General features: G+C 43.5%; 3 protein-coding genes and 2 non-coding genes across 5 annotated transcripts in view; all 5 read left to right on the top strand.

Moving 5' to 3' along the window:
- LOC149744187 (uncharacterized) overlaps positions 1-14,325 on the top strand; it is a 17,331-nt gene extending 3,006 nt beyond the window's left edge. Inside the window, exons 3-5 of the mRNA XM_089904890.1 lie at positions 8,542-8,587; positions 11,728-11,967; positions 13,888-14,325. Of these exons, the coding sequence (XP_089761016.1) occupies positions 8,542-8,587; positions 11,728-11,967; positions 13,888-14,325 (724 nt within the window). The remainder of the gene's footprint in view (positions 1-8,541; positions 8,588-11,727; positions 11,968-13,887) is intronic.
- A 42,678-nt stretch (positions 14,326-57,003) lies between these two features.
- LOC149744186 (small Cajal body-specific RNA 20) lies at positions 57,004-57,147 on the top strand. The gene has a single exon (XR_016391445.1).
- A 9,545-nt stretch (positions 57,148-66,692) lies between these two features.
- LOC149744185 (uncharacterized) lies at positions 66,693-90,271 on the top strand. Its single transcript, XM_089904889.1, has 5 exons — positions 66,693-66,865; positions 67,021-67,366; positions 84,440-84,485; positions 87,649-88,172; positions 89,845-90,271. The coding sequence occupies exons 1-5, from the start codon at positions 66,760-66,762 to the stop codon at positions 90,269-90,271; spliced, it is 1,449 nt and encodes a 482-aa protein (XP_089761015.1). The 5' UTR covers positions 66,693-66,759.
- A 9,490-nt stretch (positions 90,272-99,761) lies between these two features.
- LOC115801580 (small Cajal body-specific RNA 20) lies at positions 99,762-99,905 on the top strand. Its single transcript, XR_004021888.2, has one exon.
- A 9,652-nt stretch (positions 99,906-109,557) lies between these two features.
- On the top strand, positions 109,558-133,059 carry LOC149744184 (uncharacterized). The gene is made up of 5 exons (XM_089904888.1): positions 109,558-109,663; positions 109,819-110,164; positions 127,236-127,281; positions 130,437-130,960; positions 132,633-133,059. Exons 1-5 carry the CDS (start codon positions 109,558-109,560, stop codon positions 133,057-133,059), a joined length of 1,449 nt encoding a protein of 482 aa, XP_089761014.1.
- The last annotated feature ends 11,120 nt before the right edge of the window (positions 133,060-144,179 follow it).

Here is a 144,179-nt window from a genome sequence, read left to right as displayed (position 1 = left end):
GCGTTCCCCTTTCTCCACACCCTCTCCAGCATTCATTGTTTCTAGATTTTTTGATGATGGCCATTCTGACTGGTGTGAGATGATATCTCACCGCAGCCCTGATCTGCATTTCCCTAATGATTAATGATGTTGAGCATTCCTCCATGTGCTTGCTGGCAGTCTGCACAACTTCCTTGGAGAAATGTCTACCCAGGTCCCCTGCCCATTCCTGAATTGGGTTGCCCGTTTTTCTGTTATTGAGCTGCACGAACTGCTTGCAAATTTTGGAAATTAATCCTTTGTCAGTTGCTCCATCTGCAAACACCTTCTTCCATTCTGAGGGTCGTCCCCTGGTCTTGCTTATGGTTTCCTCCACTGTGCAAAGGCCCCGAAGTTTCACTAGGTCCCACCTGTTCACCCTTGTTTCTATTTCCATTTCTCTAGGAGGTGGGTCAAAAAGGATCTTGCTGTGATTTATGTCATAGAGTGTTCTGCCTATGCTTTCCTCTAAGAGCCCGACAGCTTCTGGCCTTACATTCAGGCCCTCAATCCATTTTGAGCTTACTTTTGTGCATGGTGCCAGGGAGTGATCTAATCTCATACCTTACATGTACCTGTCCAGTCCTCCCAGCACCACCCATTGAAGAGGCTGTCCCTTCTCCACTGTACACTCCTGCCTCCTTTATCAAAGATAAGGTGACCATATGTGCGTGGGTTCATCTCTGGGCTTTCCATCCTGTTGCATTGATCCATCTCCCTGCCTCTGCGCCAGTACCACAGTGTCCCGACCACTGCAGCTCTGTAGTATAGTCCGAAGCCAGGGAACCCGACTCCTCCAGCTCCGTTCCTCGTTCTCAAGACTGCCCTGGCCATTCGGGGTCCCCTGTGTTTCCTGTATGGATATTTTAGCAATATTAATTCTTCCAATCCAAGAACACAGTATATCTTGTCATTTTGGGGGAACATTTTCAAATTCCTTCATCAGTGTTTTATATATAGTTTTCAGAGTAAAGGTCTTTCACTTACTTGGTTACGTTTATTCCTAGGTATTTTATTCTTTTTGATGCTATTTTATTTATTATTATTAATTAATTAATTACTTTTATTTTTGGCTGCGTTAGGTCTTTTTGCTGCACGTGGGCTTTCTTTAATTGCGGCAAGTGGGGCCTTCTCATTGCGGTGGCTTCTCTTGTTGCAGAACACAGGCTCTAGGTACACGGGCTTTAGTAGTTGTGGCACACGGGCTCAGTAGCTGTGACTCGCAGGCTCCAGAGCGCAGGCTCAGTAGTTGTGTCCCACAGGCTTAGTTGCTCCGCGGCATGTGGGATCTTCCCAGACCAGGGCTTGAACCCGTGGCCCCTGCATTGGCAGGTGGATTCTTAACTACTGCGCCACCAGGGAAGCCCTTGAAGCTATTTTAAATGGGATTGTTTTCTTGCTTTCTCTCTGAGAGTATAGTGTATTATAGTGTAGAGAAAAGCAGCAGATTTCTGTATATTAAATTGAATCCTGAAACTTTACTGAATTCATTTATTAGTTCTAGCAGTTTCTTGGTGGAGACTTTAGGGTTATCGGGGTTTTTTTTTAAGTGAGTTACAGCTGATGTACAATATTATATAAGTTTCAGGTGTACAATATAGTGATTCACAATTTTTAAAGGTTATACTCCATTATAGTTATTATAAAATATTGGCTATATTCCCCATGCTGTACAATATATCCTTGTAGCTTATTTATTTTATACATAGTAGTTTGTACCTATTAATCCACTGCCCCTATCTCGTCCTTCTCGCCTGTTTCTCCCCACTGGTAACCACTAGTTTGTTCTCTATATCTATGAGAGTGTTACTTTTTCATTGTATTCAATAGTTTGCTTTAATTTTTAGATTCCACATATAAGTGAGATCATTTGTCTTTCTCTGTCCTACTTATTTCACTAAGCATAATACCCTCCAAGTCCATCCATGTTGTTGCAAATGGCACATTTTTATTCTTTTTAACCTCCATTGTATATACATACCACATCTTCTTTATCTGTTCCTCTATTGATGGACACTCAGGTTCCTTCCATATCTTGACTATTGTAAATGATGCTGCTATGAACATTGGGTTGCATGTATCTTTTTGAATTAGTGTTTTTGTTTTTTTCAGATATATACCCAGGATTGAAATTGCTGGTTCATATGGTAGTTCTATTTTTAGTTTTTTGAGAAACCTCCATACTGTTTGCCACAGTGGCTACACCAATTTACATTCCCACCAACAGTGTACAAGGGTTCCCCTTTCTCCACATCCTCACCGATATTTGTTATTTGTAGTCTTTTTAAGAAGTAATTAATTTACTTAGTTTTGGCTGCATTGGGTCTTCGATGCTGTGCGCGAGCTTACTCTAGTTGCAGTGAGCCAGAGCTGCTCTTTGCTGCGGTTCACGGGCTTCTCATTGCGGTGGCTTCTCTTGTGGCGGATCACGGGCTGCAGGTGCTCAGGCTTCAGTAGTTCTGGCACACGGGCTCAGTAGTTGTGGCTCGATGGCTCTAGAGCGCAGGCTCAGTAGTTGTGGTGCATGGGCTTAGTTGCTCTGTGGCATGTAGGATCTTCCTGGACCAGGGCTCAAACCCATGTCCCCTGCACTGGCAAGTGGATTCTTAACCACTGCGCCACCAGGGAAGTCCCTGCTGTCTTTTGGACGGTAGCTATTCTAAGGTGATATCTCATTGGAGTTGTGGTTTGCATTACTCTGATGATTAGTGATGTCTGTTTTTATTTTTTTATATATTTATTGTTTTGAATTTTATTTATTTTTTTATACAGCGGGTTCTTATTAGTTATCCATTTTATACATATTAGTGTATATATGTCAATCCCGGTCTCCCAGTTCATCCCACCACCACCACCACCCCACTGTCCCCCCTTGGTGTCCATATGTTTGTTCTGTACATGTGCGTCTCTATTTCTGCCCTGCAAACTGGTTCATCTGTACCATTCTTCTAGGTTCCACATCTATGCATTAACATAGGATATTTGTTTTTCTCTTTCTGACTTAGTTCACTCTGTATGACAGTCTCTAGATCCATCCACATCTCTACAAATGACCCAATTTCGTTCCTTTTTATGGCTGAGGAATATTCCATTGTACATATGTACCACATCTTCTTTATCCATTCATCTGACGATGGGCATTTAGGTTGCTTCCATGACCTGGCTATTGTAAATAGTGCTGCAGTGAACATTGGGGTGCATGTGTCATTTTGAATTATGGTTTTCTCTGGGTATGTGCCCAGGAGTGGGATTACTGGGTCATATGGTAATTCTATTTTTAGTTTTTAAGGAACCTCCATACTGTTTTCCATAGTGGCTATATCAATTTACATTCCCACCAACAGGGCAAGAGGGTTCCCTTTTCTCCACACCTTCTCCAGCAATTGTTGTTTGTAGATTTTCGGATGATGCCCATTCTAACTGGTGTGCGGTGATACCTCATTGTAGTTTTGATTTGCGTTTCTCTAATAATAGTGACGTTGAGCAGCTTGTCATGTGCTTCTTGGCCACCTGTATGTCTTCTTTGGAGAAATGTCTGTTTAGGTCTTCTGCCCATTTTTGGATTGGGTTGTTTGTTTTTTTGCTATTGAGCTGCATGAGCTGCTTGTAAATTTTGGAGATTTATCCTTTGTCACTTGCTTCATTTGCAAATATTTTCTCCCATTCTGAGGGTTGTCTTTTGGCCTTGTTTATGGTTTCCTTTGCTATGCAAAAGCTTTTAACTTTCATTAGGTCCCATTGGTTTATTTTTGTTTTTATTTTCATTACTCTAGGAGGTGGAACAAAAAAGATCTTGCTGCAATTTATCTCAAAGAGTGTTCTTCCTATGTTTTCCTCTAAGAGTTTTATAGTGCTCAGTCTTACGTTTAGATCTCTAATCCATTTTGAGTTTATATTTGTGTATGGTGTTAGGGAGTGTTCTAATTGCATTCTTTTACATGGAGCTGTCCAGTTTTCTCACCACCACTTATTGAAGACACTGTCTTTTTCTCCATTGTACATCCCTGCCTCCTTTGTCATAGATTAGTTGACCATAGGTGCGTGGGTTTATGTCTGGGCTTTCTATCCTGTTTCATTGATCTGTATTTCTGTTTTTGTGCCAGTACCCTATTGTCTTGATTACTGTAGCTTTGTAGTATAGTCTGAAGTCTGCGAGTCTGATTCCTCCAGCTCCATTTTATTCCCTCAAGACTGCTTTGGATATTTGGGGTCTTTTGTGTCTCCATACAAATTTTAAGATTTTTTTGTTCTAGTTCTGTAAAACATGCCATTGGTAATTTGATAGGGATTGCATTGAATCTGTAGATTGCTTTGGGTAGTATTGCCATTTTCACAATGTTGATTCTTCCAATCCAAGAACATGGTATATCTCTCCATCTGTTGGTATCATCTTTAATTTCTTTCATCAGTGTCTTATAGTTTTCTGGATACAGGTCTTTTGTCTCTCTAGGTAGGTTTATTCCTAGCTATTTTATTCTTTTTGTTGCCATGGTAAATGGGAGTGTTTCCTTAATTTCTCTTTCAGATTTTTCATCATTAGTGTATAGGAATGCAAGAGATTTCTGTGCGTTAATTTTGTATCCTGCAACTTTACCAAATTCATTGGTTAGCTCTAGTAATATTCTGGTGGCATCTGTAGGGTTCTCTATGTATAGTATCATGCCATCTGCAAACAGTGACAGCTTTACTTCTTCTATTCCAATTTGTATTCCTTCTATTTCTTTTTCTTCTCCGATTGCCGTGGCTAGGACTTCCAAAAGTATGTTGAATAATAGTGGTGAGAGTGGGCAACCTTGTCTTGTTCCTGATCTTAGGAAATGCTTTCAGTTTTTCACCACTGAGAATGATGTTTGCTGTGGGTTTGTCATATATGGGCTTTATTATTTTGAGGTAGGTTCCCTCTATGCCCACTTTCTGGAGAGTTTTTATCATAAATGGGTGTTGAATTTTCTCAAAAGCTTTTTCTTCATCTATTGAGATGATCATTTGGTTTTTCTTCTTCAATGTGTTAATATGGTGTAGCACATTGATTGATTTGCATATATTGAAGAATCCTTGCATTCCTGGGGTAAATCCCACTTGATCACGGTGTCTGATCCTTTTAATGTGTTGTTGTATTCTGTTTGCTAGTATTTTGTTGAGGATTTTTGCATCTATATTCATCAGTGATATTGGTCTGTAATTTTCTTTTTTGTAGTATCTTTGTCTGGTTTTGGTATCCAGGTGATGGTGGCCTCATAGAATGAGTTTGGGAGTGTTCCTTCCTCTGCAATTTTTTGGAAGAGTTTGAGAAGGATGGGTGGTAGCTCTTCTCTAAATGTTTGATAGCATTCACCTGTGAAGCTATCTGGTCCTGGACTTTTGTTTGCTGGAAGATTTGTTTATTTATTTATTTATTTTTTAGCGGTACGCGGGCCTCTCACTGCTGTGGCGTCTCCCGTTGCAGAGCACCGGCTCCAGACGCACAGGCTCAGCGGCCATGGCTCACGGGCCCAGCCACTCCACGGCATGTGGGATCTTCTCGGACCGGGGCACGAGCCCACATCCCCTGCGTCGGCAGGCGGACTCTGAACCACTGCGCCACCAGGGAAGCCCTGTTGGAAGATTTTTAATCACAGTTTCAATTTAATTACTTGTGATTGGTCTGTTCATATTTTCTATTTCTTCCTGGTTCAGTCTTGGAAGTTTATACCATTCTAAGAATTTGTCCATTTCTTCCAGGTTGTCCATTTTATTTCCATAGAGTTGCTTGTAGTAGTCTCTTAGGTTGCTTTGTATTTCTGAAGTGTCTGTTGTAACTTTTCCTTTTTCATTCCTAATTTAATTGATTTGAGTTCTCTCCCTCTTTTCCTTGAGGAGTCTGGCTAATGGTGTATCAATTTCGTTTATTCTCTCAAAGAACCAGCTTTTAGTTTCATTGATCTTTGCTATTGCTTTCTTTGTTTCTATTTCATTTATTTCTGTTCTGATCTTTATGATTTCTTTCCTTCTGCTAACTTTGGGTTTTGTTTGTTCTTCTTTCTCTACTTCCTTTAGGTGTAAGTTTAGATTGTTTACTTGAGATTTTTATTGTTTCTTGAGGTAGGCTTGTATTGCTATAAACTTCCGTCTTAGAACTGCTTTTGCTGCATCCCATAGGTTTTGGATCGTCGTGTTTTCATTGTCATTCGTCTCTAGGTATTTTTTGATTTCCTCTTTGCTTTTTTCAGTGATCTCTCGGTTATTTACTAGCATAGTGTTTAGGATCCATGTTTTTTTATCTTTTTTACCGTTTCTTTCCTGTAATTGATATCTTTTTTTCCTAGTATTGTGGTCGGAAAAGATATTTGAAATGACTTCAATTTTCTTAAATTTACCGAGGCTTGGTTTGTGATCCAAGATATGATCTATCCTGGAGAATGTTCCATGAGCACTTGAGAAGAATGTGTATTCTGTTGTTTTTGGATGGAATGTCCTATAAATATCAATTAAGTCCATCTTGTTTAATGTATCATTTAAAGCTTGTGTTTCCTTAGTTATTTTAATTTTGGATGATCTGTCCATTGCTGAAAGTGGGGTGTTAAAGTCCCCTACTATGAATGTGTTACTGTCGATTTCCCCTTTTATGGCTGTTAGTATTTGCCTCATGTATTGAGGTGCTCCTATGTTGGGTGCATAAATATTTACAATTGTTATATCTTCTTCTTGGATCGATCCCTTGATCATTATGTAGTGTCCTTCTTTGTCTCTTGTAATAGTCTTTATTTTAAAGTCTATTTTGTCTCATATGAGAAATGCTACTCCAGCTTTATTTTGATTTCCATTTGCATGGAATACCTTTTTCCATCCCTTCACTTTCTGTCTGAGTCTTTAGATCTGAAGTGTGTCTCTTGTAGGCAGCATGTATGTGGGTCTTGTCTTTGTATCCATTCAGCCACTCTTTGTCGTTTGATTGGAGCATTTATTCCATTTATATTTAAAGTAATTATTGGTAGGTATGTAATTACTGCCATTTTGCTAATTGTTTTTGGAGTTCTTTTTTGTTCCTTCTTCTTTTGCTCTCTTCCCTTGTGATTTGATGACTATCTTTAGTGTTATGTTTGGATTCCTTTCTCTTTTTCTGTGTGTGTATCTATTATAGATTTTTGGTTTGTGGTTCCCATGAGGTTTATATATAGCAGTGCATTAGATTATACATATATATATGTATATATCTATATTCTTTTTTCTTATTCTTTTCCATTATATTTTATTACAAGATATTGAATAGAGTTCCCTGTGCTATACAATAAATCCTTTTGGTTTACCTGGTATCTATGGTAGTGTGCATCTGTTAATCCTGTGCTCCCAATTTATCCCCCCACTTAGTAACCATAAGTTTGTTTTTTATGTCTGTGTATCTATTTTTGTTTTGTAAATAAGTTCACTTGTTCTGTTTTTTAGATTCCACATATAAGTGATATCATGTAATATTTGTCTTTCTCTGTCTGACTTACTTCACTTAGGATAATACTCTCTAAGTCCGTCCATGTTGTTACAAATGGCAGGATTTCATACCTTTTTATGGCTGAGTAATATTCCATTGTATCTATTTACCACATCGTCTTTATCCATTCATCTGTTGATGGACACTTAGGTTGCTTCCACATCTTAGTTATTGTAAACAGTGCTGCTCTGAATATTGGGGTGCATGTATCTTTTCGAATTAGAGCTTTCATCTGTTTCAGGTATATGCCCAGATATGGGATTAGTGATGTTGAGCATCTTTTCATGTGCCTGTTGGCCATCTGTATGTCTTCTTTGGAGAAATGTCTATTTAGGTCTTCTGCCCATTTTTTGATTGCGTTGTTTGTTTTTTTGTTATTGAGTTGTATGAGCTATTGGGATATTGGAAATTAAGCCCTTGTCAGTTGCATTGTGTGCCAATATTTTCTCCCCGTTCGTAAATCTAATGTGCTTGGACCCCTTGCTTCTTGGGGAGAACCTCTGCAATTGTAATTATCCTCCCATTTATGGGTCGCCAACCTGGGGGTGTGGGTCTTGACTATATCACATCTCGGCCCTTCCTATCCATCTCATTGTGTTTCCTTCTTTATATCTGTAGTTGTGGAAGCTCTTGTCTGCTAGTCTTCAGGTCATTCTCATCAATAGTTGCTCTGTAGGCTTCCCTGGTGGCGCAGTGGTTGAGGGCCCACCTGCCGATGCAGGGGACACGGGTTCGTGCCCCGGTCCGGGAAGATCCCACATGCCGCAGAGCGGCTGGGCCCATGAGCCATGACCACTGAGCCTGCGCGTCCGGAGCCTGTGCTCTGCAACGGGAGAGGCCACAACAGTGAGAGGCCCGCGTACCGCAAAAAAAAGTTGCTCTGTAAATAGCAGTAATTTTGGTGTACCCATGGAAGGAGGTAAGCTCGGGGTTTTTCCTATGTCACCATCTTGGCTACTCTCTGAATAAACATTTGAACATAGCATGAAATGTGCATTGTATATTTCATTTCATCCATAATGTCAAGTGCTGAATATTTTCAATATTTTTCCCCTCAGAAAGGAGATTGCAAGACGTCTGGGAGTGACTGAAGCCAGAGTGTGGGTCAGTAAACCTGAAAAAAGCAACTTGGCAGGGCAGCCAATCTAAAACCTGCTTTAGGAATTGGATACCTTGTCCTAGACATTCTCAAGTTGGTGTGTTTTTGTACACTTGTCGATGTTTTGGAAATAAGGTTTGGACTTTTGGGGCTTTGGGGCCAGAATATATGTATCTTCAGTAAAGTTAAACTCCTTCCAAAACTGGTATCCCTTAGGGGACAAGTCTCTGTGGAATCATGTTGGGGCTGATTCTGACTTGGCAATTATTCAAATTAATGCACCAAATAGCTGGGTTAGAAGAGGGTTCAAGTATACTAAATTATTTAAAAGTTTTAAAGCCAGGCCTAAGCTCTTTGTATAAGGAGTGAATTTACAAGTATTCAGGCAATTGGGTAAGGGAATAATTCACCTCGGAACACAACATGTGAGCAACTAATATATGTTTAGTTTAGATGAGACTGATGGGGAGGCGAATAGCTTAAAATTCCAAGTGCCTGGTCCTCTTGCTGTTGTTTTTATGTGTTTGGTAGAGCAGTGTAGAGAGTTTCAGCCGTAAATTTTAATTTTCTGAAATTTTTTGATGTGCAGCCTGAAAACATTGCTAACATAGTAGGTTGTGCAGTATGATGGAGAGGGGGGAAAGGTTTGCAACCTTTAGGACTTTGTCTAAACATATAAAACAATAAAACAAACAAAAAGAACAAATTTGAATAAATTTCCACTGACCTCAAAAGATGGACGGGTTTGAGAATAATTGGATACTATCGATACATGTCTTGGAGATACTGCGTAAATTCAACATTATGAAACTACCAAATGTATCAGTGAATATTATTTTGAGCAATTTCTAATGTCTAAGAATTTTTTTCTTCCCTTTTCATATTATTATGAGGGATTGGTTTCGAAGAATTTGTTTGTGATGGTCAGGGGTTGGCTCTCAGCTAGTCGCTTACCTGTGTTAATTTGAAATACTTGCTCATTCATTCAGGTAGTGGTTACTAGTTGGTAGCTCATGGCACAGAAGCTGATTATTTGTCCATAGAACACAGTAAGTTGTATCAAAGGAGTATATATATATATATATATTTAAAATATTTATTTATATTTGGCTGCATTGGGTCTTCTTTGCTGTGCGTGGGCTCTTCTCTAGTTGAGGAGAGCCGGGGTTACTCTTCGTTGTGGTGCGCGGGCTTCTCAGTGCAGTGGCTTCGCTTGTTGTGGAAGAGGAATATTTTTTTAAAACACAAGATTGATAGAAAGGAAGAAAGTAGGAAGGAAGGAAAGAAGAATCAGGATGGGTTCACTAGCTTTGCTGCAGAGAGCGTGTGTGAGGGCAGTGATGGACACGGGCTGCAGACCTGGTGGTGGGGTCTGGAAAGCAGTGCTGGCGGCCTAAGGCCACGGGATGGGCTCACAGTCAGGTCTGGCCAGGGCTTGGGAGGCGCAGGCCTCTGCTTTGTCAAGCAGGCAAAGCAAGCTCAGAGGAAAAGAGAAACTGAAGTTTTGGTGGCTTGCTTCTCCTGGGTTTACGTAGTGGTCTCTTAATGGAGTTCTGAAGGGAAAAGGAGCAACAAGAAACACATGAAGAAGACGGGAGAATGTTTTCATCTATTTCCAAACTCTACAGCATGAGCGTCCCAAAGAAACATTTAATGGACACCCTCCCTTGGTTTGCAAGGACAGTAGGAGTTGTTTCATGAAACCAGTATTGGAAATATGGAAGTAGTGTCAGCCTGAACCTCACACAGCCAGCTTTGCACATTGCTTATATTTATGCAGATTTGACCATTGGTACACTGGAACCCCCCAAAGTGAGCTCTGTTACACTGGCTTTTCTCGACTACATATTCATGCAGCAGAAGGACCCAAATACTAAGATGGGAGAGGGAAAATGGGGCGACAGAGAGAGGAGGCCCTTGGTCTCGTGTAAAATTTGCCGCGTGGAAACATCCAAAAATCTAAATATGGCATAATTCCATTAACTGAGATGCTGAGGGAGCAGTGGAGTCCACAGGACAGGTTTTACTTTCAGTTGTTAATAGTTGCCAGATATTTAGGGGGGAGCCGTTTTGTGACCCCTCACTCACGTGGTTGTCGGCTGTCTTCCTAAAATGCAGGTTGCACCCTCTTGACTTAAGCATAAGGGACAGGATGGGGATCTCCTGGTTGATTCGCAGCTCCTAGAGGGCGCAACCTTGCTGGGCACCAGAGGCTCTGGTCCAAGGCCCTGCAACTGTAGCCAGAGCGGAGTGACCTGACCTGGTCCTGAGCCCAGGAAGGTTTGGAGGGTGGGGCAGGTTGGAGAGTGCAGAATTGACAGAGGTGACAATGGTATGCCTCTTTCCCCCCAAACTCTTGTCTGGGCAAAGATTCTAAGAGTTTTAGTAAATTTGGGCTGAGTTCATCTAAGCATTCGTTACCCCTATAGTCTAATATTAAGGCAGTGTCCAGGGCTTCAGTTCCGCCGGTGTCCAGCAAGACAAGCCACAAAGTCCCTGGGCCCCCATGACCAAACCTCCCTCACAATACCATCTCCATCTTTTTAACCATCCAAGGTTCCAGAGGATGAATGACCCTTTTTAGTCATCCTTGGGGAAAGCTTTTGTTGAAAAATCCAACGCACTCCTATTGATTATTTACTGTAACCAAAGATGGGTTTTTCAAAATGGGGACCGTTCCCCTCAGTATGATTTTAAAAGGCACCCACTTTTTCCTATGCTCAACTTCCCCCATAACTAAGGTGACACCTGCCCAATGAGTAAGGATTAGTGGCTGCTGGAGCTGACGGTCAGTTGTCAGGACGCAGACCTACCCGGCATAGTAATAACAGCAGGGACAGAGCGCAGTTGGTCAGCTCCACCTGCGTGTAAGAGTGGGGGAAATAATAGTAACGGTGGGAGGGGAGAGACAAAGCCATATGCCAATCCAGAGCCTGGCACATAGTCGGTGCTCGCTCTTGTGGGGGAGGGCGGCTGAAGGGAGCGCCTTCAGCTACATATCGTAAGATACTTTAGCAAGAAGAAAATAGCTTCCGTTGATGCACTTTCAAATCTTCAAGGCACCGAGAGCTCCCTGCTGCAATTTTTCATGTCTGACATGAAATGCTCAATATACTAATCAATCCCTTTTTCTCTCTGCTTGTAGGCTTGGTTTAAGAGTAGAAGGGCCAAGTGTCGGAGACATCAGAGGGCACTAATGCTCAGAAATGTGCCCCACGTGCCCCTGGTCCCCCTGGCAGTCGTCAGCGTGTGTGAACCCTGCAGTGTCATTCTGCTTCAGGAGCTGGATTGGGTCCACGTTCTTCTGGAGCAAGTGCCACTGGAGCTGCCTCTGCTGCCTGGGGCGCCCACACCACCCATGCCTCCCATGCCACCTAACCTGCCTGTGCCACCCGTGCAGCCTGAGCCACCCGTGCCACCCATGCCACCCTTTCCTCCTATGCTGTTGCCTCCTCCGACCTGTCGTCTTCCACTCGTGTTTCACTGTAGGTGCCCTCATGTGGCATGGCGTCGTTCCTTTCCATTTGAGATCCTTCAGCTGCCCCGACATTCTGTTGAATTGTGTCTGTGACAGTTTTTTCCAAAGGTCCTTTGAGCCAGTTTCAACTTCTGCATACCTCACCACCAAGAATAGTTCCCCAAATGCCTGCAAAGTATATTAATTAGAAGTAGAGTCCTTGACCCACTCTTTTAGGGCATGTTTTGTATTTTCAATAAAGTTGTGAGTTCTCTGCATATTTGTTCTCTGTGTCACATGGGGTTAGTAAATTTGATGGAAATTGCTAAGCCAGCGTCATTCAGACCGAATGCCCAGGAGGCCTCCTTCCATGCAGTAACAGCCCTAAGTCACCATCATAGGCCATGCACATCTCAGAAGTTTGCCAGGTGCCCGTGAGGGGTTTACACAGACCCACCTGTTCTCTTCTACCCTCTCCCCCAGCACCCATGCTCCCCGCACCCAGCCCCATTGGGACCACCTAAATGAGGAAGACGGGTGGTGTGAGTCTCAAATGGGAGAACAGTGTGTTTCAAAGCAGGCCTGAGGCCCATTCATGGTGACCAGCGCAGGTACAAGGAGAACTCCAAGGGACACTTCTGCAGTGACTACTTATAGGGCTTTATGGAGGAAAGGGAGCGGGGCACCGTCGGCTTCTCTCCCAGTTCTGTTCACAACCTTCCCTGTTGTGGAGGGCACGTGGGGACTGAATCCACGCTAGCGGAGGGGGAAGGGCCTACCTCTGTGAAGGTAACACAAGAGGAGACTGTCCAGGCCCGCATGCGGCTCTTCTCACCCCCTCTCCCCCACCCCAAGATGCGGAACGCATATCATAGCTCTTTCCCCAGCTCAGAGCTGAGGGATGATGTGGCCTTCAAGTGTATTTTGTCACCTTCAACATTCTTGGGAGAACCCTGGTTCCAGCTAATTCAACACTGAAAGGGAGCCTCTTGGGTGAGTGTTGCCTGAAGCCAGGAGGTGGTGGTCCCTGAGCACTGATCCAGGATAATCACTTTATTTAAAAGAAGCAGGTAGGGCTTCCCTGGTGACGCAGTGGTTAAGAGTCTGCCTGCGGGAAGGTCCCACATGCCGCGGAGCAAGTAAGCCCGTGCGCCACAAGTACTGAGCCTGTGTGCCACAACTACTGAAGCCCGCACACCTAGAGCCCATGCTCCACCACAAGAGCAGCCACTGCAATGACAAGCGCCGCAACTACAGAAAGCCCGTGCACAGCCACAAAGACCCAACACAGCCAAACATAAAATAAATTCATTTTAAAAATAAAAATAAATAAAAGCAGCAGGTATGGGAACATATGTATATGTAAAACGGATTCACTTTGTTATAAAGCAGAAACTAACACACCATTGTAAAGCAATTATACTCAAGTAAAGATGTTAAAAAAAAGAAAAATGAAAAATGAAATGAAAGCAGCAGGTAGGCCTTACTTTTGTTCATGGGGCCTTCTTCAAATGGAACTGCCAGGTAGAAGACACACACGCACACACACAGATACTACACAGGTGTGCACCCTATATCACATGTCTGTGATAGAAGCACAAACATACCCAGAAAATACCCGGAACACAAGCAGAATTGGCTTGTGTTATTAAAATAACCCTTATGAAATGTATCTAGTGGCCTGTTGTCCTTGCCTTCGGTTATTTCAGGTTCGATGCTGGGAAAGAACGTGTGTCCTTGTCCACCCTGGTCTTGGGGACGTTGATGGGATCATGCGGAACTGAAGCCGTGTCCATGCTGCATCACCAGTTTATTTACACAGGCACACACAACCCTTCTTGTTGGTAGGACGACCCCAGCCTGAGGAAGAGTTTTGCTGACGGACCAAAAACTGTTTCCACGGCTAGTCAGGTTTGGGCAGTAGCACTGCAGAGGGTTCTTGGAACCTGGACACCTGAGATCTTCTCTGAGATCGGAATCGCCTCCTTCTTACGCAGTAGCGATGGTTTCAGCATCGTGCCTCCGGATGGAGAAAAACATAGCCTTTCTTTGAAGTTCCCCAAGCCCAGCAAAGTCGCAGGCTCCATGCTTAGCCACCACTCTCGCTCCCATTCTAACCTCAGTCCCGAGACCTGGATGGCCTCAGCCATCAGCTGTCGAGGTTTCAGCCCAGTCTCCCGAAACCAATCCTACAGCTCCTGCTCAAGGTGTCATTCTCAAGAGCTGTCCTGGGCACCATCTTCCCTTGAGACTCCAGGATACTTCTGTGCAAATGGCAAGTTTTGAAACTGCCTCTTGGTACGTTCCTTGATGGAGGTCTTGCTGTTTTTTTCCTTTGTGCATTTTAATAGTCAGGTGCTAGAAGGAAACTGGCTATTTTCATTTATTTATTTTATTTGGGTGGGATAATGACATCTTTATTTTGGACTACCTCGTAAAGAAATGTAGCATTTCCTTCCTCCCCCCAGTTTTATTGAGATATAATTGACATACAACACTGTATAAGTTTAAGGTGTACAGCATAATGATTTGACTTACATACATCATGAGATTATTAGCACAAGTTTAGTGAACATCCATCATCTCATATAGATACATGAATAAATAGAAAAAAAATTTTTGTGTGTGATGAGAACTCTCAGGATTTACTCTCTTAACTTTCATATGTAACATACAGTTGTGTTAATTATATTTATCGTGTTGTGCATTACATCCCCAGTACTTATTTGGCTTATAACTGGAAGTTTGTATCATTTGATTGCCTTCATCCGTTCCCCACCCCACCACAAATCAGATCGCTTTTTCTATGAGTATGTGTGTTTGTTTTTCAAGTATAATTGACCTACAACACTCAGTTGTTCCTATTACATAGTGAGTGGGTATTTCTATCTATTTCAAAATGATTTCCACGATAAGTCTAGTTATGATATGTCACCAGAGATATCACAGAGCTATTGATTATATTCCCCACACTGTACATTTCATACCTGTGACTCATTTATTTTGCAAGTGGAAATTTGTACCTCTTAATTTCCCTCACCTATTTCTTTCCTTCTTCCACCCCTCTCCCCCTCTGGCAACCACGTTTGTTCTCCGAATCTGTGACTTTGTTTCTGTTTTGTAATGTTTATTCACTTGTTTTGAACCCAAGTCCCCTGCGTTGAAAGGCAGATTCTTTACCACTGGACCACCAGGGAAGTCCCCAGCATTCTCTCTTTATCTTTAAGTTTTGCCATTTTTATGACAATCTGTCTTGCTGTGGTCCTGTTTGGGTTGATCCTGTTTGGGACTCTATGTGCTCTCTGGACCTAGATGTGTGTTTCCTTTCCCAGGTTAGGGATGTTTTCTGCTATTATGTGTTCAGATATGTTCTCTGCCCCTTTCTTTCTCTCTCTCTCTTTTCCGTCTGTGACTCCTATAATGTGAATATTAGTATGCTGGACATCTCTTAAACTGTCCTCATTTAGTTTTATTCTTTTTTCTTTGTTCTGTTCAGCTTCAGTGATTTCCACTACCCTGTCTTTGCATTCACTGATCTGGAATGTAAAGACAGGGTAGACTGTTGATTTCTTCTAGTGTATTTTTCATTTCAGTTATTATAGTCTTCACCTCTGTTTTGTTCCTCTTTATATTTTCTAACTCTTTGTTAAAAAACTTCTAATTTCTCACAAACTGGCTATTTTGAATTGTAACAACTGGCTTCATTGGTCCTCTGGCTTTGATTGTCTCATGACTATCCTAAGGGATTTAACTACTGTGAGCCCTCAGATGGAATGCTGCCATGACATAGGTCACGTTTTTAGTGCCCATTTAAAGTCTTACTTGCATCATCTGTATTAATTTCAGTATAAAAACGTAAGTCCAAATGTAGCATATGGTTTTAAGCTCTTACCTGACCTTGAAATCTGGCCATTAGATCTCCGTTTTCCATAGATAAAAATATCATCAAGCATCTCACAATTCAAAAGTTGACACAAATTTCTGAAAGAATTAAAAATATAAAAGGACTAATTACCTAATTTTAGATGTAGCCCCTATATACCTGAAGGCTTTTCTTCTCAATATTTATTCTGCTTTCACCAGGTGCATCCAAGAGGACAGCAATAGGTGCCCAAACAAACAAACAAAAATAAGATTTAATGAGAGTGGGACTGGGTTAGCGGAACACCAATACATAAAAGAGGTCTAGGATAGTCAAACTGACGCCTTGTCCCACGTCTTATTCCACTCATACCCTTTATCACAGTCTATCCACAACAATTATTTTCCTCTTATATCATTTTTTAAAATTGTGGTAAAATTCAAGTAATATATAATTACCCGTTTTAAAGTGTATGGTTCAGTGGCATTTAGAACATTCACAATGTTCTGCCACCATCACCACCATCTAGTTTCAAAACATATTCATCGGGACTTCCCTGGTGGTCCAGCGGTTAAGCCTCTGCACTCTAATGCAGGGGGCCAGGGTTCAATCTCTGGTCAGGGAACTAGATCCCACATGCCCCAATTAAAGATCCTACACGCGGCAGCAAAGATCCCGCATGCCGCAACTAGGACCTGGTGCAGCCAAATAAAAGCAGACAAACGTATTCATCACCCCAAAATGACACCCCTATTTATTCAGCAGTCATTCCCCAGTCCTCCCTCCTCCAGCCCCTGGCAACCACTAATCGGCTTTCTGTCTCTGGATTTGCCCACTCTGGATATTTAATTCTCGTGGAATCATACAATATGTGACCTTTGCTGCCAGCTTCTTTCACTTGGCATAATGTTTTTGAGGTTCATCCACACTGTAGAAGGTGTTAGTACCTCATTCTTTTTTCTCTATGTGCCATTATATGTTAAGATTTGTAGGTGACAAAAGAACTGAACGGGGCCCTGGGGATTTACAAATTTACAAAATATACATGTAAAAAGTATAATAAAATATTTAAGTTTAAAACCAAACCAAGCCAAATCATTCTAAAAGGAAGAGAAGAAAGTGCTTTCAAATCTCAGATTTCTCTTACTAGATCAATAAACTGGACTTGATTTTATAATCACTAATGTTAAAAGAATAATATGGATGTATAATTTTTCCTTTTCTAATAACATATCACTTTAAATGAAAGAACTGCACCCTACACCCAGGAGACTAGGGTCAAGCGATTATCATCTGGATCATTATATAAGTACCCTCAGTGAGTCAGAGATCACTAAAGTCAAGTCCTTTTTATAAAATAGCCAACATGCGATAGAAACTATGTTTTTCGTTCCACAGATGAGGAAGTTGAGTCTCAGGTGTTTAAAGCCATTTGCTGGGAATTCCCTGCCAGTCCAGTGGTTAGGACTCGGCGCTTTCACTGCCAAGGGCCCTGGTTCAATCCCTGGTCGGGAAACTAAGATCCCGCAAGCCGCACAGTGTGGCCAGAAAACGAAACCAAACCAAAACAAAACACTCACTTGCTTAAATCAGTAGGGGAGCAGAAAAACCAAGGGTAGGATTGCAGGCTTGCCTCTGCATGTTCTGGGTGTTGGGGTTTGGAGAAGAGGAACTTTGGGGTTTTACTGTGTATTATCCAAACTTTTGACGTAAGATGTACTAATGAATTAATTATGTCATAAAAAAAAAGCTAATTCAGCTTCGAGAATACACTTCGTAGATAGTGGGCCACAAAACAAATCTAAGCTATCACTCTGTAAGTAGCCGAAACAGATTTGGACAGGTGGCTGCTTGTACTCATGATTTAATCATCAAACAAGTACCTATAATGCATGATTACTGTTAGGAATTAAAATGATACTATCATTTCTCCTAACTAGCTATAATCTATTTCTAGATAGAGCATAATGTTACATGATTCTTTATGGTGTAATACAAGTGAGCGAAAGATAAACTCTGTATATTGGTTCTATATTGTTTACTTCTTCACAGCAGACCGGGACCCGTTAGCTCAAAGGTACCTATCCAACTGGTGTAAATATAGCCTAAATAAGCAGACACTTATAATATTGTTAAAATGGCCACACGACACAAGGGAACTGGCAAACAAGCCGTAGAGTCTGCTCCGCAGTTGGAGAACGCATTAAACAACCTCCTGTAACAGCTGAAGGCCTCGGCTTCTAAAAATACAGAAACCAATCTCTCATGCTTCATGAAAAATTTCCTGGATCAACAGACCAGGAACATAAGCCATCTGGAATACCAACTTAACTATCCCAAGGACTTAGAAAAGGCAGCCCAGAGTGAGGGACAGCTTGAAAAGCTGCTAAAGCATCTGAAGCATCAGGTAAAGAGACAACATCTGAAGGCAACACAGCAAGTCTTCCCACCCAGCAGGTCCCAAAGTCAGCTACTTAAGAATCTTGATCTTCTTCTCTGTTGGACAGAAGTATTCTTTTCTTTTCATCTTGGATCTTAATCCTCATAGTCGTGCATGCCGATAAATCTGTTTTGCATTATAAAAGAAAGGCAGTCTACAGATTCAATGCAATCTCTTATCAAAATACCAATGGGATTATCACAAAACTAGAACAAATAATTCTAAAATATGCATGGAAACACAAAAGGCCCCAAATAGCCCAAATGAGCTTGAGAAAGAACAAAGCTGGAGGTATCATGCTCCCTGATTTCAAACTATACTACAAAGCTACACTCATCAAAACAGTACAGCACTGGCATAAAAACAGACACGTAGATCAATGGAACAGAACATAGGGCTCAGAAATGAACCCACACTTAAATGAGCAAAAGAACTCAAGAACATACAATGGGCAAAAAACAGTCTCTTCAATAAATTGTGTTGGGAAAAGAGGACAGCTAGATGCAAAAGCATCAAATTGTACTACTCTCACACCATGCACAAAAATCAATTTAAAATGGATTAAAGACTTAAATGTAAGACCTGAAACCATAAAACTTGTAGAAGAAAATACAGGCAGTAGTCTCTTTCACATTGGTCTTAGTAATATTCTTTGGACATTTCTCCTCAGGCAAGGGAAACAAAAGCAAAACTAAACAAATGGGACTACATCAAACTAAAAAGCTTTTGCACAGTGAAGGAAACTTTCAACAAAACAAAAAGGCCACCTACTGAATGGGAGAAGATATTTGCAAACAAATACCTGATAAAGGGTTAATATTCAAAATATACAAAGAACTGCCACAACTCAACATCAAAAAAACAAACAACCTGATTCAAAAATGGGCAGGGGGTCTGAATAGACATTTTTCCAAAGAAGACATACAAATGGCGAACAGGAACATTAAAAGATGCTCAGCATCACTAATCATCAAGGATATGCAAATCAAAACCACAATGAGATATCACCTCACTCCTGTCAGAATGGCTTTTATCAAAAAGACAACAGATAACAAGTGTTGGTGAGGATGTGGAGAAAAAGGAACACTTGTGCACTCTTGGTGGGAATGTAAATGGATACAGCCACTATGGAAAACAGTATGGAGAGTCCTCAAAAAATTAAAAATAGAACTACCATATGAGACACGCCTTGGTATTTATCCAAAGAAAACAAAAACACTAATTAGAAAAAATATATATACCTGTATGTTCATTACATGATTATTTACATTAGCCAATATATGGAAGCAACCTAAGTGCCCATCAATAGATGAATGAAGAACTTGTATATTATATAAATACAATGGAATATTACTCTGCCATTAAAAAGAATGAAATATCCCCACTTGTGACAACGTGGATGGACCTAGAGGGTACTATGGAACGTGAAATAAGTCAGACAGAGGACAACAAACACTGTATGATTTCACTTATGTGTGGAATCTGAAAAAGAAAACAAGTGAATAAACATTACAAAACAGAAACAAAGTCACCGATACAGAGAACAAACATGTGGTTGCCAGAGGGGGAGGGGGGTGGAAGAAGGAAAGAAATAGGTGAGGGAAATTAAGAGGTACAAATTTCCACTTGCAAAATAAATGAGTCACAGGTATGAAATGTACAGTGTGGGGAACATAATCAATACCTATGTGATATCTCTGGTGATATATCATAACTAGACTTATCGTGGAAATCATTTTGAAATATATAGAAATACCCACTCACTATGTAACAGGAACTAATTGAGTGTTGTAGGTCAATTATACTTCAAAAAGAAACACACAAACTCATAGAAAAAGAGATCTGATTTGTGGTGGGGTGGGGAATGGATGAAGGCAATCAAATGATACAAACTTCCAGTTATAAGCCAAAAAAGTACTGGGGATGTAATGCACAACACGATAAATATAATTCAAACAACTGTATGTTACATATGAAAGTTAAGAGAGTAAATCCTGAGAGTTCTCATCACACACAAAATTTTTTTTCTATTTATTCATGTATCTATATGAGATGATGGATGTTCACTAAACTTGTGCAAATAATCTCATGATGTATGTAAGTCAAAACTTATACAGTGTTGTATGTCAATTATATCTCAAGAAAACTGGGGAGAGGAAGGAAATGCTACATTTCTTTACGAGGTAGTCCAAAATAAAGATGTCATTATCCCACCCAAATAAAATAAATAAATGAAAATAGCCAGTTTCCCTCTAGCACCTGACTATTAAAATGCACAAAGGAAAAGAATAGCAAGACCTCCATCAAGGAACGTACCAAGAGGCAGTTTCAAAACTTGCCATTTGCGCAGAAGTATCCTGGAGTCACAAGGGAAGATGGTGCCCAGGACAGCTCTTGAGAATGACACCTTGAGCAGGAGCTGTAGGATTGGTTTCGGGAGCCTGGGCTGTAGCCTCGACAGCTGATGGCTGAGGCCATTCAGGTCTCGGGACTGAGGTTAGAATGGTAGCGGGAGTGGTGGCTAAGCGTGGAGCCTGCGGCTTTGCTGGGCTTGGGGAACTTCAAAGAAAGGCTATGTTTTTCTCCATCCGGAGGCTTGATGCTGAAACCATCGCTACTGCGTAAGAAGGAGGCGATTCCGATCTCAGAGAAGATCTCAGGTGTCCAGGTTCCAAGAACCCTCTGCAGTGCTACCGCCCAAACCTGACTAGTCGTGGAAACAGTTTTTGGTCCGTCAGCAAAACTCTTCCTCAGGCTGGGGTCGTCCTACCAACAAGAAGGGTTGTGTGTGCCTGTGTAAATAAACTGGTGATGCAGCATGGACACGGCTTCAGTTCCGCATGATCCCATCAACGTCCCCAAGACCAGGGTGGACAAGGACACACGTTCTTTCCCAGCATCGACCCTGAAATAACCGAAGGCAAGGACAACAGGCCACTAGATGCATTTCATAAGGGTTATTTTAGTAACACAAGCCAATTCTGCTTGTGTTCCGGGTATTTTCTGGGTATGTTTGTGCTTCTATCACAGACATGTGATATAGGGTGCATACCTGTGTAGTATCTGTGTGTGTGCGTGTGTGTTTTCTACCTGGCACTTCCATTTGAAGAAGGTCCCATGAACATACGTAAGATCTACCTGCTGCTTTTATTTTATTTTTCATTTTTATTTTTTAAACATCTTTATTGGAGTATAATTGTTTTACAATGGTGTGTTAGTTTCTGCTTTATAACAAAGTGAATCCGTTTTACATATACATATGTTCCCATACCTGCTGCTTTTATTTAGTTTTATTTTTAAAATGAATTTATTTTATTTTTGGCTGTGTTGGGGCTTTGTGGCTGTGCGCGGGCTTTCTGTAGTTGCGGCGCTTCTCATTGCAGTGGCTGCTCTTGTGGTGGAACACGGGCTCTAGGTGTGCGGGTTTCAGTAGTTGTGGCACACAGGCTCAGTAGTTGTGGCACACGGGCTTAGTTGCTCCGCGGCATGTGGGATCTTCCCGCAGGCAGACTCTTAAACACTGCGTCACCAGGGAAGACCTACCAGGTTCTTTTAAATAAAGTGATTATCCTGAGTCAGTACTCAGGGACCACCACCTCCTGGCTTCAGGCAACACTCACCCAAGAGGCTTTCTCTCAGTGTTGAATCAGCTGGAAACAGGGTTCTCTCAAGGATGTTGAAGGTGACAAAATACACTTAAAGGCCACATCATCCGTCAGCTCTGAGCTGCAGAAGGAGCTATGATATGATTTCTGTATCTGGGGGGGGGAGGGGGGGAGAAGAGCCGCATGCGGGCCTGGACAGTCTCCTCTTGTGTTACCTTCGCAGAGGTAGGCCCCTCCCCCTCCGCTAGCGTGGTTTCTCTCCCCACGTGCCCTTCACAACAGGGAAGGCGGTGAACAGAACTGGGAGAGAAGCCGACGGTGCCCCGCTCCCTCTCTTCTGTAAAGCCCTATGAGTAGTCACTGCAGAAGTGTCCCTTGGAGTCCTCCTTGTACCTGAGCTGGTCACCATGATTGGGCCTCAGGCCTGCTTTGAAACACACTGTTCTCCCATTTGAAACTCACACCACCCGTCTTGCACATCTAGGTGGTCCCAATGGGTCAGCGTGCGGGGAGCATGGGTACTGGGGGAGAGGGTGGAAGAGAACAGGTGGGTCTGTGTAAACCCCTCACGGGCACCTGGCAAAATTCTGAGATGTGCATGGCCTATAATGGTGACTCAGGGCTGTTACTGCATGGAAGGAGGCCTCCTGGGCATTCGGTCTGAATGGCGTTGGCTTAGCAATTTCCATCAACTTTACTAACCCCATGTGACACAGAGAACAAATATGCAGAGAACTCACAACTTTATTGAAAATACAAAAACATGCCCTAAATCAGTTGGTCAAGGTCTCTACTTCTATTTAATATACTTTGCAGGCCTTTGGGGAACTGTTCTTGGTGGTGAGGTATGCAGAATTTGAAACTGGCTCAAAGGCCCTTTGGGAAAAACCGTCACAGACACAATTCAATAGAAAGTCTGGGCAGCTGAAGGATCTCCAATGGAAAGGAACGACGCCATGCCACATGAGGGCACCTACAGTGAAGCACGTGTGGAAGTTGACAGGGCGGAGGAGGAAACAGCATAGGAGGAATGGGTGCCATGGGCGGCCTGGGTGGCAAGGGTGGCTCAGGTGGCACGGGCAGGTTGGGTGGCATGGGCGGCATGGATGGCACAGGCGGCATGGGTGGCACGGGCGGTATGGGTATCATGGGCGTCCCGGGCAGCAGAGGCAGCTCCAGCGGCACTTGCTCCAGAAAAACGTGGACCCAATGCAGCTCCTGAAGCAGAATGACACTGCAGGGTTCACACACGCTGACGACAGCAGGGAGGACCGGGGGCACGTGGGGCACGTTTCTGAGCATTACTGCCCTCTGATGTCTCCGACACTTGGCCCTTCTACTCTTAAACCAAGCCTTCAAGCAGAGAGAAAAAGACATTGATTAGTATATTGAGCATTTCATGTCAGATATGTAAAATTGCAGCAGGGAGCTCTCGGTGCCTTGAAGATTTGAAAGTGCATCAGGAGAAGCTATTTCCTTCTTGCTAAAGTATCTTAGGATATGTAGCTGAAGGCGCTCCCTTCAGCCGCCCTCCCCACCAAGAGTGAGCACCGACTATGTGCCAGGCTCTGGATTGGCATATGGCTTTGTCTCTCCCCTCCCACCTTTACTATTATTTCCCCCACTCTTACACGCAGGTGGAGCTGACCAACTGCGCTCTGTCCCTGCTGTTATCACTATGCCTGGTAGGTCTGCGTCCTGACAACTGACCGTCAGCTCCAGCAGCCACTAATCCCTACTCATTGGGCAGGTGTCACCTTAGTTATGGGGGAAGTTGAGCATAGGAAAAAGTGGGTGCCTTTTAAAATCATACTGAGGGGAACGGTCCCCATTTTGAAAAACCCATCTTTGGTTACAGTAAATAATCAATAGGAGTGGGTTGGATTTTTCAACAAAAGCTTTCCCCAAGGATGACTAAAAAGGGTCATTCATCCTCTGGAACCATGGGATGGTTAAAAAGATGGAGATGGTATTGTGAGGGAGGTTTGGTCATGGGGGGCCCAGGGACTTTGGGCTTGTCTTGCTGGACACCGGCGGAACTGAAGCCCTGGACACTACCTTAATATTAGACTATAGGGGTAACGAATGCTTAGATGAACTCAGCCCAAATTTACTCTTAGAATCTTTGCCCAGAGAAGAGTTTGGGGGGAAAGAGGCAATACCATTGTCACCTCTGTCAATTCTGCACTCTCCAACTGGCCCCACCCTCCAAACCTTCCTGGGCTCAGGACCAGGTCAGGTCACTCCGCTCTGGCTACAGTTGCAGGGCCTTGGACCAGAGCCTCTGGTGCCCAGCAAGGTTGCGCCCTCTAGGAGCTGCGAATCAACCAGGAGATCCCCATCCTGTCCCTTATGCTTAAGTCAAGAGGGTGCAACCTGCATTTTAGGAAGACAGCCGACAACCACGTGAGTGAGGGGTCACAAAACGGCTCCCCCCTAAATATCTGGCAACTATTAACAACTGAAAGTAAAACCTGTCCTGTGGACTCCACTGCTCCCTCAGCATCTCAGTTAATGGAATTATGCCATATTTAGATTTTTGGATGTTTCCACGCGGCAAATTTTACATGAGACCAAGGGCCTCCTCTCTCTGTTGCCCCATTTTCCCTCTCCCATCTTAGTATTTGGGTCCTTCTGCTGCATGAATATGTAGTCGAGAAAAGCCAGTGTAACAGAGCTCACTTTGGGGGGTTCCAGTGTACCAATGGTCAAATCTGCATAAATATAAGCAATGTGCAAAGCTGGCTGTGTAAGGTTCAGGCTGACACTACTTCCATATTTCCAATACTGGTTTCATAAAACAACTCCTACTGTCCTTGCAAACCAAGGGAGGGTGTCCCTTAAATGTTTCTTTGGGACGCTCATGCTGTAGAGTTTGGAAATAGATGAAAACATTCTCCCATCTGCTTCATGTGTTTCTTGTTGCTCCTTTTGCCTTCAGAACTCCATTAAGAGACCACTACGTAAACCCAGGAGAAGCAAGCCACCAAAACTTCAGTTTCTCTTTTCCTCTGAGCTTGCTTTGTCTGCTTGACAAAGCAGAGGCCTGCGCCTCCCAAGCCCTGGCCAGACCTGACTGTGAGCCCAGCCCATGACCTTAGGCCGCTAGCACTGGTTTTCCATGCTTCTCCAAGGTCTATGGAGCTTGGGTGAGGTCTCTCTCTTACCCTCCACAAATCGCGCACAGCCCCTTGGTCTGGGAAGGCGCCCGACCCAGTGCGGAATACTTAGTCAGCTAGGTTGCAACCTAGGGCCCGGAATTCTGCTCTCACCCATGCTCCCTACCAGCACCTGGGAGGCGCGGAACATCCTCCCCTCCCTGCCCGCGCCCCCTTAGACGGCCCCTAGACGACCGACGCCCTGCCACATGTGCACATCAGCTAACCCAACCCCCAACAGGCTGTGGTAAACCCACAGCAGGCGTCATATCAGAATCTCTAAAACCCGACCAGCTGCCAGAGGAGCCTGAACGTCCCGGATCGTGGGCCACCGCTCTAGCCTTGAGTCTTGAGCCGGGAGTCTCAGGAGACCCAGAGCAGCCTCCGCTGAAGCTCACAGCCTCCTCGACAGCAGTCGGAACATGGAGCGTCAGCCGCTATGCAGCCAGGATGTCTATGACGTCACAGATGCAGCCATTGCGGGCTTCTTCAAGCTGGGGGTCGAAGAGGAGCGGGAAGGAGAGAAAGGTCAGTGGCGGGTGGGGCACTCGCTTTAACGGATTCCAGGAAAGGTACTTTCCCAGGGCGGGGCGAACGGCAGGAGCCCCCTCGGACGCAGGCCCTCCCCAGAGCTGGGCTCACTCGACGGCCTGATCTTTCTCTTTAGGTTTCCTCCCTTGCAGAGGTGAAGCCGGCGGAGATGTCGCCTCCCGGAGAGCGGGGAGAGGAGCAGAAGGCTCAGTCCGAACCGGAGCAGGGAGCAGCCGCGGAAGGGAAAGAGGCGGGAGACGAAGGAGAAGGAAAGGAAGGCTGCGAGGTCAGCGTCGGAGCCGCCGGCCCCGCGGACGGCGAAAGCCGCGAGGCCGAGGCCGAGGCGGGCAGCGAGGAGCAGCCCCCGCGGGCCGCCGTCGAGGGTCCCGAGGCCGCAGACGGGCAGCGGCGTGCCCCCCGCGCCAGGTTCACGCAGGTGCAGGTGCAGGACCTGGAGAGCGTTTTCCAGCACACTCAGTACCCCAACGCGCTCATGCGGTAAGCGGGCGTCTCGGGTGGCGCGGGCTGCCGCGCGGGTGGTGGGCAGCTCTCTCGCGAGTCCCTCTCCTCGGCTCCGGATCTGAAAGCCCCGGGGCCTGGCGGCGGCCCGCCCTTCCGGCACACTTGAGGCCCAGGACAGGGGCGGGGACTCTGCCTGGCGGGAATCGAGGTCGACATTTCTGTGCGGTGTTTGAATAAGTCACGGGGAGCTTTGTGGGCCACTGGTTCACATAAATAGTGAGTCGCCCGAGATGTGGTGGAGCAAATGCAGAGTTGGAGTGTACTTTTATCTGAAATTTTGATCATCAGTTATTCATGGATTATATTTGCATTAGTTTGAACACTACATGAAAACATCCTTTATCTTTTTTTTTTTTTTTGTGGTGCACGGACCTCTCCCTGTTGTGGCCTCACCGGTTGCGGAGCACAGGCTCCGGACGTGCAGGCTCAGCACCCATGGCTCACGGGCCCAGCCTCTCCGCGGCATGTGGCATCTTCCCGAACCGGGGCACGAACCCGTGTCCCCCGCGTCGGCAGGCGGACTCTCAAGCACTGCGCCACCAGGGAAGCCCTAAAACATCCTTTATCTTGATTACTGAATATTTAAAAATAAATCAATTTATTTATTTATGGCTGCATTGTGTCTTTGTTGCTGCTCTCGGGCTCTGGGCGCGGGCTTTCTCTAGTTGCGGCGAGCGGGGGCTACCCTAAGTTGCGGTGGGCGTATTATGGTGGCTTCTCTTGTTGCAGAGCGCAGGCTCTAGGCGGGTGGGCTTCCGTAGTAGTTGTGGCACGTGGGCTCACTAGTTGTGGCTCGCGGGCTCTAGAGTGCAGTCTCAGTAGTGGTGGCATACGGGTTTAGTTGCCCCGCGGCATGTGGGATCTTCCCGGACCAGGGCTCGGACCCGTGTCCCCTGCATCGGCAGGTGGATTCTTAACCCCTGCGCCACCAGGGAAGCCCGATTACTGAATTTTTAGTTACCCCTGAAGTTTGTGCCTGAGGTAGAATTTTTCCCTAAAGCAAGCTTCAGTGTGGAGAATGAATGGGTTGCTGAGTACCTGTGAATGCGGCTAAAATTTAAAAAGCTATCATTTACATTGTGCTTACTGTGTGTTAAGCACTTGTTTTAAAGGGTTTTTCTACATACTGTCATTGAATCTTCACAACCCCTTGTGAATGTGGTAGCCACTGTTATTATCCCCACTTATAACTGTGAAAAAACTGAAGCTCAGAGAAGTGATGAGACTTGCCCAAGATGGCACAGCTGGAACGTGGCAGAGCTGGGATTCAATCCTAGGAGGCTGTTCAGAAGGCAAGGCCAGAGGTGATGGTGTGTTGGTCCAGGGTAGTGGCGATGGAGAGAAGTGAACAGATTAAAGAGATATTTAGCAGGTAAAATTGATAGCAATTCATGGTAATTTGAACACGGGGGTAAAAGGAAATGTTTAAGAAAAATGTATAAATTTCTGATTTGCCCAAATGAATGGCTGCTGGTATATTCACTGAGCTAGGGAATATTGAAAGACAATAAAAGAAGCTTGCAAGAGACAGAGGCGGAGTGTTTGGAGAGGCTGTTTGTAGGCAAACCGTATCGTGGAAACCTGGATGGCGGTAGGGACGATTCAACAAGCAGGGATGGTAACTAGCATCAACTTCGGTTTAGGATTTTCTGTTCAACTCGATTACTCCAAGTTCGGTTGCTTTTTGCTGTGGTGTGATAATTGGATCAGCCCAATTTCTCCCTTTCTCAAAAGTGTCAAACTCAAGATGCCCCTTGATTTGGATGTCTAGAGCTGCCTGATAAATATTTTTTCTTCCAGTTTATTATGATATAATTAACATTCAGTACTGTATAAGTTTAAGGTGCACAGCATAATGAGTTGGCTTACGTGCATCATGAAATGATTATCATAATAAGTTTGGTGACCATCCATCATCTCATATAGATACATAATTAAACAGAAAAAAAGTTTTTTGTGTGATGAGAACTTTTAGGAACTCTCTTAACAGATTTCGTATATAACATACAGCAGTGTTAATTTTATTTATCATGTTGTACATTATATCCCTAGTACTTATTTATCTTATAACTGGAAGTTTGTACCTTTTGACTGCCTTCATCCAATTTCCCCACCTCACTCAATTTCATTTCTTTTTATGGCTGAGTAATATTCCATTGTATATATGTGCCACATCTTCCCCATCCATTCATCCGATGATGGGCACCTAGGTTGCTTCCATCTCTGGGCCATTGTAAATAGAGCTGCAATGAACATCCTGGTACATGACTCCCTTTGAACCATGGTCCTCCCAGGGTATATGCCCAGTAGTGGGCCCGCTGGGTCACGTGGCAGTTCCACTTGTAGTTTTCCAAGGAACCCCCATACTGTTCTCCATAGTGGCTGTACCAATTCACATTCCCACCAGCAGTGCAGGAGCGTTCCCCTTTCTCCACACCCTCTCCAGCATTTCATTGTTTCTAGATTTTTTGATGATGGCCATTCTGACCGGTGTGAGATATCTCACTGCAGCCCTGATCTGCATTTCCCTAATGATTAATGATGTTGAGCATTCCTCCATGTGCTTGCTGGCAGTCTGCACAACTTCCTTGGAGAAATGTCTACCCAGGTCCCCTGCCCATTCCTGAATTGGGTTGCCCGTTTTTCTGTTATTGAGCTGCACGAACTGCTTGCAAATTTTGGAAATTAATCCTTTGTCAGTTGCTCCATCTGCAAACACCTTCTTCCATTCTGAGGGTCGTCCCCTGGTCTTGCTTATGGTTTCCTCCACTGTGCAAAGGCCCCGAAGTTTCACTAGGTCCCACCTGTTCACCCTTGTTTCTATTTCCATTTCTCTAGGAGGTGGGTCAAAAAGGATCTTGCTGTGATTTATGTCATAGAGTGTTCTGCCTATGCTTTCCTCTAAGAGCCCGACAGCTTCTGGCCTTACATTCAGGCCCTCAATCCATTTTGAGCTTACTTTTGTGCATGGTGCCAGGGAGTGATCTAATCTCATACCTTACATGTACCTGTCCAGTCCTCCCAGCACCACCCATTGAAGAGGCTGTCCCTTCTCCACTGTACACTCCTGCCTCCTTTATCAAAGATAAGGTGACCATATGTGCGTGGGTTCATCTCTGGGCTTTCCATCCTGTTGCATTGATCCATCTCCCTGCCTCTGCGCCAGTACCACAGTGTCCCGACCACTGCAGCTCTGTAGTATAGTCCGAAGCCAGGGAGCCCGACTCCTCCAGCTCCGTTCCTCGTTCTCAAGACTGCCCTGGCCATTCGGGGTCCCCTGTGTTTACTGTATGGATATTTTAGCAATATTAATTCTTCCAATCCAAGAACACAGTATATCTTGCCATTTTGGGGGAACAGTTTCAAATTCCTTCATCAGTGTTTTATATATAGTTTTCAGAGTATAGGTCTTTCACTTCCTTGGTTACGTTTATTCCTAGGTATTTTATTCTTTTTGATGCTATTTTATTTATTATTATTAATTAATTAATTAATTTTATTTTAGGCTGCGTTGGGTCTTTGTTGCTGCACGTGGGCTTTCTTTAGTTGCAGCAAGTGGGGCCTTCTCATTGCTGTGGCTTGTTGCAGAGCACAGGCTCTAGGCACATGGACTTTAGTAGTTGTGGCACAAGGGCTCAGTAGCTGTGGCTCGCAGGCTCAGTAGTTGTGTCCCACAGGCTTAATTGCTCCGCGGCATGTGGGATCTTACCAGACCAGCGCTTCAACCCGTGGCCCCTGCATTGGCAGGTGGATTCTTAACTACTGCGCCACCAGGGAAGCCCTTGAAGCTATTTTAAATGGGATTGTTTTCTTGCTTTCTCTCTGAGAGTATAGTATATTATAGTGTAGAGAAAAGCAGCAGATTTCTGTATATTAAATTGAGTCCTGAAACTTTACTGAATTCATTTATTAGTTCTAGCAGTTTCTTGGTGGAGACTTTAGGGTTATCGGGGTTTTTTTAAATTGAGTTACAGCTGATGTACAATATTATATAAGTTTCAGGTGTACAATATAGTGATTCACAATTTTTAAAGGTTATACTCCATTATAGTTATTATAAAATATTGGCTATATTCCCCATGCTGTACAATATATCCTTGTAGCTTATTTATTTTATACATAGTAGTTTGTACCTATTAATCCACTGCCCCTATCTCGTCCTTCTCCCCTGTTTCTCCCCACTGGTAACCACTTTTGTTCTCTATATCTATGAGAGTGTTTCTTTTTTGTTGTATTCAATAGTTTGCTTTAATTATTAGATTCCACATATAAGTGAGATCATTTGTCTTTCTCTGTCCTACTTATTTCACTAAGCATAATACCCTCCAAGTCCATCCATGTTGTTGCAAATGGCACATTTTTATTCTTTTTAACCTCCATTGTATATGCATACCGCATCTTCTTAATACGTTCCTCTATTGATGGACACTCAGGTTGCTTCCATATCTTGGCTATTGTAAATGATGCTGCTATGAACATTGGGTTGCATGTATCTTTTTGAATTAGTGTTTTTGTTTTTTTCAGATATATACCCAGGATTGAAATTGCTGGGTCATATGGTAGTTCTCTTTTTAGTTTTTTGAGAAACCTCCATACTGTTTGCCACAGTGGCTGCACCAATTTACATTCCCACCAACAGTGTACAAGGGTTCCCCTTTCTCCACATCCTCACTAATATTTGTTATTTGTAGTCTTTTTAAGAATTAATTAATTTACTTAGTTTTGGCTGCATTGGGTCTTCGATGCTGTGCGCGAGCTTACTCTAGTTGCAGGTGAGCCAGAGCTGCTCTTTGCTGCGGTGCACGGGCTTCTCATTGCGGTGGCTTCTCTTGTGGTGGATCACACGCTGCAGGTGCGCAGGCTTCAGTAGTTGTGGCACACGGGCTCAGTAGTTGTGGCTCGAGGGCTCTAGAGCGCAGGCTCAGTAGTTGTGGTGCACAGGCTTAGTTGCTCTGTGGCATGTAGGATCTTCCTGGACCAGGGCTCAAACCCGTGTCCCCTGCACTGGCAGGTGGATTCTTAACCACTGCGCCACCAGGGAAGTCCCTGTAGTCTTTTGGGTGGTAGCTATTCTAAGGTGATATCTCATTGGAGTTGTGGTTTGCATTACTCTGATGATTAGTGATGTCCGTTTTTATCTTTTATATATTTATTTTTTAGAATTTTATTTATTTTTTTATACAGCCGGTTCTTATTAGTTATCCATTTTATACATATTAGTGTATATATGTCAATCTCAGTCTCCCAGTTCATCCCACCACCACCACCACCCCACTGTCCCCCCTTGGTGTCCATATGTTTGTTCTGTACATGTGCGTCTCTATTTCTGCCCTGCAAACTTGTTCATCTGTACCATTCTTCTAGGTTCCACATATATGCATTAATATAAGATATTTGTTTTTCTCTTTCTGACTTACTTCACTATGTATGACAGTCTCTAGATCCATCCACATATCTACAAATGACCCAGTTTCGTTCCTTTTTATGGCTGAGTAATATTCCATTGTACATATGTACCACATCTTCTTTATCCATTCATCTGACGATGGGCATTTAGGTTGCTTCCATGACCTGGCTATTGTAAATAGTGCTGCAGTGAACATTGGGGTGCATGTGTCGTTTTGAATTATGGTTTTCTCTGGGTATATGGCCAGGAGTGGGATTACTGGGTCATATGGTAATTCTATTTTTAGTTTTTTAAGGAACCTCCATACTGTTCTCCATAGTGGCTATATCAATTTACATTCCCACCAACAGGGCAAGAGGGTTCCCTTTTCTCCACACCCTCTCCAGCATTTGTTGTTTGTAGATTTTCTGATGATGCCCATTCTAACTGGTGTGAGGTGTTACCTCATTGTAGTTTTGATTTGCGTTTCTCTAATAATAGTGATGTTGAGCAGCTTGTCATGTGCTTCTTGGCCATCTGTATGTCTTCTTTGGAGAAATGTCTGTTTAGGTCTTCTGCCCATTTTTGGATTGGGTTGTTTGTTTTTTTGCTATTGAGCTGCATGAGCTGCTTGTAAATTTTGGAGATTTATCCTTTGTCACTTTCTTCATTTGCAAATATTTTCTCCCATTCTGAGGGTTGTCTTTTGGCCTTGTTTATGGTTTCCTTTGCTATGCAAAAGCTTTGAAGTTTCATTAGGTCCCATTGGTTTATTTTTGTTTTTATTTTCATTACTCTAGGAGGTGGAACAAAACGGTTCTTGCTGCAATTTATCTGAAAGAGTGTTCTTCCTATGTTTTCCTCTAAGAGTTTTATAGTGCTCGGTCTTACATTTAGGTCTCTAATCCATTTTGAGTTTATATTTGTGTATGGTGTTAGGGAGTGTTCTAATTGCATTCTTTTACATGGAGCTGTCCAGTTTTCTCACCACCACTTATTGAAGACACTGTCTTTTTCTCCATTGTACATCCCTGCTTCCTTTGTCATAGATTAGTTGACCATAGGTGTGTGGGTTTATGTCTGGGCTTTCTATCCTGTTTCATTGATCTGTATTTCTGTTTTTGTGCCAGTACCCTATTGTCTTGATTACTGTAGCTTTGTAGTATAGTCTGAAGTCTGCGAGTCTGATTCCTCCAGCTCCATTTTTTTCCCTCAAGACTGCTTTGGATATTCGGGGTCTTTTGTGTCTCCATACAAATTTTAAGATTTTTTTGTTCTAGTTCTGTAAAACATGCCATTGGTAATTTGATAGGGATTGCATTAAATCTGTAGATTGCTTTGGGTAGTATTGCCATTTTCACAATGTTGATTCTTCCAATCCAAGAACATGGTATATCTCTCCATCTGTTGGTAACATCTTTAATTTCTTTCATCAGTGTCTTATAGTTTTCTGCATACAGGTCTTTTGTCTCTCTAGGTAGGTTTATTCCTAGCTATTTTATTCTTTTTGTTGCCATGGTAAATGGGAGTGTTTCCTTAATTTCTCTTTCAGATTTTTCATCATTAGTGTATAGGAATGCAAGAGATTTCTGTGCATTAATTTTGTATCCTGCAACTTTACCAAATTCATTGGTTAGCTCTAGTAGTATTCTGGTGGCATCTGTAGGATTCTTTATGTATAGTATCATGCCATCTGCAAACAGTGACAGCTTTACTTCTTCTATTCCAATTTGTATTCCTTTTATTTCTTTTTCTTCTCTGATTGCCGTGGCTAGGACTTCCAAAACTATGTTGAATAATAGTGGTGAGAGTGGGCAACCTTGTCTTGTTCCTGATCTTAGGAAATGCTTTCAGTTTTTCACCACTGAGAATGATGTTTGCTGTTGGTTTGTCATATATGGGCTTTATTATATTGAGGTAGGTTCCCTCTATGCCCACTTTCTGGAGAGTTTTTATAATGAACGGGTGTTGAATTTTCTCAAAACTTTTTATTCATCTATTGAGATGATCATTTGGTTTTTCTTCTTCAATGTGTTAATATGGTGTAGCACATTGATTGATTTGCATATATTGAAGAATCCTTGCATTCCTGGGATAAGTCCCACTTGATCACAGTGTGTGATCCTTTTAATGTGTTGTTGTATTCTGTTTGCTAGTATTTTGTTGAGGATTTTTGCATCTATATTCATCAGTGATATTGGTCTGTAATTTTCTTTTTTGTAGTATCTTTGTCTGGTTTTGGTATCCAGGTGATGGTGGCCTCATAGAATGAGTTTGGGAGTGTTCCTTCCTCTGCAATTTTTTGGAAGAGTGTGAGAAGGATGGGTGTTAGCTCTTCTCTAAATGTTTGATAGCATTCACCTGTGAAGCTATCTGGTCCTGGACTTTTGTTTGTTGGAAGGTTTTTTTTTTTTTTTTGCGGTATGCGGGCCTCTCACTGCTGTGGCGTCTCCCGTTGCGGAGCACAGACTCCAGACGCTCAGGCTCAGCGGCCATGGCTCAGGGGCCCAGCCGCTCCACGGCATGTGGGGTTCCTGTCTTGTGCCTAATTCTTCATGACATTTTTTTTCTTAGATTCCATATATATGTGTTAGCATATAGTATTTTTTTTCTCTTTCTGACTTACTTCACTGTGTAGGACGGACTCTATGTCCATCCACCTCACTACAAATAACTCAATTTCGTTTCTTCTTATGGCTGAGTAATATTCCATTGTATATATGTGCCACATCTTCTTTATCCATTCACCTGTTGATGGACACTTAGGTTGCTTCCATGTCCTGGCTATTGTAAATAGAGCTGCAATGAACATTGTGGTACATGACTCTTTTGGAATTATGGTTTTCTCAGGGTATATTCCCAGTAGTGGGTTTGCTGGATCGTATGGTAGTTCTATTTTAAGTTTTCTAAGGAACCTCCATACTGTTCTCCATAGTGGCTGTATCAATTTACATTCCAACCAACAGTGCAAGAGCGTTCCCTTTCCTGCGCACCCTCTCCATCATTTATTGTTTCTAGATTTTTTGATTATGGCCATTCTGACCGGTGTGATATGACATCTCATTGTAGTTTTGATTTGTATTTCTCTAATGATTAATGATGTTGAGCAGGGCTTCCCTGGTGGTGCAGTGGTTGAGAATCTGCCTGCCGATGCAGGGGACATGGGTTCGAGCCCTGGTCTGGGAAGATCCCACATGCCATGGAGCAACTGTGCCCGTGAGCCACAACAACTGAGCCTGTGCATCTGGAGCCTGTGCTCTGCAACAAGAGAGGCCGAGATGGTAAGCGGCCCCACGCACCGTGATGAAGAGTGGCCCCCGCTTGCTGCAACTAGAGAGGGCTCTCGCATAGAAATGAAGACCCAACAGAGCCAAAAATAAGTAAATAAATAAATGAATTTTAAAAATCTGATGTTGAGTATTCTTTCATGTGTTTGTTGGCAATCTGTGTATCTTCTTTCGAGAAATCTCTATTTAGGTCTTCTGCCCATTTATGGATTGGGCTGTTGTTTGTTTGATATTGAGCTTCATGAACTGTTTGTAAATTTTGGAGATTAATGCTTTGCCAGTTGCTTCATTTGCAAACACTTTCTTCCATTCTGAGGGTTGTCTTTTGGTATTGTTGGTATTTTCCTTTGCTGTGAAAAAGGTTTGAAGCTTCAATAGGTCCCATTTTTTTATTTTTATTTCCATTTCTCCAGGAAGTGGGTCAAAAAGGATCTTGCTCTGGTTTATGTCATAGAGTGTTCTGCCTATGTTTTCCTCTAAGAGTTTGATAGTGTCTGGCCTTACATTTAGGTCTTTAATCCATTTTTAGTTTATTTTTGTATATGGTGTTAGGGAGTGTTGTAGTTTCATACTTTTACATGTACCTGTCCAGTTTTCCCAGCACCACTTATTGAAGAGGCTGTCTTTTCTCCACCATATATTCTTGCCTCCTTTATCAAAGATAAAGTGACCATATATGCGTGGGTTTATGTCTGGGCTTTCTATCCTGTTCCATTGATCTGTATTTCTGATTTTGTGCCAGTACCATACTGTCTTGATTACTGTAGCTTTGTAGTATAGTCTGAAGTCAGGGAGCCTGATTCCTCCAGCTCCATTTTTCATTCTCAAGATTGCTTTAGGTATTCGGGGTCTTTTGTGTTTCCATACAATTTGTGAAATATTTTGTTCTAGTTCTGTGAAAAATGCCAGTGGTAGTTTGATAGGGATTGCATTAAATCTGTAGATTGCTTTGGGTAGTAGAGTCATTTTCACAATGTTGATTCTTCCATTCCAAGAACATGGTATATCTCTCCATCTATTCGTGTCATCTTTAATTTCTTTCATCAGTGTCTTATAATTTTCTGCATACAGGTCTTTTGTCTCCTTAGGTTGGTTTATTCCTAGATACTTTATTCTTTTTGTTGCAGTGGTAAATGGGAGTGTTTTCTTAGTTTCACTTTTAGATTTTTCATCATTAGTGTATAGCAATGCCAGAGATTTCTGTGCATTAATTTTGTATCCTGCTACTTTACCAAATACATTGATTCACTCTAGTAGTTTTCTGCTAGCGTCTTTAGGATTCTCTATGTATAGTATCATGTCATCTGCAAACAGTGACAGACAGCTTTACTTCTTCTTTTCCAACTTGGATTCCTTTTATTTTTTGTTTCTCTGATTGCTGTGGCTAAAACTTCCAAAACTATGTTGAATAATAGTGGTGAGAAAGTGGGAAACCTTGTCTTGTTCCTGATCTTAGTGGAAATGGTTTCAGTTTTTCACCATTGAGGACGATGTTGGCTGTGGGCTTGTCATATATGACTTTTATTATGTTGAGGAAAGTTCCCTCTATGCCTACTTTCTGCAGGGTTTTTATCATAAGTGGGTGTTGAATTTTGTCAAAAGCTTTCTCTGCATCCAATGAGATGATCCTATGGTTTTCCTCCTTCAATGAGTTAATATGGTGTATCACATTGATTGATTTGTGTATATTGAAGGATCCTTGCATTCCTGGAATAAACCCCACTTGATCATGGTGCATGATCCTTTTAATGTGCTGTTGGATTCTGTTTGCTAGTATCTTGTTGATGATTTTTGCATCTATGTTCATCAGTGATATCGGCCTGTAGTTTTCTTGCTTTGTGACATCTTGTCTGGTTTTGGTATCAGGGTGATGGTGGCCTCGTAGAATGAGTTTGGGAGTGTTCCTCCCTCTGCTATATTTTGGAAGAGTTTGAGATTGATAGGTGTTAGCTCTTCTCTAAATGTTTGAGAGAATTCGCTTGTGAAGCCATCTGGTCCTGGGCTTTTGTTTGTTGGAAGATTTTTAATCACACTTTCAATTTCAGTGCTTGTGATCGGTCAGTTCATATTTTCTATTTCTTCCTGGTTCAGTCTCAGCAAGTTGTGCCTTTCTAAGAATTCATACAATTTTTCCAATTGTCAAATTTATTGGCATATAGTTGCTTGTAGTAATCGCTCAAGATCCTTTGTATTTCTGCAGTGTCAGTTGTTACTTCTCCTTTTTCATTTCTAATTCTATTGATTTGAGTCTTCTCCTTTTCTTCTTGATGAGTCTGGGTAACGGTTTATCAATTTTGTTTATCTTCTCAAAGAACCAGCTTTTAGTTTTATTGATCTTTGCTATCATTTCCTTCATTTCTTTTTCATTTATTTCTGATCTGATCTTCATGATTTCTTTCCTTCTGCTAACTTTGGGGGGTTTTTTTGTTCTTCTTTATTGCTTTAGGTGCAAGGTTAGGTTGTTTATTTGAGATATTTCCTGTTTCTTAAGGTAGGATTGTATTGCTATAAACTTCCCTCTTAGAACTGCTTTTGCTGCATCCCATAGGTTTTGGGTCGTGTCTCCATTGTCATTTGTTTCTAGGTATTTTTTGGTTTCCTCTTTGATTTCTTCAGTGATCACTTGGTTATTAAGTGGTGTATTGTTTAGCCTCCATGTGTTTGTATTTTTTACAGATGTTTTCCTGTAATTGATATCTAGTTTCATAGCGTGGTGGTCGGAAAAGATACTTGATATGATTTCAATTTTCTTAAATTTACCAAGGCTTGATTTGTGATCCAATATGATCTATCCTGGAGAATGTTCCATGAGCACTTGAGAAGAATGTGTATTCTGTTGTTTTGGGATGGAATGTCCTATAAATATCAATTAAGTCCATCTTGTTTAATGTATCATTTAAAGCTTGTGTTTCCTTATTTATCTTCATTTTGGATGACCTGTCCATGGGTGAAAGTGGGGTGTTAAAGTGCCCTACTATGATTGTGTTACTGTCGATTTCCCCTTTTATGGCTCTTAGCCTTTGCCTTATGTACTGAGGTGCTCCTATGTTGGGTGCTTAAATATTTACAATTGTTATATCTTCTTCTTGGATCGATCCCTTGATCATTATGTAGTGTCCTTCTTTGTCTCTTGTAATAGTCTTTATTTTAAAGTCTATTTTGTCTCATATGAGAAATGCTACTCCAGCTTTATTTTGATTTCCATTTGCATGGAATACCTTTTTCCATCCCTTCACTTTCTGTCTGAGTTTTTAGATCTGAAGTGCGTCTCTTGTAGGCAGCATGTATGTGGGTCTTGTTTTTATATCCATTCAGCCACTCTTTGTCGTTTGATTGGAGCATTTATTCCATTTATATTTAAAGTAATTATTGGTAGGTATGTAATTACTGCCATTTTGCTAATTGTTTTTGGAGTTCTTTTTTGTTCCTTCTTCTTTTGCTCTCTTCCCTTGTGATTTGATGACTATCTTTAGTGTTACGTTTGGATTCCTTTCTCTTTTTTTGTGTGTGTATCTATTATAGATTTTTGGTTTGTGGTTCCCATGAGGTTTATATATAGCAGTGTATTAGATTATACATATATATATGTATATATCTATATTCTTTTTTCTTATTCTTTTTCATTATATTCTATTACAAGATATTGAATAGAGTTCCCTGTGCTATACAATAAATCCTTGTGGTTTACCTGGTATCTATGGTAGTGTGCATCTGTTAATCCTGTGCTCCCAGTTTATCCCCGCACTTGGTAACCATAAGTTTCTTTTTTATGTCTGTGAATCTGTTTTTGTTTTGTAAATAAGTTCACTTGTTCTGTTTTTTAGATTCCACATATAAGTGATATCATGTAATATTTGTCTTTCTCTGTCTGACTTACTTCACTTAGGATAATACTCTCTAAGTCCGTCCATGTTTTTACAAATGGCAGGATTTCATACCTTTTTATGGCTGAGTAATATTCCATTGTATATATATACCACATCGTCTTTATCCAGTCACCTGTTGATGGACACTTAGGTTGCTTCCACATCTTAGTTATTGTAAACAGTGCCGCTCTGAATATTGGGGTGCATGTATCTTTTCGAATTAGAGCTTTCATCTTTTTCAGGTATATGCCCAGATATGGGATTAGTGATGTTGAGCATCTTTTCATGTGCCTGTTGACCATCTGTATGTCTTCTTTGGAGAAATGTCTATTTAGGTCTTCTGCCCATTTTATGATTGCGTTGTTTGTTTTTCTGTTATTGAGTTGTATGAGCTATTGGCATATTGTGGAAATTAAGCCCGTGTCAGTTGCATTGTGTGCAAATATTTTCTCCCAGTTCGTAAATCTAATGTGCTTGGACCCCTTGCTTCTTGAGGAGAACCTCTGCAATTGTAATTATCCTCCCATTTATGGGTCGCCAACCTGGGGGTGTGGGTCTTGACTATACCACATCTCGGCCCTTCCTATCCATCTCATTGTGTTTCCTTCTTTATATCTGTAGTTGTGGAAGCTCTTGTCTGCTAGTCTTCAGGTCATTCTCATCAATAGTTGCTCTGTAGGCTTCCCGGGTGGCGCAGTGGTTGTGGGTCCGCCTGCCGATGCAGGGGACACGGGTTCGTGCCCCGGTCCGGGAAGATCCCACATGCTGCGGAGCAGCTGAGCCCGTGAGCCATGACCGCTGAGCCTGCGCGTCCGGGGCCTGTGCTCCGCAACGGGAGAGGCCACAACAGTGAGAGGCCTGCGTACCCCCCAAAAAAATAAAAAAAGTTGCTCTGTAAATAGCTGTAATTTTGGTGTACCCATGGAAGGAGGTAAGCTCGGGGTTTTTCCTATGTCACCATCTTGGCTACCCTCTGAATAAACATTTGAACATAGCATAAAATGTGCATTGTATATTTCATTTCGTCCATAATGTCAAGTGCTGAATATTTTCAATATTTTTCCCCTCAGAAAGGAGCTTGCAAGACGCCTGGGAGTGACTGAAGCCAGAGTGTGGGTCAGTAAACCTGAAAAAAGCAACTTGGCAGGGCAGCCAATCTAAAACCTGCTTTAGGAATTGGATACCTTGTCCTAGACATTCTCAAGTTGGTGTGTTTTTGTACACTTGTCGATGTTTTGGAAATAAGGTTTGGACTTTTGGGGCTTTGGGGCCAGAATATATGTATCTTCAGTAAAGTTAAACTCCTTCCAAAACTGGTATCCCTTAGGGGACAAGTCTCTGTGGAATCATGTTGTGGCTGATTCTGGCTTGGCAATTATTCAAATTAATGCACCAAATAGCTGGGTTAGAAGAGGGTTCAAGTATACTAAATTATTTAAAAGTTTTAAAGCCAGGCCTAAGCTCTTTGTATAAGGAGTGAATTTACAAGTATTCAGGCAACTGGGTAAGGGAATAATTCACCTCAAAACACAACATGTGAGCAACTAATATACGTTTAGTTTAGATGAGACAGATGGGGATGCGAATAGCTTAAAATTCCAAGTGCCTGGTCCTCTTGCTGTTGTTTTTATGTGTTTGGTAGAGCAGTGTAGAGAGTTTCAGCCATAAATTTTAATTTTCTGAAATTTTTTGATGTGCAGCCTGAAAACATTGCTAACATAGTAGGTTGTGCAGTATGATGGAGAGGGGGGAAAGGTTTGCAACCTTTAGGAATTTGTCTAAACATATAAAACAATAAAACAAACAAAAAGAACAAATTTGAATAAATTTCCACTGACCTCAAAAGATGGACGGGTTTGAGAATAATTGGATACTATCGATATATGTCTTGGAGATACTGCGTAAATTCAACATTATGAAACTAACAAATGTATCAGTGAATATTATTTTGAGCAATTTCTAATGTCTAAGAATTTTTTTCTTCCCTTTTCATACTGTTATGAGGGATTGGTTTCGAAGACTTTTTTTGTGATAGTCAGTGGTTGGCTCTCAGCTAGTCGCTTACATGTGTTAATTTGAAATACTTGCTCATTCATTCAGGTAGTGGTTACCAGTTGGTAGCTCATGGCACAGAAGCAGATTATCTGTCCATAGAACACAGTAAGTTGTATCAAAGGAGTATATATATATTTTTTAATATATTTATTTATTTATATTTGGCTGCGTTGGGTCTTCGTTGCTGTGCATGGGCTCTTCTCTAGTTGAGGAGAGCCGGGGGTACACTTCGTTGTGGTGCACGGTCTTCTCAGTGCAGTGGCTTCGCTTGTTGTGGAAGAGGAATATTTTTTAAAAACACAAGATTGATAGAAAGGAAGAAAGAAGGAAGGAAGGAAAGAAGAATCAGGATGGGTTCACTAGCTTTGCTGCAGAGAGCATGTGTGAGCGCAGTGATGGACAAGGGCTGCAGAGCTGGTGGTGGGGTCTGGAAAGCAGTGCTGGCGGCCTAAGGCCACGGGATGGGCTCACAGTCAGGTCTGGCCAGGGCTTGGGAGGCGCAGGCCTCTGCTTTCTCAAGCAGGCAAAGGAAGCTCAGAGGAAAAGAGAAACTGAAGTTTTGGTGGCTTGCTTCTCCTGGGTTTACGTAGTGGTCTCTTAATGGAGTTCTGAAGGGAAAAGGAGCAACAAGAAACACATGAAGAAGACGGGAGAATGTTTTCATCTATTTCCAAACTCTACAGCATGAGCGTCCCAAAGAAACATTTAATGGACACCCTCCCTTGGTTTGCAAGGACAGTAGGAGTTGTTTCATGAAACCAGTATTGGAAATATGGAAGTAGTGTCAGCCTGAACCTCACACAGCCAGCTTTGCACATTGCTTATATTTATGCAGATTTGACCATTGGTACACTGGAACCCCCCAAAGTGAGCTCTGTTACACTGGCTTTTCTCGACTACATATTCATGCAGCAGAAGGACCCAAATACTAAGATGGGAGAGGGAAAATGGGGCGACAGAGAGAGGAGGCCCTTGGTCTCGTGTAAAATTTGCCGCGTGGAAACATCCAAAAATCTAAATATGGCATAATTCCATTAACTGAGATGCTGAGGGAGCAGTGGAGTCCACAGGACAGGTTTTACTTTCAGTTGTTAATAGTTGCCAGATATTTAGGGGGGAGCCGTTTTGTGACCCCTCACTCACGTGGTTGTCGGCTGTCTTCCTAAAATGCAGGTTGCACCCTCTTGACTTAAGCATAAGGGACAGGATGGGGATCTCCTGGTTGATTCGCAACTCCTAGAGGGCGCAACCTTGCTGGGCACCAGAGGCTCTGGTCCAAGGCCCTGCAACTGTAGCCAGAGCGGAATGAGCTGACCTGGTCCTGAGCCCAGGAAGGTTTGGAGGGTGGGGCAGGTTGGAGAGTGCAGAATTGACAGAGGTGACAACGGTATGCCTCTTTTCCCCCAAACACTTGTCTGGGCAAAGATTTTAAGAGTTTTAGTAAATTTGGGCTCAGTTCATCTAAGCATTCATTACCCCTATCGTCTAATATTAAGGCAGTGTCCAGAGGTTCAGCTCCACCGGTGTCAAGGAAGACAAGCCACAAAATCCTTGGGCCCCCCATGACCAAACCTCCCTCACAATACCATCTCCATCTTTTTAACCATCCCATGGTTCCAGAGGATGAATGACCCTTTTTAGTCATCCTTGGGGAAAGCTTTTGTTGAAAAATCCAACCCACTCCTATTGATTATTTACTGTAACCAAAGATGGGTTTTTCAAAATGGGGACCGTTCCCCTCAGTATGATTTTAAAAGGCACCCACTTTTTCCTATGCTCCACTTCCCCCATAACTAAGGTGACACCTGCCCAATGAGTAGGGATTAGTGGCAGCTGGAGCTGACGGTCAGTTGTCAGGACGCAGACCTACCAGGCATAGTAATAACAGCAAGGACAGAGTGCAGTTGGTCAGCTCCACCTGCATGTAAGAGTGGGGGAAATAATAGTAAAGGTGGGAAGGGAGAGACAAAGCCATATGCCAATCCAGAGCCTGGCACATAGTCGGTGCTCGCTCTTGGTGGGGAGGGCGGCTGAAGGGAGCGCCTTCAGCTACATATCCTAAGATACTTTAGCAAGAAGGAAATAGCTTCTCCTGATGCACTTTCAAATCTTCAAGGCACCGAGAGCTCCCTGCTGCAATTTTACATATCTGACATGAAATGCTCAATATACTAATCAATGTCTTTTTCTCTCTGCTTGAAGGCTTGGTTTAAGAGTAGAAGGGCCAAGTGTCGGAGACATCAGAGGGCAGCAATGCTCAGAAACGTGCCCCACGTGCCCCCGGTCCTCCCTGCTGTCGTCAGCGTGTGTGAACCCTGCCGTGCCATTCTGCTTCAGGAGCTGGATTGGGTCCACGTTTTTCTGGAGCAAGTGCCGCTGGAGCTGCCTCTGCTGCCCGGGGCGCCCATGATACCCATACCGCCCGTGCCACCCATGCCGCCTGTGCCTCCCGTGCCATCCATGCCGCCCATGCCACCCAACCTGCCCATGCCACCTGAGCCACCCTTGCCACCCATGCCACCCAGGCCGCCCATGGCACCCATTCCTCCTATGCTGTTTCCTCCTCCGCCCTGTCATCTTCCACACGTGCTTCACTGTAGGTGCCCTCATGTGGCATGGCGTCGTTCCTTTCCATTGGAGATCCTTCAGCTGCCCCGACTTTCTATTGAATTGTTTATGTGACGGTTTTTTCCAAAGTGCCTTTGAGCCAGTTTCAAATTCTGCATACCTCACCACCAAGAACAGTTCCCCAAAGGCCTGCAAAGTATATTAAATAGAAGTAGAGACCTTGACCCACTGTTTTAGGGCATGTTTTTGTATTTTCAATAAAGTTGTGAGTTCTCTGCATATTTGTTCTCTGTGTCACATGGGGTTAGTAAAGTTGATGGAAATTGCTAAGCCAACGCCATTCAGACCGAATGCCCAGGAGGCCTCCTTCCATGCAGTAACAGCCCTGAGTCACCATTATAGGCCATGCATATCTCAGAAGTTTGCCAGGTGCCCGTGAGGGGTTTACACAGACCCACCTGTTCTCTTCCACCCTCTCCCCTAGCACACATGCTCCCCGCACGCTGCCCCATTGGGACCACCTAGATGTGCAAGACGGGTGGTGTGAGTCTCGAATGGGAGAACAGTGTGTTTCAAAGCAGGCCTGAGGCCCATTTATGGTGACCAGCTCAGGTACAAGGAGGACTCCAAGGGACACTTCTGCAGTGACTACTCATAGGGCTTTATGGAAGAGAGGGAGCGGGGCACCGTCGGCTTCTCTCCCAGTTCTGTTCACCGCCTTCCCTGTTGTGGAGGGCATGTGGGGAGAGAAACCACGCTAGCGGAGGGGGAGGGGCCTACCTCTGCGAAGGTAACACAAGAGGAGACTGTCCAGGCCCTCATGCGGCTCTTCTCACCCCCTCTCCCCCACCCCCAGATACAGAAATCATATCATAGCTCCTTCCGCAGCTCAGAGCTGACGGTGATGTAGCCTTCAAGTGTATTTTGTCACCTTCAACATCCTTGAGAGAACCCTGTTTCCAGCTGATTCAACACTGAAAAAGAGCCTCTTGGGTGAGTGTTGCCTGAAGCCAGGAGGTGGTGGTCCCTGAGTACTGATTCAGGATAATCACTTTATTTAAAAGAAGCAGGTAGGGCTTCCCTGGTGACGTAGTGTTTAAGAGTCTGCCTGCGGGAAGATCCCACATGCCGCGGAGCAACTAAGCCCGTGCGCCACAACTACTGAGCCTGTGTGCCACAACTGCTGAAGCCCGCACACCTAGAGCCCGTGTTCCACCACAAGAGCAGCCACTGCAATGAGAAGCGCCGCAACTACAGAAAGCCCGCGCACAGCCACAAAGCCCCAACACAGCCAAAAATAAAATAAATTCATTTTAAAAATAAAACTAAATAAAAGCAGCAGGTATGGGAACATATGTATATGTAAAACGGATTCACTTTGTTATAAAGCAGAAACTAACACACCATTGTAAAACAATTATACTCCAATAAAGATGTTTAAAAAATAAAAATGAAAAATAAAATAAAAGCAGCAGGTAGGCCTTACCTTTCTTCATGGGACCTTCTTCAAATGGAAGTGCCAGGTATAAACCACACACGCACACACACAGATACTACACAGGTGTGCACCCTATATCACACGTCTGTGATAGAAGCACAAACATACCCATAAAATACCCGGAACACAAGCAGAATTGGCTTGTGTTACTAAAATAACCCTTCTGAAATGTATCTAGTGGCCTGTTGTCCTTGCCTTCGGTTATTTCAAGGTCGATGCTGGGAAAGAACGTGTGTCCTTGTCCACCGGGGTCTTGGGGACGGGGAGGGGCTCATGCGGAACTGAAGCCGTGTCCATGCTGCATCACCAGTTTATTTACACAGGCACACACAACCCTTCTTGTTGGTAGGACGACCCCAGCCTGAGGAAGAGTTTTGCTGACGGACCAAAAACTGTTTCCACGGCTAGTCAGGTTTGGGCGGTAGCACTGCAGAGGGTTCTTGGAACCTGGACACCTGAGATCTTCTCTGAGATCGGAATCGCCTCCTTCTTACGCAGTAGCGATGGTTTCAGCATCGTGCCTCCGGATGGAGAAAAACATAGCCTTTCTTTGAAGTTCCCCAAGCCCAGCAAAGCCGCAGGCTCCACGCTTAGCCACCACTCCCGCTACCATTCTAACCTCAGTCCCGAGACCTGAATGGCCTCAGCCATCAGGTGTCGAGGCTTCAGCACAGGTTCCTGGAACCAATCCTACAGCTCCTGCTCAAGGTGTCACTCTCAAGAAGTGTCCTGGGCACCATCTTCCCTTGAGACTCCAGGATACTTCTGTGCAAATGGCAAGTTTTGAAACTGCCTCTTGGTACGTTCCTTGATGGAGGTCTTGCTATTCTTTTCCTTTGTGCATTTTAATAGTCAGGTGCTAGAGGGAAACTGGCTATTTTCATTTATTTATTTTATTTGGGTGGGAAATGACATCTTTATTTTGGACTACCTCGTAAAGAAATGTAGCATTTCCTTCCTCCCCCCAGTTTTATTGAGATATAATTGACATACAACACTGTATAAGTTTAAGGTGTACAGTATAATGATTTGACTTACATACATCATGAGATTATTAGCACAAGTTTAGTGAACATCCATCATCTCATATACATACATGAATAAATAGAAAAAAATTTTTTGTGTGTGATGAGAACTCTCAGGATTTACTCTCTTAACTTTCATATGTAATATGCAGTTGTTTTAATTATATTTATCGTGTTGTGCATTACATCCCCAGTACTTATTTGGCTTATAACTGGAAGTTTGTATCATTTGACTGCCTTCATCCGTTCCCCACCCCACCACAAATCAGATCTCTTTTTCTATGAGTTTGTGTCTTTCTTTTTGAAGTATAATAGACCTACATCACTCAGTTAGTTCCTGTTACATAGTGAGTGGGTATTTCTATCTATTTCAAAATGATTTCCACAATAAGTCTAGTTATGATATGTCACCAGAGATATCACATAGGTATTGATTATATTCCCCACACTGTACATTTCATACCTGTGACTCATTTATTTTGCAAGTGGAAATTTGTACCTCTTAATTTCCCTCACCTATTACTTTCCTTCTTCCACCCCCCTCCCCCTCTGGCAACCACATGTTTGTTCTCCGTATCTATGACATTGTTTCTGTTTTGTAATGTTTATTCACTTGTTTTCTTTTTCAGATTCCACACATAAGTGAAATCATACAGTGTTTTTTGTCCTCTGTCTGACTTATTTCACGTACCATAGTACCCTCTAGATCCATCCACGTTGTCACAAGTGGTGATATTTCATTCTTTTTAATGGCAGAGTAATATTCCATTGTATTTATATAATATACAAGTTCTTCATTCATCTATTGATGGGCACTTAGGTTGCTTCCATATATTGGCTAATGTAAATAATCATGTAATGAACATACAGGCGTATATATATTTTCTAATTAGTGTTCTTGTTTTCTTTGGATAAATAGCAAGGAGTGGATCATATGGTAGTTCTATTTTTAATTTTTTGAGGAATCTCCATACTGTTTTCCATAGTGGCTGTATCAATTTACATTCAGATCAACAGTGCACGAGGGTTCCTTTTTCTCCACATCCTCACCAACACTTGTTATCAGTTGTCTTTTTGATAACAGCCATTCTGACAGGAGTGAGGTGATATCTCATTGTGGTTTTGATTTGCATATCCTTGATGATTAGTGATGCTGAGCATCTTTTAATGTTCCTGTTGGCCATTTGTATGTCTTCTTTGGAAAAATGTTTATTCAGACCCCCTGCCCATTTCTAAATTAGGATTTTTGTTTTTTTGATGCTGAGTTGTGGCAGTTCTTAGTATATTTTGAATATTAACCCTTTATCAGGTATTTGTTTGCAAATATCTTCTCCCATTCAGTAGGTGGCCTTTTCGTTTCATTGACACTTTCCTTCACTGTTCAAAAGCTTTTTAGTTTGACGTAGTACCATTTGTTTAGTTTTGCTTTTGTTTCCCTTGCCTGAGGAGAAATGTCCAAAGAATATTACTAAGACCAATGTGAAAGAGACTACTGCCTATATTTCCTTCTACAAGTTTTATGGTTTCAGGTCTTACATTTAAGTCTTTAATCCATTTTAAATTGATTTTTGTGCATGGTGTGAGAGTAGTACAATTTGATGCTTTTGCATCTAGCTGTCCTCTTTTAACAACACCATTTATTGAAGAGACTGGTTTTTGCCCATTGTATGTTCTGGACTTCTGTGTCATAGATTAATTGCTCATTTAAGTGTGGGTTCATTTCTGAGCCCTATGTTCTGTTCCATTGATCAACGTGTCTGTTTTTATGCCAGTGCTGTACTGTTTTGATGAGTGTAGCTTTGTAGTATAGTTTGAAATCAGGGAGCATGATACCTCCAGCTTTGTTCTTTCTCAAGCTCATTTGGGCTATTTGGGGCCTTTTGTGTTTCCATGCATATTTTAGAATTATTTGTTCTAGTTCTGTGATAATCCCGTTGGTATTTTGATAGGGATTGCATGGAATCTGTAGACTGCCTTTCTTTTATAATGCAAAACAGATTTATCGGCATGCACGACTATGAGGATTAGGATCCAAGATGAAAAGGAAAGAATACTTCTGTCCAACAGAGAAGAAGATCAAGATTCTTAAGTAGCTGACTTTGGGACATGCTGGGCGGGAAGACTTGCTGTGTTGCCTTCAGATGTTGTCTCTTTACCTGATGCTTCAGATGCTTTAGCAGCCTTTTCAAGCTGTCCCTCACTCTGGGCAGCCTTTTCTAAGTCCTTGGGATAGTTAAGCTGGTGTTCCAGATAGCTTATGTTCCTGGTCTGTTGATCCAGGAACTTTTTCATGAAGCATGAGAGATTGGTTTCTGTATTTTTAGAAGCCGAGGCCTTCAGCTGTTACAGGAGGTTGTTTAATGCGTTCTCCAACTGCGGAGCAGACTCTACGGCTTGTTTGCCAGTTCCCTTGTGTCGTGTGGCCATTTTAACAATATTATAAGTGTCTGCTTATTTAGGCTATATTTACACCAGTTGGATAGGTACCTTTGAGCTAACGGGTCCCGGTCTGCTGTGAAGAAGTAAACAATATAGAACCAATATACAGAGTTTATCTTTCGCTCACTTGTATTACACCATAAAGAATCATGTAACATTATGCTCTATCTAGAAATAGATTATAGCTAGTTAGGAGAAATGATAGTATCATTTTAATTCCTAACAGTAATCATGCATTATAGGTACTTGTTTGATGATTAAATCATGAGTACAAGCAGCCACCTGTCCAAATCTGTTTTGGCTACTTACAGAGTCATAGCATAGACTTGTTTTGTGGCCCACTATCTACGACGTGTATTCTAGAAGCTGAATTAGTTTTTTTTTATGACATAATTAATTCATCAGTACATCTTATTTCAAAAGTTTTGATAATACACAATAAAACCCCAAAGTTCCTCTTCTCCATACCCCAACACCCAGAACATGCAGAGGCAAGCCTGCAATCCTACCCTTGGTTTTTCTGCTCCCCTACTGATTTAAGCAAGTGAGTGTTTTGTTTTGTTTTGGTTTCGTTTTCTGGCCACACTGTGCGGCTTGCGGGATCTTAGTTTCCCGACCAGGAATTGAACCAGGGCACCTGGCAGTGAAAGCGCCGAGTCCTAACCACTGGACCGGCAGGGAATTCCCAGCAAATGGCTGGTTCCATCTGTGGAACGAAAAACATAGTTTGTATCGCATGTTGGCTATTTTATAAAAAGGACTTGACTTTAGTGATCTCTGACTCACTGAGGGTACTTATATAATGATCCAGATGATAATCGCTTGACCCTAGTCTCCTGGGTGTAGGGTGCAGTTCTTTCATTTAAAGTGATATGTTATCAGAAAATGAAAAATTATACATCCATATTATTCTTTTAACATTAGTGATTATAAAATCAAGTCCAGGTTATTGATCTAGTAAGAGAAATCTGAGATGTGAAAGCACTTTCTTCTCTTCCTTTTAGAATGATTTGGCTTGGTTTGGTTTAAAACTTAAATATTTTATTATACTTTTTACATGTATATTTTGTAAATTTGTAAATCCCCAGGGCCCCGTTCAGTTCTTTTGTCACCTACAAATCTTAACATATAATGGCACATAGAGAAAAAAAGAATGAGGTACTAACACCTCCTACAGTGTGGATGAACCTCAAAAACATTATGCCAAGTGAAAGAAGCTGGCAGCAAAGGTCACATATTGTATGATTCCACGAGAATTAAATATCCAGAGTGGGCAAATCCAGAGACAGAAAGCAGATTAGTGGTTGCCAGGGGCTGGAGGAGGGAGGACTGGGGAATGACTGCTGAATAAATAGGGGTGTCATTTTGGGGTGATGAATACGTTTGTCTGCTTCTATTTGGCTGCACCAGGTCCTAGTTGCGGCATGCGGGATCTTTGCTGCCGCGTGTAGGATCTTTAATTGGGGCATGTGGGATCTAGTTCCCTGACCAGAGATTGAACCCTGGCCCCCTGCATTAGAGTGCAGAGGCTTAACCGCTGGACCACCAGGGAAGTCCCGATGAATATGTTTTGAAACTAGATGGTGGTGATGGTGGCAGAACATTGTGAATGTTCTAAATGCCACTGAACCATACACTTTAAAACGGGTAATTATATATTACTTGAATTTTACCACAATTTTAAAAAATGATATAAGAGGAAAATAATTGTTGTGGATAGACTGTGATAAAGGGTATGAGTGGAATAAGACGTGGGACAAGGCGTCAGTTTGACTGTCCTAAACCTCTTTTATGTATTGGTGTTCCGCTAACCCAGTCCCACTCTCATTAAATCTTATTTTTGTTTGTTTGTTTGGGCACCTATTGCTGTCCTCTTGGATGCACCTGGTGATAGCAGAATAAATATTGAGAAGAAAAGCCTTCAGGTATATAGGGGCTACATCTAAAATTAGGTAATTAGTCCTTTTATATTTTTAATTCTTTCAGAAATTTGTGTCAACTTTTGAATTGTGAGATGCTTGATGATATTTTTATCTATGGAAAACGGAGATCTAATGGCCAGATTTCAAGGTCAGGTAAGAGCTTAAAACCATATGCTACATTTGGACTTACGTTTTTATACTGAAATTAATACAGATGATGCAAGTAAGACTTTAAATGGGAACTAAAAACGTGGCCTATGTCATGGCAGCATTCCATCTGAGGGCTCACAGTAGTTAAATCCCTTAGGATAGTCATGAGACAATCAAAGCCAGAGGACCAATGAAGCCAGTTGTTACAATTCAAAATAGCCAGTTTGTGAGAAATTAGAAGTTTTTTAACAAAGAGTTAGAAAATATAAAGAGGAACAAAACAGAGGTGAAGACTATAATAACTGAAATGAAAAATACACTAGAAGAAATCAACAGTCTACCTTGTCTTTACATTCCAGATCAGTGAATGCAAAGACAGGGTAGTGGAAACCACTGAAGCTGAACAGAACAAAGAAAAAAGAATAAAACTAAATGAGGACAGTTTAAGAGATGTCCAGCATACTAATATTCACATTATAGAGTCACAGACAGAAAAGAGAGAGAGAGAAAGAAAGGGGCAGAGAACATATCTGAAGACATAATAGCAGAAAACATCCCTAACCTGGGAAAGGAAACACACATCTAGGTCCAGAGAGCACATAGAGTCCCAAACAGGATCAACCCAAACAGGACCACAGCAAGACAGATTGTCACAAAAATGGCAAAACTTAAAGATAAAGAGAGAATGCTGGGGACTTCCCTGGTGGTCCAGTGGTAAAGAATCTGCCTTTCAACGCAGGGGACTTGGGTTCAAAACAAGTGAATAAACATTACAAAACAGAAACAAAGTCACCGATTCGGAGAACAAACATGTGGTTGCCAGAGGGGGAGAGGGGTGGAAGAAGGAAAGAAATAGGTGACGGAAATTAAGAGGTACAAATTTCCACTTGCAAAATAAATGAGTCACAGGTATGAAATGTACAGTGTGGGGAATATAATCAATAGCTCTGTGATATCTCTGGTGACATATCATAACTAGACGTATCGTGGAGATCATTTTGAAATAGATAGAAATACCCACTCACTATGTAACAGGAACTAACTGAGTGTTGTAGGTCAATTATACTTCAAAAAGAAACTCACAAACTCATAGAAAAAGAGATCAGATTTGTGGTGGGGTGGGGAATGGATGAAGGCAGTCAAATGATACAAACTTCCAGTTATAAGCCAAATAAGTACTGGGGATGTAATGCACAACACGATAAATATAATTAACACAACTGTATGTTACATATGAAAGTTAAGAGAGTAAATCCTGAGAGTTCTCATCACACACAAAAATTTTTTTTCTATTTATTCATGTATCTATATAAGATGATGGATGTTCACTAAACTTGTGCTAATAATCTCATGATGTATGTAAGTCAAATCATTATACTGTACACTTTAAACGTATACAGTGTTGTATGTCAATTATATCTCAATAAAACTGGGGGGAGGAAGGAAATGCTACATTTCTTTACGAGGTAGTCCAAAATAAAGATGTCATTATCCCACCCAAATAAAATAAATAAATGAAAATAGCCAGTTTCCCTCTAGCACCTGACTATTAAAATGCACAAAGGAAAAGAATAGCAAGACCTCCATCAAGGAACGTACCAAGAGGCAGTTTCAAAACTTGCCATTTGCGCAGAAGTATCCTGGAGTCACAAGGGAAGATGGTGCCCAGGACAGCTCTTGAGAATGACACCTTGAGCAGGAGCTGTAGGATTGGTTTCGGGAGCTGGGCTGAAGCCTCGACAGCTGTTGGCTGAGGACATTCAGGTCTCGGGACTGAGGTTAGAATGGGAGCGGGAGTGGTGGCTAAGCGTGGAGCCTGCGGCTTTGCTGGGCTTGGGGAACTTCAAAGAAAGGCTATGTTTTTCTCCATCCGGAGGCTTGATCCTGAAACCATCGCTACTGCGTAAGAAGGAGGCGATTCCGATCTCAGAGAAGATCTCAGGTGTCCAGGTTCCAAGAACCCTCTGCAGTGCTACCGCCCAAACCTGACTAGCCGTGGAAACAGTTTTTGGTCCGTCAGCAAAACTCTTCCTCAGGCTGGGGTCGTCCTACCAACAAGAAGGGTTGTGTGTGCCTGTGTAAATAAACTGGCGATGCAGCATAGACAGTGCTTCAGTTCCGCATGAGCCCCTCCCCGTCCCCAAGACCCCGGTGGACAAGGACACACGTTCTTTCCCAGCATCGAACCTGAAATAACCGAAGGCAAGGACAACAGGCCGCTAGATACATTTCATAAGGGTTATTTTAATAACACAAGCCAATTCTGCTTGTGTTCCGGGTATTTTATGGGTATGTTTGTGCTTCTATCACAGACATGTGATATAGGCTGCATACCTGTGTAGTATCTGTGTGTGTGCGTGTGTGTTTTCTACCTGGAAGTTCCATTTGAAGAAGGCCCCATGAAGAAAGGTAAGGCCTACCTGCTGCTTTCATTCTATTTATTTTTTTAACATCTTTATTGGAGTATAATTGCTTTACAATGGTGTGTTAGTTTCTGCTTTATAACAAAGTGGATCCGTTTTACATATACATATGTTCCCATACCTGCTGCTTTTATTTATTTTTATTTTTAAAATGAATTTATTTTATGTTTGGCTGTGTTGGGTCTTTGTGGCTGTGCGCGGGCTTACTGTAGTCGCGGCGCTTCCCATTGCAGTGGCTGCTCCTGTGGTGGAGCACGGGCTCTAGGTGTGCGGGCTTCAGTAGTTGTGGCACACAGGCTCAGTAGTTGTGGCGCACGGGCTTAGTTGCTCCGCGGCATGTGGGATCTTCCCGCAGGCAGACTCTTAACCACTGTGTCACCAGGGAAGCCCTACCTGCTTCTTTTAAATAAAGTGATTATCCTGGATCAGTGCTCAGGGACCACCACCTCCTGGCTTCAGGCAACACTCACCCAAGAGGCTCTCTTTCAGTGTTGAATTAGTTGGAACGAGGGTTCTCTCAAGAATGTTGAAGGTGACAAAATACACTTGAAGGCCACATCATCCCTAAGCTCTGAGCTGCGGAAGGAGCTACGATATGCTTTCCGTATCTGGGGGTGGGGGAGAGGGGGTGAGAAGAGCCGCATGCGGGCCTGGACAGTCTCCTCTTGTGTTACCTTCGCAGAGGTAGGCCCCTCCCCTCCGCGAGCGTGGTTTCTCTCCCCACGTGCCCTCCACAACAGGGAAGGCGGTGAACAGGACTGGGAGAGAAGCCGACGGTGCCCCGCTCCCTTTCTTCCATAAAGCCCTATGAGTAGTCACTGCAGAAGTGTCCCTTGGAGTCCTCCTTGTACCTGAGCTGGTCACCATAAATGGGCCTCAGGCCTGCTTTGAAACACACTGTTCTCCCATTCGAGACTCACACCACCCGGCTTGCACATCTAGGTGGTCCCAACGGGGCAGCGTGCGGGGAGCATGGGTGCTGGGGGAGAGGGTGGAAGAGAACAGGTGGGTCTGTGTAAACCCCTCACGGGCACCTGGCAAACTTCTGAGATGTGCATGGCCTATGATGGTGACTCAGGGCTGTTACTGCATGAAAGGAGGCCTCCTGGGCATTCGGTCTGAATGGCGTTGGCTTAGCAATTTCCATCAAATTTACTAACCCCATGTGACACAGAGAACAAATATGCAGAGAACTCACAACTTTATTGAAAATACAAAAACATGCCCTAAAACAGTGGGTCAAGGGCTCTACTTCTATTTAATATACTTTGCAGGCATTTGGGGAACTGTTCTTGGTGGTGAGGTATGCAGAATTTGAAACTGGCTCAAAGGCACTTTGGAAAAAACCGTCACATAAACAATTCAATAGAAAGTCGGGGCAGCTGAAGGACCTCCAATGGAAAGGAACGACGCCATGCCACATGAGGGCACCTACAGTGAAGCACGTGTGGAAGACAACAGGGCGGAGGAGGCAACAGCATAGGAGGAAAGGGTGGCATAGGCGGCCTGGGTGGCATGGGTGGCTCAGGCGGCACGGGTGGCACAGGCAGGTTGGGTGGCATGGGCGGCACGGGCAGCAGAGGCAGCTCCAGCGGCACTTGCTCCAGAAAAACGTGGACCCAATCCAGCTCCTGAAGCAGAATGGCACGGCAGGGTTCACACACGCTGATGACAGCAGGGAGGACCGGGGGCACGTGGGGCACGTTTCTGAGCATTACTGCACTCTGATGTCTCCAACACTTGGCCCTTCTACTCTTAAACCAAACCTTCAAGCAGAGAGAAAAAGGGATTGATTAGTATATTGAGCATTTCATGTCAGATATGAAAAATTGCAGCAGGGAGCTCTCGGTGCCTTGAAGATTTGAAAGTGCATCAGGAGAAGCTATTTCCTTCTTGCTAAAGTATCTTAGGATATGTAGCTGAAGGTGCTCCCTTCAGCCGCCCTCCCACCCCAAGAGCTAGCACCGACTATGTGCCAGGCTCTGGATTGGCATATGGCTTTGTCTCTCCCCTCCCACCTTTACTATTATTTCCCCCACTCTTACACGCAGGTGGAGCTGACCAACTGCGCTCTGTCCCTGCTGTTATTACTATGCCTGGTAGGTCTGCGTCCTGACAACTGACCGTCAGCTCCAGCAGCCACTAATCCTTACTCATTGGGCAGGTGTCACCTTAGTTATGGGGGAAGTTGAGCATAGGAAAAAGTGGGTGCCTTTTAAAATCATACTGAGGGGAACGGTCCCTATTTTGAAAAACCCATCTTTGGTTACAGTAAATAATCAATAGGAGTGGGCTGGATTTTTCAACAAAAGCTTTCCCCAAGGATGACTAAAAAGGGTCATTCATCCTCTGGAACCATGGGATGGTTAAAAAGATGGAGATGGTATTGTGAGGGAGGTTTGGTCATGGGGGGCCCAGGGACTTTGTGGTTTGTCTTGCTGGACACCGGCGGAACTGAAGCCCTGGACACTGCCTTAATATTAGACTATAGGGGTAACGAATGCTTAGACGAACTCAGCCCAAATTTCCTACAACTCTTAAAATCGTTGCCCAGACAAGAGTTTGGGGGGAAAGAGGCATACCATTGTCACCTCTGTCAATTCTGCACTCTCCAACCTGCCCCACCCTCCAAACCTTCCTGGGCTCAGGACCAGGTCAGGTCACTCCGCTCTGGCTACAGTTGCAGGGCCTTGGACCAGAGCCTCTGGTGCCCAGCAAGGTTGCGCCCTCTAGGAGCTGCGAATCAACCAGGAGATCCCCATCCTGTCCCTTATGCTTAAGTCAAGAGGGTGCAACCTGCATTTTAGGAAGACAGCCGACAACCACGTGAGTGAGGGGTCACAAAACGGCTCCCCCCTAAATATCTGGCAACTATTAACAACTGAAAGTAAAACCTGTCCTGTGGACTCCACTGCTCCCTCAGCATCTCAGTTAATGGAATTATGCCATATTTAGATTTTTGGATGTTTCCACGCGGCAAATTTTACACGAGACCAAGGGCCTCCTCTCTCTGTCGCCCCATTTTCCCTCTCCCATCTTAGTATTTGGGTCCTTCTGCTGCATGAATATGTAGTCGAGAAAAGCCAGTGTAACAGAGCTCACTTTGGGGGGTTCCAGTGTACCAATGGTCAAATCTGCATAAATATAAGCAATGTGCAAAGCTGGCTGTGTGAGGTTCAGGCTGACACTACTTCCATATTTCCAATACTGGTTTCATGAAACAACTCCTACTGTCCTTGCAAACCAAGGGAGGGTGTCCATTAAATGTTTCTTTGGGACGCTCATGCTGTAGAGTTTGGAAATAGATGAAAACATTCTCCCGTCTTCTTCATGTGTTTCTTGTTGCTCCTTTTGCCTTCAGAACTCCATTAAGAGACCACTACGTAAACCCAGGAGAAGCAAGCCACCAAAACTTCAGTTTCTCTTTTCCTCTGAGCTTGCTTTGCCTGCTTGACAAAGCAGAGGCCTGCGCCTCCCAAGCCCTGGCCAGACCTGACTGTGAGCCCATCCCGTGGCCTTAGGCCGCCAGCACTGCTTTCCAGACCCCACCACCAGCTCTGCAGCCTGTGTCCATCACTGCCCTCACACATGCTCTCTGCAGCAAAGCTAGTGAACCCATCCTGATTCTTCTTTTTCTCTCTTTCTTTCTTTTCTTCTTCTTTCCCCCCACAAATACTCCTTTGATTTAACTTAGGCTTTTCTATAGTCGCAAATAATCACTCCTGATCCTTTGACTCACAAACTAGTCATCACTCGAAGAGCATAAGTATTTCACCTTACCACAGGTAAGAATCCTGCCTGAACTAAGAGTCATCCTCCACTACCAACAAATTCCACACACCCCATCTCTTCGTAACAGAACCACGAAAAGGAAGAAAAGCCTCAGGTGTCAGAAATTCCTCAAGAGACTATTCATGAATGCATTTGGTTGTCTCAAAACTTTGAACGTGTGAGGAATCCTCACGGCGTACGTTCCACTCTGTATAACTCTTTTCCACCTTTCTCAGGTCGGTGAAACTTTGTTTGAAATTGTTGTTTTAGTTTGTTTTGTTCTTTAGACATATTTCAAAGGTTGCAACTCGCCCTCCCACCTCCACTATAATGCAAAACCTACTATGTTAGCAACGCTCTCAGGCTGGCATATCAAAGAATTCCAGAAAATGAGGATTTAGGGCTGCCACTCTCTCCACTACTTTACCAAACACTTAAGAAACTCCAGCAGGAGAGGGCCTCTCTCCCATGGGGCTGTGTGGGGGCGGGGAGGGGACCTCGTCTCCTCAGCCCTTGGGCTGGAAGCGCCGATCAGCCCTGGGGGATCCCTGTCGGGGCTGCCATGAGCTGGGCAGCCTTGTTTTCCTACCTCAGACGTTTGAAGTTGCTGGGAGCCCCTACTTGGTCTACACCAGGCTGGGCCTTACGTGGCAGCACTGGGCACGGGGCCTCTGGCTTTCTTTCCCAGGACACTGCCAGGCTCTCATGGGCTGATCCTGGCCTAGGTTGTCCCCGGGCAAGGACGTATGCACCCCCAACAAGTGATCACCTACTGTACAGACACCCGCCAGTGAGGGGGCCTCTCACCTCCTGCCCTCCTAGACGCAACTGCTTGTTCCCAGGGGATGTCACCTGGAACGGGGTCCAGGCACGGAGGCTGTTGTAGAAGGGCATCTGAGGCCACCTCAGTTGGGGGGAAGCTCACCGTTTTCCCTGCCTGGATTGACCTGGGCGCCAGCCAGGCCGCTCCCGCCCTCAGTCCCCAGCTGTGTCTCCTGCACAGGGTCCCGTGCAGGATTGTGAGGCGGGGGTGGCGAGGAAGAGGCCTGAGTGGGTGCTGGAGAAGAAGGGCACCCCGGGCGTCAGGGCAAGGAAGTCACACCTGCCCCTCAGCACACTGGCAGCAGCTCAAGCCCTGCCCTAGGCAGCGAGCTGCCTCCAGTGGGACAGCTCGGGGACCCAAAGCCTGTGAGCTGTGCCACCCAGCCCGGGCCCTCGCCTCTGGAAAGTGTTCGACATTCAAGTGCCTCCTTCGTCAGCTGACAAAATGGTGTTTTACAGAAATTCTAAAAGATTCTAAAGTCCTAAAAGTATTTTCTTCGCTAACCAAAGTTCTGAGAGCATCTTATTTTGTTCTAAAAGCAAGAAACCACTCTCTGTGGAAAAGATAACAAAAGAACAGCTGCGGGAGGAGCAGACTTGGACTCTACGCTCTCCCCTCCACATCAGCGTCACCTTCACTAAACATACATCAGTTGCTCGTCTGTTGTGTTCTGAGTGTGAATTATCCCCTCACTCTAATGCCTAAGTATTCACATATTCACTCCTTATGCAAAGCATTTATGCCTGGTTTTAAATAATTTAATATAATTGGGCTCCTCGGTGCATTAATTTGAATAATTGCCACTTCAGACTTAACCTCAGTGTGACTCCACACAGAAGTGGTACCTAAAGGATGCCAGTGTTAGAAGGAATTGAACGTGTGTGTCTGAGTGTGTGTGTAGAATTCAGAGACATATAATATATAAGTTTATATAGGTAGAGTCTATACAAAGATATATATATATGTATATATATATACACACACACACATATATGTATATATATACACACACATATATATATCTGTGTGTATATATATGTATACACCTTTGTGTAAACTATACCTATATACATATATTTGATTATGGATCTCTATCCGTCTACTCAAGCACATATGAAGTCAGTTCCTCAAGAATAGGTTCTTAAGGGACTAAAGACGCAGACCTACTAGAGAATGGACTTGAGGATACGGGGAGGGGGAAGGGTAAGCTGGGACAAAGTGAGAGAGTGCCATGGACATATACACACTACCAAATGTAAAATAGATAGCTAGTGGGAAGCAGTCGCATAGCACAGGGAGATCAGCTCGGTGCTTTGTGACCACCTAGAGGGGTGGGGTAGGGAGGGTGGGAGGGAGGGAGATGCGAGAGGGAGGAGATATGGGGATATATGTATATGTATAACTGATTCGCTTCGTCATAAAGCAGAAACTAACACACCATTGTAAAGCAATTATACTCCAATAAAAACGTTAAAAAAAAGTGTACAAGGCAAAAATAAAAAAGAATAGGTCCTTAAAAGGTGTACAGACATTTTAAGTTCATTGTCTGTATGCCTTCTTCATATTCATTTGCATCAACATTTATGTAATTGCTGCCCAGGGCTTGGGAAACCGGGCTACAAAGCCTTTTCCCCTGCACGCCATCAGCTATTGAGCTAAGTGGTGGGTATAGTTACTGTCTGTGAAGTTTTGGTGTCCTAGAAATTAAACTTCTACCTGTGAGTGCCAAGATAATCTAGCATGAATTCAAATTATACAAAGAGCAGGACTCTGCACACTATCTACAGTATGTGGAATATAGTACTTGTAAAAGAAATTATAGGATAAGAAACTGAAAAGGTAGTTTTCATTATCACCCTTGGATGTTAGACAAGGTTATAGTTCAGTTTAGTTTGTTTCAGTTTTGCTTTCTTCATCATCTCCATGTAAATTACAATGATAATCTGTTACTTTTGTTCTTGAGTGTTTCTTTGCGGAAGGCAAATAAGAACTCCCACGCACACCTGAGTCATCTTTAAGTCTACTTCTTCAAGTATGCTTCCAGATTTGTATTGAAAGTAACATCTACCTTCTTTGAACTCCCATATTATTGCTTTGTTACTCACCTGTGGCATTTGTCTTGTTCCAGAATATATGTGACTTTAACTCATGTATTTTCTTTCTCTCCATGACTTGCTTATGTCTTTCTTTGGCCCTCATTTATAGTACATGGACAATGAATTAAAAAACTATACACACACACAGACACATACACACACTAATGATAGGGAGGAAAAGGATGATAACTATGAAGAAGGAGAGAGAAAGAGGAGAGAAGAGCCTTTGCAATTCAGACTTCCAGGGCAGCTCCACACACAGTGCTTCAGACACAGAGGAGAGCATGCTGCTGATCTGTTTCTCCACCCCCGTGGAAGGCCACCAGCTAAGTGCTAGAGCCTCTCTGGGAAGATCTTTGCTACCTCAGAGTCTGTCACTCAGGACTGCCAGATGGGCTGGGAGGAAAATAAGAGAATGGAGCCAACACTGGACAAGCTCAGCTAGTAAAAGCCCCCAGGCTCAGTGGCCTTAGTCAAGGCCATCCACCCTTCTTCTATATTCACTTTCAACCAATCAACAAGTCCTTACTGAATGCCTGCTATGTACACAGCACTGCTCTGGGGTACTGCATGGGGAATGCTAACAAGTGTGTCAAGTGCCAGCTTACACCGTAACTGAGAAGTCACAAAATACACATACGTATACATACATATTACATTCACCCATGGACACACACACACACACACACACACATACATACACCGTTCATGCTTCCATACATTTAAGACTGACTCGCAATGGAAGCAATGTGTGATAGGGATCCAATGAATTGGTCCCATTTCAAGAGCAGTAAGAGCTCAGAAGATGAGAGTACTGTGGCTTCCTCCAAGAGATGGGGATTGAGCTAGAACTTGAAAAATCTGAAAGTTGACAGGAATTAGCACATTGCATTTCTTCTACCATCGAGTAGACTAAAAGCAAATAGCTTGGGCTTCTCTGGTGGCACGGTGGTTAAGAATCTGCCTGCCAGTGCAGGGGTCACGGGTTCAAGCCCTGGTCCAGGAAGATCCCACATGCCGCGGAGAAAATAAGCCCCTGCGCCACAACGACTGAGCCTGCGCTCTAGAGCCGGCGAGCCACAAGTACTGAGCCCACGTGCCACAACTACTGATGCCTGCGTGCCTACAGCCCACGCTTCGCAACAAGAGAAGCCACCGCAATGAGAAGCCCGCGCACTGCAACGAAGAGTAGCCCCTGCTCGCCGCAACTAGAGAAAGCCCGCACGCAGCAACGAAGACCCAATGCAGCCAAATAAAATAAATAAATAAATAATAAATAAATAAAAAAGCAAACAGCTTTTCCCAGTCCTAGCAAGGCTCAAGAATGTCATGTAAGGTTTCCCTCTGAAGGATGCCCGCAGAGAATGTGGCTACAGGGAGCAGCCCTTGAGGCTTGAGCCCAGGCTGCCTAAGGTAAAGACATCCTTAGCGAGACGCCTGGTTCATGCTTCACCACATGGAGCCACGAACAGCGGTGGTTCTACAAGCTTGCAGCTCATAATGGCCTAATATCTCAGGCAGAATTTAAAGGAAAATCATGCAATTTTACCCTTAATGCCTGGTTACAGCAAAGGGATGCACTGTCCCAGTGTCTGGACTGGGATTTAGTCTGCAAATGATTTGGAACAAACCCAAAGGGTCCATGCTGTCCTGAGATAGGGCAGTGAATGCAAACACTGAATCACTTTTATTGCCACATACAACCACCAGCAGTAGTATATATCCAGGGCTGTCTTTAATTTCCTCCTCCGCTTTCTAAGGCTGGGATTAGATATGCAAATGCCCACCCCCTCAAGTTTTCCTTTTATTTTATCAGCGTAGACACAGAAAAACTTATATCCTAAAAGAACCAACTGTAAAAAGTCATTTCTTGAGGCAATCAGGGAATTCAGAATACAAGCGACTGGGTGATGGCGCCAAGGGATTAGTATTACCATTCAGGCGCCTGGATGGCACTCTGGTTATGTAGGAAAAAAGACTGTATTTTTTAGAAAGTGCATATACACATAAAGATACAGGGATGAAAACACAAGTTGTCTTGAGTTTCTTTTAAATCAGCACAGCAAGAAGAGGAGAGTGAGTGGGGAGGGGAGGAAGAGAGAAGGACAGAAAGAACGAAGGGAGGAAAGAAGGGAGGGAGGGAAGCAGGGAGGGAGGGAGCAAGGAAAGGAGATAGATGAAACAATTTGGTAAGATCGTGATAAATGCTGAAGCTGGATGATGGTTTTTATGGGAGTCCGTTCCAGTACTCTTGCCATTGTTGTGTATATTTGAATATTTTCATGATAAAAAGTGTCTTTCAAAAGAAATGAGTAAAACCCCTATCACAAGTAACAATTACAATGCAACTAGAGATTATCATACTAAGTGAAGTAAGTCAGAGAGACAAATACCATATGATACCACTTATATGTGGAATCTAAAATATGACACAAATGAACTTATCTATGAAACAGAAACAGAATCAGGGACATACAGAATAGACTGGTGGGACTTCCCTGGTGGCACAGTGGTTGAGAATCTGCCTGCCAATGCAGGGGACACGGGTTTGACCCCTGGTCCAGGAAGATCCCACATGCCGTGGAGCAAGTAAGCCCGTGCACCACAACTACCGAGCCTGCGCTCTAGAGCCCGCGTGCCACAACTACTGAAGCCCGCATGCCTAGAGCCCATGCTCCGCAACAAGAAAATCCACCGCAGTGAGAAGCCCGTGCACCGCAACGAAGAGTAGCCCCCGCTCGCGACAACTGGAGAAAGCCCGCGCGCAGCAACGAAAACCCAACTCAGCCAAAAATAAATAAAATTAAATATTAAAAAAAAAAAAGACCGGTGGTTGCCAAGGGGGAAGGTGGGGTGGGAGAGGGATGGATTGGGAGTTTGGGATTAGCAGATGCAAGCTAGTATATATAAAATGGATAAACAACAAGGTCCTACTGTATAGCACAGGGAACTATATTCAATATCCTATGATAAACCATAATGGAAAAGAGTATGAAAAAGAATGTATATATATATATATATATATATGTATGTATGTATAACTGAGTCACTCTGCTGAACAGCAGTAATTAACAAAGCATTATAATTCAACTATACTTCAATAAAAAATAAAACAATTACATAAATCACCCCTTATGTTTATACACAATTAAAGTTAATAGAGTATCTTTCCATACTTCATTCTGACTTCATAAGAATTCCGTGAGATGATTATCTTTAGTTTAGCAAATAGTAGTAGTAAGAGTAATAGCTGTTTATAGTTCGGGAAACTAAGGCTCAGGGGCAATAAGGCTTGTCAGTGTCGTGTAGTGAGAATTCAGGGCCAAAGCTCTTGCTATGAGCAGGAAAGTAGAAGTGCCCTAAAACCAGATGCATATGCTGCAACTCCAGAGACTGCTTCCATTACTCAATTCCTTGGTCTTTCCGATTATTATCATTATTTATTATTTATTCTTCTTATTATTTTGGGTGGGAGGGGGTGGTTAGGGGCATTGTGTCCCACTTTTTCTGATGAAAAGTGCACACACTATTCTAATGCCACCATCCACACGGAACTTTACATTCAAATTCAAGGGGACTCCCAATCCCACTGACAGCCAGCTGTGGCCTCCAAGTAAGCCCTCCGGATCTGTACCTTGTCCCACAGGCCCAGTAACTGCAATGAACTGAACCAAGAGCCAGCCTAGAGATTCCCTTCCTATAAACACATCCTAAAACACTGCTTTCATTAAGGCACTCCCCCGGCACAAAACTCTTACAGTTTTCCATGATCCCAAATGCAGACATTCTAACTCCTTCCATAAATTGGACCCCAACCTAACTTTTAAACTTTAGTTCCCACCCAGTACAGAGTTCTCTCCAGGCTCCCCCTCCAGCTCCCTCTCAAGGTCAGCACCTCATATGCATTCATTCTCCTGACCACCCTGTTTGGGTTGGCGTTGCCTAAGACAAGCTTTACACTTGATCACTCCTGGGGCTGCTCATACTACCTCCCTGAACTGAAGTTCCATGCACGGCCTGCTTAGCATTTACCAAAATTTGACTCACTCTGTGAGGTGTAAGGGAAACCCCGCTACCCTGCAAAAAAAGCCAAATCTGCTTCTACCACGGGCTGCTAAGAACAAAGTCTCTTCAACGGTTTGAATCCTGGCCCTCTTCCACTGACCTATGTAACCTTAGGAAAGTCACTGAACCTCTCCGAGCCTCCATTTCTTCCATTAGGAACTAAAGAGAGTGTGGGGACGGCTATAAGATCGATTAGCCAGGCCCTGGTGCACAGTGAGTACCCACATGGTGTCACCAGCCTGAGCAAGCACAGCTCTGTGCCACTCCACAGACTCTCATATCCACTCAGGGGCAGGGGCGACACTCCGTGTCCAGCATCCTCAGTCACAGTGCAGGCCCCTGTGCAGAATGACCGCAGTCAGTCCCGACCCCTTAACTCTAGCATCAGCTAAAGTTACCTGAGCCCTCACCATGGGCCTTATTTGTATTCCTTCATGTAAATTTCACAACACGGTACAGCAGGTACCATCATGATCCCCATCCTGCAGACGTGGCACCTGAGGCACAGAGAGGTCAGCTGATTTAGCTCTGGCCACACAGCAAGTTAGTGGTGGTGGGGCTGGGCACTCTGTCTCCAGCATTTTCAGCTTCTTTCTCTCACATGGGCTGATCTCTCTCCCCAGACTGCGAGAACCCATGGCACAATAGCTGCGTCTGGAATCATGACACTCTCCACACTGCCTGAGGCAGGGCCTTGTAAACAGAGCAGCCAACAGAGGATTACTGACTGAAGCATATATAGGGACACAAAAACATGGTAGCGACATATTCACAAGAAAACTTTCTGTCCTCATTGCCAACTGCCAGAGAATAGCCATCATCTTTCTTCTCTCATGGACCTTTGTGAATAAATAAACCACAAAATTGATGAAAATTGGAAATGTGAGACAGCACGGTATGGCCATTGGTAACACTGTGTTTTTACCATCTCAGTTAATCCTCACGATAACCTGGTGAGGTAGTTACTATTGCTATCCTCAGTTTACAGATGTGGAAACCACGATTAAGTGAGAATAAGCAACCTAACAGTTTAGCCAGCTAGCAAGCGTTGAGCAAAGCCAGGATTTAGATGCCAGCAATCTGGCTCCAGGGCCCCTGCTCCCATAAATCTTCTACATCGACTACGATTCATGGCTGTTACTGCTTAGGATGAAGCTCCATTCAGTATTTAAGGTTTTCAAAGTGTGAAGTTAAGTAAAACTTTTAAATAAATACGACCATGACTGATGCCAAGGTAGGGCAACACTTGTCAAGGGTCACATGGGTGACTAAAGTTGAGAAAACACAAATTCACTGTGGAAATCTGAGATGTGGAAGGACACACCTCCTGAGCTGTCACAGACCTCCTAGCTTGTCTAATGCAAATCATGATAAAAACCCTCATAGGTCTCTCATGCGATAACTAATATGGAACCAAAACTGTGTACAGGGTATCCAGCCAAGAGAGGGAGAGGCCTGCCGAACTCACCAAGGGCCAACGTGAGGAGGAAACGTCTTGGTTAAAATCAGGAGGAGGTACTCATATTGCCATGTCTTGCCAGTTTTTGAAAGAGAATGGGTCAACAAACCTTTTTTTGTTTCTGGACCACCCTCCACAGACATGAGGCAGGGGCACTTATCCCTTAGGCACTGTAGGTGAGGGGACTAGGTCCCATACACACACACACACATATATATATATATATATATATATATATATATATATATATATATATTTAGGAGCCCACAAAATATATATTTAGGAGGCCACAAAAATGATTTGGCTTCTGATCCCCAATGGGGTTGATGAAGATGGTTGTCCAAGGAAACACAGGCTAAATCAAGTACATTGTCAAGTATAGGGCCCATTATTATAAGCTATTTTCAATATTTAGGATATTAAGTCTTGGGGCATCTATAAAACACTTCTCCAAGGAAAAACCATAGAGCTGTAAATCTGGCCTGGCCCTCTTTTATTTGACAATAAATAAAATTTATCTACTCCTCAGCAAGGGCTCAGGAGAATATTTCGAGAAAACGTGAGGAGATGAGATGGGGGGATAGGCAGCGGCAAGAAAGCAGGTAAATTTACCCATGTCCACAGGGGCCCACCACAAGGGACATGTATGCTTTTGTAGAAGATCTACAGCCAGAAGCAACAGGAGCTTAGGGGCTGTGCACAAAGATGTAGCATAGTCCATAGCTGCAACAAGGACACACACAAAAAAAGAAAAAAGGCAGGAAATCTGTACCCGGTAAGCATTCTTGAGTGCTTGAAACACTGTGCAGGTTTCTACACCTGCAATCTGATGTTGATTCATTACTAAAAATCTACAGGCTAATGGAGGGGGGGGCGCTGGGTTTCGCTTTCTTTTGTTTTGTTTGCATAGTGCATCTGAGCACCAGGCATGCTCAGAAAACCCAGCCCTGAACTCCTGCTCCTGGAGACCCAGGGAGTATGGCGGACTCTGACTTCAACCTCATTGCAAAAATTCAGAGCAAGCAAACTCCTAGCTAATAATACGGTTGACCCTTCAAATACACGGCTTTTGAACTTGCAAGTCCACTTAAACACAGGTTTGTGGTGTTTTTAAAAATTTTTTCAATAAATATACAGGCGGCCCTCCATAGCCATGGGTTTCACATCAGCAGATGCGGAGGGCCGACTATGGGACTTGAGCATCCGCCGATTTTGGTATCCGCGGCGGGTCCTGGAACCAATTCCCCGCGGATACCAAGGGGCGACCGTATCACTTTGATTACTGTTCCCTTCTTGGTACTGGCTGCCGGATATGGAGGGCTCGGTCAAGAGATAGTCCCCAAACGCTTCTCCAAGATCTATGGAGCTTGGGTGAGGTCTCTCTCTTACCCTCCACAAATCGCGCACAGCCCCTTGGTCTGGGAAGGCGCCCGACCCAGTGCGGAGTACTTAGTCAGCTAGGTTGCAACCTGGGACCCGGAATTCTGCTCTCACGCATGCTCCCCACCAGCGCCCGGGCGGCGCGCAACATCCTCCCCGCCCTGCCCGCGCCCCCTTAGACGGCCCCTAGACGGCCGACGCCCTGCCGCATGCGCACATCAGCTAACCCAACCCCCAACAGGCTGTGGTAAACCCACAGTGGGCGTCATACCAGAATCTCTGAAACCCGACCAGCCGCCAGAGGAGCCTTAACGTGCCGGATCGTGGGTCTCAGGGGATCCAGAGCAGCCTCCGCTGAAGCTCACAGCCTCCTCGACAGCAGTCGGGACATGGAGCGTCAGCCGCAGAGCAGCCACGATGCCTATGACGTCACGGATGCAGCCGTTGCCGGCTTCTTCAAGCTGGGGGTCGAAGAGGAGCGGGAAGAAGCGAAAGGTCAGTGGCGGGTGGGGCACTCGCTTTAACGGATTCCAGGAAAGGTACTTTCCCAGGGCGGGGCGAACGGCAGGACCCCCCTCGGACGCAGGCCCTCCCCAGAGCCGGGCTCACTCGACGGCCTGATCTTTCTCTTTGGGTTTCCTCCCTTGCAGAGGTGAAGCCCGCGGAGATGTCGCCTCCCGGAGAGGGGGCAGAGGAGCAGAAGGCTCAGTCCGAACCGGAACAGGGAGCAGCCGCGGAAGGGAAAGAGGCGGGAGACGAAGGAGAAGGAAAGGAAGGCTGCGAGGTCAGCGTCGGAGCCGCCGGCCCCGCGGACGGCGAAAGCCACGAGGCCGAGGCCGAGGCGGGCAGCGAGGAGCAGCCCCCGCGGGCCGCCGTCGAGGGTCCCGAGGCCGCAGACGGGCAGCGGCGTGCCCCCCGCGCCAGGTTCACGCAGGTGCAGGTGCAGGACCTGGAGAGCGTTTTCCAGCACACTCAGTACCCCAACGCGCTCATGCGGTAAGCGGGCGTCTCGGGTGGCGCGGGCTGCCGCGCGGGTGGTGGGCGGCGCTCTCGCGAGTCCCTCTCCTCGGCTCCGGATCTGAAAGCCCCGGGGCGTGGCGGCGGCCCGCCCTTCCGGCACCCTCGAGGCCTAGGACGGGGGCGGGGACTCTGCCTGGCGGGAATCGAGGTCGATATTTCCGTGCGGTGTTTGAATAAGTCACGTTGGGGAGCTTTGTGGGCCACCGGTTCACATAAATAATGAGTCGCCCGAGACGTGGTGGAGCAAATGCAGAGTTGGAGTGTACTTTTATCAGAAATTTTGATCATCAGTTATTCATGGATTATATTTGCAATAGTTTAAACACTACATGACAACATCCTTTATCTTGATTACTGAATGTTTAAAAATAAATCAATTTATTTATGGCTGCATTGGGTCTTTGTTGCTGCTCTCGGGCTCTGGGCACGGGCTTTCTCTAGTTGCGGCGAGCGGGGGCTACCCTAAGTTGCGGTGCGCGCATTGTGGTGGCTTCTCTTGTTGCAGAGCGCGGGCTCTAGGCGGGTGGGCTTCCGTAGTAGTTGTGGCACGTGGGCTCAGTAGTTGTGGCTCGCGGGCTCTAGAGCGCAGTCTCGGTAGTGGTGGCACACGGGCTTAGTTGCCCCGCGGCATGTGGGATCTTCCCGGACCAGGGCTCGGACCCGTGTCCCCTGCATCGGCAGGTGGATTCTTAACCCCTGCGGCACCAGGGAAACCCGATTACTGAATTTTTAGTTACCCCTGAAGTTTGTGCCTGAGGTAGAATTGTTCCCTAAAGCAAACTTCAGTGTGGAGAATGAATGGGTTGCTGAGTACCTGTGAATGCGGCTAAAATTTAAAAAGCTATCATTTACATTGTGCTTACTGTGTGTTAAGCTCTTGTTTTAAAGGGTTTTTCTACATACTGTCATTGAATCTTCACAACCCCTTGTGAATGTGGTAGCCACTGTTATTATCCCCACTTATAACTGTGAAAAAACTGAAGCTCAGAGAAGTGATGAGACTTGCCCAAGATGGCACAGCTGGAACGTGGCAGAGCTGGGATTCAATCCTAGGAGGCTGTTCAGTAGGCAAGGCCAGAGGTGATGGTGTGTTGGTCCAGGGTAGTGGCGATGGAGAGAAGTGAACAGATTAAAGAGATATTTAGCAGGTAAAATTGATAGCAATTCATGGTAATTTGAACACGGGGGTAAAAGGAAATGTTTAAGAAAAATGTATAAATTTCTGATTTGCCCAAATGAATGGCTGCTGGTATATTCACTGAGCTAGGGAATATTGAAAGACAATAAAAGAAGCTTGCAAGAGACAGAGGCGGAGTGTTTGGAGAGGCTGTTTGTAGGCAAACCGTATCGTGGAAACCTGGATGGCGGTAGGGACGATTCAACAAGCAGGGATGGTAACTAGCATCAACTTCGGTTTAGGATTTTCTGTTCAACTCGATTACTCCAAGTTCGGTTGCTTTTTGCTGTGGTGTGATAATTGGATCAGCCCAATTTCTCCCTTTCTCAAAAGTGTCAAACTCAAGATGCCCCTTGATTTGGATGTCTAGAGCTGCCTGATAAATATTTTTTCTTCCAGTTTATTATGATATAATTAACATTCAGTACTGTATAAGTTTAAGGTGCACAGCATAATGAGTTGGCTTACGTGCATCATGAAATGATTATCATAATAAGTTTGGTGACCATCCATCATCTCATATAGATACATAATTAAACAGAAAAAAAGTTTTTTGTGTGATGAGAACTTTTAGGAACTCTCTTAACAGATTTCGTATATAACATACAGCAGTGTTAATTTTATTTATCATGTTGTACATTATATCCCTAGTACTTATTTATCTTATAACTGGAAGTTTGTACCTTTTGACTGCCTTCATCCAATTTCCCCACCTCACTCAATTTCATTTCTTTTTATGGCTGAGTAATATTCCATTGTATATATGTGCCACATCTTCCCCATCCATTCATCCGATGATGGGCACCTAGGTTGCTTCCATCTCCGGGCCATTGTAAATAGAGCTGCAATGAACATCCTGGTACATGACTCCCTTTGAACCATGGTCCTCCCAGGGTATATGCCCAGTAGTGGGCCCGCTGGGTCACTTGGCAGTTCCACTTGTAGTTTTCCAAGGAACCCCCATACTGTTCTCCATAGTGGCTGTACCAATTCACATTCCCACCAGCAGTGCAGGAGCGTTCCCCTTTCTCCACACCCTCTCCAGCATTTCATTGTTTCTAGATTTTTTGATGATGGCCATTCTGACCGGTGTGAGATGATATCTCACCGCAGCCCTGATCTGCATTTCCCTAATGATTAATGATGTTGAGCATTCCTCCATGTGCTTGCTGGCAGTCTGCACAACTTCCTTGGAGAAATGTCTACCCAGGTCCCCTGCCCATTCCTGGATTGGGTTGCCCATTTTTCTGTTATTGAGCTGCACGAGCTGCTTGCAAATTTTGGAAATTAATCCTTTGTCAGTTGCTCCATCTGCAAACACCTTCTTCCATTCTGAGGGTCGTCCCCTGGTCTTGCTTATGGTTTCCTCCACTGTGCAAAGGCCCCGAAGTTTCACTAGGTCCCACCTGTTCACCCTTGTTTCTATTTCCATTTCTCTAGGAGGTGGGTCAAAAAGGATCTTGCTGTGATTTATGTCATAGAGTGTTCTGCCTATGGTTTCCTCTAAGAGCCCGACAGCTTCTGGCCTTACATTCAGGCCCTCAATCCATTTTGAGCTTACTTTTGTGCATGGTGCCAGGGAGTGATCTAATCTCATACCTTTACATGTACCTGTCCAGTCCTCCCAGCACCACCCATTGAAGAGGCTGTCCCTTCTCCACTGTACACTCCTGCCTCCTTTATCAAAGATAAGGTGACCACATGTGCGAGGGTTCATCTCTGGGCTTTCCATCCTGTTGCATTGATCTATCTCCCTGCCTCTGCGCCAGTACCACAGTGTCCCGACCACTGCAGCTCTGAAGTATAGTCCGAAGCCAGGGAGCCCGACTCCTCCAGCTCCGTTCCTCGTTCTCAAGACTGCCCTGGCCATTCGGGGTCCCCTGTGTTTCCTGTATGGATATTTTAGCAATATTAATTCTTCCAATCCAAAAACACCATATATCTTGTCATTTTGGGAGAACATTTTCAACTTCCTTCATCAGTGTTTTATATATAGTTTTCAGAGTATAGGTCTTTCACGTCCTTGGTTACGTTTATTCCTAGGTATTTTATTCTTTTTGATGCTATTTTATTTATTATTATTAATTAATTAATTAATTTTATTTTTGGCTGCGTTGGGTCTTTGTTGCTGCACGTGGGCTTTCTTTAGTTGCGGCAAGTGGGGCCTTCTCATTGCGGTGGCTTCTCTTGTTGCAGAGCACAGGCTCTAGGCACGCGGGCTTTAGTAGTTGTGGCACACGGGCTCAGTAGCTGTGGCTCGCAGGCTCCAGAGCGCAGGCTCAGTAGTTGTGTCCCACAGGCTTAATTGCTCCGCGGCATGTGGGATCTTCCCAGACCAGGGCTTGAACCCGTGGCCCCTGCATTGGCAGGTGGATTCTTAACTACTGCGCCACCAGGGAAGCCCTTGAAGCTATTTTAAATGGGATTGTTTTCTTGCTTTCTCTCTGAGAGTACAGTGTATTATAGTGTAGAGAAAAGCAGCAGATTTCTGTATATTTGAATCCTGAAACTTTACTGAATTCATTTATTAGTTCTAGCAGTTTCTTGGTGGAGACTTTAGGGTTATCGGGGTTTTTTTTTAAGTGAGTTACAGCTGATGTACAATATTATATAAGTTTCAGGTGTACAATATAGTGATTCACAATTTTTAAAGGTTATACTCCATTATAGTTATTATAAAATATTGGCTATATTCCCCATGCTGTACAATATATCCTTGTAGCTTATTTATTTTATACATAGTAGTTTGTACCTATTAATCCACTGCCCTTATCTTGTCCTTCTCCCCTGTATCTTCCCACTGGTAACCACTAGGTTGTTCTCTATATCTATGAGACTGTTTCTTTTTTGTTATATTCAATAGTTTGCTTTAATTTTTAGATTCCACATATAAGTGAGATCTTTTGTCTTTCTCTGTCCTACTTATTTCACTAAGCATAATACCCTCCAAGTCCATCCATGTTGTTGCAAATGGCACATTTTTATTTTTTTAACCTCCATTGTATATACATACCACATCTTCTTTATCCGTTCCTCTGTTGATGGACACTCAGGTTCCTTCCATATCTTGACTATTGTAAATGATGCTGCTATGAACATTGGGGTGCATGTATCTTTTTCAATTAGTGTTTTTGTTTTTTTCAGATATATACCCAAGATTGAAATTGCTGGGTCATATGGTAGTTCTCTTTTTAGTTTTTTGAGAAACCTCCATACTGTTTGCCACAGTGGCTGCACCAATTTACATTCCCACCAACAGTGTACAAGGGTTCCCCTTTCTCCACATCCTCACCAATATTTGTTATTTGTAGTCTTTTTAAGAAGTAATTAATTTACTTAGTTTTGGCTGCATTGGGTCTTCGATGCTGTGCGCGAGCTTACTCTAGTTGCAGTGAGCCAGAGCTGCTCTTTGCTGCGGTGCACGGGCTTCTCATTGCGGTGGCTTCTCTTGTGGCGGATCACGGGCTGCAGGTGCGCAGGCTTCAGTAGTTCTGGCACACGGGCTCAGTAGTTGTGGCTCGAGGGCTCTAGAGCGCAGGCTCAGTAGTTGTGGTGCACGGGCTTAGTTGCTCTGTGGCATGTAGGATCTTCCTGGACCGGGGCTCAAACCCATGTCCCCTGCACTGGCAAGTGGATTCTTAACCACTGCGCCACCAGGGAAGTCCCTGCTGTCTTTTGGACGGTAGCTATTCTAAGGTGATATCTCATTGGAGTTGTGGTTTGCATTACTCTGATGATTAGTGATGTCCGTTTTTATTTTTTTATATATTTATTGTTTTGAATTTTATTTATTTTTTTATACAGCGGGTTCTTATTAGTTATCCATTTTATACATATTAGTGTATATATGTCAATCCCGGTCTCCCAGTTCATCCCACCACCACCACCACCCCACTGTCCCCCCTTGGTGTCCATATGTTTGTTCTGTACATGTGTGTCTCTATTTCTGCCCTGCAAACTGGTTCATCTGTACCATTCTTCTAGGTTCCACATCTATGCATTAACATAGGATATTTGTTTTTCTCTTTCTGACTTAGTTCACTCTGTATGACAGTCTCTAGATCCATCCACATCTCTACAAATGACCCAATTTCGTTCCTTTTTATGGCTGAGGAATATTCCATTGTACATATGTACCACATCTTCTTTATCCATTCATCTGACGATGGGCATTTAGGTTGCTTCCATGACCTGGCTATTGTAAATAGTGCTGCAGTGAACATTGGGGTGCATGTGTCGTTTTGAATTATGGTTTTCTCTGGGTATATGCCCAGGAGTGGGATTACTGGGTCATATGGTAATTCTATTTTTAGTTTTTAAGGAACCTCCATACTGTTTTCCATAGTGGCTATATCAATTTACATTCCCACCAACAGGGCAAGAGGGTTCCCTTTTCTCCACACCTTCTCCAGCAATTGTTGTTTGTAGATTTTCAGATGATGCCCATTCTAACTGGTGTGCGGTGATACCTCATTGTAGTTTTGAGTTGCGTTTCTCTAATAATAGTGATGTTGAGCAGCTTGTCATGTGCTTCTTGGCCATCTGTATGTCTTCTTTGGAGAAATGTCTGTTTAGGTCTTCTGCCCATTTTTGGATTGGGTTGTTTGTTTTTTTGCTATTGAGCTGCATGAGCTGCTTGTAAATTTTGGAGATTAATCCTTTGTCACTTGCTTCATTTGCAAATATTTTCTCCCATTCTGAGGGTTGTCTTTTGGCCTTGTTTATGGTTTCCTTTGCTATGCAAAAGCTTTTAAGTTTCATTAGGTCCCATTGGTTTATTTTTGTTTTTATTTTCATTACTCTAGGAGGTGGAACAAAAAAGATCTTGCTGCAATTTATCTCAAAGAGTGTTCTTCCTATGTTTTCCTCTATGAGTTTTATAGTGCTCGGTCTTACATTTAGGTCTCTAATCCATTTTGAGTTTATATTTGTGTATGGTGTTAGGGAGTGTTCTAATTGCATTCTTTTACATGGAGCTGTCCAGTTTTCCCAGCACCACTTATTGAAGAGGCTGTCTTTCCCCTACTGTATACTCTTCCCACCTTTATCAAAGGCAAGGTTACCACATGTGCATGGGTTTATCTCTGGGCTTTCAATCCTGTTCCATTGATCTATATTTCTGCCTTTTGTGCCAGTACCATACTGTCTTGATTACTGTAGCTTTGTAGTATAGTCAGAAGTCTGCAAGTCTGATTCCTCCAGCTCCATTTTTTTCCCTCAAGACTGCTTTGGATATTCGGGGTCTTTTGTGTCTCCATACAAATTTTAAGATTTTTTTGTTCTAGTTCTGTAAAACATGCCATTGGTAATTTGATAGGGATTGCATTGAATCTGTAGATTGCTTTGGGTAGTATTGCCATTTTCACAATGTTGATTCTTCCAATCCAAGAACATGGTATATCTCTCCATCTGTTGGTATCATCTTTAATTTCTTTCATCAGTGTCTTATAGTTTTCTGCATACAGGTCTTTTGTCTCTCTAGGTAGGTTTATTCCTAGCTATTTTATTCTTTTTGTTGCCATGGTAAATGGGAGTGTTTCCTTAATTTCTCTTTCAGATTTCTCATCATTAGTGTATAGGAATGCCAGAGATTTCTGTGCATTAATTTTGTATCCTACAACTTTACCAAATTCATTGGTTAGCTCTAGTAGTATTCTGGTGGCATCTGTAGGATTCTCTATGTATAGTATCATGCCATCTGCAAACAGTGACAGCTTTACTTCTTCTATTCCAATTTGTATTCCTTTTATTTCTTTTTCTTCTCCGATTGCCGTGGCTAGGACTTCCAAAAGTATGTTGAATAATAGTGGTGAGAGTGGGCAACCTTGTCTTGTTCCTGATCTTAGGAAATGCTTTCAGTTTTTCACCACTGAGAATGATGTTTGATGTGGGTTTGTCGTATATGGGCTTTATTATTTTGAGGTAGGTTCCCTCTATGCCCACTTTCTGGAGAGTTTTTATCATAAATGGGTGTTGAATTTTCTCAAAAGCTTTTTCTTCATCTATTGAGATGATCATTTGGTTTTTCTTCTTCAATGTGTTAATATGGTGTAGCACATTGATTGATTTGCATATATTGAAGAATCCTTGCATTCCTCGGATAAATCCCACTTGATCACAGTGTCTGATCCTTTTAATGTGTTGTTGTATTCTGTTTGCTAGTATTTTGTTGAGGATTTTTGCATCTATATTCATCAGTGATATTGGTCTGTAATTTTCTTTTTTGTAGTATCTTTGTCTGATTTTGGTATCCAGGTGATGGTGGCCTCATAGAATGAGTTTGGGAGTGTTCCTTCCTCTGCAATTTTTTGGAAGAGTTTGAGAAGGATGGGTGTTAGCTCTTCTCTAAATGTTTGATAGCATTCACCTGTGAAGCTATCTGGTCCTGGACTTTTGTTTGTTGGAAGATTTATTTATTTATTTATTTATTTTTTGCGGTACGCGGGCCTCTCACTGCTGTGGCGTCTCCCGTTGCAGAGCACAGGCTCCAGACGCGCAGGCTCAGCGGCCATGGCTCATGGGCCCAGCCGCTCCGCGGCATGTGGGATCTTCTCGGATGGGGGCACGAACCCGCGTCCCCTGCATCGGCAGGCGGACTCTCAACCACTGCGCCACCAGGGAAGCCCTGTTGCAAGATTTTAATCACAGTTTCAATTTAATTACTTGTGATTGGTCTGTTCATATTTTCTATTTCTTCCTGGTTCAGTCTTGGAAGGTTATACCATTCTAAGAATTTGTCCATTTCTTCCAGGTTGTCCATTTTATTTCCATAGAGTTGCTTGTAGTAGTCTCTTAGGTTGCTTTGTATTTCTGAAGTGTCTGTTGTAACTTTTCCTTTTTCATTCCTGATTTAATTGATTTGAGTTCTCTCCCTCTTTTCCTTGAGGAGTCTGGCTAATGGTGTATCAATTTCGTTTATCCTCTCAAAGAACCAGCTTTTAGTTCCATTGATCTTTGCTATTGCTTTCTTTGTTTCTATTTCATTTATTTCTGCTCTGATCTTTATGATTTCTTTCCTTCTGCTAACTTTGGGTTTTGTTTGTTCTTCTTTCTCTACTTCCTTTAGGTGTAAGTTTAGATTGTTTACTTGAGATTTTTATTGTTTCTTGAGGTAGGCTTGTATTGCTATAAACTTCCGTCTTAGAACTGCTTTTGCTGCATCCCATAGGTTTTGGATCGTCGTGTTTTCATTGTCATTCGTCTCTAGGTATTTTTTGATTTCCTCTTTGATTTCCTCAGTGATCTCTTGGTTATTTAGTAACGTATTGTTTAGCCTGCATGTGTTCGTGTTTTTTACGTTTTTTTCCCTGTAATTGATTTCTAATCTCATAGCGTTGTGGTCAGAATAGATGCTTGATATCATTTCAATTTTGTTAAATTTACTGAGGCTTGATTTGTGGCCGTAGATGTGATCTGTCCTGGAGAATGTTCCATGCGCAGTTGAGAAGAAAGTGTAATCTGCTGTTTTTGGATGGAATGTCCTATAAATATCAATTAAATCTGTCTGGTCTATTGTGTCATTTAAAGCTTGTGTTTCCTTATTAATTTTCTGTTTGGATGATCTGTCCATTGGTGTAAGTGAGGTGTTAAAGTCCCCCACCATTTTTGTGTTGCTGTCGATTACCTCTTTTATAGCTGTTAGCAGTTGCCCTATGTATTGAGGTGCTCCTATGTTGAGTGCATATATATTTATAATTCTTATATTTTCTTCCTGGATTGATCATTATGTAGTGTCCTTCCTTGTCTCTTGTAACATTGTTTATTTTAAGGTCTATTTTATCTGATACAAGTATTGCTACTCCAGCTTTTTTTTTTTCTTTCTTTCTTTTTTTTGTGGTACGTGGGCCTCTCACTGTTGTGGCCTCTCCCATTGCAGAGCACAGGCTCCGGACGCGCAGGCTCAGCGGCCATGTCTCGCGGGCCTAGCCGCTTCGTGGCATATGGGATCTTCCCGGACCAGGGCACGAACCCGTGCCCCTGCATAGGCAGGCAGACTCTCAACCACTGCGCCACCAGGGAAGCCCTCCAGCTTTCTTTTGATTTCCATTTGCATGGAATATCTTTTTCCATCCCCTCACTTTCAGTCTGTATGTGTCCCTTGGTCTGAAGTGGGTCTCTTGTAGACAGCATATATATGGTCCTTATTTTTCTGTCCATTCAGCGAGCCTGTGTCTTTTAGTTGGAGCATTTAGTCCATTCACGTTTAAGGTAATTATCGATACGTATGTTCCTGTTACCATTGTCTTAATTGTTATGGGTTTGTTTTTGTAGGTCCTTTTCTTCTCTTGTGTTTCCCACTTAGAGAATTTCCTGTAGCATTTGTTGTAAAACTGGTTTGGTAGTGCTGAATTCTCTTAGCTTTTGCTTGTCTGTAAAGCTTTTGATTTCTCCATCGAACTCAATGAGATCCTTGCCGGGTAGAGTAATCTTGGTTGTAGGTTCTTCCCTTTCATCACTTTAAGTATATCATGCCACTCCCTTCTGGCTTGTAGAGTTCCTGCTGAGAAATCAGCTGTTAACCTTATGGCAGTTCCCTTGTATATTATTTGTCATTTTTCCCTTGTTGCTTTGAGTAGTTTTTCTTTGTCTTTAACTTTTGTCAATTTGATTACTATGTGTCTCGGCGTGTTTCCCCTTGGGTTTATCCTGCCTGGGACTCTCTGTGCTTCCTGGACTTGGGTGGCTATTTCCTTTCCCACGTTAGGGAAGTTTTCCACTATAATCTCTTCAAATATTTTCTCGGGGCCTTTCTCTCTCTCTCCTCCTTCTGGGACCCCTATAATGCGAATGTTGTTGCGTTTAATGTTGTCCCAGAGGTCTCTTAGGCTGTCTTCATTTCTTTTCATTCTTTTTTCTTTGTTCTGTTCCGCAGCAGTGAACTCCACCATTCTGTCTTCCAGGTCACTCATCCGTTCTTCTGCCTCAGTTATTCTGCGATTGATTCCTTCTAGTGTATTTTTCATTTCAGTTATTGTATTGTTCATCTCTGTTTGTTTGTGCTTTAATTCTCCTAGATCTTTGTTTAACATTTCTTGCATCTTCTCAATCGTTACCTCCATTCGTTTTCTGAGGTCCTGGATCATCTTCAGTATCATTATTCTGAATTCATTTTCTGGAAGTTTTCCTATCTCCACTTCATTTAGTTGTTTTTCTGGGGTTTCATCTTGTTCCTTCATCTGGTACATAGCCCTCTGCCTTTTCATCTTGTCTATCTTTCTGTGATTGTGGTTTTTGTTCCACAGGCTGTGGGATTGTAGTTCTTCTTGCTTCTGCTCTCTACTTCCTAATGTCTGTTTTTATTGAGGTATATTTGATTTACAATGTTATATTAGTTTCAGATGTGCAGCACAGTGATTCAACATTTTCATAGATTATTCTCCATTTAAAGTTATTATAAAATATTGGCTGTATTCCTGGTGCTGTAAAATATATCCTTTTTTTATTATCCAACTCAGTTTCATTACTGATAACTGATGTATTCAAATTTTCTATTTCTTACTGCTTTAGTCTTGGGAGACGGTACCTTTCTGGGAATTTGTTCATTTCTTCTAGTTTGTCCATTTTATTGATGTATGATTGTTCATAGTAATCTCTTATGATCCTTTTTATTTCTGTGGTGTTGGTTCTAACCTCTTTTTCTTTTCTGATTTTATTGATTTGGAACCTCTTTCTCTTTTTCTTGATGAGTCTGGTGAAAGGTTTATCAATTTGATTTACCTTTTCAAAGAATCATCTCTTACTTCCATTGATATTGTATATCTTTTGAAATCTATTTCATTTCTTTCTTCTCTGATCTTTGTGACTTCGTCCGTTGTACTAACTTTGGGTTTTTTTCTCTTATTTTGTTTTTTTTTATTTTTTAACATCTTTATTGGAGTATAATTGCTTTACAATGGTGTGGTAGTTTCTGCTTTATAACAAAGTGAATCAGTGATACATATACATATGTTCCCATATCTCTTCCCTCTTGCATCTCCCTCCCCCCCACCCTCCCTATCCCACCCCTCTAGGTGGTCACAAAGCACCGAGCTGATCTCCGTGTGCTATGCGGCTGCTTCCCACTAGCTATCTATTTCAGGTTTGGTAGTGTATATATGTCCATGCCACTCTCTCACTTTGTCACAGCTTACCCTTCCCCATCCCCGTATCCTCAAGTCCATTCTCTAGTAGGTCTGTGTCTTTATTCCTGTCTTGCGCGTAATTCTTCATGACATTTTTTTTCTTAGATTCCATATATATGTGTTAGCATATGGTATTTTTCTTTCTCTTTCTGACTTACTTCACTGTGTAGGACAGACTCTAGGTCCATCCACCTCACTACAAATAACTCAATTTCGTTTCTTTTTATGGCTGAGTAATATTCCATTGTATATATATGCCACATCTTCTTTATCCATTCATCTGTTGATGGACACTTAGGTTGCTTCCATGTCCTGGCTATTGTAAATAGAGCTGCAGTGAAGATTGTGGTACATGACTCTTTTGGAATTATGGTTTTCTCAGGGTATATTCCCAGTAGTGGGTTTGCTGGGTTGGATGGTAGTTCTATTTTTAGTTTTATAAGGAACCTCCACACTGTTCTCCATAGTGGCTCTATCAATTTACATTCCAACCAACAGTGCAAGAGCGTTCCCTTTTCTGCGCACCCTCTCCAGCATTTATCGTTTCTAGATTTTTTGATGATGGCCATTCTGACCGGTGTGATATGACATCTCATTGTAGTTTTGATTTGCATTCCTCTAATGATTAATGATGTTGCGCAGGGCTTCCCTGGTGGTGCAGTGGTTGAGAATCTGCCTGCCGATGCAGGGGACATGGGTTCGAGCCCTGGCCTGGGAAGATCCCACATGCCACGGAGCAACTGGGCCCGTGAGCCACAGCTACTGAGCCTGTGCGTCTGGAGCCTGTGCTCCGCAACAAGAGAGGCCGTGATAGTGAGAGGCCCGCACACCACGATGAAGAGTGGCCCCCGCTTTCTGCAACTAGAGAGAGCCCTCGCACAGAAATGAAGACCCAACACAGCCAAAAATAAATAAATTAATTAATTAATTTTAAAAAATGATGTTGAGCATTCTTTCATGTGTTTGTTGGCAATCTGTGTATCTTCTTTGGAGAAATGTCTATTTAGGTCTTCTGCCCATTTATGGATTGGGCTGTTGTTTGTTTGATATTGAGCTGCATGAACTGTTTGTAAATTTTGGAGCTTAATCCTTTGTCAGTTGCTTCATTTGCAAATAATTTCTTCCATTCTGAGGGCTGTCTTTTGGTATTGTTTGTGTTTTCCTTTGCTGTGAAAAAGCTTTGAAGTTTCAATAGGTCCCATTTGTTTATTTTTGTTTTTATTTCCATTTCTCTAGGAAGTGGGTCAAAAGGATCTTGCTGTGATTTATGTCATAGAGTGTTCTGCCTATGTTTTCCTCTAAGAGTTTGATAGTGTCTGGCCTTACATTTAGGTCTTTAATCCACTTCTAGTTTATTTTTGTATATGGTGTTAGGGAGTGTTCTAATTTCATACTTTTACATGTACCTGTCCAGTTTCCCCAGCACCACTTATTGAAGAGGCTGTCTTTTCTCTACCATATATTGTTTCTCCCTTTATCAAAGGTAAAGTGACCATATGTGCGTGGGTTTATGTCTCGGCTTTCTATCCTGTTCCATTGATCTGTATTTCTGGTTTTGTGCCACTACCATACTGTCTTGATTACTGTAGCTTTGTAGTATAGTCTGAAGTCAGAGAGCCTGATTCCTCCAGCTCCATTTTTCATTCTCAAGATTGCTTTAGGTATTCGGGGTCTTTTGTGTTTCCATACAATTTGTGAAATATTTTGTTCTAGTTCTGTGAAAAATGCCAGTGGTAGTTTGTTAGGGATTGCATTAAATCTGTAGATTGCTTTGGGTAGTAGAGTCATTTTCACAATGTTGATTCTTCCATTCCAAGAACATGGTATATCTCTCCATCTATTTGTGTCATCTTTAATTTCTTTCATCAGTGTCTTATAATTTTCTGCATACAGGTCTTTTGTCTCCTTAGGTTGGTTTATTCCTAGATACTTTATTCTTTTTATTGCAGTGGTAAATGGGAGTGTTTTCTTAATTTCACTTTTAGATTTTTCATCGTTAGTTTATAGGAATGCCAGAGATTTCTGTGCATTAATTTTGTATCCTACTACTTTACCAAATACATTGATTCACTCTAGTAGTTTTCTGCTAGCATCTTTAGGATTCTCTATGTATAGTATCATGTCATCTGCAAACAGTGACAGCTTTACTTCTTCTTTTCCAATTTGGATTCCTTTTATTTTTTGTTTCTCTGATTGCTGTGGCTAAAACTTCCAAAACTATGTTGAATAATAGTGGTGAAAGTGGGAAACCTTGTCTTGTTCCTGATCTTAGTGGAAATGGTTTCAGTTTTTCACCGTTGAGGACGATGCTGGCTGTGGGCTTATCGTATATGGCCTTTATTATGTTGAGGAAAGTTCTCTCTATGCCTACTTTCTGCAGGGTTTTTATCATAAATGCGTGTTGAATTTTTTCGAAAGCTTTCTCTGCATCGATTGAGATGATCCTATGGTTTTCCTCCTTCAATGTGTTAATATGGTGTATCACATTGATTAATTTGCGTATATTGAAGAATCCTTGCATTCCTGGAATAAACCCCACTTGATCATGGTGTATGATCCTTTTAATGTGCTGTTGGATTCTGTTTGGTAGTATTTTGTTGATGGTTTTTGCATCTATGTTCATCAGTGATATCGGCCTGTAGTTTTCTTGCTTTGTGACATCTTGTCTGGTTTTGGTATCAGGGTGATGGTGGCCTCGTAGAATGAGTTTGGGAGTGTTCCTCCCTCTGCTATATTTTGGAAGGGTTTGAGATTGATAGGTGTTAGCTCTTCTCTAAATGTTTGATAGAATTTGCCTGTGAAGCCATCTGGTCCTGGGCTTTTGTTTGTTGGAAGATTTTTAATCACACTTTCAATCTCAGTGCTTGTGATCGGTCAGTTCATATTTTCTATTTCTTCCTGGTTCAGTCTTGGCAAGTTGTGCCTTTCTAAGAATTTGTCCATTTTTTCCCGTTGTCAAATTTATTGGCATATAGTTGCTTGTAGTAATCGCTCATGATCCTTTGTATTTCTGCAGTGTCAGTTGTTACTTCTCCTTTTTCATTTCTAATTTTATTGATTTGAGTCTTCTCCTTTTTTTCTTGATGAGTCTGGGTAATGGTTTATCAATTTTGTTTATCTTCTCAAAGAACCAGCTTTTAGTTTTATTGATCTTTGCTATCATTTCCTTCATTTCTTTTTCATTTATTTCTGATCTGATCTTCATGATTTCTTTCCTTCTGCTAACTTTGGGGTTTTTTTTTGTTCTTCTTTCTCTAATTGCTTTAGGTGCAAGGTTAGGTTGTTTATTTGAGATGTTTCCTGTTTCTTAAGGTGGGATTGTATTGCTATAAACTTCCCTCTTAGAACTGCTTTTGCTGCATCCCATAGGTTTTGGGTCGTCGTGTCTCCATTGTCATTTGTTTCTAGGTATTTTTTGATTTCCTCTTTGATTTCTTCAGTGATCACTTGGTTATTAAGTGGTGTATTGTTTAGCCTCCATGTGTTTGTATTTTTTACAGATCTTTTCCTGTAATTGATATCTAGTTTCATAGCGTGGTGGTCGGAAAAGATACTTGATATGATTTCAATTTTCTTAAATTTACCAAGGCTTGGGTTGTGATCCAAGATATGATCTATCCTGGAGAATGTTCCATGAGCACTTGAGAAGAATGTGTATTCTGTTGTTTTGGGATGGAATGTCCTATAAATATCAACTAATTCCATCGTGTATAATGTATCATTTAAAGCTTGTGTTTCCTTATTTATCTTCATTTTGGATGACCTGCCCATTGGTGAAAGTGGGGTGTGAAAGTGCCCTACTATGATTGTGTTACTGTCGATTTCCCCTTTTATGGCTCTTAGCCTTTGCCCTATGTATTGAGGTGCTCCTATGTTGGGTGCTTAAATATTTACAATTGTTAAATCTTCTTCTTGGATCGATCCCTTGATCATTATGTAGTGTCCTTCTTTGTCTCTTGTAATAGTCTTTATTTTAAAGTCTATTTTGTCTCATATGAGAAATGCTACTCCAGCTTTATTTTGATTTCCATTTGCATGGAATACCTTTTTCCATCCCTTCACTTTCTGTCTGAGTCTTTAGATCTGAAGTGTGTCTCTTGTAGGCAGCATGTATGTGGGTCTTGTTTTTGTATCCATTCAGCCACTCTTTGTCATTTGATTGGAGCATTTATTCCATTTATATTTAAAGTAATTATTGGTAGGTATGTAATTACTGCCATTTTGCTAATTGTTTTTGGAGTTCTTTTTTGTTCCTTCTTCTTTTGCTCTCTTCCCTTGTGATTTGATGACTATCTTTAGTGTTATGTTTGGATTCCTTTCTCTTTTTCTGTGTGTGTATCTATTATAGATTTTTGGTTTGTGGTTCCCATGAGGTTTATATATAGCAGTGCATTAGATTATACATATATATATGTATATATCTATATTCTTTTTTCTTATTCCTTTCCATTATATTTTATTACAAGATATTGAATAGAGTTCCCTGTGCTATACAATAAATCCTTTTGGTTTACCTGGTATCTATGGTAGTGTGCATCTGTTAATCCTGTGCTCCCAATTTATCCCCCCACTTAGTAACCATAAGTTTGTTTTTTATGTCTGTGTATCTATTTTTGTTTTGTAAATAAGTTCACTTGTTCTGTTTTTTAGATTCCACATATAAGTGATATCATGTAATATTTGTCTTTCTCTGTCTGACTTACTTCACTTAGGATAATACTCTCTAAGTCCGTCCATGTTTTTACAAATGGCAGGATTTCATACATTTTTATGGCTGAGTAATATTCCATTGTATCTATTTACCACATCGTCTTTATCCATTCATCTGTTGATGGACACTTAGGTTGCTTCCACATCTTAGTTATTGCAAACAGTGCTACTCTGAATATTGGGGTGCATGTATCTTTTCGAATTAGAGCTTTCATCTGTTTCAGGTATATGCCCAGATACGGGATTAGTGATGTTGAGCATCTTTTCATGTGCCTGTTGGCCATCTGTATGTCTTCTTTGGAGAAATGTCTATTTAGGTCTTCTGCCCATTTTTTGATTGCGTTGTTTGTTTTTTTGTTATTGAGTTGTATGAGCTATTGGGATATTGGAAATTAAGCCCTTGTCAGTTGCATTGTGTGCAAATATTTTCTCCCCGTTCGTAAATCTAATGTGCTTGGACCCCTTGCTTCTTGGGGAGAACCTCTGCAATTGTAATTATCCTCCCATTTATGGGTCGCCAACCTGGGGGTGTGGGTCTTGACTATACCACATCTCGGCCCTTCCTATCCATCTCATTGTGTTTCCTTCTTTATATCTGTAGTTGTGGAAGCTCTTGTCTGCTAGTCTTCAGGTCATTCTCATCAATAGTTGCTCTGTAGGCTTCCCTGGTGGTGCAGTGGTTGAGGGCCCACCTGCCGATGCAGGGGACACGGGTTCGTGCCCCGGTCCGGGAAGATCCCACATGCCGCGGAGCGGCTGGGCCCATGAGCCATGACCACTGAGCCTGCGCATCCGGAGCCTGTGCTCTGCAACGGGAGAGGCCACAACAGTGAGAGGCCCGCGTACCGCAAAAAAAAGTTGCTCTGTAAATAGCTGTAATTTTGGTGTACCCATGGAAGGAGGTAAGCTCGGGGTTTTTCCTATGTCACCATCTTGGCTACCCTCTGAATAAACATTTGAACATAGCATGAAATGTGCATTGTATATTTCATTTCATCCATAATGTCAAGTGCTGAATATTTTCAATATTTTTCCCCTCAGAAAGGAGCTTGCAAGATGCCTGGGAGTGACTGAAGCCAGAGTGTGGGTCAGTAAACCTGAAAAAAGCAACTTGGCAGGGCAGCCAATCTAAAACCTGCTTTAGGAATTGGATACCTTGTCCTAGACATTCTCAAGTTGGTGTGTTTTTGTACACTTGTCGATGTTTTGGAAATAAGGTTTGGACTTTTGGGGCTTTGGGGCCAGAATATATGTATCTTCAGTAAAGTTAAACTCCTTCCAAAACTGGTATCCCTTACGGGACAAGTCTCTGTGGAATCATGTTGGGGCTGATTCTGATTGCTAATTTGGCAATTATTCAAATTAATGCACCAAATAGCTGGGTTAGAAGAGGGTTCAAGTATACTAAATTATTTAAAAGTTTTAAAGCCAGGCCTAAGCTCTTTGTATAAGGAGTGAATTTACAAGTATTCAGGCAATTGGGTAAGGGAATAATTCACCTCGGAACACAACATGTGAGCAACTAATATATGTTTAGTTTAGATGAGACTGATGGGGAGGCGAATAGCTTAAAATTCCAAGTGCCTGGTCCTCTTGCTGTTGTTTTTATGTGTTTGGTAGAGCAGTGTAGAGAGTTTCAGCCGTAAATTTTAATTTTCTGAAATTTTTTGATGTGCAGCCTGAGAACATTGCTAACATAGTAGGTTGTGCAGTATGATGGAGGGGGGTAAAGGTTTGCAACCTTTAGGAATTTGTCTAAACAAATTAAAGGAATTTGTCTAAACATATAAAACAAACAAAAAGAACAAATTTGAATAAATTTCCACTGACCTCAAAAGATGGACGGGTTTGAGAATAATTGGATACTATCTATATATGTCTTGGAGATACTGCGTAAATTCAACATTATGAAACTAACAAATGTATCAGTGAATATTATTTTGAGCAATTTCTAATGTCTAAGAATTTTTTTCTTCCCTTTTCATATTATTATGAGGGATTGGTTTCGAAGAATTTGTTTGTGATGGTCAGGGGTTGGCTCTCAGCTAGTCGCTTACCTGTGTTAATTTGAAATACTTGCTCATTCATTCAGGTAGTGGTTACCAGTTGGTAGCTCATGGCACAGAAGCTGATTATTTGCCCATAGAACACAGTAAGTTGTATCAAAGGAGTATATATATATTTTTTTAAAATATATTTATTTATTTATATTTGGCTGGGTTGGGTCTTCGTTGCTGTGCGTGGGCTCTTCTCTAGTTGAGGAGAGCCGGGGTTACTTTTTGTTGTGGTGGGTGGTCTTCTCAGTGCAGTGGCTTCGCTTGTTGTGGAAGAGGAATATTTTTTTAAAACACAAGATTGATAGAAAGGAAGAAAGTAGGAAGGAAGGAAAGAAGAATCAGGATGGGTTCACTAGCTTTGCTGCAGAGAGCGTGTGTGAGGGCAGTGATGGACACGGGCTGCAGAGCTGGTGGTGGGGTCTGGAAAGCAGTGCTGGCGGCCTAAGGCCACGGGATGGGCTCACAGTCAGGTCTGGCCAGGGCTTGGGAGGCGCAGGCCTCTGCTTTGTCAAGCAGGCAAAGCAAGCTCAGAGGAAAAGAGAAACTGAAGTTTTGGTGGCTTGCTTCTCCTGGGTTTACGTAGTGGTCTCTTAATGGAGTTCTGAAGGCAAAAGGAGCAACAAGAAACACATGAAGAAGACGGGAGAATGTTTTCATCTATTTCCAAACTCTACAGCATGAGCGTCCCAAAGAAACATTTAATGGACACCCTCCCTTGGTTTGCAAGGACAGTAGGAGTTGTTTTATGAAACCAGTATTGGAAATATGGAAGTAGTGTCAGCCTGAACCTCACACAGCCAGCTTTGCACATTGCTTATATTTATGCAGATTTGACCATTGGTACACTGGAACCCCCCAAAGTGAGCTCTGTTACACTGGCTTTTCTCGACTACATATTCATGCAGCAGAAGGACCCAAATACTAAGATGGGAGAGGGAAAATGGGGCGACAGAGAGAGGAGGCCCTTGGTGTCATGTAAAATTTGCCGCGTGGAAACATCCAAAAATCTAAATATGGCATAATTCCATTAACTGAGATGCTGAGGGAGCAGTGGAGTCCACAGGACAGGTTTTACTTTCAGTTGTTAATAGTTGCCAGATATTTAGGGGGGAGCCGTTTTGTGACCCCTCACTCACGTGGTTGTCGGCTGTCTTCCTAAAATGCAGGTTGCACCCTCTTGACTTAAGCATAAGGGACAGGATGGGGATCTCCTGGTTGATTCGCAGCTCCTAGAGGGCGCAACCTTGCTGGGCACCAGAGGCTCTGGTCCAAGGCCCTGCAACTGTAGCCAGAGCGGAGTGACCTGACCTGGTCCTGAGCCCAGGAAGGTTTGGAGGGTGGGGCAGGTTGGAGAGTGCAGAATTGACAGAGGTGACAACGGTATGCCTCTTTCCCCCGAAACACTTGTCTGGGCAAAGATTTTAAGAGTTTTAGTAAATTTGGGCTGAGTTCATCTAAGCATTCATTACCCCTATAGTCTAATATTAAGGTAGTGTCCAGGCCTTCATCTCCGCCGGTGTCCAGCAAGACAAACCACAAAGTCCCTGGGACCCCATGACCAAACCTCCCTCACAATACCATCTCCATCTTTTTAACCATCCAAGGTTCCAGAGGATGAATGACCCTTTTTAGTCATCCTTGGGGAAAGCTTTTGTTGAAAAATCCAACCCACTCCTATTGATTATTTACTGTAACCAAAGATGGGTTTTTCAAAATGGGGACCGTTCCCCTCAGTATGATTTTAAAAGGCACCCACTTTTTCCTATGCTCAACTTCCCCCATAACTAAGGTGACACCTGCCCAATGAGTAGGGATTAGTGGCAGCTGGAGCTGACGGTCAGTTGTCAGGACGCAGACCTACCAGGCATAGTAATAACAGCAGGGACAGAGCGCAGTTGGTCAGCTCCACCTGCGTGTAAGAGTGGGGGAAATAATAGTAAAGGTGGGAGGGGAGAGACAAAGCCATATGCCAATCCAGAGCCTGGCACATAGTCGGTGCTCGCTCTTGGTGGGGAGGGCGGCTGAAGGGAGCGCCTTCAGCTACATATCCTATGATACTTTAGCAAGAAGGAAATAGCTTCTCCTGATGCACTTTCAAATCTTCAAGGCACCGAGAGCTCCCTGCTGCAATTTTTCATATCTGACATGAAATGCTCAATATACTAATCAATGTCTTTTTCTCTCTGCTTGAAGGCTTGGTTTAAGAGTAAAAGGGCCAAGTGGAGGAGACATCAGAGGGCACTAATGTTCAGTGACGTGCCCCCCGTGCCCCCTGCTGTCGCCAGCTTGTGTGAGCCCTGCCCTGCCATCTCGCGTCAGGAGCTGAATTCGTCATGCGATCTTCTGGAGCCACTGCTGATGGACCTGTCCCTGCTGCCCAGACCGCCCGTGCCACCCAGGCCACCTGTGCCACCCATGCTGCCCGTCCCGCCCAGGCCACCCGTGCCACCCGTGCTGCCCGAGTATCCCCTGCCACCCATGCAGCCCATGGTGCCCATGCCGCCCGTGCCACCCATGCCGCCCATGCAGCTCATGTGGCCCGTGCACCCCGTGCCACTAATGCCACCCGTGCAACCCATGCCTCCCGTGCCGCCCATGCTGCCTGAGCCACCCCTGTGGCACGTGCAACCCATGCCACACATGACGCCCATGCAGCCCTTTCCTCCTATGCTGTTGCCTTCTCCACCCAGGCTTCGTCCACACTTGCTTCCCTGTAGGTGCCCTCATGCGGCATGGCCTGGTCCCTAACCATCGGCGGTCCTACGGTAGCCCTAGTTTCCTCTTAAATGGTGTCCATGACAGTTTTGTTCAAAGTGCCTTTGGGCCAGTTTCAAATTCTGCGTACCTCACCACCAAGAACAGTTCCCCAAATGCCTGCAAAGTATATTAAACAGAAGTAGAGCCCTTGACCCACTGTTTTAGGGCATGTTTTTGTATTTTCAATAAAGTTGTGAGTTCTCTGCATATTTGTTCTCTGTGTCACATGGGGTTAGTAAATTTGATGGAAGTTGCTAAGCCAACACCATTCAGACCGAATGCCCAGGAGGCCTCCTTTCATGCAGTAACAGCCCTGAGTCACCATCATAGGCCATGCACATCTCAGAAGTTTGCCAGGTGCCCATGAGGGGTTTACACAGACCCACCTGTTCTCTTCCACCCTCTCCCCCAGCACCCATGCTCCCCGCACGCTGCCCCATTGGGACCACCTAGATGTGCAAGACGGGTGGTGTGAGTCTCGAATGGGAGAACAGTGTGTTTCAAAGCAGGCCTGAGGCCCATTCATGGTGACCAGCTCAGGTACAAGGAGGACTCCAAGGGACACTTCTGCAGTGACTACTCATAGGGCTTTACGGAAGAGAGGGAGCGGGGCACCGTCGGCTTCTCTCCCAGTCCTGTTCACCGCCTTCCCTGTTGTGGAGGGCACGTGGGGAGAGAAACCACGCTAGCGGAGGGGGAGGGGCCTACCTCTGCGAAGGTAACACAAGAGGAGACTGTCTAGGCCCGCATGCGGCTCTTCTCACCCACTCTTCCCCACCCCCAGATACGGAAAGCATATCGTAGCTCCTTCCCCAGCTCAGAGCTGACGGATGATGTGGCCTTCAAGTGTATTTTGTCACCTTCAACATCCTTGGGAGAACCCTCGTTCCAGCTAATTCAACACTGAAAGGGAGCCCCTTGGGTGAGTGTTGCCGGAAGCCAGGAGGTGGTGGTCCCTGAGCACTGATCCAGGATAATCACTTTATTTAAAAGAAGCAGGTAGGGCTTCCCTGTTGACGCAGCGGTTAAGAGTCTGCCTGCGGGAAGGTCCCACATGCCGCGGAGCAACTAAGCCCGTGCGCCACAACTACTGAGCCTGTGTGCCACAACTACTGAAGCCCGCACACCTAGAGCCCGTGCTCCACCACAAGAGCAGCCACTGCAATGAGAAGCGCCGCAACTACAGAAACCCGTGCACAGCCACAAAGACCCAACACAGCCAAACATAAAATAAATTCATTTTAAAAATAAAAATAAATAAAAGCAGCAGGTATGGGAACATACGTATATGTAAAATGGATTCACTTTGTTATAAAGCAGAAACTAACACACCATTGTAAAGCAATCATACTCCAGTAAAGATGTTAAAAAAATAAAAATGAAAAATAAAATAAAAGCAGCAGGTAGACCTTACCTTTGCTCATGGGGTCTCCTTCAAATGGAGCTGCCAGGTAGAAAACACACACGGACACAGATATTACACAGGTATGCACCCTATATCACATGTCTGTGATAGAAGCACAAACATACCCAGAAAATACCCGGAACACAAGCAGAATTGGCTTGTGTTATTAAAATAACCCTTATGAAATGTATCTAGTGGCCTGTTGTCCTTGCCTTCGGTTATTTCAGGTTCGATGCTGGGAAAGAACGTGTGTCCTCGTCCACCCTGGCCTTGGGGACGGGGAGGGGCTCATGCGGAACTGAAGCAGTGTCCATGCGGCATCGCCAGTTTATTTACACAGGCACACACAACTCTTCTTGTTGGTACGACGACTCCAGCCTGAGGAAGAATTTTGCTGACGGACCAAAAACTGTTTCCACGGCTAGTCAGGTTTGGGCGGTAGCACTGCAGAGGGTTCTTGGAACCTGGACACCTGAGATCTTCTCTGAGATCGGAATCGCCTCCTTCTTACGCAGTAGCGATGGTTTCAGCATCGTGCCTCCGGATGGAGAAAAACATAGCCTTTCTTTGAAGTTCCCCAAGCCCAGCAAAGTCGCAGGCTCCATGCTTAGCCACCACTCTTGCTCCCATTCTAACCTTAGTCCCGAGACCTGAATGGCCTCAGCCATCAGCTGATTAATTGCTCATTTAAGTGTGGGTTCATTTCTGAGCCCTATGTTCTGTTCCATTGATCAACGTGTCTGTTTTTATGCCAGTGCTGTACTGTTTTGATGAGTGTAGCTTTGTAGTATAGTTTGAAATCAGGGAGCATGATACCTCCAGCTTTGTTATTTCTCAAGCTCATTTGGGCTATTTGGGGCCTTTTGTGTTTCCATGCATATTTTAGAATTATTTGTTCTAGTTCTGTGATAATCCCGTTGGTATTTTGATAGGGATTGCATGGAATCTGTAGACTGCCTTTCTTTTATAATGCAAAACAGATTTATCGGCATGCACGACTATGAGGATTAGGATCCAAGATGAAAAGGAAAGAATACTTCTGTCCAACAGAGAAGAAGATCAAGATTCTTAAGTAGCTGACTTTGGGACATGCTGGGCGGGAAGACTTGCTGTGTTGCCTTCAGATGTTGTCTCTTTACCTGATGCTTCAGATGCTTTAGCAGCCTTTTCAAGCTGTCCCTCACTCTGGGCAGCCTTTTCTAAGTCCTTGGGATAGTTAAGCTGGTGTTCCAGATAGCTTATGTTCCTGGTCTGTTGATCCAGGAACTTTTTCATGAAGCATGAGAGATTGGTTTCTGTATTTTTAGAAGCCGAGGCCTTCAGCTGTTACAGGAGGTTGTTTAATGCGTTCTCCAACTGCGGAGCAGACTCTACGGCTTGTTTGCCAGTTCCCTTGTGTCGTGTGGCCATTTTAACAATATTATAAGTGTCTGCTTATTTAGGCTATATTTACACCAGTTGGATAGGTACCTTTGAGCTAACGGGTCCCGGTCTGCTGTGAAGAAGTAAACAATATAGAACCAATATACAGAGTTTATCTTTGGCTCACTTGTATTACACCATAAAGAATCATGTAACATTATGCTCTATCTAGAAATAGATTATAGCTAGTTAGGAGAAATGATAGTATCATTTTAATTCCTAACAGTAATCATGCATTATAGGTACTTGTTTGATGATTAAATCATGAGTACAAGCAGCCACCTGTCCAAATCTGTTTTGGCTACTTACAGAGTCATAGCATAGACTTGTTTTGTGGCCCACTATCTACGACGTGTATTCTAGAAGCTGAATTAGTTTTTTTTTATGACATAATTAATTCATCAGTACATCTTATTTCAAAAGTTTTGATAATACACAGTAAAACCCCAAAGTTCCTCTTCTCCATACCCCAACACCCAGAACATGCAGAGGCAAGCCTGCAATCCTACCCTTGGTTTTTCTGCTCCCCTACTGATTTAAGCAAGTGAGTGTTTTGTTTTGGTTTGGTTTCGTTTTCTGGCCACACTGTGCGGCTTGCGGGATCTTAGTTTCCCGACCAGGAATTGAACCAGGGCACCTGGCAGTGAAAGCGCCGAGTCCTAACCACTGGACCGGCAGGGAATTCCCAGCAAATGGCTGGTTCCATCTGTGGAACGAAAAACATAGTTTGTATCGCATGTTGGCTATTTTATAAAAAGGACTTGACTTTAGTGATCTCTGACTCACTGAGGGTACTTATATAATGATCCAGATGATAATCGCTTGACCCTAGTCTCCTGGGTGTAGGGTGCAGTTCTTTCATTTAAAGTGATATGTTATCAGAAAATGAAAAATTATACATCCATATTATTCTTTTAACATTAGTGATTATAAAATCAAGTCCAGGTTATTGATCTAGTAAGAGAAATCTGAGATGTGAAAGCACTTTCTTCTCTTCCTTTTAGAATGATTTGGCTTGGTTTGGTTTAAAACTTAAATATTTTATTATACTTTTTACATGTATATTTTGTAAATTTGTAAATCCCCAGGGCCCCGTTCAGTTCTTTTGTCACCTACAAATCTTAACATATAATGGCACATAGAGAAAAAAAGAATGAGGTACTAACACCTCCTACAGTGTGGATGAACCTCAAAAACATTATGCCAAGTGAAAGAAGCTGGCAGCAAAGGTCACATATTGTATGATTCCACGAGAATTAAATATCCAGAGTGGGCAAATCCAGAGACAGAAAGCAGATTAGTGGTTGCCAGGGGCTGGAGGAGGGAGGACTGGGGAATGACTGCTGAATAAATAGGGGTGTCATTTTGGGGTGATGAATACGTTTGTCTGCTTCTATTTGGCTGCACCAGGTCCTAGTTGCGGCATGCGGGATCTTTGCTGCCGCGTGTAGGATCTTTAATTGGGGCATGTGGGATCTAGTTCCCTGACCAGAGATTGAACCCTGGCCCCCTGCATTAGAGTGCAGAGGCTTAACCGCTGGACCACCAGGGAAGTCCCGATGAATATGTTTTGAAACTAGATGGTGGTGATGGTGGCAGAACATTGTGAATGTTCTAAATGCCACTGAACCATACACTTTAAAACGGGTAATTATATATTACTTGAATTTTACCACAATTTTAAAAAATGATATAAGAGGAAAATAATTGTTGTGGATAGACTGTGATAAAGGGTATGAGTGGAATAAGACGTGGGACAAGGCGTCAGTTTGACTGTCCTAAGCCTCTTTTATGTATTGGTGTTCCGCTAACCCAGTCCCACTCTCATTAAATCTTATTTTTGTTTGTTTGTTTGGGCACCTATTGCTGTCCTCTTGGATGCACCTGGTGATAGCAGAATAAATATTGAGAAGAAAAGCCTTCAGGTATAAAGGGGCTACATCTAAAATTAGGTAATTAGTCCTTTTATATTTTTAATTCTTTCAGAAATTTGTGTCAACTTTTGAATTGTGAGATGCTTGATGATATTTTTATCTATGGAAAACGGAGATCTAATGGCCAGATTTCAAGGTCAGGTAAGAGCTTAAAACCATATGCTACATTTGGACTTACGTTTTTATACTGAAATTAATACAGATGATGCAAGTAAGACTTTAAATGGGAACTAAAAACGTGGCCTATGTCATGGCAGCATTCCATCTGAGGGCTCACAGTAGTTAAATCCCTTAGGATAGTCATGAGACAATCAAAGCCAGAGGACCAATGAAGCCAGTTGTTACAATTCAAAATAGCCAGTTTGTGAGAAATTAGAAGTTTTTTAACAAAGAGTTAGAAAATATAAAGAGGAACAAAACAGAGGTGAAGACTATAATAACTGAAATGAAAAATACACTAGAAGAAATCAACAGTCTACCTTGTCTTTACATTCCAGATCAGTGAATGCAAAGACAGGGTAGTGGAAACCACTGAAGCTGAACAGAACAAAGAAAAAAGAATAAAACTAAATGAGGACAGTTTAAGAGATGTCCAGCATACTAATATTCACATTATAGAGTCACAGACAGAAAAGAGAGAGAGAGAAAGAAAGGGGCAGAGAACATATCTGAAGACATAATAGCAGAAAACATCCCTAACCTGGGAAAGGAAACACACATCTAGGTCCAGAGAGCACATAGAGTCCCAAACAGGATCAACCCAAACAGGACCACAGCAAGACAGATTGTCACAAAAATGGCAAAACTTAAAGATAAAGAGAGAATGCTGGGGACTTCCCTGGTGGTCCAGTGGTAAAGAATCTGCCTTTCAACGCAGGGGACTTGGGTTCAAAACAAGTGAATAAACATTACAAAACAGAAACAAAGTCACCGATTCGGAGAACAAACATGTGGTTGCCAGAGGGGGAGAGGGGTGGAAGAAGGAAAGAAATAGGTGACGGAAATTAAGAGGTACAAATTTCCACTTGCAAAATAAATGAGTCACAGGTATGAAATGTACAGTGTGGGGAATATAATCAATAGCTCTGTGATATCTCTGGTGACATATCATAACTAGACGTATCGTGGAGATCATTTTGAAATAGATAGAAATACCCACTCACTATGTAACAGGAACTAACTGAGTGTTGTAGGTCAATTATACTTCAAAAAGAAACTCACAAACTCATAGAAAAAGAGATCAGATTTGTGGTGGGGTGGGGAATGGATGAAGGCAGTCAAATGATACAAACTTCCAGTTATAAGCCAAATAAGTACTGGGGATGTAATGCACAACACGATAAATATAATTAACACAACTGTATGTTACATATGAAAGTTAAGAGAGTAAATCCTGAGAGTTCTCATCACACACAAAAATTTTTTTTCTATTTATTCATGTATCTATATGAGATGATGGATGTTCACTAAACTTGTGCTAATAATCTCATGATGTATGTAAGTCAAATCATTATACTGTACACTTTAAACGTATACAGTGTTGTATGTCAATTATATCTCAATAAAACTGGGGGGAGGAAGGAAATGCTACATTTCTTTACGAGGTAGTCCAAAATAAAGATGTCATTATCCCACCCAAATAAAATAAATAAATGAAAATAGCCAGTTTCCCTCTAGCACCTGACTATTAAAATGCACAAAGGAAAAGAATAGCAAGACCTCCATCAAGGAACGTACCAAGAGGCAGTTTCAAAACTTGCCATTTGCGCAGAAGTATCCTGGAGTCACAAGGGAAGATGGTGCCCAGGACAGCTCTTGAGAATGACACCTTGAGCAGGAGCTGTAGGATTGGTTTCGGGAGCTGGGCTGAAGCCTCGACAGCTGTTGGCTGAGGACATTCAGGTCTCGGGACTGAGGTTAGAATGGGAGCGGGAGTGGTGGCTAAGCGTGGAGCCTGCGGCTTTGCTGGGCTTGGGGAACTTCAAAGAAAGGCTATGTTTTTCTCCATCCGGAGGCTTGATCCTGAAACCATCGCTACTGCGTAAGAAGGAGGCGATTCCGATCTCAGAGAAGATCTCAGGTGTCCAGGTTCCAAGAACCCTCTGCAGTGCTACCGCCCAAACCTGACTAGCCGTGGAAACAGTTTTTGGTCCGTCAGCAAAACTCTTCCTCAGGCTGGGGTCGTCCTACCAACAAGAAGGGTTGTGTGTGCCTGTGTAAATAAACTGGCGATGCAGCATAGACAGTGCTTCAGTTCCGCATGAGCCCCTCCCCGTCCCCAAGACCCCGGTGGACAAGGACACACGTTCTTTCCCAGCATCGAACCTGAAATAACCGAAGGCAAGGACAACAGGCCGCTAGATACATTTCATAAGGGTTATTTTAATAACACAAGCCAATTCTGCTTGTGTTCCGGGTATTTTCTGGGTATGTTTGTGCTTCTATCACAGACATGTGATATAGGCTGCATACCTGTGTAGTATCTGTGTGTGTGCGTGTGTGTTTTCTACCTGGAAGTTCCATTTGAAGAAGGCCCCATGAAGAAAGGTAAGGCCTACCTGCTGCTTTCATTCTATTTATTTTTTTAACATCTTTATTGGAGTATAATTGCTTTACAATGGTGTGTTAGTTTCTGCTTTATAACAAAGTGGATCCGTTTTACATATACATATGTTCCCATACCTGCTGCTTTTATTTATTTTTATTTTTAAAATGAATTTATTTTATGTTTGGCTGTGTTGGGTCTTTGTGGCTGTGCGCGGGCTTACTGTAGTCGCGGCGCTTCCCATTGCAGTGGCTGCTCCTGTGGTGGAGCACGGGCTCTAGGTGTGCGGGCTTCAGTAGTTGTGGCACACAGGCTCAGTAGTTGTGGCGCACGGGCTTAGTTGCTCCGCGGCATGTGGGATCTTCCCGCAGGCAGACTCTTAACCACTGTGTCACCAGGGAAGCCCTACCTGCTTCTTTTAAATAAAGTGATTATCCTGGATCAGTGCTCAGGGACCACCACCTCCTGGCTTCAGGCAACACTCACCCAAGAGGCTCTCTTTCAGTGTTGAATTAGTTGGAACGAGGGTTCTCTCAAGAATGTTGAAGGTGACAAAATACACTTGAAGGCCACATCATCCCTAAGCTCTGAGCTGCGGAAGGAGCTACGATATGCTTTCCGTATCTGGGGGTGGGGGAGAGGGGGTGAGAAGAGCCGCATGCGGGCCTGGACAGTCTCCTCTTGTGTTACCTTCGCAGAGGTAGGCCCCTCCCCTCCGCGAGCGTGGTTTCTCTCCCCACGTGCCCTCCACAACAGGGAAGGCGGTGAACAGGACTGGGAGAGAAGCCGACGGTGCCCCGCTCCCTTTCTTCCATAAAGCCCTATGAGTAGTCACTGCAGAAGTGTCCCTTGGAGTCCTCCTTGTACCTGAGCTGGTCACCATAAATGGGCCTCAGGCCTGCTTTGAAACACACTGTTCTCCCATTCGAGACTCACACCACCCGGCTTGCACATCTAGGTGGTCCCAACGGGGCAGCGTGCGGGGAGCATGGGTGCTGGGGGAGAGGGTGGAAGAGAACAGGTGGGTCTGTGTAAACCCCTCACGGGCACCTGGCAAACTTCTGAGATGTGCATGGCCTATGATGGTGACTCAGGGCTGTTACTGCATGAAAGGAGGCCTCCTGGGCATTCGGTCTGAATGGCGTTGGCTTAGCAATTTCCATCAAATTTACTAACCCCATGTGACACAGAGAACAAATATGCAGAGAACTCACAACTTTATTGAAAATACAAAAACATGCCCTAAAACAGTGGGTCAAGGGCTCTACTTCTATTTAATATACTTTGCAGGCATTTGGGGAACTGTTCTTGGTGGTGAGGTATGCAGAATTTGAAACTGGCTCAAAGGCACTTTGGAAAAAACCGTCACATAAACAATTCAATAGAAAGTCGGGGCAGCTGAAGGACCTCCAATGGAAAGGAACGACGCCATGCCACATGAGGGCACCTACAGTGAAGCACGTGTGGAAGACAACAGGGCGGAGGAGGCAACAGCATAGGAGGAAAGGGTGGCATAGGCGGCCTGGGTGGCATGGGTGGCTCAGGCGGCACGGGTGGCACAGGCAGGTTGGGTGGCATGGGCGGCACGGGCAGCAGAGGCAGCTCCAGCGGCACTTGCTCCAGAAAAACGTGGACCCAATCCAGCTCCTGAAGCAGAATGGCACGGCAGGGTTCACACACGCTGATGACAGCAGGGAGGACCGGGGGCACGTGGGGCACGTTTCTGAGCATTACTGCACTCTGATGTCTCCAACACTTGGCCCTTCTACTCTTAAACCAAACCTTCAAGCAGAGAGAAAAAGGGATTGATTAGTATATTGAGCATTTCATGTCAGATATGAAAAATTGCAGCAGGGAGCTCTCGGTGCCTTGAAGATTTGAAAGTGCATCAGGAGAAGCTATTTCCTTCTTGCTAAAGTATCTTAGGATATGTAGCTGAAGGTGCTCCCTTCAGCCGCCCTCCCACCCCAAGAGCTAGCACCGACTATGTGCCAGGCTCTGGATTGGCATATGGCTTTGTCTCTCCCCTCCCACCTTTACTATTATTTCCCCCACTCTTACACGCAGGTGGAGCTGACCAACTGCGCTCTGTCCCTGCTGTTATTACTATGCCTGGTAGGTCTGCGTCCTGACAACTGACCGTCAGCTCCAGCAGCCACTAATCCTTACTCATTGGGCAGGTGTCACCTTAGTTATGGGGGAAGTTGAGCATAGGAAAAAGTGGGTGCCTTTTAAAATCATACTGAGGGGAACGGTCCCTATTTTGAAAAACCCATCTTTGGTTACAGTAAATAATCAATAGGAGTGGGCTGGATTTTTCAACAAAAGCTTTCCCCAAGGATGACTAAAAAGGGTCATTCATCCTCTGGAACCATGGGATGGTTAAAAAGATGGAGATGGTATTGTGAGGGAGGTTTGGTCATGGGGGGCCCAGGGACTTTGTGGTTTGTCTTGCTGGACACCGGCGGAACTGAAGCCCTGGACACTGCCTTAATATTAGACTATAGGGGTAACGAATGCTTAGACGAACTCAGCCCAAATTTCCTACAACTCTTAAAATCGTTGCCCAGACAAGAGTTTGGGGGGAAAGAGGCATACCATTGTCACCTCTGTCAATTCTGCACTCTCCAACCTGCCCCACCCTCCAAACCTTCCTGGGCTCAGGACCAGGTCAGGTCACTCCGCTCTGGCTACAGTTGCAGGGCCTTGGACCAGAGCCTCTGGTGCCCAGCAAGGTTGCGCCCTCTAGGAGCTGCGAATCAACCAGGAGATCCCCATCCTGTCCCTTATGCTTAAGTCAAGAGGGTGCAACCTGCATTTTAGGAAGACAGCCGACAACCACGTGAGTGAGGGGTCACAAAACGGCTCCCCCCTAAATATCTGGCAACTATTAACAACTGAAAGTAAAACCTGTCCTGTGGACTCCACTGCTCCCTCAGCATCTCAGTTAATGGAATTATGCCATATTTAGATTTTTGGATGTTTCCACGCGGCAAATTTTACACGAGACCAAGGGCCTCCTCTCTCTGTCGCCCCATTTTCCCTCTCCCATCTTAGTATTTGGGTCCTTCTGCTGCATGAATATGTAGTCGAGAAAAGCCAGTGTAACAGAGCTCACTTTGGGGGGTTCCAGTGTACCAATGGTCAAATCTGCATAAATATAAGCAATGTGCAAAGCTGGCTGTGTGAGGTTCAGGCTGACACTACTTCCATATTTCCAATACTGGTTTCATGAAACAACTCCTACTGTCCTTGCAAACCAAGGGAGGGTGTCCATTAAATGTTTCTTTGGGACGCTCATGCTGTAGAGTTTGGAAATAGATGAAAACATTCTCCCGTCTTCTTCATGTGTTTCTTGTTGCTCCTTTTGCCTTCAGAACTCCATTAAGAGACCACTACGTAAACCCAGGAGAAGCAAGCCACCAAAACTTCAGTTTCTCTTTTCCTCTGAGCTTGCTTTGCCTGCTTGACAAAGCAGAGGCCTGCGCCTCCCAAGCCCTGGCCAGACCTGACTGTGAGCCCATCCCGTGGCCTTAGGCCGCCAGCACTGCTTTCCAGACCCCACCACCAGCTCTGCAGCCTGTGTCCATCACTGCCCTCACACATGCTCTCTGCAGCAAAGCTAGTGAACCCATCCTGATTCTTCTTTTTCTCTCTTTCTTTCTTTTCTTCTTCTTTCCCCCCACAAATACTCCTTTGATTTAACTTAGGCTTTTCTATAGTCGCAAATAATCACTCCTGATCCTTTGACTCACAAACTAGTCATCACTCGAAGAGCATAAGTATTTCACCTTACCACAGGTAAGAATCCTGCCTGAACTAAGAGTCATCCTCCACTACCAACAAATTCCACACACCCCATCTCTTCGTAACAGAACCACGAAAAGGAAGAAAAGCCTCAGGTGTCAGAAATTCCTCAAGAGACTATTCATGAATGCATTTGGTTGTCTCAAAACTTTGAACGTGTGAGGAATCCTCACGGCGTACGTTCCACTCTGTATAACTCTTTTCCACCTTTCTCAGGTCGGTGAAACTTTGTTTGAAATTGTTGTTTTAGTTTGTTTTGTTCTTTAGACATATTTCAAAGGTTGCAACTCGCCCTCCCACCTCCACTATAATGCAAAACCTACTATGTTAGCAACGCTCTCAGGCTGGCATATCAAAGAATTCCAGAAAATGAGGATTTAGGGCTGCCACTCTCTCCACTACTTTACCAAACACTTAAGAAACTCCAGCAGGAGAGGGCCTCTCTCCCATGGGGCTGTGTGGGGGCGGGGAGGGGACCTCGTCTCCTCAGCCCTTGGGCTGGAAGCGCCGATCAGCCCTGGGGGATCCCTGTCGGGGCTGCCATGAGCTGGGCAGCCTTGTTTTCCTACCTCAGACGTTTGTAGTTGCTGGGAGCCCCTACTTGGTCTACACCAGGCTGGGCCTTACGTGGCAGCACTGGGCACGGGGCCTCTGGCTTTCTTTCCCAGGACACTGCCAGGCTCTCATGGGCTGATCCTGGCCTAGGTTGTCCCCGGGCAAGGACGTATGCACCCCCAACAAGTGATCACCTACTGTACAGACACCCGCCAGTGAGGGGGCCTCTCACCTCCTGCCCTCCTAGACGCAACTGCTTGTTCCCAGGGGATGTCACCTGGAACGGGGTCCAGGCACGGAGGCTGTTGTAGAAGGGCATCTGAGGCCACCTCAGTTGGGGGGAAGCTCACCGTTTTCCCTGCCTGGATTGACCTGGGCGCCAGCCAGGCCGCTCCCGCCCTCAGTCCCCAGCTGTGTCTCCTGCACAGGGTCCCGTGCAGGATTGTGAGGCGGGGGTGGCGAGGAAGAGGCCTGAGTGGGTGCTGGAGAAGAAGGGCACCCCGGGCGTCAGGGCAAGGAAGTCACACCTGCCCCTCAGCACACTGGCAGCAGCTCAAGCCCTGCCCTAGGCAGCGAGCTGCCTCCAGTGGGACAGCTCGGGGACCCAAAGCCTGTGAGCTGTGCCACCCAGCCCGGGCCCTCGCCTCTGGAAAGTGTTCGACATTCAAGTGCCTCCTTCGTCAGCTGACAAAATGGTGTTTTACAGAAATTCTAAAAGATTCTAAAGTCCTAAAAGTATTTTCTTCGCTAACCAAAGTTCTGAGAGCATCTTATTTTGTTCTAAAAGCAAGAAACCACTCTCTGTGGAAAAGATAACAAAAGAACAGCTGCGGGAGGAGCAGACTTGGACTCTACGCTCTCCCCTCCACATCAGCGTCACCTTCACTAAACATACATCAGTTGCTCGTCTGTTGTGTTCTGAGTGTGAATTATCCCCTCACTCTAATGCCTAAGTATTCACATATTCACTCCTTATGCAAAGCATTTATGCCTGGTTTTAAATAATTTAATATAATTGGGCTCCTCGGTGCATTAATTTGAATAATTGCCACTTCAGACTTAACCTCAGTGTGACTCCACACAGAAGTGGTACCTAAAGGATGCCAGTGTTAGAAGGAATTGAACGTGTGTGTCTGAGTGTGTGTGTAGAATTCAGAGACATATAATATATAAGTTTATATAGGTAGAGTCTATACAAAGATATATATATATGTATATATATATACACACACACACATATATGTATATATATACACACACATATATATATCTGTGTGTATATATATGTATACACCTTTGTGTAAACTATACCTATATACATATATTTGATTATGGATCTCTATCCGTCTACTCAAGCACATATGAAGTCAGTTCCTCAAGAATAGGTTCTTAAGGGACTAAAGACGCAGACCTACTAGAGAATGGACTTGAGGATACGGGGAGGGGGAAGGGTAAGCTGGGACAAAGTGAGAGAGTGCCATGGACATATACACACTACCAAATGTAAAATAGATAGCTAGTGGGAAGCAGCCGCATAGCACAGGGAGATCAGCTCGGTGCTTTGTGACCACCTAGAGGGGTGGGGTAGGGAGGGTGGGAGGGAGGGAGATGCGAGAGGGAGGAGATATGGGGATATATGTATATGTATAACTGATTCGCTTCGTCATAAAGCAGAAACTAACACACCATTGTAAAGCAATTATACTCCAATAAAAACGTTAAAAAAAAGTGTACAAGGCAAAAATAAAAAAGAATAGGTCCTTAAAAGGTGTACAGACATTTTAAGTTCATTGTCTGTATGCCTTCTTCATATTCATTTGCATCAACATTTATGTAATTGCTGCCCAGGGCTTGGGAAACCGGGCTACAAAGCCTTTTCCCCTGCACGCCATCAGCTATTGAGCTAAGTGGTGGGTATAGTTACTGTCTGTGAAGTTTTGGTGTCCTAGAAATTAAACTTCTACCTGTGAGTGCCAAGATAATCTAGCATGAATTCAAATTATACAAAGAGCAGGACTCTGCACACTATCTACAGTATGTGGAATATAGTACTTGTAAAAGAAATTATAGGATAAGAAACTGAAAAGGTAGTTTTCATTATCACCCTTGGATGTTAGACAAGGTTATAGTTCAGTTTAGTTTGTTTCAGTTTTGCTTTCTTCATCATCTCCATGTAAATTACAATGATAATCTGTTACTTTTGTTCTTGAGTGTTTCTTTGCGGAAGGCAAATAAGAACTCCCACGCACACCTGAGTCATCTTTAAGTCTACTTCTTCAAGTATGCTTCCAGATTTGTATTGAAAGTAACATCTACCTTCTTTGAACTCCCATATTATTGCTTTGTTACTCACCTGTGGCATTTGTCTTGTTCCAGAATATATGTGACTTTAACTCATGTATTTTCTTTCTCTCCATGACTTGCTTATGTCTTTCTTTGGCCCTCATTTATAGTACATGGACAATGAATTAAAAAACTATACACACACACAGACACATACACACACTAATGATAGGGAGGAAAAGGATGATAACTATGAAGAAGGAGAGAGAAAGAGGAGAGAAGAGCCTTTGCAATTCAGACTTCCAGGGCAGCTCCACACACAGTGCTTCAGACACAGAGGAGAGCATGCTGCTGATCTGTTTCTCCACCCCCGTGGAAGGCCACCAGCTAAGTGCTAGAGCCTCTCTGGGAAGATCTTTGCTACCTCAGAGTCTGTCACTCAGGACTGCCAGATGGGCTGGGAGGAAAATAAGAGAATGGAGCCAACACTGGACAAGCTCAGCTAGTAAAAGCCCCCAGGCTCAGTGGCCTTAGTCAAGGCCATCCACCCTTCTTCTATATTCACTTTCAACCAATCAACAAGTCCTTACTGAATGCCTGCTATGTACACAGCACTGCTCTGGGGTACTGCATGGGGAATGCTAACAAGTGTGTCAAGTGCCAGCTTACACCGTAACTGAGAAGTCACAAAATACACATACGTATACATACATATTACATTCACCCATGGACACACACACACACACACACACACATACATACACCGTTCATGCTTCCATACATTTAAGACTGACTCGCAATGGAAGCAATGTGTGATAGGGATCCAATGAATTGGTCCCATTTCAAGAGCAGTAAGAGCTCAGAAGATGAGAGTACTGTGGCTTCCTCCAAGAGATGGGGATTGAGCTAGAACTTGAAAAATCTGAAAGTTGACAGGAATTAGCACATTGCATTTCTTCTACCATCGAGTAGACTAAAAGCAAATAGCTTGGGCTTCTCTGGTGGCACGGTGGTTAAGAATCTGCCTGCCAGTGCAGGGGTCACGGGTTCAAGCCCTGGTCCAGGAAGATCCCACATGCCGCGGAGAAAATAAGCCCCTGCGCCACAACGACTGAGCCTGCGCTCTAGAGCCGGCGAGCCACAAGTACTGAGCCCACGTGCCACAACTACTGATGCCTGCGTGCCTACAGCCCACGCTCCGCAACAAGAGAAGCCACCGCAATGAGAAGCCCGCGCACTGCAACGAAGAGTAGCCCCTGCTCGCCGCAACTAGAGAAAGCCCGCACGCAGCAACGAAGACCCAATGCAGCCAAATAAAATAAATAAATAAATAATAAATAAATAAAAAAGCAAACAGCTTTTCCCAGTCCTAGCAAGGCTCAAGAATGTCATGTAAGGTTTCCCTCTGAAGGATGCCCGCAGAGAATGTGGCTACAGGGAGCAGCCCTTGAGGCTTGAGCCCAGGCTGCCTAAGGTAAAGACATCCTTAGCGAGACGCCTGGTTCATGCTTCACCACATGGAGCCACGAACAGCGGTGGTTCTACAAGCTTGCTGCTCATAATGGCCTAATATCTCAGGCAGAATTTAAAGGAAAATCATGCAATTTTACCCTTAATGCCTGGTTACAGCAAAGGGATGCACTGTCCCAGTGTCTGGACTGGGATTTAGTCTGCAAATGATTTGGAACAAACCCAAAGGGTCCATGCTGTCCTGAGATAGGGCAGTGAATGCAAACACTGAATCACTTTTATTGCCACATACAACCACCAGCAGTAGTATATATCCAGGGCTGTCTTTAATTTCCTCCTCCGCTTTCTAAGGCTGGGATTAGATATGCAAATGCCCACCCCCTCAAGTTTTCCTTTTATTTTATCAGCGTAGACACAGAAAAACTTATATCCTAAAAGAACCAACTGTAAAAAGTCATTTCTTGAGGCAATCAGGGAATTCAGAATACAAGCGACTGGGTGATGGCGCCAAGGGATTAGTATTACCATTCAGGCGCCTGGATGGCACTCTGGTTATGTAGGAAAAAAGACTGTATTTTTTAGAAAGTGCATATACACATAAAGATACAGGGATGAAAACACAAGTTGTCTTGAGTTTCTTTTAAATCAGCACAGCAAGAAGAGGAGAGTGAGTGGGGAGGGGAGGAAGAGAGAAGGACAGAAAGAACGAAGGGAGGAAAGAAGGGAGGGAGGGAAGCAGGGAGGGAGGGAGCAAGGAAAGGAGATAGATGAAACAATTTGGTAAGATCGTGATAAATGCTGAAGCTGGATGATGGTTTTTATGGGAGTCCGTTCCAGTACTCTTGCCATTGTTGTGTATATTTGAATATTTTCATGATAAAAAGTGTCTTTCAAAAGAAATGAGTAAAACCCCTATCACAAGTAACAATTACAATGCAACTAGAGATTATCATACTAAGTGAAGTAAGTCAGAGAGACAAATACCATATGATACCACTTATATGTGGAATCTAAAATATGACACAAATGAACTTATCTATGAAACAGAAACAGAATCAGGGACATACAGAATAGACTGGTGGGACTTCCCTGGTGGCACAGTGGTTGAGAATCTGCCTGCCAATGCAGGGGACACGGGTTTGACCCCTGGTCCAGGAAGATCCCACATGCCGTGGAGCAAGTAAGCCCGTGCACCACAACTACCGAGCCTGCGCTCTAGAGCCCGCGTGCCACAACTACTGAAGCCCGCATGCCTAGAGCCCATGCTCCGCAACAAGAAAATCCACCGCAGTGAGAAGCCCGTGCACCGCAACGAAGAGTAGCCCCCGCTCGCGACAACTGGAGAAAGCCCGCGCGCAGCAACGAAAACCCAACTCAGCCAAAAATAAATAAAATTAAATATTAAAAAAAAAAAAGACCGGTGGTTGCCAAGGGGGAAGGTGGGGTGGGAGAGGGATGGATTGGGAGTTTGGGATTAGCAGATGCAAGCTAGTATATATAAAATGGATAAACAACAAGGTCCTACTGTATAGCACAGGGAACTATATTCAATATCCTATGATAAACCATAATGGAAAAGAGTATGAAAAAGAATGTATATATATATATATATATATATATATGTATGTATGTATAACTGAGTCACTCTGCTGAACAGCAGTAATTAACAAAGCATTATAATTCAACTATACTTCAATAAAAAATAAAACAATTACATAAATCACCCCTTATGTTTATACACAATTAAAGTTAATAGAGTATCTTTCCATACTTCATTCTGACTTCATAAGAATTCCGTGAGATGATTATCTTTAGTTTAGCAAATAGTAGTAGTAAGAGTAATAGCTGTTTATAGTTCGGGAAACTAAGGCTCAGGGGCAATAAGGCTTGTCAGTGTCGTGTAGTGAGAATTCAGGGCCAAAGCTCTTGCTATGAGCAGGAAAGTAGAAGTGCCCTAAAACCAGATGCATATGCTGCAACTCCAGAGACTGCTTCCATTACTCAATTCCTTGGTCTTTCCGATTATTATCATTATTTATTATTTATTCTTCTTATTATTTTGGGTGGGAGGGGGTGGTTAGGGGCATTGTGTCCCACTTTTTCTGATGAAAAGTGCACACACTATTCTAATGCCACCATCCACACGGAACTTTACATTCAAATTCAAGGGGACTCCCAATCCCACTGACAGCCAGCTGTGGCCTCCAAGTAAGCCCTCCGGATCTGTACCTTGTCCCGCAGGCCCAGTAACTGCAATGAACTGAACCAAGAGCCAGCCTAGAGATTCCCTTCCTATAAACACATCCTAAAACACTGCTTTCATTAAGGCACTCCCCCGGCACAAAACTCTTACAGTTTTCCATGATCCCAAATGCAGACATTCTAACTCCTTCCATAAATTGGACCCCAACCTAACTTTTAAACTTTAGTTCCCACCCAGTACAGAGTTCTCTCCAGGCTCCCCCTCCAGCTCCCTCTCAAGGTCAGCACCTCATATGCATTCATTCTCCTGACCACCCTGTTTGGGTTGGCGTTGCCTAAGACAAGCTTTACACTTGATCACTCCTGGGGCTGCTCATACTACCTCCCTGAACTGAAGTTCCATGCACGGCCTGCTTAGCATTTACCAAAATTTGACTCACTCTGTGAGGTGTAAGGGAAACCCCGCTACCCTGCAAAAAAAGCCAAATCTGCTTCTACCACGGGCTGCTAAGAACAAAGTCTCTTCAACGGTTTGAATCCTGGCCCTCTTCCACTGACCTATGTAACCTTAGGAAAGTCACTGAACCTCTCCGAGCCTCCATTTCTTCCATTAGGAACTAAAGAGAGTGTGGGGACGGCTATAAGATTGATTAGCCAGGCCCTGGTGCACAGTGAGTACCCACATGGTGTCACCAGCCTGAGCAAGCACAGCTCTGTGCCACTCCACAGACTCTCATATCCACTCAGGTGCAGGGGCGACACTCCGTGTCCAGCATCCTCAGTCACAGTGCAGGCCCCTGTGCAGAATGACCGCAGTCAGTCCCGACCCCTTAACTCTAGCATCAGCTAAAGTTACCTGAGCCCTCACCATGGGCCTTATTTGTATTCCTTCATGTAAATTTCACAACACGGTACAGCAGGTACCATCATGATCCCCATCCTGCAGACGTGGCACCTGAGGCACAGAGAGGTCAGCTGATTTAGCTCTGGCCACACAGCAAGTTAGTGGTGGTGGGGCTGGGCACTCTGTCTCCAGCATTTTCAGCTTCTTTCTCTCACATGGGCTGATCTCTCTCCCCAGACTGCGAGAACCCATGGCACAATAGCTGCGTCTGGAATCATGACACTCTCCACACTGCCTGAGGCAGGGCCTTGTAAACAGAGCAGCCAACAGAGGATTACTGACTGAAGCATATATAGGGACACAAAAACATGGTAGCGACATATTCACAAGAAAACTTTCTGTCCTCATTGCCAACTGCCAGAGAATAGCCATCATCTTTCTTCTCTCATGGACCTTTGTGAATAAATAAACCACAAAATTGATGAAAATTGGAAATGTGAGACAGCACGGTATGGCCATTGGTAACACTGTGTTTTTACCATCTCAGTTAATCCTCACGATAACCTGGTGAGGTAGTTACTATTGCTATCCTCAGTTTACAGATGTGGAAACCACGATTAAGTGAGAATAAGCAACCTAACAGTTTAGCCAGCTAGCAAGCGTTGAGCAAAGCCAGGATTTAGATGCCAGCAATCTGGCTCCAGGGCCCCTGCTCCCATAAATCTTCTACATCGACTACGATTCATGCCTGTTACTGCTTAGGATGAAGCTCCATTCAGTATTTAAGGTTTTCAAAGTGTGAAGTTAAGTAAAACTTTTAAATAAATACGACCATGACTGATGCCAAGGTAGGGCAACACTTGTCAAGGGTCACATGGGTGACTAAAGTTGAGAAAACACAAATTCACTGTGGAAATCTGAGATGTGGAAGGACACACCTCCTGAGCTGTCACAGACCTCCTAGCTTGTCTAATGCAAATCATGATAAAAACCCTCATAGGTCTCTCATGCGATAACTAATATGGAACCAAAACTGTGTACAGGGTATCCAGCCAAGAGAGGGAGAGGCCTGCCGAACTCACCAAGGGCCAACGTGAGGAGGAAACGTCTTGGTTAAAATCAGGAGGAGGTACTCATATTGCCATGTCTTGCCAGTTTTTGAAAGAGAATGGGTCAACAAACCTTTTTTTGTTTCTGGACCACCCTCCACAGACATGAGGCAGGGGCACTTATCCCTTAGGCACTGTAGGTGAGGGGACTAGGTCCCATACACACACACACACATATATATATATATATATATATATATATATATATATATATATATATATATTTAGGAGCCCACAAAATATATATTTAGGAGGCCACAAAAATGATTTGGCTTCTGATCCCCAATGGGGTTGATGAAGATGGTTGTCCAAGGAAACACAGGCTAAATCAAGTACATTGTCAAGTATAGGGCCCATTATTATAAGCTATTTTCAATATTTAGGATATTAAGTCTTGGGGCATCTATAAAACACTTCTCCAAGGAAAAACCATAGAGCTGTAAATCTGGCCTGGCCCTCTTTTATTTGACAATAAATAAAATTTATCTACTCCTCAGCAAGGGCTCAGGAGAATATTTCGAGAAAACGTGAGGAGATGAGATGGGGGGATAGGCAGCGGCAAGAAAGCAGGTAAATTTACCCATGTCCACAGGGGCCCACCACAAGGGACATGTATGCTTTTGTAGAAGATCTACAGCCAGAAGCAACAGGAGCTTAGGGGCTGTGCACAAAGATGTAGCATAGTCCATAGCTGCAACAAGGACACACACAAAAAAAGAAAAAAGGCAGGAAATCTGTACCCGGTAAGCATTCTTGAGTGCTTGAAACACTGTGCAGGTTTCTACACCTGCAATCTGATGTTGATTCATTACTAAAAATCTACAGGCTAATGGAGGGGGGGGCGCTGGGTTTCGCTTTCTTTTGTTTTGTTTGCATAGTGCATCTGAGCACCAGGCATGCTCAGAAAACCCAGCCCTGAACTCCTGCTCCTGGAGACCCGGGGAGTATGGCGGACTCTGACTTCAACCTCATTGCAAAAATTCAGAGCAAGCAAACTCCTAGCTAATAATACGGTTGACCCTTCAAATACACGGCTTTTGAACTTGCAAGTCCACTTAAACACAGGTTTGTGGTGTTTTTTAAAAAATTTCAATAAATATACAGGCGGCCCTCCATAGCCATGGGTTTCACATCAGCAGATGCGGAGGGCCGACTATGGGACTTGAGCATCCACCGATTTTGGTATCCGCGGCGGGTCCTGGAACCAATCCCCAGCGGATACCAAGGGGCGACCGTATTACTTTGATTACTGTTCCCTTCTTGGTACTGGCTGCCGGATATGGAGGGCTCGGTGAAAAGATAGTCCCCAAACGCTTCTCCAAGGTCTATGGAGCTTGGGTGAGGTCTCTCTCTTACCCTCCACAAATCGGGCACAGCCCCTTGGTCTGGGAAGGCGCCCGACCCAGTGCGGAGTACTTAGTCAGCTAGGTTGCAACCTGGGACCCGGAATTCTGCTCTCACGCATGCTCCCTACCAGCGCCTGGGCGGCGCGCAACATCCTCTCCGCCCTGCCCGCGCCCCCTTAGACGGCCCCTAGACGGCCGACGCCCTGCCGCATGCGCACATCAGCTAACCCAACCCCCAACAGGCTGTGGTAAACCCACAGCGGGCGTCATACCAGAATCTCTGAAACCCGACCAGTCGCCAGAGGAGCCTTAACGTGCCGGATCCTGGGCCACCTCTCTAGCCTTGAGTCGTGAGCCGGGGGTCTCAGGAGATCCAGAGCAGCCTCCGCTGAAGCTCACAGCCTCCTCGACAGCAGTCGGGACATGGAGCGTCAGCCGCAGAGCAGCCACGATGCCTATGACGTCACGGATGCAGCCGTTGCCGGCTTCTTCAAGCTGGGGGTCGAAGAGGAGCGGGAAGAAGCGAAAGGTCAGTGGCGGGTGGGGCACTCGCTTTTACGGATTCCAGGAAAGGTACTTTCCCAGGGCGGGGCGAATGGCAGGACCCCCCTCGGACGCAGGCCCTCCCCAGAGCCGGGCTCACTCGACGGCCTGATCTTTCTCTTTGGGTTTCCTCCCTTGCAGAGGTGAAGCCCGCGGAGATGTCGCCTCCCGGAGAGGGGGCAGAGGAGCAGAAGGCTCAGTCCGAACCGGAGCAGGGAGCAGCCGCGGAAGGGAAAGAGGCGGGAGACGAAGGAGAAGGAAAGGAAGGCTGCGAGGTCAGCGTCGGAGCCGCCGGCCCCGCGGACGGCGAAAGCCGCGAGGCCGAGGCCGAGGCGGGCAGCGAGGAGCAGCCCCCGCGGGCCGCCGTCGAGGGTCCCGAGGCCGCAGACGGGCAGCGGCGTGCCCCCCGCGCCAGGTTCACGCAGGTGCAGGTGCAGGACCTGGAGAGCGTTTTCCAGCACACTCAGTACCCCAACGCGCTCATGCGGTAAGCGGGCGTCTCGGGTGGCGCGGGCTGCCGCGCGGGTGGTGGGCGGCGCTCTCGCGAGTCCCTCTCCTCGGCTCCGGATCTGAAAGCCCCGGGGCCTGGCGGCGGCCCGCCCTTCCGGCACCCTCGAGGCCTAGGACGGGGGCGGGGACTCTGCCTGGCGGGAATCGAGGTCGATATTTCCGTGCGGTGTTTGAATAAGTCACGTTGGGGAGCTTTGTGGGCCACCGGTTCATATAAATAATGAGTCGCCCGAGACGTGGTGGAGCAAATGCAGAGTTGGAGTGTACTTTTATCAGAAATTTTGATCATCAGTTATTCATGGATTATATTTGCATTAGTTTAAACACTACATGAAAACATCCTTTATCTTGATTAATGAATGTTTAAAAATAAATCAATCTATTTATTTCTGGCTGCATTGGGTCTTTGTTGCTGCTCTCGGGCTCTGGGCGCGGGCTTTCTCTAGTTGCGGCGAGCGGGGGCTACGCTAAGTTGCGGTGCGCGCATTGTGGTGGCTTCTCTTGTTGCAGAGCGCGGGCTCTAGGCGGGTGGGCTTCCGTAGTAGTTGTGGCACGTGGGCTCAGTAGTTGTGGCTCGCGGGCTCTAGAGCGCAGTCTCGGTAGTGGTGGCACACGGGCTTAGTTGCCCCGCGGCATGTGGGATCTTCCCGGACCAGGGCTCGGACCCGTGTCCCCTGCATCGGCAGGTGGATTCTTAACCCCTGCGGCACCAGGGAAACCCGATTACTGAATTTTTAGTTACCCCTGAAGTTTGTGCCTGAGGTAGAATTGTTCCCTAAAGCAAACTTCAGTGTGGAGAATGAATGGGTTGCTGAGTACCTGTGAATGTGGCTAAAATTTAAAAAGCTATCATTTACATTGTGCTTACTGTGTGTTAAGCACTTGTTTTAAAGGGTTTTTCTACATACTGTCATTGAATCTTCACAACCCCTTGTGAATGTGGTAGCCACTGTTATTATCCCCACTTATAACTGTGAAAAAACTGAAGCTCAGAGAAGTGATGAGACTTGCCCAAGATGGCACAGCTGGAACGTGGCAGAGCTGGGATTCAATCCTAGGAGGCTGTTCAGAAGGCAAGGCCAGAGGTGATGGTGTGTTGGTCCAGGGTAGTGGCGATGGAGAGAAGTGAACAGATTAAAGAGATATTTAGCAGGTAAAATTGATAGCAATTCATGGTAATTTGAACACGGGGGTAAAAGGAAATGTTTAAGAAAAATGTATAAATTTCTGATTTGCCCAAATGAATGGCTGCTGGTATATTCACTGAGCTAGGGAATATTGAAAGACAATAAAAGAAGCTTGCAAGAGACAGAGGAGGAGTGTTTGGAGATGCTGTTTTTAGCAAACCGTATCGTGTAAACCTGGATGGCGGTAGGAGACGATTCAACAAGCAGGGATGGTAACTAGCATCAACTTCGGTTTAGGATTTTCTGTTCAACTCGATTACTCCAAGTTCGGTTGCTTTTTGCTGTGGTGTGATAATTGGATCAGCCCAATTTCTCCCTTTCTCAAAAGTGTCAAACTCAAGATGCCCCTTGACTTGGATGTCTAGAGCTGCCTGATAAATATTTTTTCTTCCAGTTTATTATGATATAATTAACATTCAGTACTGTATAAGTTTAAGGTGCACAGCATAATGAGTTGGCTTACGTGCATCATGAAATGATTATCATAATAAGTTTGGTGACCATCCATCATCTCATATAGATACATAATTAAACAGAAAAAAAGTTTTTTGTGTGATGAGAACTTTTAGGAACTCTCTTAACAGATTTCGTATATAACATACAGCAGTGTTAATTTTATTTATCATGTTGTACATTATATCCCTAGTACTTATTTATCTTATAACTGGAAGTTTGTACCTTTTGACTGCCTTCATCCAATTTCCCCACCTCACTCAATTTCATTTCTTTTTATGGCTGAGTAATATTCCATTGTATATATGTGCCATATCTTCCCCATCCATTCATCCGATGATGGGCACCTAGGTTGCTTCCATCTCCGGGCCATTGTAAATAGAGCTGCAATGAACATCCTGGTACATGACTCTCTTTGAACCATGGTCCTCCCAGGGTATATGCCCAGTAGTGGGCCCGCTGGGTCACGTGGCAGTTCCACTTGTAGTTTTCCAAGGAACCCCCATACTGTTCTCCATAGTGGCTGTACCAATTCACATTCCCACCAGCAGTGCAGGAGCGTTCCCCTTTCTCCACACCCTCTCCAGCATTTCATTGTTTCTAGTTTTTTTGATGATGGCCATTCTGACTGGTGTGAGATGATATCTCACCGCAGCCCTGATCTGCATTTCCCTAATGATTAATGATGTTGAGCATTCCTCCATGTGCTTGCTGGCAGTCTGCACAACTTCCTTGGAGAAATGTCTACCCAGGTCCCCTGCCCATTCCTGGATTGGGTTGCCCGTTTTTCTGTTATTGAGCTGCACGAACTGCTTGCAAATTTTGGAAATTAATCCTTTGTCAGTTGCTCCATCTGCAAACACCTTCTTCCATTCTGAGGGTCGTCCCCTGGTCTTGCTTATGGTTTCCTCCACTGTGCAAAGGCCCCGAAGTTTCACTAGGTCCCACCTGTTCACCCTTGTTTCTATTTCCATTTCTCTAGGAGGTGGGTCAAAAAGGATCTTGCTGTGATTTATGTCATAGAGTGTTCTGCCTATGCTTTCCTCTAAGAGCCCGACAGCTTCTGGCCTTACATTCAGGCCCTCAATCCATTTTGAGCTTACTTTTGTGCATGGTGCCAGGGAGTGATCTAATCTCATACCTTTACATGTACCTGTCCAGTCCTCCCAGCACCACCCATTGAAGAGGCTGTCCCTTCTCCATTGTACACTCCTGCCTCCTTTATCAAAGATAAGGTGACCATATGTGCGTGGGTTCATCTCTGGGCTTTCCATCCTGTTGCATTGATCCATCTCCCTGCCTCTGCGCCAGTACCACAGTGTCCCGACCACTGCAGCTGTGTAGTATAGTCCGAAGCCAGGGAACCCGACTCCTCCAGCTCCGTTCCTCGTTCTCAAGACTGCCCTGGCCATTCGGGGTCCCCTGTGTTTCCTGTATGGATATTTTAGCAATATTAATTCTTCCAATCCAAGAACACAGTATATCTTGTCATTTTGGGGGAACATTTTCAAATTCCTTCATCAGTGTTTTATATATAGTTTTCAGAGTAAAGGTCTTTCACTTCCTTGGTTACGTTTATTCCTAGGTATTTTATTCTTTTTGATGCTATTTTATTTATTATTATTAATTAATTAATTACTTTTATTTTTGGCTGCGTTAGGTCTTTTTGCTGCACGTGGGCTTTCTTTAATTGCGGCAAGTGGGGCCTTCTCATTGCGGTGGCTTCTCTTGTTGCAGAGCACAGGCTCTAGGCACACGGGCTTTAGTAGTTGTGGCACACGGGCTCAGTAGCTGTGACTCGCAGGCTCCAGAGCGCAGGCTCAGTAGTTGTGTCCCACAGGCTTAGTTGCTCCGCGGCATGTGGGATCTTACCAGACCAGGGCTTCAACCCGTGGCCCCTGCATTGGCAGGTGGATTCTTAACTACTGCGCCGCCAGGGAAGCCCTTGAAGCTATTTTAAATGGGATTGTTTTCTTGCTTTCTCTCTGAGAGTATAGTGTATTATAGTGTAGAGAAAAGCAGCAGATTCCTGTATATTAAATTGAATCCTGAAACTTTACTGAATTCATTTATTAGTTCTAGCAGTTTCTTGGTGGAGACTTTAGGGTTATCGGGGTTTTTTTTTAAGTGAGTTACAGCTGATGTACAATATTATATAAGTTTCAGGTGTACAATATAGTGATTCACAATTTTTAAAGGTTATACTCCATTATAGTTATTATAAAATATTGGCTATATTCCCCATGCTGTACAATATATCCTTGTAGCTTATTTATTTTATACATAGTAGTTTGTACCTATTAATCCACTGCCCCTATCTCGTCCTTCTCGCCTGTTTCTCCCCACTGGTAACCACTAGTTTGTTCTCTATATCTATGAGAGTGTTACTTTTTCATTGTATTCAATAGTTTGCTTTAATTTTTAGATTCCACATATAAGTGAGATCATTTGTCTTTCTCTGTCCTACTTATTTCACTAAGCATAATACCCTCCAAGTCCATCCATGTTGTTGCAAATGGCACATTTTTATTTTTTTAACCTCCATTGTATATACATACCACATCTTCTTTATCCGTTCCTCTATTGATGGACACTCAGGTTCCTTCCATGTCTTGACTATTGTAAATGATGCTGCTATGAACATTGGGGTGCATGTATCTTTTTGAATTAGTGTTTTTGTTTTTTTCAGATATATACCCAGGATTGAAATTGCTGGGTCATATGGCAGTTCTATTTTTAGTTTTTTGAGAAACCTCCATACTGTTTGCCACAGTGGCTGCACCAATTTACATTCCCACCAACAGTGTACAAGGGTTCCCCTTTCTCCACATCCTCACTGATATTTGTTATTTGTAGTCTTTTTAAGAATTAATTAATTTACTTAGTTTTGGCTGCGTTGGGTCTTCGATGCTGTGCGCGAGCTTACTCTAGTTGCAGTGAGCCAGAGCTGCTCTTTGCTGCGGTGCACGGGCTTCTCATTGCGGTGGCTTCTCTTGTGGCGGATCACGGGCTGCAGGTGTGCAGGCTTCAGTAGTTCTGGCACACGGGCTCAGTAGTTGTGGCTCAATGGCTCTAGAGCGCAGGCTCAGTAGTTGTGGTGCACGGGCTTAGTTGCTCTGTGGCATGTAGGATCTTCCTGGACCAGGGCTCAAACCCATGTCCCCTGCACTGGCAAGTGGATTCTTAACCACTGCGCCACCAGGGAAGTCCCTGCTGTCTTTTGGACGGTAGCTATTCTAAGGTGATATCTCATTGGAGTTGTGGTTTGCATTACTCTGATGATTAGTGATGTCTGTTTTTATTTTTTTATATATTTATTGTTTTGAATTTTATTTATTTTTTTATACAGCGGGTTCTTATTAGTTATCCATTTTATACATATTAGTGTATATATGTCAATCCCGGTCTCCCAGTTCATCCCACCACCACCACCACCCCACTGTCCCCCCTTGGTGTCCATATGTTTGTTCTGTACATGTGCGTCTCTATTTCTGCCCTGCAAACTGGTTCATCTGTACCATTCTTCTAGGTTCCACATCTATGCATTAACATAGGATATTTGTTTTTCTCTTTCTGACTTAGTTCACTCTGTATGACAGTCTCTAGATCCATCCACATCTCTACAAATGACCCAATTTCGTTCCTTTTTATGGCTGAGGAATATTCCATTGTACATATGTACCACATCTTCTTTATCCATTCATCTGACGATGGGCATTTAGGTTGCTTCCATGACCTGGCTATTGTAAATAGTGCTGCAGTGAACATTGGGGTGCATGTGTCATTTTGAATTATGGTTTTCTCTGGGTATGTGCCCAGGAGTGGGATTACTGGGTCATATGGTAATTCTATTTTTAGTTTTTAAGGAACCTCCATACTGTTTTCCATAGTGGCTATATCAATTTACATTCCCACCAACAGGGCAAGAGGGTTCCCTTTTCTCCACACCTTCTCCAGCAATTGTTGTTTGTAGATTTTCGGATGATGCCCATTCTAACTGGTGTGCGGTGATACCTCATTGTAGTTTTGATTTGTGTTTCTCTAATAATAGTGACGTTGAGCAGCTTGTCATGTGCTTCTTGGCCACTTGTATGTCTTCTTTGGAGAAATGTCTGTTTAGGTCTTCTGCCCATTTTTGGATTGGGTTGTTTGTTTTTTTGCTATTGAGCTGCATGAGCTGCTTGTAAATTTTGGAGATTTATCCTTTGTCACTTGCTTCATTTGCAAATATTTTCTCCCATTCTGAGGGTTGTCTTTTGGCCTTGTTTATGGTTTCCTTTGCTATGCAAAAGCTTTTAACTTTCATTAGGTCTCATTGGTTTATTTTTGTTTTTATTTTCATTACTCTAGGAGGTGGAACAAAAAAGATCTTGCTGCAATTTATCTCAAAGAGTGTTCTTCCTATGTTTTCCTCTAAGAGTTTTATAGTGCTCAGTCTTACATTTAGGTCTCTAATCCATTTTGAGTTTATATTTGTGTATGGTGTTAGGGAGTGTTCTAATTGCATTCTTTTACATGGAGCTGTCCAGTTTTCTCACCACCACTTATTGAAGACACTGTCTTTTTCTCCATTGTACATCCCTGCCTCCTTTGTCATAGATTAGTTGACCATAGGTGCGTGGGTTTATGTCTGGGCTTTCTATCCTGTTTCATTGATCTGTATTTCTGTTTTTGTGCCAGTACCCTATTGTCTTGATTACTGTAGCTTTGTAGTATAGTCTGAAGTCTGCAAGTCTGATTCCTCCAGCTCCATTTTTTTCCCTCAAGACTGCTTTGGATATTCGGGGTCTTTTGTGTCTCCATACAAATTTTAAGATTTTTTTGTTCTAGTTCTGTAAAACATGCCATTGGTAATTTGATAGGGATTGCATTGAATCTGTAGATTACTTTGGGTAGTATTGCCATTTTCACAATGTTGATTCTTCCAATCCAAGAACATGGTATATCTCTCCATCTGTTGGTATCATCTTTAATTTCTTTCATCAGTGTCTTATAGTTTTCTGGATACAGGTCTTTTGTCTCTCTAGGTAGGTTTATTCCTAGCTATTTTATTCTTTTTGTTGCCATGGTAAATGGGAGTGTTTCCTTAATTTCTCTTTCAGATTTTTCATCATTAGTGTATAGGAATGCAAGAGATTTCTGTGCATTAATTTTGTATCCTGCAACTTTACCAAATTCATTGGTTAGCTCTAGTAATATTCTGGTGGCATCTGTAGGGTTCTCTATGTATAGTATCATGCCATCTGCAAACAGTGACAGCTTTACTTCTTCTATTCCAATTTGTATTCCTTTTATTTCTTTTTCTTCTCCGATTGCCGTGGCTAGGACTTCCAAAAGTATGTTGAATAATAGTGGTGAGAGTGGGCAACCTTGTCTTGTTCCTGATCTTAGGAAATGCTTTCAGTTTTTCACCACTGAGAATGATGTTTGCTGTGGGTTTGTCATATATGGGCTTTATTATTTTGAGGTAGGTTCCCTCTATGCCCACTTTCTGGAGAGTTTTTATCATAAATGGGTGTTGAATTTTCTCAAAAGCTTTTTCTTCATCTATTGAGATGATCATTTGGTTTTTCTTCTTCAATGTGTTAATATGGTGTAGCACATTGATTGATTTGCATATATTGAAGAATCCTTGCATTCCTGGGGTAAATCCCACTTGATCACGGTGTCTGATCCTTTTAATGTGTTGTTGTATTCTGTTTGCTAGTATTTTGTTGAGGATTTTTGCATCTATATTCATCAGTGATATTGGTCTGTAATTTTCTTTTTTGTAGTATCTTTGTCTGGTTTTGGTATCCAGGTGATGGTGGCCTCATAGAATGAGTTTGGGAGTGTTCCTTCCTCTGCAATTTTTTGGAAGAGTTTGAGAAGGATGGGTGTTAGCTCTTCTCTAAATGTTTGATAGCATTCACCTGTGAAGCTATCTGGTCCTGGACTTTTGTTTGCTGGAAGATTTGTTTATTTATTTATTTATTTTTTGCGGTACGCGGGCCTCTCACTGCTGTGGCATCTCCCGTTGCAGAGCACCGGCTCCAGACGCACAGGCTCAGCGGCCATGGCTCACGGGCCCAGCCGCTCCACGGCATGTGGGATCTTCTCGGACCGGGGCACGAACCCGCATCCCCTGCGTCGGCAGGCGGACTCTCAACCACTGCGCCACCAGGGAAGCCCTGTTGGAAGATTTTTAATCACAGTTTCAATTTAATTACTTGTGATTGGTCTGTTCATATTTTCTATTTCTTCCTGGTTCACTCTTGGAAGTTTATACCATTCTAAGAATTTGTCCATTTCTTCCAGGTTGTCCATTTTATTTCCATAGAGTTGCTTGTAGTAGTCTCTTAGGTTGCTTTGTATTTCTGAAGTGTCTGTTGTAACTTTTCCTTTTTCATTCCTAATTTAATTGATTTGAGTTCTCTCCCTGTTTTCCTTGAGGAGTCTGGCTAATGGTGTATCAATTTCGTTTATCCTCTCAAAGAACCAGCTTTTAGTTCCATTGATCTTTGCTATTGCTTTCTTTGTTTCTATTTCATTTATTTCTGCTCTGATCTTTATGATTTCTTTCCTTCTGCTAACTTTGGGTTTTGTTTGTTCTTCTTTCTCTACTTCCTTTAGGTGTAAGTTTAGATTGTTTACTTGAGATTTTTATTGTTTCTTGAGGTAGGCTTGTATTGCTATAAACTTCCGTCTTAGAACTGCTTTTGCTGCATCCCATAGGTTTTGGATCGTCGTGTTTTCATTGTCATTCGTCTCTAGGTATTTTTTGATTTCCTCTTTGATTTCTTCAGTGATCTCTTGGTTATTTAGTAACGTATTGTTTAGCTTCCATGTGTCTGGTTTTTTTTAGGTTTCTTTCACTGTAATTCATTTCTAATCTCATAGCGTTGTGGTCAGAAAAGATGATTTTTATGATTTCAATTTTCTTAAATTTACCAAGGCTTGTTTTGTGACCGAAGATGTGATCTATCCTGGAGAATATTCCATGCGCAGTTGAGAAGAAAGTGTAATCTGCTGTTTTTGGATGGAATGTCCTATAAATATCAATTAAATCTGTCTGGTCTATTGTGTCATTTAAAGCTTGTGTTTCCTTATTAATTTTCTGTTTGGATGATCTGTCCATTGGTGTAAGTGAGGTGTTAAAGTCCCCCACTATTTTTGTGTTGCTGTCGATTACCTCTTTTATAGCTGTTAGCAGTTGCCCTATGTATTGAGGTGCTCCTATGTTGAGTGCATATATATTTATAATTCTTATATTTTCTTCCTGGATTGATCATTATGTAGTGTCCTTCCTTGTCTCTTGTAACATTGTTTATTTTAAGGTCTATTTTATCTGATACAAGTATTGCTACTCCAGCTTTTTTTTTTTCTTTCTTTCTTTTTTTTGTGGTACGTGGGCCTCTCACTGTTGTGGCCTCTCCCGTTGCAGAGCACAGGCTCCGGACGCGCAGGCTCAGCGGCCATGTCTCGCGGGCCTAGCCGCTTCGTGGCATATGGGATCTTCCCGGACCAGGGCACGAACCCGTGTCCCCTGCATAGGCAGGCAGACTCTCAACCACTGCGCCACCAGGGAAGCCCTCCAGCTTTCTTTTGATTTCCATTTGCATGGAATATCTTTTTCCATCCCCTCACTTTCAGTCTGTATGTGTCCCTTGGTCTGAAGTGGGTCTCTTGTAGACAGCATATATATGGTCCTTATTTTTCTGTCCATTCAGCGAGCCTGTGTCTTTTAGTTGGAGCATTTAGTCCATTCACGTTTAAGGTAATTATCGATACGTATGTTCCTGTTACCATTGTCTTAATTGTTATGGGTTTGTTTTTGTAGGTCCTTTTCTTCTCTTGTGTTTCCCACTTAGAGAATTTCCTGTAGCATTTGTTGTAAAACTGGTTTGGTAGTGCTGAATTCTCTTAGCTTTTGCTTGTCTGTAAAGCTTTTGATTTCTCCATCGAACTCAATGAGATCCTTGCCGGGTAGAGTAATCTTGGTTGTAGGTTCTTCCCTTTCATCACTTTAAGTATATCATGCCACTCCCTTCTGGCTTGTAGAGTTCCTGCTGAGAAATCAGCTGTTAACCTTATGGCAGTTCCCTTGTATATTATTTGTCATTTTTCCCTTGTTGCTTTCAGTAGTTTTTCTTTGTCTTTAATTTTTGTCAGTTTGATTACTATGTGTCTCGGCGTGTTTCCCCTTGGGTTTATCCTGCCTGGGACTCTCTGTGCTTCCTGGACTTGGGTGGCTATTTCCTTTCCCACGTTAGGGAAGTTTTCCACTATAATCTCTTCAAATATTTTCTCGGGGCCTTTCTCTCTCTCTCCTCCTTCTGGGACCCCTATAATGCGAATGTTGTTGCGTTTAATGTTGTCCCAGAGGTCTCTTAGGCTGTCTTCATTTCTTTTCATTCTTTTTTCTTTGTTCTGTTCCGCAGCAGTGAACTCCACCATTCTGTCTTCCAGGTCACTCATCCGTTCTTCTGCCTCAGTTATTCTGTGATTGATTCCTTCTAGTGTATTTTTCATTTCAGTTATTGTATTGTTCATCTCTGTTTGTTTGTGCTTTAATTCTCCTAGATCTTTGTTTAACATTTCTTGCATCTTCTCAATCGTTACCTCCATTCGTTTTCTGAGGTCCTGGATCATCTTCACTATCATTATTCTGAATTCATTTTCTGGAAGTTTTCCTATCTCCACTTCATTTAGTTGTTTTTCTGGGGTTTCATCTTGTTCCTTCATCTGGTACATAGCCCTCTGCCTTTTCATCTTGTCTATTGTGGTTTTTGTTCCACAGGCTGTGGGATTGTAGTTCTTCTTGCTTCTGCTCTCTACTTCCTAATGTCTGTTTTTATTGAGGTATATTTGATTTACAATGTTATATTAGTTTCAGATGTGCAGCACAGTGATTCAATTTTTTCATAGATTATTCTCCATTTAAAGTTATTATAAAATATTGGCTGTATTCCTGGTGCTGTAAAATATATCCTTTTTTTATTATCCAATTCAGTTTAATTACTGATAATTGATGTATTCAAATTTTCTATTTCTTACTGCTTTAGTCTTGGGAGACGGTACCTTTCTGGGAATTTGTTCATTTCTTCTAGTTTGTCCATTTTATTGATGTATGATTGTTCATAGTAATCTCTTATGATCCTTTTTATTTCTGTGGTGTTGGTTCTAACCTCTTTTTCTTTTCTGATTTTATTGATTTGGAACCTCTTTCTCCTTTTCTTGATGAGTCTGGCGAAAGGTTTATCAATTTTATTTACATTTTCAAAGAATCATCTCTTACTTCCATTGATATTTTATATATTTTAAAATCTATTTCATTTCTTTCTTCTCTGATCTTTGTGACTTTGTCCCTTGTACTAACTTTTGGTTTTTTTCTCTTATTTTGTTTTTTTGATTTTTTAACATCTTTATTGGAATATAATTGCTTTACAATGGTGTGTTAGTTTCTGCTTTATAACAAAGTGAATCAGTGATACATATACATATGTTCCCATATCTCTTCCCTCTTGCATCTCCCTCCCCCCCACCCTCCCTATCCCACCCCTCTAGGTGGTCACAAAGCACCGTGCTGATCTCCGTGTGCTATGTGGCTGCTTCCCACTAGCTATCTATTTTAGGTTTGGTAGTGTATATACGTCCATGCCACTCTCTCACTTTGTCCCAGCTTACCCTTCCCCATCCCCGTATCCTCAAGTCCATTCTATAGTAGGTCTGTGTCTTTATTCCTGTCTTGCACCTAATTCTTCATGACATTTTTATTCTTAGATTCCATATATATGTGTTAGCATATGGTATTTTTCTTTCTCTTTCTGACTTACTTCACTGTGTAGGACAGACTCTAGGTCCATCCACCTCACTACAAATAACTCAATTTCGTTTCTTTTTATGGCTGAGTAATATTCCATTGTATATATGTGCCACATCTTCTTTATCCATTCATCTGTTGATGGACACTTAGGTTGCTTCCATGTCCTGGCTATTGTAAATAGAGCTGCAGTGAACATTGTGGTACATGACTCTTTTGGAATTATGGTTTTCTCAGGGTATATTCCCAGCAGTGGGTTTGCTGGGTCGGATGGTAGTTCTATTTTTAGTTTTCTAAGGAACCTCCACACTGTTCTCCATAGTGGCTGTATCAATTTACATTCCAACCAACAGTGCAAGAGCGTTCCCTTTTCTGCGCACCCTCTCCAGCATTTATCGTTTCTAGATTTTTTGATGATGGCCATTCTGACCGGTGTGATATGACATCTCATTGTAGTTTTGATTTGCATTCCTCTAATGATTAATGATGTCGAGCAGGGCTTCCCTGATGGTGGAGTGGTTGAGAATCTGCCTGCCGATGCAGGGGACACGGGTTCGAGCCCTGGTCTGGGAAGATCCCACATGCCACGGAGCAACTGGGCCCGTGAGCCACAAGTACTGAGCCTGTGCGTCTGGAACCTGTGCTCCGCAACAAGAGAGGCCGTGATAGTGAGAGGCCCGCACACCACGATGAAGAGTGGCCCCCGCTTTCTGCAACTAGAGGGAGCCCTCGCACAGAAATGAAGACCCAACACAGCCAAAAATAAATTAATTAATTAATTAATTTTAAAAAATGATGTTGAGCATTCTTTCATGTGTTTGTTGGCAATCTGTGTATCTTCTTTGGAGAAATGTCTATTTAGGTCTTCTGCCCATTTATGGATTGGGCTGTTGTTTGTTTGATATTGAGCTGCATGAACTGTTTGTAAATTTTGGAGCTTAATCCTTTGTCAGTTGCTTCATTTGCAAATACTTTCTTCCATTCTGAGGGCTGTCTTTTGGTATTGTTTGTATTTTCCTTTGCTGTGAAAAAGCTTTGAAGTTTCAATAGGTCCCATTTGTTTATTTTTGTTTTTATTTCCATTTCTCTAGGAAGTGTGTCAAAAGGATCTTGCTCTGATTTATGTCATAGAGTGTTCTGCCTATGTTTTCCTCTAAGAGTGTGATAGTGTCTGGCCTTACATTTAGGTCTTTAATCCATTTCTAGTTTATTTTTGTATATGGTGTTAGGGAGTGTTCTAATTTCATACTTTTACATGTACCTGTCCAGTTTTCCCAGCACCACTTATTGAAGAGGCTGTCTTTTCTCTACCATATATTGTTTCTCCCTTTATCAAAGGTAAAGTGACCATATGTGCGTGGGTTTATGTCTGGGCTTTCTATCCTGTTCCATTGATCTGTATTTCTGGTTTTGTGCCAGTACCATACTGTCTTGATTACTGTAACTTTGTAGTATAGTCTGAAGTCAGGGAGCCTGATTCCTCCAGCTCCATTTTTCGTTCTCAAGATTGCTTTAGGTATTCGGGGTCTTTTGTGTTTCCATACAATTTGTGAAATATTTTGTTCTAGTTCTGTGAAAAATGCCAGTGGTAGTTTGATAGGGATTGCATTAAATCTGTAGATTGCTTTGGGTAGTAGAGTCATTTTCACAATGTTGATTCTTCCATTCCAAGAACATGGTATATCTCTCCATCTATTCGTGTCATCTTTAATTTCTTTCATCAGTGTCTTATAATTTTCTGCATACAGGTCTTTTGTCTCCTTAGGTTGGTTTATTCCTAGATACTTTATTCTTTTTATTGCAGTGGTAAATGGGAGTGTTTTCTTAATTTCACTTTTAGATTTTTCATCATTAGTGTATAGGAATGCGAGAGATTTCTGTGCATTAATTTTGTATCCTACTACTTTACCAAATACATTGATTCACTCTAGTAGTTTTCTGCTAGCATCTTTAGGATTCTCTATGTATAGTATCATGTCATCTGCAAACAGTGACAGCTTTACTTCTTCTTTTCCAATTTGGATTCCTTTTATTTTTTGTTTCTCTGATTGCTGTGGCTAAAACTTCCAAAACTATGTTGAATAATAGTGGTGAAAGTGGGAAACCTTGTCTTGTTCCTGATCTTAGTGGAAATGGTTTCAGTTTTTCACCACTGAGGACGATGCTGGCTGTGGGCTTGTCGTATATGGCCTTTATCATGTTGAAGAAAGTTCCCTCTATGCCTACTTTCTGCAGGGTTTTTATCATAAATGGGTGTTGAATTTTGTCGAAAGCTTTCTCTGCATCGATTGAGATGATCCTATGGTTTTTCTCCTTCAATGTGTTAATATGGTGTATCACATTGATTGATTTGCGTATATTGAAGAATCCTTGCATTCCTGGAATAAACCCCACTTGATCATGGTGCATGATCCTTTTAATGTGCTGTTGGATTCTGTTTGCTAGTATTTTGTTGATGATTTTTGCATCTATGTTCATCAGTGATATCGGCCTGTAGTTTTCTTGCTTTGTGACATCTTGTCTGGTTTTGGTATCAGGGTGATGGTGGCCTCGTAGAATGAGTTTGGGAGTGTTCCTCCCTCTGCTATATTTTGGAAGGGTTTGAGATTGATAGGTGTTAGCTCTTCTCTAAATGTTTGATAGAATTTGCCTGTGAAGCCATCTGGTCCTGGGCTTTTGTTTGTTGGAAGATTTTTAATCACACTTTCAATTTCAGTGCTTGTGATCGGTCAGTTCATATTTTCTATTTCTTCCTGGTTCAGTCTTGGCAAGTTGTGCCTTTCTAAGAATTTGTCCATTTTTTCCCGTTGTCAAATTTATTGGCATATAGTTGCTTGTAGTAATCGCTCATGATCCTTTGTATTTCTGCAGTGTCAGTTGTTACTTCTCCTTTTTCATTTCTAATTTTATTGATTTGAGTCTTCTCCTTTTTTTCTTGATGAGTCTGGGTAATGGTTTATCAATTTCGTTTATCTTCTCAAAGAACCAGCTTTTAGTTTTATTGATCTTTGCTATCATTTCCTTCATTTCTTTTTCATTTATTTCTGATCTGATCTTCATGATTTCTTTCCTTCTGCTAACTTTGGGGTTTTTTTTTGTTCTTCTTTCTCTACTTGCTTTAGGTGCAAGGTTAGGTTGTTTATTTGAGATGTTTCCTGTTTCTTAAGGTAGGATTGTATTGCTATAAACTTCCCTCTTAGAACTGCTTTTGCTGCATCCCATAGGTTTTGGGTCGTCGTGTCTCCATTGTCATTTGTTTCTAGGTATTTTTTGATTTCCTCTTTGATTTCTTCAGTGATCACTTGGTTATTAAGTGGTGTATTGTTTAGCCTCCATGTGTTTGTATTTTTTACAGATCTTTTCCTGTAATTGATATCTAGTTTCATAGCGTGGTGGTCGGAAAAGATACTTGATATGATTTCAATTTTCTTAAATTTACCAAGGCTTGGGTTGTGATCCAAGATATGATCTATCCTGGAGAATGTTCCATGAGCACTTGAGAAGAATGTGTATTCTGTTGTTTTGGGATGGAATGTCCTATAAATATCAACTAATTCCATCGTGTATAATGTATCATTTAAAGCTTGTGTTTCCTTATTTATCTTCATTTTGGATGACCTGCCCATTGGTGAAAGTGGGGTGTTAAAGTGCCCTACTATGATTGTGTTACTGTCGATTTCCCCTTTTATGGCTCTTAGCCTTTGCCTTATGTATTGAGGTGCTCCTATGTTGGGTGCTTAAATATTTACAATTGTTATATCTTCTTCTTGGATCGATCCCTTGATCATTATGTAGTGTCCTTCTTTGTCTCTTGTAATAGTCTTTATTTTAAAGTCTATTTTGTCTTATATGAGAAATGCTACTCCAGCTTTATTTTGATTTCCATTTGCATGGAATACCTTTTTCCATCCCTTCACTTTCTGTCTGAGTCTTTAGATCTGAAGTGTGTCTCTTGTAGGCAGCATGTATGTGGGTCTTGTTTTTGTATCCATTCAGCCACTCTTTGTCGTTTGATTGGAGCATTTATTCCATTTATATTTAAAGTAATTATTGGTAGGTATGTGATTACTGCCATTTTGCTAATTGTTTTTGGAGTTCTTTTTTGTTCCTTCTTCTTTTGCTCTCTTCCCTTGTGATTTGATGACTATCTTTAGTGTTATGTTTGGATTCCTTTCTCTTTTTCTGTGTGTGTATCTATTATAGATTTTTGGTTTGTGGTTCCCATGAGGTTTATATATAGCAGTGTATTAGATTATACATATATATATGTATATATCTATATTCTTTTTTCTTATTCTTTTCCATTATATTTTATTACAAGATATTGAATAGAGTTCCCTGTGCTATACAATAAATCCTTTTGGTTTACCTGGTATCTATGGTAGTGTGCATCTGTTAATCCTGTGCTCCCAATTTATCCCCCCACTTAGTAACCATAAGTTTGTTTTTTATGTCTGTGTATCTATTTTTGTTTTGTAAATAAGTTCACTTGTTCTGTTTTTTAGATTCCACATATAAGTGATATCATGTAATATTTGTCTTTCTCTGTCTGACTTACTTCACTTAGGATAATACTCTCTAAGTCCGTCCATGTTTTTACAAATGGCAGGATTTCATACATTTTTATGGCTGAGTAATATTCCATTGTATCTATTTACCACATCGTCTTTATCCATTCATCTGTTGATGGACACTTAGGTTGCTTCCACATCTTAGTTATTGCAAACAGTGCTGCTCTGAATATTGGGGTGCATGTATCTTTTCGAATTAGAGCTTTCATCTGTTTCAGGTATATGCCTAGATATGGGATTAGTGATGTTGAGCATCTTTTCATGTGCCTGTTGGCCATCTGTATGTCTTCTTTGGAGAAATGTCTATTTAGGTCTTCTGCCCATTTTTTGATTGTGTTGTTTGTTTTTTTGTTATTGAGTTGTATGAGCTATTGGGATATTGGAAATTAAGCCCTTGTCAGTTGCATTGTGTGCAAATATTTTCTCCCCGTTCGTAAATCTAATGTGCTTGGACCCCTTGCTTCTTGGGGAGAACCTCTGAAATTGTAATTATCCTCCCATTTATGGGTCGCCAACCTGGGGGTGTGGGTCTTGACTATACCACATCTCGGCCCTTCCTATCCATCTCATTGTGTTTCCTTCTTTATATCTGTAGTTGTGGAAGCTCTTGTCTGCTAGTCTTCAGGTCATTCTCATCAATAGTTGCTCTGTAGGCTTCCCTGGTGGCGCAGTGGTTGAGGGCCCACCTGCCGATGCAGGGGACACGGGTTCGTGCCCCGGTCCGGGAAGATCCCACATGCCGCGGAGCGGCTGGGCCCATGAGCCATGACCACTGAGCCTGCGCATCCGGAGCCTGTGCTCTGCAACGGGAGAGGCCACAACAGTGAGAGGCCCGCGTACCGCAAAAAAAAGTTGCTCTGTAAATAGCTGTAATTTTGGTGTACCCATGGAAGGAGGTAAGCTCGGGGTTTTTCCTATGTCACCATCTTGGCTACCCTCTGAATAAACATTTGAACATAGCATGAAATGTGCATTGTATATTTCATTTCATCCATAATGTCAAGTGCTGAATATTTTCAATATTTTTCCCCTCAGAAAGGAGCTTGCAAGACGCCTGGGAGTGACTGAAGCCAGAGTGTGGGTCAGTAAACCTGAAAAAAGCAACTTGGCAGGGCAGCCAATCTAAAACCTGCTTTAGGAATTGGATACCTTGTCCTAGACATTCTCAAGTTGGTGTGTTTTTGTACACTTGTCGATGTTTTGGAAATAAGGTTTGGACTTTTGGGGCTTTGGGGCCAGAATATATGTATCTTCAGTAAAGTTAAACTCCTTCCAAAACTGGTATCCCTTACGGGACAAGTCTCTGTGGAATCATGTTGGGGCTGATTCTGATTGCTAATTTGGCAATTATTCAAATTAATGCACCAAATAGCTGGGTTAGAAGAGGGTTCAAGTATACTAAATTATTTAAAAGTTTTAAAGCCAGGCCTAAGCTCTTTGTATAAGGAGTGAATTTACAAGTATTCAGGCAATTGGGTAAGGGAATAATTCACCTCGGAACACAACATGTGAGCAACTAATATATGTTTAGTTTAGATGAGACTGATGGGGAGGCGAATAGCTTAAAATTCCAAGTGCCTGGTCCTCTTGCTGTTGTTTTTATGTGTTTGGTAGAGCAGTGTAGAGAGTTTCAGCTGTAAATTTTAATTTTCTGAAGTTTTTGATGTGCAGCCTGAAAACATTGCTAACATAGTAGGTTGTGCAGTATGATCGAGGGGGTAAAGGTTTGCAACCTTTAGGAATTTGTCTAAACAAATTAAAGGAATTTGTCTAAACATAGAAAACAAACAAAAAGAACAAATTTGAATAAGTTTCCACTGACCTCAAAAGATGGACGGGTTTGAGAATAATTGGGTACTATCGATATATGTCTTGGAGATACTGCGTAAATTCAACATTATGAAACTAACAAATGTATCAGTGAATATTATTTTGAGCAATTTCTAATGTCTAAGAATTTTTTTCTTCCCTTTTCATATTATTATGAGGCATTGGTTTCGAAGAATTTGTTTGTGATGGTCAGTGGTTGGCTCTCAGCTAGTCGCTTACATGTGTTAATTTGAAATACTTGCTCATTCAATCAGGTAGTGGTTACTAGTTGGTAGCTCATGGCACAGAAGCTGATTATCTGTCCATAGAACACAGTAAGTTGTATCAAAGGAGTATATATATATTTTAATATATTTATTTATTTATATTTGGCTGCGTTGGGTCTTCGTTGCTGTGCGTGGGCTCTTCGCTAGTTGAGGAGAGCCGGGGTTACTCTTCGTTGTGGTGCACGGTCTTCTCAGTGCAGTGGCTTCGCTTGTTGTGGAAGAGGAATATTTTTTAAAAACACAAGATTGATAGAAAGGAAGAAAGAAGGAAGCAAGGAAAGAAGAATCAGGATGGGTTCACTAGCTTTGCTGCAGAGAGCATGTGGAGGGCAGTGATGGACATGGGCTGCAGAGCTGGTGGTGGGGCCTGGAAAGCAGTGCTGGCAGCCTAAGACCACGGGCTGGGCTCACAGTCAGGTCTGGCCAGGGCTTGGGAGGCGCAGGCCTCTGCTTTGTCAAGCAGGCAAAGCAAGCTCAGAGGAAAAGAGAAACTGAAGTTTTGGTGGCTTGCTTCTCCTGGGTTTACGTAGTGGTCTCTTAATGGAGTTCTGAAGGCAAAAGGAGCAACAAGAAACACATGAAGCAGACGGGAGAATGTTTTCATCTATTTCCAAACTCTACAGCATGAGCGTCCCAAAGAAACATTTAAGGGACACCCTCCCTTGGTTTGCAAGGACAGTAGGAGTTGTTTTATGAAACCAGTATTGGAAATATGGAAGTAGTGTCAGCCTGAACCTCACACAGCCAGCTTTGCACATTGCTTATATTTATGCAGATTTGACCATTGGTACACTGGAACCCCCCAAAGTGAGCTCTGTTACACTGGCTTTTCTCGACTACATATTCATGCAGCAGAAGGACCCAAATACTAAGATGGGAGAGGGAAAATGGGGCGACAGAGAGAGGAGGCCCTTGGTGTCATGTAAAATTTGCCGCGTGGAAACATCCAAAAATCTAAATATGGCATAATTCCATTAACTGAGATGCTGAGGGAGCAGTGGAGTCCACAGGACAGGTTTTACTTTCAGTTGTTAATAGTTGCCAGATATTTAGGGGGGAGCCGTTTTGTGACCCCTCACTCACGTGGTTGTCGGCTGTCTTCCTAAAATGCAGGTTGCACCCTCTTGACTTAAGCATAGGGGACAGGATGGGGATCTCCTGGTTGATTCGCAGCTCCTAGAGGGCGCAACCTTGCTGGGCACCAGAGGCTCTGGTCCAAGACCCTGCAACTGTAGCCAGAGCGGAGTGACCTGACCTGGTCTTGAGCCCAGGAAGGTTTGGAGGGTGGGGCAGGTTGGAGAGTGCAGAATTGACAGAGGTGACAACGGTATGCCTCTTTCCCCCGAAACACTTGTCTGGGCAAAGATTTTAAGAGTTTTAGTAAATTTGGGCTGAGTTCATCTAAGCATTCATTACCCCTATAGTCTAATATTAAGGTAGTGTCCAGGCCTTCATCTCCGCCGGTGTCCAGCAAGACAAACCACAAAGTCCCTGGGACCCCATGACCAAACCTCCCTCACAATACCATCCCCATCTTTTTAACCATCCAAGGTTCCAGAGGATGAATGACCCTTTTTAGTCATCCTTGGGGAAAGCTTTTGTTGAAAAATCCAACCCACTCCTATTGATTATTTACTGTAACCAAAGATGGGTTTTTCAAAATGGGGACCGTTCCCCTCAGTATGATTTTAAAAGGCACCCACTTTTTCCTATGCTCAACTTCCCCCATAACTAAGGTGACACCTGCCCAATGAGTAGGGATTAGTGGCAGCTGGAGCTGACGGTCAGTTGTCAGGACGCAGACCTACCAGGCATAGTAATAACAGCAGGGACAGAGCGCAGTTGGTCAGCTCCACCTGCGTGTAAGAGTGGGGGAAATAATAGTAAAGGTGGGAGGGGAGAGACAAAGCCATATGCCAATCCAGAGCCTGGCACATAGTCGGTGCTCGCTCTTGGTGGGGAGGGCGGCTGAAGGGAGCGCCTTCAGCTACATATCCTATGATGCTTTAGCAAGAAGGAAATAGCTTCTCCTGATGCACTTTCAAATCTTCAAGGCACCGAGAGCTCCCTGCTGCAATTTTTCATATCTGACATGAAATGCTCAATATACTAATCAATGTCTTTTTCTCTCTGCTTGAAGGCTTGGTTTAAGAGTAAAAGGGCCAAGTGGAGGAGACATCAGAGGGCACTAATGTTCAGTGACGTGCCCCCCGTGCCCCCTGCTGTCGCCAGCTTGTGTGAGCCCTGCCCTGCCGTCTCGCGTCAGGAGCTGAATTCGTCATGCGATCTTCTGGAGCCACTGCTGATGGACCTGTCCCTGCTGCCCAGACCGCCCGTGCCACCCAGGCCACCTGTGCCACCCATGCTGCCCGTCCCGCCCAGGCCACCCGTGCCACCCGTGCTGCCCGAGTATCCCCTGCCACCCATGCAGCCCATGGTGCCCATGCCGCCCGTGCCACCCATGCCGCCCATGCAGCTCATGTGGCCCGTGCACCCCGTGCCACTAATGCCACCCGTGCAACCCATGCCTCCCGTGCCGCCCATGCTGCCTGAGCCACCCCTGTGGCACGTGCAACCCATGCCACACATGACGCCCATGCAGCCCTTTCCTCCTATGCTGTTGCCTTCTCCACCCAGGCTTCGTCCACACTTGCTTCCCTGTAGGTGCCCTCATGCGGCATGGCCTGGTCCCTAACCATCGGCGGTCCTACGGTAGCCCTAGTTTCCTCTTAAATGGTGTCCATGACAGTTTTGTTCAAAGTGCCTTTGGGCCAGTTTCAAATTCTGCGTACCTCACCACCAAGAACAGTTCCCCAAATGCCTGCAAAGTATATTAAACAGAAGTAGAGCCCTTGACCCACTGTTTTAGGGCATGTTTTTGTATTTTCAATAAAGTTGTGAGTTCTCTGCATATTTGTTCTCTGTGTCACATGGGGTTAGTAAATTTGATGGAAGTTGCTAAGCCAACACCATTCAGACCGAATGCCCAGGAGGCCTCCTTTCATGCAGTAACAGCCCTGAGTCACCATCATAGGCCATGCACATCTCAGAAGTTTGCCAGGTGCCCATGAGGGGTTTACACAGACCCACCTGTTCTCTTCCACCCTCTCCCCCAGCACCCATGCTCCCCGCACGCTGCCCCATTGGGACCACCTAGATGTGCAAGACGGGTGGTGTGAGTCTCGAATGGGAGAACAGTGTGTTTCAAAGCAGGCCTGAGGCCCATTCATGGTGACCAGCTCAGGTACAAGGAGGACTCCAAGGGACACTTCTGCAGTGACTACTCATAGGGCTTTACGGAAGAGAGGGAGCGGGGCACCGTCGGCTTCTCTCCCAGTCCTGTTCACCGCCTTCCCTGTTGTGGAGGGCACGTGGGGAGAGAAACCACGCTAGCGGAGGGGGAGGGGCCTACCTCTGCGAAGGTAACACAAGAGGAGACTGTCTAGGCCCGCATGCGGCTCTTCTCACCCACTCTTCCCCACCCCCAGATACGGAAAGCATATCGTAGCTCCTTCCCCAGCTCAGAGCTGACGGATGATGTGGCCTTCAAGTGTATTTTGTCACCTTCAACATCCTTGGGAGAACCCTCGTTCCAGCTAATTCAACACTGAAAGGGAGCCCCTTGGGTGAGTGTTGCCGGAAGCCAGGAGGTGGTGGTCCCTGAGCACTGATCCAGGATAATCACTTTATTTAAAAGAAGCAGGTAGGGCTTCCCTGTTGACGCAGCGGTTAAGAGTCTGCCTGCGGGAAGGTCCCACATGCCGCGGAGCAACTAAGCCCGTGCGCCACAACTACTGAGCCTGTGTGCCACAACTACTGAAGCCCGCACACCTAGAGCCCGTGCTCCACCACAAGAGCAGCCACTGCAATGAGAAGCGCCGCAACTACAGAAACCCGTGCACAGCCACAAAGACCCAACACAGCCAAACATAAAATAAATTCATTTTAAAAATAAAAATAAATAAAAGCAGCAGGTATGGGAACATACGTATATGTAAAATGGATTCACTTTGTTATAAAGCAGAAACTAACACACCATTGTAAAGCAATCATACTCCAGTAAAGATGTTAAAAAAATAAAAATGAAAAATAAAATAAAAGCAGCAGGTAGACCTTACCTTTGCTCATGGGGTCTCCTTCAAATGGAGCTGCCAGGTAGAAAACACACACGGACACAGATATTACACAGGTATGCACCCTATATCACATGTCTGTGATAGAAGCACAAACATACCCAGAAAATACCCGGAACACAAGCAGAATTGGCTTGTGTTATTAAAATAACCCTTATGAAATGTATCTAGTGGCCTGTTGTCCTTGCCTTCGGTTATTTCAGGTTCGATGCTGGGAAAGAACGTGTGTCCTCGTCCACCCTGGCCTTGGGGACGGCGAGGGGCTCATGCGGAACTGAAGCAGTGTCCATGCGGCATTGCCAGTTTATTTACACAGGCACACACAACTCTTCTTGTTGGTACGACGACTCCAGCCTGAGGAAGAATTTTGCTGACGGACCAAAAACTGTTTCCACGGCTAGTCAGGTTTGGGCGGTAGCACTGCAGAGGGTTCTTGGAACCTGGACACCTGAGATCTTCTCTGAGATCGGAATCGCCTCCTTCTTATGCAGTAGCGATGGTTTCAGCATCGTGCCTCCGGATGGAGAAAAACATAGCCTTTCTTTGAAGTTCCCCAAGCCCAGCAAAGTCGCAGGCTCCACGCTTAGCCACCACTCTTGCTCCCATTCTAACCTTAGTCCCGAGACCTGAATGGCCTCAGCCATCAGCTGATTAATTGCTCATTTAAGTGTGGGTTCATTTCTGAGCCCTATGTTCTGTTCCATTGATCTACGTGTCTGTTTTTATGCCAGTGCTGTACTGTTTTGATGAGTGTAGCTTTGTAGTATAGTTTGAAATCAGGGAGCATGATACCTCCAGCTTTGTCCTTTCTCAAGGTCATTTGGGCTATTTGGGGCCTTTTGTGTTTCCATGCATATTTTAGAATTATTTGTTCTAGTTTTGTGATAATCCCGTTGGTATTTTGATAGGGATTGCATGGAATCTGTAGACTGCCTTTCTTTTATAATGCAAAACAGATTTATCGGCATGCACGACTATGAGGATTAGGATCCAAGATGAAAAGGAAAGAATACTTCTGTCCAACAGAGAAGAAGATCAAGATTCTTAAGTAGCTGACTTTGGGACCTGCTGGGTGGGAAGACTTGCTGTGTTGCCTTCAGATGTTGTCTCTTTACCTGATGCTTCAGATGCTTTAGCAGCCTTTTCAAGCTGTCCCTCACTCTGGGCTGCCTTTTCTAAGTCCTTGGGATAGTTAAGCTGGTGTTCCAGATAGCTTATGTTCCTGGTCTGTTGATCCAGGAACTTTTTCATGAAGCATGAGAGATTGGTTTCTGTATTTTTAGAAGCCGAGGCCTTCAGCTGTTACAGGAGGTTGTTTAATGCGTTCTCCAACTGCGGAGCAGACTCTACGGCTTGTTTGCCAGTTCCCTTGTGTCGTGTGGCCATTTTAACAATATTATAAGTGTCTGCTTATTTAGGCTATATTTACACCAGTTGGATAGGTACCTTTGAGCTAACGGGTCCCGGTCTGCTGTGAAGAAGTAAACAATATAGAACCAATATACAGAGTTTATCTTTCGCTCACTTGTATTACACCATAAAGAATCATGTAACATTATGCTCTATCTAGAAATAGATTATAGCTAGTTAGGAGAAATGATAGTATCATTTTAATTCCTAACAGTAATCATGCATTATAGGTACTTGTTTGATGATTAAATCATGAGTACAAGCAGCCACCTGTCCAAATCTGTTTTGGCTACTTACAGAGTCATAGCATAGACTTGTTTTGTGGCCCACTATCTACGAAGTGTATTCTAGAAGCTGAATTAGTTTTTTTTTATGACATAATTAATTCATCAGTACATCTTATTTCAAAAGTTTTGATAATACACAGTAAAACCCCAAAGTTCCTCTTCTCCATACCCCAACACCCAGAACATGCAGAGGCAAGCCTGCAATCCTACCCTTGGTTTTTCTGCTCCCCTACTGATTTAAGCAAGTGAGTGTTTTGTTTTGTTTTGGTTTCGTTTTCTGGCCACACTGTGCGGCTTGCGGGATCTTAGTTTCCCGACCAGGAATTGAACCAGGGCACCTGGCAGTGAAAGCGCCAAGTCCTAACCACTGGACCGGCAGGGAATTCCCAGCAAATGGCTGGTTCCATCTGTGGAACGAAAAACATAGTTTGTATCGCATGTTGGCTATTTTATAAAAAGGACTTGACTTTAGTGATCTCTGACTCACTGAGGGTACTTATATAATGATCCAGATGATAATCGCTTGACCCTAGTCTCCTGGGTGTAGGGTGCAGTTCTTTCATTTAAAGTGATATGTTATCAGAAAATGAAAAATTATACATCCATATTATTCTTTTAACATTAGTGATTATAAAATCAAGTCCAGGTTATTGATCTAGTAAGAGAAATCTGAGATTTGAAAGCACTTTCTTCTCTTCCTTTTAGAATGATTTGGCCTGGTTTGGTTTAAAACTTAAATATTTTATTATACTTTTTACATGTATATTTTGTAAATTTGTAAATCCCCAGGGCCCCGTTCAGTTCTTTTGTCACCTACAAATCTTAACATATAATGGCACATAGAGAAAAAAAGAATGAGGTACTAACACCTCCTACAGTGTGGATGAACCTCAAAAACATTATGCCAAGTGAAAGAAGCTGGCAGCAAAGGTCACATAATGTATGATTCCACGAGTATTAAATATTCAGAGTGGGAAAATCCAGAGACAGAAAGCCGATTAGTGGTTGCCAGGGGCTGGAGGAGGGAGGACTGGGGAATGACTGCTGAATAAATAGGGGTGTCATTTTGGGGTGATGAATACGTTTGTCTGCTTTTATTTGGCTGCACCAGGTCCTAGTTGCGGCATGCGGGATCTTTGCTGCCGCGTGTAGGATCTTTAATTGGGGCATGTGGGATCTAGTTCCCTGACCACAGATTGAACCCAGGCCCCCTGCATTAGAGTGCAGAGGCTTAACCGCTGGACCACCACGGAAGTCCCGATGAATATGTTTTGAAACTAGATGGTGGTGATGGTGGCAGAACATTGTGAATGTTCTAAATGCCACTGAACCATACACTTTAAAACGGGTAATTATATATTACTTGAATTTTACCACAATTTTAAAAAATGATATAAGAGGAAAATAATTGTTGTGGATAGACTGTGATAAAGGGTATGAGTGGAATAAGACGTGGGACAAGGCGTCAGTTTGACTGTCCTAAGCCTCTTTTATGTATTGGTGTTCCGCTAACCCAGTCCCACTCTCATTAAATCTTATTTTTGTTTGTTTGTTTGGGCACCTATTGCTGTCCTCTTGGATGCACCTGGTGATAGCAGAATAAATATTGAGAAGAAAAGCCTTCAGGTATAAAGGGGCTACATCTAAAATTAGGTAATTAGTCCTTTTATATTTTTAATTCTTTCAGAAATTTGTGTCAACTTTTGAATTGTGAGATGCTTGATGATATTTTTATCTATGGAAAACGGAGATCTAATGGCCAGATTTCAAGGTCAGGTAAGAGCTTAAAACCATATGCTACATTTGGACTTACGTTTTTATACTGAAATTAATACAGATGATGCAAGTAAGACTTTAAATGGGCACTAAAAACGTGACCTATGTCATGGCAGCATTCCATCTGAGGGCTCACAGTAATTAAATCCCTTAGGATAGTCATGAGACAATCAAAGCCAGAGGACCAATGAAGCCAGTTGTTACAATTCAAAATAGCCAGTTTGTGAGAAATTAGAAGTTTTTTAACAAAGAGTTAGAAAATATAAAGAGGAACAAAACAGAGGTGAAGACTATAATAACTGAAATGAAAAATACACTAGAAGAAATCAACAGTCTACCCTGTCTTTACATTCCAGATCAGTGAATGCAAAGACAGGGTAGTGGAAATCACTGAAGCTGAACAGAACAAAGAAAAAAGAATAAAACTAAATGAGGACAGTTTAAGAGATGTCCAGCATACTAATATTCACAATATAGGAGTCACAGACAGAAAAGAGAGAGAGAGAAAGAAAGGGGCAGAGAACATATCTGAAGACATAATAGCAGAAAACATCCCTAACCTGGGAAAGGAAACACACATCTAGGTCCAGAGAGCACATAGAGTCCCAAACAGGATCAACCCAAACAGGACCACAGCAAGACAGATTGTCATAAAAATGGCAAAACTTAAAGATAAAGAGAGAATACTGGGGACTTCCCTGGTGGTCCAGTGGTAAAGAATCTGCCTTTCAACGCCGGGGACTTGGGTTCAAAACAAGTGAATAAACATTACAAAACAGAAACAAAGTCACCGATTCGGAGAACAAACATGTGGTTGCCAGATGCGGAAGCGGGTGGAAGAAAGAAAGAAATAGGTGAGGGAAATTAAGAGGTACAAATTTCCACTTGCAAAATAAATGAGTCACAGGTATGAAATGTACAGTGTGGGGAATATAATCAATACCTATGTGATATCTCTGGTGACATATCATAACTAGACTTATTGTGGAGATCATTTTGAAATAGAAATACCCACTCACTATGTAACAGGAACTAACTGAGTGTTGTAGGTCAATTATACTTGAAAAAGAAACACACAAACTCATAGAAAAAGCGATCTGATTTGTGGTGGGGTGGGAAACGGATGAAGGCAATCAAATGATACAAACTTCCAGTTATAAGCCAAATAAGTACTGGGGATGTAATGCACAACACGATAAATATAATTAACACAACTGTATGTTACATATGAAAGTTAAGAGAGTAAATCCTGAGAGTTCTCATCACACACAAAAATTATTTTCTATTTATTCATGTATCTATATGAGATGATGGATGTTCACTAAACTTGTGCTAATAATCTCATGATGTATGTAAGTCAAAACTTATACAGTGTTGTATGTCAATTATATCTCAATAAAACTGGGGGGAGGAAGGAAATGCTACATTTCTTTACGAGGCAGTCCAAAATAAAGATGTCATTATCCCACCCAAATAAAATAAATAAATGAAAATAGCCAGTTTCCCTCTAGCACCTGACTATTAAAATGCACAAAGGAAAAGAATAGCAAGACCTCCATCAAGGAACGTACCAAGAGGCAGTTTCAAAGCTTGCCATTTGCACAGAAGTATCCTGGAGTCTCAAGGGAAGATGGTGCCCAGGACAGATCTTGAGAATGACACCTTGAGCAGGAGCTGTAGGATTGGTTTCGGAGCTTGGGCTGAAGCCTCGACAGCTGATGGCTGAGGCCATTCAGGTCTCGGGACTAAGGTTAGAATGGGAGCAAGAGTGGTGGCCAAGCGTGGAGCCTGCGACTTTGCTGGGCTTGGGGAACTTCAAAGAAAGGCTATGTTTTTCTCCATCCGGAGGCACGATCCTGAAACCATCGCTACTGCGTAAGAAGGAGGCGATTCCGATCTCAGAGAAGATCTCAGGTGTCCAGGTTCCAAGAACCCTCTGCAGTGCTACCGCCCAAACCTGACTAGCCGTGGAAACAGTTTTTGGTCCGTCAGCAAAACTCTTCCTCAGGCTGGGGTCGTCCTACCAACAAGAAGGGTTGTGTGTGCCTGTGTAAATAAACTGGCGATGCAGCACGGACACGGCTTCAGTTCCGCATGAGCCCCTCCCCCTCCCCAAGACCAGGGTGGACAAGGACACACGTTCTTTCCCAGCATCGAACCTGAAATAACCGAAGGCAAGGACAACAGGCCGCTAGATACATTTCAGAAGGGTTATTTTAATAACACAAGCCAATTCTGCTTGTGTTCCGGGTATTTTCTGGGTATGTTTGTGCTTCTATCACAGACATGTGATATAGGGTGCATACCTGTGTAGTATCTGTGTGTGTGCGTGTGTGTTTTCTACCTGACACTTCCATTTGAAGAAGGCCCCATGAGCAAAGGTAAGGTCTACCTGCTGCTCTTATTTTATTTTTCATTTTTATTCTTTTAACACCTTTATTGGAGTATAATTGCTTTACAATGGTGTGTTAGTTTCTGCTTTATAACAAAGTGGATCCGTTTTACATATACATATGTTCCCATACCTGCTGCTTTTATTTATTTTTATTTTTAAAATGAATTTATTTTATGTTTGGCTGTGTTGGGTCTTTGTGGCTGTGCGCGGGCTTACTGTAGTCGCGGCGCTTCCCATTGCAGTGGCTGCTCCTGTGGTGGAGCACGGGCTCTAGGTGTGCGGGCTTCAGTAGTTGTGGCACACAGGCTCAGTAGTTGTGGCGCACGGGCTTAGTTGCTCCGCGGCATGTGGGACCTTCCCGCAGGCAGACTCTTAACCACTGTGTCACCAGGGAAGCCCTACCTGCTTCTTTTAAATAAAGTGATTATCCTGGATCAGTGCTCAGGGACCACCACCTCCTGGCTTCAGGCAACACTCACCCAAGAGGCTCCCTTTCAGTGTTGAATTAGCTGGAACCAGGGTTCTCCCAATGATGTTGAAGGTGACAAAATACACTTGAAGGCCACATCATCCGTCCGCTCTGAGCTGCGGAAGGAGCTACGATATGCTTTCCGCGTCTGGGGGTGGGGGAGAGGGGGTGAGAAGAGCCGCATGCGGGCCTGGACAGTCTCCTCTTATGTTACCTTCGCAGAGGTAGGCCCCTCCCCCTCCGCTAGCGTGGTTTGTGTCCCCACGTGCCCTCCACAACAGGTAAGGTGGTGAATAGCACTGGGAGAGAAGTCGACGGTCCCCTGCTCCCTCGTCTTTTAAATGGTCTTAATTGGTAAAATTCAACGATAATGACCTATGTCAGAACCCAGTTTTATGTTACTAATATTATTAGTCTATGAAATCTCTCAGGCTGGGATCCTCTGCCCTTAACCAGTGTGCTTTGTATATGGAGTGGTTGGTGTCTCATGTAAGACAATCTGTCTCAATTCCAACAAAGAAAGGAAAGTGCTTTGCTAAGTGTCATCTCTGAGCTCACTGCCTGGAAGACACCATACAAACGCAGGACCCACACAGACGTGCTGCTGAGATGGCATGGAGTGGTAGAGGCATGCAGTTTGGGAGGAGGAAGTGTAGAAGGCATTGTGGCTCAATAGGAAGAAGACAAACTTCGGGCTCAGAGGGTTTCAAATCATAGCTCTGCCACGTACTGGCTTTGTGACTTTCGACAGACTGTTTCAGCTTTCTGAGCCTCATCCATACAATGGGATCTTAATAATAGTTCATAGGGCTGAAAAGAAGATGAAATGAAGAGATTCATGTAGAACACTCAGAACAATGCCTGGCAAGCTGTAGGTGTTCAATAAACATTAGCTACCATGATGATGATTAAATAAGACACTAACAACAACAGATGGAAAAAAACAGTAAAGGAATCAGAAAGAGCCCACTGCTTCCCTGAAGCTGGGAGAATTTTCTCAGTACTACAGGGACAGATGTGTCTTGAGCTGTCACTGATTAGGGTCTATGCCCAGCAGCCAAGGAAGAAGAAGGATTTGTATGGACAGTCATTGATGAGCACACAAGCTGCAGAGCTATGAATACTGCTGCTGCTGCTGGGGACTGGCCTCAGCTCTGCTCACTTGTCTGAATCCCACAAAGCCCATAAGACTAACTGCTATGATCCTTCTAGTGCCACAGCAGGCCCCAAACCATAGCTTTGACCTCTTTCTGGGCACAGGAAAAAAAAAAAATTTACTGCAAAAATAGCAAAACTTGACCAACGAAAAGAATAATGTAAAAATGGTTTTCAGGCGCCCTCTTCTGGACAATCTGGGCAAGGGCTTTCCCAAAGACATCTCTGGATCTGGTCACTCAATAATGGGGCCTCAAGGGAGATTGTTGGGCTCCCCATTTAGGAACTCGGGGCCAGGTACCAGATTACCTGGAGAGGCTGCATGGTGATAGCCCTTTGCCTTTCTTGGTGAGTCTGAAGATGAATGAGAGAGCTCCACTGTCTTAGCTTCGGACACAATTATTGGCCTGTTATTGGGCCTTGGTGGATATTGAGCACATGATTAATGGCTGTGAAGTAATCTTAAGACCATAAGTTCCAATCATGTCATGGATACAAGCAGATGTCTCAAGTCACCTCGTGGAGGTGGCTCAGGAATCTTCTATGTAAATGGTACATAGGAATGTGCAAAACTCGGCCCAGATGGGGTCTCAGAACTCCCTGAAAAGTTCTCAGGAGTGTCCCTTTGGCTGTCTGGCATACTGCCCGAAGAGCCAGTGCCTCCACTGGCCCTATGAGGGTCCAGAGACAAAGACCTCTCTGGACCATAAATGGGCCTGATCAGCACACCTGATGGCTCCTCCTGGTTAACTACTAACAAGCAGGAATAGGGCGCAGCTGCCATCCAACCTGAGAACGACCTTTCCCTTACCGAGCATGGTAAGGGATGCTCAGCACAATGGGCAGAGCTTCATGCAGTGGGGATGTCTGTCCAGGTCGCTTCAGCAAAGAAGGCTTTCTGTATCTTCACTGACTCATGGATGTGGCTAATGGCCTTGCCATTTGGTCAGCCTTCTGGCAAGACTCAGACTGGCGTACAGAACAAGCCTCCCTGTGGAAACAATCTGTGTTCCTTTTAGGTAAGGTGTTTTTATTCTCTGACTTTTTTTTCAAGATTTTCTCTTTGTGTTTGGTTTTCTGCAATTTGAATATGATATGCCTAGGCGGGTTTGGGGTTTTTTTTGGCACTTATCCTGCTTGGTGTTCTCTGAACTTCCTAGATGTGTGGTTTGATTTCTATCATTAATCTTACAAAAATCCCAGCCATTATTACTTCAAATATTTCATCTGTTTCTTTTCTTTCTTCTGCTTTTGGTAGTCCCATTATACATATGTTGTACTTTTTGTAATTGTCCCACAATGATTGGAGATATTCTATTCCATTTTTAATTTTTTTCTCTTTACATTTAAGTTTGGGAAGTTTCTACTGATATATATTCAAACTCTCTGATTCTAATCCCAGCCCTTTCCAATCATCTGATGGGTCCATCAAATGTATTCTTTATTTCTTTACAGTGTTTTTTATTCTAGTATTTCCTTTATATTCTTTCTAAGGGTTTCTATCTCTGTTTACATGATCCATCTGTTCTTGCATGTTGTCCACCTTTTCCACTAGAGCCCTTAGCATATTAATCATTTATTTTTAATTCTCAGTCTGATAATTTCATAATCTCTGCTATACCTGAATCTGGTTCTGACACTTGCTTTTTCTCTTCAGACTCTTTCCTTTTATCATGCCATGTAATTTTTTTGTTGAAAGCCAATCATGAATTGTCAGGTATTAGGACATAGACAGGCCTTTGTATGACATCTTACTTTTATTTGGCCAGGAGATATGCTGTGTTTACTGTTTTCTGTATCTGTAGTATCAGAGGATTCAATTTCCACAAGCATCTTTGATTTTGTCTGCTGGCATCTTTAGTTTCCCCTACAAACCCCATTGAGTCTGAGCCTTCATTTCTTTCCAGCTGTGACCCACTGTCACAGCTGAAAGAGTAAGGAGCCCTTACTGAAGTTTCATCAGGTCTGTGTTGAGGAGACACATTCTGTAATCCTATGATTTGGTCTCGGTCGTTTAGTGTGCCTGTCCCCTGGGCTGTGACCTTCACAAGTACTTCTCAGGTTTTTTCTTCCCTTATGTGAAGGCGGATGGCCAGAGGGTCTGAAGTTTAGTAATTTCCCTTACCCCAAGTCCAAGAAGGCTCTGGTGAAGTCTTCTCCCTTGCTGGGTAGGCCATTGTATGGAAAATGCTCTTGGCTTATTTCAAAATGGTTACTTCTCCCCTCTCCCTGGCCAAACAGCAGGCAATTTTTCTCCGATATTTACCGAGAAAACCTGTTGAGGATCCAAAGGGTAAACACCATGATTGTCGGGGGGGGGGGGTGCTTAGATTAGGCCCCCAGGAGTTTTTAATTCTCAAGTTAGTCCACACTCAGTCACCAGCAATTCATTGAAGCTACCATTTAAGTCCCAGTTTTACAGATTCCAGCAGTTTCTGCCTCAGGTGTGCTGATCTGTGTTCACTATAATCTGTAATCTCTAGCATCACCTGTTTCTCCAGTTTGGCGGTTGCAATTTGTCCCATGACCTCAATTCTCTGATGTGGCCAAGAATAGTCATTGATTTTTTTTAAATTTTTTTAAATTTTTTTTTTTTTTTTTTTTTGCGGTACGTGGGCCTCTCACTGCTGTGGCCTCTCCTGTTGCGGAGCACGGGCTCCGGACGCGCAGGCTCAGCGGCCATGGCTCACGGGCCCAGCCGCTCTGTGGCACGTGGGATCCTCCCGGACCGTGGCACGAACCCGCGTCCCCTGCAATGGCAGGCGGACTCTCAACCACTGCGCCACCAGGGAAGCCCTTTTTTTAATTTTTGAATTTCATTTTATTTATTTTTTTATACAGCAGGTTCTTATTAGTTATCCATTTTATACATATTAGTGTATACATGTCAATCCCAATCTCCCAGTTCATCCCACCACCACCCTGCCCACCCCCCCGGCACTTTCCCCCTTGGCGTCCATACGTTTGCTCTCTACATCTGTGTCTCAGTTTCTGCCCTGCAAGCCGGTTCATCTGTATGATTTCTCTAGGTTCCACATATATGCGTTAATATACGATATTTGTTTTTCTCTTTCTGACTTACTTCACTCTGTATGACAGTCTCTAGATCCATCCACGTCTCTACAAGGAGGACTTCCCAGAACTTCTGCTGCCAGTGTCCTTGTCCTCATGGTGAGACACAGCCCCCCACCCCCGCCTCTGCAGGAGACCCTCCAACACTTGCCGGTAGGTCCGGTTCAGTCTCCTATGGGGTCACTGCTCCTTCCCCTGGGTCCTGATGTGCACACTACTTTGTGTGTGCCCTCCAAGAGTGGAATCTCTGTTTCCCCCAGTCCTGTCGAAGTCCTGCAATCGATTCCCACTAGCCTTTAAAGTCTGATTCTCTAGGAATTCCTCCTCCCGTTGCCGGACCCCCAGGTTGGGAAGCCTGACGTGGGGCTCAGAACCTTCACTCCAGTGGGTGGACTTCTGTGGTGTAAGTGTTCTCCAGTTTGTGAGTCACCCACCCAGAGGTTATGGGATTGGATTTTATTGTGATTGTGCCCCTCCTACCATCTCATTGTGGCTTCTCCTTTGTCTTTGGATGTGGGGTGTCCTTTTTGGTGAGTTCCAGTGTCCTCCTGTCGATGACTGTTCAGCAGTTAGCCGTGACCCCAGTGCTCTCACAGGAGGGAGTGAGAGCATGTCCTTCTACTCTGCCATCTTGAACCAATCTCCAGTCATTGATTTTTTATCTGTTCATATTTTTTCTTGTGAGGGTGGGAATAAGTTGCAAGTTCTTTACTTATTGGAGTGGAATCTTTCCTTTAGATTTTAGACATTGTTTTCTTTAGCTCTTTGGACATATTAAAATATCTGATAAAAGTCCATGAAAAGGCATGGAAGAACCTTAAATGCATTATTACTAAATGAACAAAGCCAACTCAAAAAGGCTACATACTGGGACTTCCCTGGTGGTGCAGTGGTTAAGACTCCGCACTCCCAATGCAGGGGGCTGGGTTCGATCCTTGGTCGGGGAACTAGATCCCACACATATGCCGCAACTAAGAGTTCACATGCCGCAACTAAGGAGCCCATGTGCTGCAACTAAGGAGCCTGCCTGCCACAACTAAGACCTGGCACAACCAAATAAATAAATGTTTAAAAAAAATTTAAAAGGCTACATATTGTATGATTCCAATTATATGCCATTGTGGAAAAGGTAAAACTATGGAGACAGAAAAAAAGGCCAGTGACTGTCAGGGGTCGGGGGTCGGGG

Source organism: Delphinapterus leucas, chromosome X (assembly GCF_059928025.1).
Source record: "Delphinapterus leucas isolate spDelLeu-1000000601 "Yukka" chromosome X, BTC_Dleu_Yukka2, whole genome shotgun sequence".
Taxonomy (NCBI): domain Eukaryota; kingdom Metazoa; phylum Chordata; class Mammalia; order Artiodactyla; family Monodontidae; genus Delphinapterus; species Delphinapterus leucas.
The sequence above is the reverse complement of the archived record's forward strand: the minus strand, read 5'-3'. Positions and strand labels throughout refer to the sequence as shown.

Bases quoted from the DNA above. Each gene is read 5' to 3' on its own strand.
- LOC149744185 (XM_089904889.1), top strand. From the start codon at position 66,760: ATGGAGCGTCAGCCGCAGAGCAGCCACGATGCCTATGACGTCACGGAT. The intron at 66,866-67,020 runs GTCAGTGGCGGG...CCTCCCTTGCAG, and splicing joins GGAGCGGGAAGAAGCGAAAG to AGGTGAAGCCCGCGGAGATG. The intron at 67,367-84,439 runs GTAAGCGGGCGT...TTTTCCCCTCAG, and splicing joins TACCCCAACGCGCTCATGCG to AAAGGAGCTTGCAAGATGCC.
- LOC149744184 (XM_089904888.1), top strand. From the start codon at position 109,558: ATGGAGCGTCAGCCGCAGAGCAGCCACGATGCCTATGACGTCACGGAT. The intron at 110,165-127,235 runs GTAAGCGGGCGT...TTTTCCCCTCAG, and splicing joins TACCCCAACGCGCTCATGCG to AAAGGAGCTTGCAAGACGCC. The intron at 130,961-132,632 runs GTGCCCTCATGC...CGGTTATTTCAG, and splicing joins CCACACTTGCTTCCCTGTAG to GTTCGATGCTGGGAAAGAAC.